General features: G+C 51.3%; 4 protein-coding genes and 5 non-coding genes across 20 annotated transcripts; 4 read left to right on the forward strand and 5 right to left on the reverse strand.

Moving 5' to 3' along the window:
- Positions 1–8941: 8941 nt before the first annotated feature.
- On the reverse strand, positions 8942–9013 carry TRNAG-UCC. The gene has a single exon. It is a non-coding gene; the product is annotated as a tRNA-Gly (tRNA).
- A 5423-nt stretch (positions 9014–14436) lies between these two features.
- TRNAM-CAU lies at positions 14437–14508 on the forward strand. The gene has a single exon. It is a non-coding gene; the product is annotated as a tRNA-Met (tRNA).
- Positions 14509–14615: 107 nt separating this feature from the next.
- Positions 14616–14689, forward strand: TRNAI-AAU. The gene has a single exon. It is a non-coding gene; the product is annotated as a tRNA-Ile (tRNA).
- Positions 14690–19095: 4406 nt separating this feature from the next.
- Positions 19096–32295, reverse strand: LOC119150764 (mitotic-spindle organizing protein 2B-like). Of its 4 annotated transcripts, none has more exons than XM_037393574.1 (4): positions 31764–32295; positions 31539–31684; positions 29327–29361; positions 19096–19367 (listed from the first exon to the last, which is right to left on the reverse strand). In XM_037393574.1, exons 1-4 carry the CDS (start codon positions 32147–32149, stop codon positions 19323–19325), a joined length of 612 nt encoding a protein of 203 aa, XP_037249471.1. In that variant the 5' UTR covers positions 32150–32295; the 3' UTR covers positions 19096–19322. The 4 variants fall into 4 exon arrangements, with proteins under 4 accessions (XP_037249471.1, XP_037249472.1, XP_037249469.1 ...); XM_037393576.1 differs by having other exon boundaries at positions 19250–19363; XM_037393575.1 differs by lacking the exon at positions 29327–29361 and having other exon boundaries at positions 19096–19363.
- A 3341-nt stretch (positions 32296–35636) lies between these two features.
- On the reverse strand, positions 35637–59205 carry SHF (Src homology 2 domain containing F). Of its 6 annotated transcripts, XM_037393568.1 has the most exons (8): positions 58528–59205; positions 50994–51123; positions 49709–49927; positions 47933–48070; positions 44683–44854; positions 44181–44300; positions 40798–40848; positions 35637–35698 (listed from the first exon to the last, which is right to left on the reverse strand). In XM_037393568.1, exons 1-8 carry the CDS (start codon positions 58999–59001, stop codon positions 35644–35646), a joined length of 1359 nt encoding a protein of 452 aa, XP_037249465.1. In that variant the 5' UTR covers positions 59002–59205; the 3' UTR covers positions 35637–35643. The 6 variants fall into 6 exon arrangements, with proteins under 6 accessions (XP_037249465.1, XP_037249468.1, XP_037249464.1 ...); XM_037393571.1 differs by lacking the exon at positions 44181–44300; XM_037393567.1 differs by lacking the exon at positions 35637–35698 and having other exon boundaries at positions 39895–40848.
- Positions 59206–70526: 11321 nt separating this feature from the next.
- Positions 70527–70598, forward strand: TRNAH-GUG. The gene has a single exon. It is a non-coding gene; the product is annotated as a tRNA-His (tRNA).
- Positions 70599–70969: 371 nt separating this feature from the next.
- Positions 70970–71041, reverse strand: TRNAH-GUG. Its single transcript has one exon. It is a non-coding gene; the product is annotated as a tRNA-His (tRNA).
- Positions 71042–73564: 2523 nt separating this feature from the next.
- LOC119151259 (sodium/nucleoside cotransporter 2-like) lies at positions 73565–82174 on the forward strand. Its single transcript, XM_037395009.1, has 17 exons — positions 73565–73691; positions 73764–73858; positions 74312–74403; positions 74851–75040; positions 75406–75547; positions 76341–76454; positions 76843–76920; positions 77291–77371; positions 77721–77801; positions 77940–78065; positions 79297–79427; positions 79613–79781; positions 79978–80175; positions 80623–80704; positions 81227–81325; positions 81786–81897; positions 81974–82174. The coding sequence occupies exons 1-17, from the start codon at positions 73623–73625 to the stop codon at positions 82095–82097; spliced, it is 1983 nt and encodes a 660-aa protein (XP_037250906.1). The 5' UTR covers positions 73565–73622; the 3' UTR covers positions 82098–82174.
- A 418-nt stretch (positions 82175–82592) lies between these two features.
- On the reverse strand, positions 82593–117124 carry ALPK3 (alpha kinase 3). 4 transcript variants are annotated; one of them, XM_037394834.1, is made up of 13 exons: positions 116901–117124; positions 104614–104735; positions 96962–97079; positions 94666–95674; positions 89217–91065; positions 87943–88090; positions 86413–86540; positions 86103–86138; positions 85707–85981; positions 85264–85352; positions 84821–85038; positions 84576–84624; positions 82593–84405 (listed from the first exon to the last, which is right to left on the reverse strand). In XM_037394834.1, the coding sequence occupies exons 1-13, from the start codon at positions 117104–117106 to the stop codon at positions 84084–84086; spliced, it is 4569 nt and encodes a 1522-aa protein (XP_037250731.1). In that variant the 5' UTR covers positions 117107–117124; the 3' UTR covers positions 82593–84083. The 4 variants fall into 4 exon arrangements, with proteins under 4 accessions (XP_037250731.1, XP_037250732.1, XP_037250733.1 ...); XM_037394835.1 differs by lacking the exon at positions 116901–117124 and adding an exon at positions 111186–111249 and having other exon boundaries at positions 104614–110968; XM_037394836.1 differs by lacking the exons at positions 104614–104735; positions 116901–117124 and adding an exon at positions 101673–102109.
- Between the last annotated feature and the right edge of the window lie 4088 nt (positions 117125–121212).

Consider the following 121212-nt stretch of genomic DNA (forward strand, 5'->3'; position numbering starts at 1 on the left):
ATGCAGCCAGCCTCTCCTCATCTAGGCCCCCTTTATCTCTCTGGTTCTCCCAGGGCCTCTCCTACATCTGAGACTCTCTCCTCCCTCTGCTCCTTCCAGGTCTCTGTCTGGTACTCCTCTTCTATACCCCTTAGAGCTCTTTAACTATCTAGTAGGAACCAGCCACAGCTGCACTTTATCCACGTCAGCCAACCCACTGCCCCTGAAGCCAGCCCACAGCTGTATATTATCAATGTTAATTAACCTGCCTTCATTCCTCTATAATTCTTCTACAGCTCCCCCCTTTTTTTCCTTTCTTCTTTTCCTTCTTAAAGATGGTTTAATAATGATTTAACAATCATCACAACCTTTTCACAAATAAACTTTTCATACAGTCCAGACAACTTGTCCCTGAGCTCTTTTCTTTTTCTTCTTAACAACTGCATGGTCTGCTTGTAGCCGTAAGTCATCCCATAGGCCCTCCAGAGGTGCCTTCTAAACCTCGGTATTCTGGGGTGCAGAGTCTCATGGGCCCTTGAGCAGCCACCAGAAGGCAATGCCTTCAAAGGCAGCTGGTGTATGAATGTTCATAGAATCACAGAATCACAGAATGCACAGAAAGCAGAACTTGAGGATAGATGAGGCTATGAACTCTGGTATCCCTGGCACGCCTGAGGCCGGGACACCATGTCCACTGAAGTCCATAGCAGGATGACTCATGTTTGCCTGGAGTTCAGGGTTTTTCCCAACTCTCCACATCATGATGACTCCCAGGTGCTCTGGGAGACTGACCCAATCTCCCTTTGTAGTTTGAAATGTATGGAATGGGCCACCCCATTCCTGACCCAGAAAAAAGGGCTGTGAGCTTTTGAGTCCCTCCCCTCCCCTCTCCTCAAAAGGAGGCCATCCAGGATTTTTGCCTCTGGGAAGATCTTGCTGAGCAAGACAGGTCAATTTGGGTGTGGGTCTCCTTCAGGGAAGGACACAAGCATCTCTTTGATCACCCTCTTACGCCTTGATTTGCTTGTTTCCAAGAGGTTCTCCACTTCCCAAGCTGAACTCCCATGTGTGAGGGCCTGGTCAAGTTGTCAGGGAATATGGCTGTGGAGATTTGTTGCAGTCTGCCTCTGAGACAGGAGGAGAGCAACTAAGGTTCAAAAATTCCCACCCCCCTGCCCCCGGCTAAATTAAGTGAAACAACACCAAACAACCAAGTAAACATTTTAAGTATAACAAAGCTAACTTGAACTTGGAAAATGTAAAAAGCCTTGGCAAGGAGGGCTCTTATTGAGAAACAGCCATAGGAGGAAGAAGGAAAGAAAAGGAAGGAAAGAATGACAGGAAAAGAAAGATAGCAGCACCATTGGACCCCACGCTGACAATGGTGGGTGGGTTGATCCTCTGGTGATGGGCACACACGCACATGGCTCCCTGGCTTGTGCCTTTTATAGTCTAGTCCCCGCCTCTCAATTGCGCCAGTTACACCCCTCGAGGATTTACCTCCTGATTTTCTGCACAGGCGGCATTGTAGGGGGTGGTTGCAAAGGGTCTTTTGGGTGGTCATGAGCCCCTTCCTCAAATAAACTCTGAATAGCCTCTGGCCCTGTACGGTGTGTTACCATGCCGGACCTGACAGAGCACAGAACTGTGCACACTCCAGCACGCCCTCTGAGTCCTGTGTGATCCAAATCCTGTGTGAGCCAGCTCCTTATCCTTGCTATGCTGAGCATGACTGTCTCACCAGGATGTTTGAACATCAACACACATTAACTCTTTCAGTCCCTCACAAGATCCCGTGGAGAAGTCACTTGAGAGAGACCTGTCTGACCCTCTGGTATGCTCTTTGTTGTTATGAATCTGCTTTCATTCACTGGGCACATGGGAGGTAAAAACAGGCTGTGGCAGAACCTGATAAGAGTAAGCAAGGTCCTCATGGCCCTCACTCCCACCCACAAAGAACTGTCCTCCAGACAACAATGATCTTTCTTTGCCATTGAGCTTTGCCACACCCCTGGAGAGGTGTGTCTCTAGACTGTGACCTCCGAGTTAATTTGCCTTATGAATCTGGGACACAGAGGAATTGTTTCAATGTTAGGAAGCATCATGCTTGCCAGGCCCTGATCCTGATAGGGGACTTCAGCCACCTAGACTTGTTCTGGAAAAGCAGCACAGCAAAATGCAAGCAGTCCAGGAAACCTCTGGAATATATTAAGGACAACTTCCTAGCACAGGTGAGGGAGAGCTCGACCAGAGGAGAGGCACTGCTGGAACTGTTGTTTACTAGTACAGAAGACCTTACTGGTGAGGTCAGGAGTGGAGGTAGCCTGGACCGCAGCAATTATGCCCTGGTAGAATTCTCAGTCTTGAGGGGTACAGGATGGGCAAAAGTAGAGGCACAGCCCTAAACCTCACACAAGAAAGCTGTCAGCTGTTTAGGGATCCAGTGTGTGCGATCCCTTAGGAAACTGCCTTCAGAGATAAAGGAGCAAACAAGACGTGGGAGATGCTGAAAGGCATTTTTCTTAGGGTACAAGAAGCTCTCAACACCAATGTGAAAGCAGTCAGGCAGGGGGGGCAGAAGTCCAGCTTGGCTAAATAAAGACCTCTTAGCCAAACTAAACCACAAAACCAAAATGTATGGGCAGCGGAGCCAGGGATACACATCCTGGGGCGATTATAGGGAAATGGCCAGGGAGCGCAAGGAGGGGATCAGGAAAGCCAAAGCACAGCTGGAGCTGAACTTGGCTAGGGATGTGGAAGATAACAAGAAGGGTTTCTTCAGGTACACAGGACAAGAAAGGAAGATGAAAGTAACTGTACCCACAGTGAGTGAAATGGGAGACCTGGCTACAACCGACATGGCGAAGACAGAGGTACTCAGAAACTTTTTTGCCTTAGTCTTCACTGGCAAGTGCTCTAGTGACACAATCCAATTCACAGAATCCAAAGGTCCGGACTGGGAGAATGATGTACCACCCACCACAGGAGAAGATCGGATTTGACACCATCTAAGGAACCTGAATGTGCACATGTGATGTGCACAGATGAATTTGCTAAGCCAGTATCCATTAAACTTGAAAAGTCGTGGCAACTGGTGAAATTCCTGGTGACTGGAAAAGGGGAAACATAACCCCCATTTTTAAAAGGGAAAAAAGGACGACCCAGGAACTGCAGGCTGCTCAGTCTTCCCTCTGTGCCCAGCAAGATCACAGAGCAGATCCTGCTGGAAACTATGCTAAGGCACATGGAAAACTAAGATGTGATTGATGACAGCCAATGTGGCTTCCATAAAGGCAAATCATGCCTGACAAACATTGGCCTTCTGTGGTGGTGTTACAACACTGGAGGATAAGGGAAGAGCAACTGACATCATCTAATTGTGTGAGGCATTTGATACTGTCCAGAACAACATCCTTGTCTCTAAAATGGAAAGACATGGATTTGATGGGTGGACCACTCTGTGGATAAGGAATTGGCTGGATGGTTGCACTCAAAAAGTTGCAGTCAACAGGTCTATGCCCGGGTGGAAGCCAGTGATGAGTGGTGTCCCTCAGGGGCATATTTGGACCAGTATTGTTTAACATCTTTGTCAGGGACACAGACAGTGGGATTGAGTGCACCCTCAGCAAGTTTGTAGATGACATCAAGCTGAGCAGTGTGGTTGATACTCTAGAGAGAAGGGATGTCATCCAGAGGAACTTTGACAGGCTAGAGAGCTGGGCCCATGTCAAACCTATGAAGCTCAACAAGGTCAAATGCAAGGTCCTGCACCTGGGTTGGGGCAATCCCAAATGTGGATACAGGCTGGGCAATGAGTGGATTGAGAGCAGCCCTGCAGAGAAGGACTTGGGGGTATTGGTGTATGAAAAAATGACTATGAGCTGGCAATGTGTGCTCACAGCCCACAATGCTGGTTGTATCAAAAGCAGTGTGGCTAGCAGGTCAAGGGAGGGGATTCTGCCCCTCTTCACTGCTATTGTGGGACCCCACCTGGAGTACTGGGTTCAGCTCTCAGGCCGCCAGCACAGAAAAGATGTGGACCTGCTTGAGCAAGTCCAGAGGAAGACCACAAAGATGATGAGGGGTCTGGAGCACCTCCCCTGTGAAGACAGAGTGAGGGGGCTGGGGTTGTTTAGCCTAGGGAAAAGAAGGCTCCCAAGAGACCTTCAGGAAAGATGGGGAGGGACTATTTATCAGGGGGTCTAGTGATAGGATGAGGGCTAAAGGTCTTAAACCTAAAGAGGGTAGATTTATTTTAGACATTAGGAAGAAATTCATTCTTTATGAGGGTGGTGAGACACTAGAAAAGATTGTCCAGAGAAGTTGTGGATGCCCTCTCCCTGGAAATGTTCAAGGCCAGGATGGATGGGCCTGAGAACAGCCTCATTTGTGTAAAAGTAGCCTTGCCTAAGGCAGAAGGTCAGAGGTGGATGTTCCTAAAGGTCCCTTGCACCCAAAACCATCCCATGACTCCTTCTATGATTCTAAAGTGTTATGAAGCAGCGGGAGCAAAACACATCAGATGAAAGAGGCAAGGGCTTAATCACCAACAAAGCCTCAGCAAGCAATAGCTACTGGGTTTTCAGATGCTTCATGAGGAAGGAATGTCAGTGGCCCCCCAGGGCCCTGGGACACAGCATAAAAGCCTGCGCTGCTCCAGGCCCTGCATCCTCCTCTCTTGCCTGCCTCTCCTCGAGGAACGAGGTAAGCCTGAGTCCACTCCATCTCTCGCTGTGGGCTGAATGGCTGTCACGGTGGCTACTCAGGTTGATCCTTGGGCTGCCTCAGCTTGGCCCTGCAGTAGAACTCTTTAAGGGCTGTCACCTCTTTCCCTTTTGATGGGGCTGGCTGGGGAAGAGGAGGGGGGTTCTTTCCAGCAGAAGGGGATCAATGGGGCTCAGCGGCAGGGAGGTCTGCCCAACAGAACTTCTGCCACCAGCAGATGGTCTCTAACCAAATGCCCCAGTGCATCCAGCACCTTCTTCAGCACAATGTTTTTTCTGGAGATGGGGTACGATCAGTCTTTCCACAGGTGCTTGAAACCCACTCTGCTGGCTCCTATTCCAAAAGTGAGTCAGCCTTCCTGTGCCGTGCCACTTGCAGGGCACAATGAGGGTGGTGGCACACGTAGGCACGCTGTCCGTTTTTAAACCAAAGCGTGTCCACGGAGAGAGCTGAGGAAAGGAAGGGCAGACCGATACCGAGGTTCGTGCTCACTGTCTGCTCTGTGTTTCAGCTTTGCCTCCCTCACCGAGAGATGTCTTGCTTCAGACCCTGTCCTCCACGCCCCTGCGGCGCTTCTGGCCCAACTCCTCTTGCAAGCAGCTGCAGTGAGCCCTGTGTCGCCCGCTGTGCAGACTCGACCGTGGCCATTGAGGCCTCCCCGGTGGTGGTGACCCTGCCGGGCCCCATCCTCACCTCCTTCCCTCAGAGCACAGCCGTGGGATCCTCTCTGTCAGCTGCTGTTGGGAGCTCCCTCAGCGCTGGGGGGGTTCCCATCTCTTCTGGGGGCTCCTTTGGTCTGGGGGGATCAGGGCTGTGTCTGCCTATCCCCCGCTGCAGTCTGAACTGCTGAAGATGGCGGATCACCCCCTTTGGAGCGGGAAGGAAGACAGAAACCCTGCAGCAGCTCGAGCATTCCCTTGCCTTAAAGGCAGGCCGGGTGTCCTTGTCCCACCTGGCAGGATGGACCTGTGCCTGCTGCTCCTCGCCGTATGGCAGCATCCCACCCCAACCCCCCCCACCCCCCGCGGTGTCTCCTCTGGCTCATAAACTGGTTTTCTCTGAGCCCCTCGAGAAAGGGCTCATTCTCTTCTACTTTGCTGAATCTCCTGATGAGAGGGAGGAGGGTGCTGGAGTTAGGGACTGCTCTTGGTGGCCTGGGATTGCCACCAGGTAGAGCAGAATGGGAAAAGGCAAATGCTTTGTGTGGAGTTTGGCCTTGGGAAATGGGCCATTCTCCCTCTGTACCTCCCTGAACCCTGCAGACATATGTCCTGGAGTCTGTTCTGTGCCACTGCATTTCCTCCTTCTCATTAAAGACTTCGTGCAGCATCGCTGGAGACTCGTGGTGGTTTGTTCTCCTCCTCCCTCAGTCAGCTACTCGCTCTGCAAGGGAGAGCAGTCCTTCTGTCCTGAGCTTGCCACCAGTTGCAAACAGAGCTCCCTGAACTTATTCCAAAACACTAGAAATAAGGAAGCAGGCAAGAGAAAGACTAAAAAACATCAGGAGAATGGAGCACGAGTCTGCAACCTGATGATCACGGCCCTGTGATAGCTCTCAATGTCAGCCTTGACTTCCATCACTCAAAGCATTTCACAGCTGATCTCTTTTCCTCTGCCAGTACTGCCCTGACAGAAACAATCTTATGAACTGGGCTGAGATGGCAACACTTCCAGAGGTGGCAAGAAAAATGGACATGTGCACTCTTCTGAGTTGTGGAGGACATCTTTCAGAAACATGCAGGGTCAGGTTGCCTTTCTGGGCCTGAATCTCTGTCAGAATCTTTGCATCTGGAAGTCAGGTTTTATACCTTGTTGCTTTTTGCTGATGCACCTTGCTACTCACAGGTGTTTTGGAGGAGAAAAGTACCCAAGCTGCTCAGGGTAATCCAAATGCTTCTACATGCAAGCATGCAACCAAGAATGAAGGAATATCCAGTGTCACTGTTTAGTCTCACAGATGGATGCATTTCTCTCCTCAAATACTATGCCACCTAAACCTCTCAACAGTCACTGCAGCTTGAGGTCCATGAACTCGGCGATAGGTACATGTCTTCCTCTGATGGAATGCTCTCACTTCTGCTTTCTCTCTTGGTCCAATCTGCTCCCAGCAGCAAGTGGAAAGCCTTCTGCAAAGTTTCCTTCCTCTGCAGGAGACCTGGATATCTGCATACCAAGTGCCCTTTACAGGGAATCCATGGCTGTCATTGTGTATCTGATTCCCATTTCTGCACACAGCTAGGGGCTCTGTCAGCTCTACCAAAGCAACTCTGGGGTGATCAAGGACTTGGTTCATCTGCCGTACAAGAACAGGCTGGGAGAGCTGGGTTTGGTGAGTCTGGGGAAGGGAAGGCCAAAGGGGGCACCTTATGTACATCTCTAAACACCTGGGATGGGACAGGGGACAGACAGACATCAGAGCCATCCTTTTGTCAGTGGTGCCTAGGGGCAGGGCAAGAAGCAATTGTCAGAGGCAGAAATACAAGAAATGCCACACACAGTAATCCTGTTTTACTGTGAGGGTGGTCAAAGACCAGTGTCCCAATTGGTCAGGTGTGAATGTGAACACAGACCCTTTGACTGGTCCTCTCAACTGTTTTTTGCAACCTTTGTATGAAAAACTGCCATTAAAATTCCCTCTTTCCTTGGTGTTGTGGGAATAAACTCCAGGGGATGGAGATGGAGTCAAAAGCGGGTAAGTGCTGGTTTTCAGCTCTAGGCATAGTCAGTGTGACTGCAAGATGGATTAGGGTGGGCATTTCAGCAGAGAACTGAGCGATCACAAACCCCCTCTTTGCAATTCCACCTGATTGTAGCATTGCTGATGATGGAGTAGGAGTTTGCAAATACTCTGCCAACCTGAACCCTCTATACAACCCCACTGCCCAGACTGATTTTTGACTGTCAGCACATCAAAGAACATTGGTTTTTTTGCTTTAGGGAACCCTGTAATCACTGACTTGAGAAACTTCATCCCCTTGAGTTAAAGAGTCTAGTTGTAAGGGACTCCCTGTGTTTCCCTTGGACCACAGGCCATAAGCTGCAAGAGAATTGAGGGGGGTTTACTTCTGAGTTACCAGAAACATCATTACATCAAGTTCCAGTAAAACTCAGGATGCCTCTGCAATGCCAGAGCCTGGATAAGGTAGGTTAGTGGCCTTGCACATGCGCTGTGGATATAGTGTCTGTGAGACCTGCAGTCTTGGTTGTTAAGCAGAGTATTTCAATCCAAGTTACAGTGTGTACCATTGTCTGTTTTCAGGAAAGAGTGCTATAGAGGAAATAATGCTGTGCTCTGAACACAGACATTGTACATACCAGCATTCCCTCTGAAGGGCATGAAACTCCACATTTGACCAGCCAGCACTGGGGAGATGGAAAAGATGAAGAAAGATGGAGAGCAAAGTCACTCCAGTATGATTTTGAGACATTATCTAAAGAGCGGGCATCCTCCCACTGTATCGCCAAATTGCATACGCAGCCTTGGTCCCCACCTAGGCATACTTGATCTTCATCTTTGACCTGCCACGGTAGCATGCTTTTCTTGCCAAGTGCCACAAGCAGCAGCAACAGGTCCAGCTCTGGGCCAGACCAAAAATCCCTTTCCTCTGGCTCCTGTACCGACACCACAGTGAAGATCCTAGCCTGGAGCCACTTCAGCAGGAAGAATACATTGGTCTCAGCAAGGTGTCCTCCAGGGCCCCAATCAGCTAACGCTGTATGAGTACTTCTCACTAGCAGCAGCATCTGGGATCCTTGGTAGAGAAAATGGGGAGAACCAGGGATGAAGAGAAAGCATGCCCAGGAAAGCAGATGTATCATGGCAGGGAATAGAGGACCAGAGTAGAGGTTGTAACCTCTCACCTAGGGGTTACAGGGCTACCTCAGTGCTGCTCTGATCACAACTGTCTGGGGTTGCACAATACAGTTTACAAGGTCCGGGGCTGTTCTTGTGGGACCCAGAGACAAGATTGAGGATATCCCCCCCCTTTACAAACCTGAGAGCATGCACAGATGCTTCGACTGGGGGAGACATAGGTGTTGTCAGAGGCTGTAGACCCACTGGGAGGAGCAGGGTAGAGCTATATGCCTTGCAAGCATGGCTTTCACAGCGAGATGCCGCGGCTCTGTGCTGTACTTCCTTACTGGTGGGGGCTCAACTTGCTGGGGGAAGCTGGGCAGGCGATTTCGGAGCACCAGGGGCAAGGCGCTGTGGAGGCTTGATAAATAAAAAGCTGCATGCGTTGGCCGGGAATCGAACCCGGGTCAACTGCTTGGAAGGCAGCTATGCTCACCACTATACCACCAACGCAACTACGTATGTGTTTTTCCTGCTCCTTCAGTTCACAGGCTGCCTGGCCTCCTCTTTCCAGTGTCCTGCATGCATACTACCATAAGGTACTGCAGAATATATATGTTTCTGTATGTGTGAGTTGTTGACTACAAAACCTCAAGCTGCAGTAGCCACTGACTAGGAAGATCAGCATCAGGGAGTGCCCTGGATTGGAGCGCGACACTGGACAAACCTTGTCCTGTGAGTACCTGTGTGAGTGCCGGTGGTGCTTTTGGGGGCGCTAGTGATGAAGCCTTCCGCTCCACACAGACCAGTTTGCCATGCTAAGAGGCTCTTTGGTAGCGCTGGCTGCTAAGATCACAAAGAGAGGAGAAGATGGCGATGGTGGAGAGAAGGCGCTGAGGGAACAGGAGAGTCATGGCCATGGGTGCGCAGGGAGCTGGAGAACAGAAGTGCAGGCTAAAACTTGCTGACAGATGCAAGGAAGAGGCAGCAGCTGCTGCTGGAGCAAGGGGAAAAAATCATTTAGCAGAGGATGATTTTGATCCATTGACCTCTGGGTTATGGACCCAGCATGCTCCCACTGTGACACTCTGCTCTCCCCAGCACCTCAGCTGGGACCTCTCGGGTCCTGCCAGCACCAGCACTTGTGCCACTTGTGCTCATGCTTCTTTCCCTTCCTCCAACCTGTGCTCTGCATATACTTTTCCTTTTGCTAAACAGGCTGAGCCCTCTGCACAAGTTTTCTACACAATTGTGGATGCTCACCAGGGACACCTGGCTCACCCCAAACTCCATGGTAGGATCACTTTTGAAGTGATGCTCCGTTATTTTATCTGCTCCCTCTCTGAACCCACTTGTAGGGTCAGTGTGGTTTGTCCTCCCACTTCTAAGATGGTTGGATCCCCTTCTAAGATTGGTTTGTCCAACCTTCTGTGACTGGTTTAGTGCATATAAGTGACCTATCGTATTTATATATGCTGTTATATTGTGTTAGGATTGCATGGCAAGGTTTTGGTAGCAGGGAGGGTTACGGGGTGACTTCTGTGAGAAGCTGCCAGAAGCTTCCCCCGTGTTCAGCAGAGCCAATGCCAGCCAGCTCCAAGACCTGCTGCTGGCCAAGGTTCCCTTCAGCAACAGTGGTACACCTCTGGGTTATGTAAGAAGAAAAAAAAGTTACTGCACAAGAGCAATTGCATCTGGAGAGAGGAGTGAGAATATGTGAGAGAAACAACTCTGCTGACACCCAGGTCAGTGAAGAAAAGGAGGAGAAGGTGCTCCAGGTGCTAGAGCAGAGATTTCCCTGCAGTCTGTGGTGAAAACCATGGTGAGGCAGGCTGTCCCCCTCAGCCCATGGAGGTTCATGGTGGAGCAGATATCCACCTGCAGCCTGTGGAGGACCCCATGCCAGATCAGGGGGATGCCCAAAGGAGGCTGTGACCCCATGGGAAGCCTGCGCTGCAGCAAGTTCTTGATAGGACCTGTGGGCCCATGTAGAGAGGAGCCTAGGCTGGAGCAGAGTTGCTGGCAGCACTTGACCCCATGGGGGACCCATGCTGGAGCAGTTCCTGAAGGACTGTGGCCCATGGGAGGGACCCAGGCTGGAGCAGTTTCTGAAGAACTGCAGTTTGTGGTAAGGACCCACATTGGAGAAGTTTGTGGAGGACTGTCTGCCATGGGTGGGACCCCACTCTGGAGCAGGAGAAGAGTCTGAGGAGTCCTCCGCCAAGGAAGATGGAACAGAAGAGATAACATCTGATGAGCTGACCACAACCCCCATTCCTCATACCCCTGCACTGCTCAGGGAGAGTAGATAGAGAATTAGGGAGTAAAGTCAAGCCTGAGAAGAAAGGAGGGGTGGAGGGAAGGTGGTTTAAGAGTTTGTTTTATTTCTCATTATCCTACTCTGATTTGATTGCTAAAAAATTAAAATAATTTCCCAAAGCTGAGTCTGTTTTGCCCATGATGGTAATTGCTGAGTGATCTCCCTGTCCTCATCTTGACTCATGAACCTTTTATTATATTTTATCTCTCCCCTGCACAGTTGAGGAAGGGAATGATAGAGTGGCTTTGGTGGGCAGCTCACATACAGCCAGGATCAACCCACCGTATATAATATTGATAGGTTTTCTTTACTAGTGGTAAGTTTTTAGTAACTTGTAGTTTTATATATACATTTGTTGCTGCTATTATTGTGTCACTGTTATTGATTGTCACTGTTATTGATTGTTGCTATTATTTATTGCCATTATTATTGATTGCTGCTATACTATTGATTGCTGGTAATAATTTTTAATAGCTTGATATAGAGCTATATTTGCTTTATTAATCACAGGGATATTTGCTAGTGCTGATTTTTCTGCTATTTGTGGTAATCTGTAATAAAAGTAGAGAAACTTTGAGGATAAAGCCTCTATATCCTTGTGCATTATGGAATCTTACAAACACACAGTCACGACATGTACACAGCCATAGGCCAGGTAGCCCTTTAGGTTGTGATGGCATGGACAGCTCAACGACACCTACAGCTTTCATCAGCTGAACTGCACCCAGGACTGCATTCACCATAGTAGATCTTTATTCTACATGCTGTGAATTCAGGCACTAAAGTTTCTTTCTGTGGGATCTGGCTTCCTCCAGTCTTTATCCCCCCTCCTTATCTCCCTTATTAGATACAAGAAAAGAAGCAATAGCAGTTATTGGAGCTTCTGCTGGGTTTGAGTCACAGCACCCATCCTGCTCCTGCACTATGCACAAAATCTGTGCAGGACTTGCCATAATAATAATTATTGATTGGATATTATCATTCTTGCCCATATTGCCTCCCTCAAAATGGCATGACAAGCAGACCTGAAGCCCTTGTTATCTATCTGCAGCTCAGATAATATGATCACATTTTTAGAAATTTTGTTTTCCAGGTCAGTGCTGAAAGTGCTGGGCCACAGAGCTCTTAGAATTACCTAGAAACATGACAGCAGTGTTTAACATGGCAAGGGAGAAAAAACAAAAAAGTCAGTCCTGCAGTCATCCAGAGACAGGACCCTTTAAGGAATGGTCTGAAGACTTGCTGATGAGGTCTCAAAGGCCTCTATGTAGAATTGTGCTCCTGTATACAACAAGCAGTCACAGCCTGCTCTAAAATGTCAGAAATTCACTGAAGCCTGTGGAACCATGGCTACCTAAAGACACTTTAGATTACTCCCCCATATATGATTTCAAGGATAGAAAGGAAACACAAAAATCTGGTCCCATTAAGATGGGACCAATGGGTGGCTGATTGTCTTATTTTCATGTGGCAAGGCTCAAATTTTGGTCTCCTTCAGCCTTGCTTGTAAACTTCCTCAGTCTCAGTCTTGTAAGTTCTTGCACCCCAATGTCCGTGACTTTATTTTTGAGAGATACATTGCACATGTTCATATCAGACATAACTGAGAAAATAGGTTGGATTGGTGTTTATCTTTACAGAAAGATGCTAAATCCTCTTTCTTTTTTTTTTTTTTTTTGTATGTGTAAATTACATTTTGATAAATAAGCTTATGCTATGTTTGGGCAGAACAGTGAACTGCAAAGAGCAATAGTGTTAATATTTGTTAATGTCAATGTCAGTGTCAATGTCGATGTCAATGTTAATATCAATATTACTGAGGTGGCGATTTGAAACAAGCTTCATAAGTCAACAGTAATTATTTTTTTGAGATTTTAGTGTCAAATACAGTCCTCCAGAAATTGTGGACTTTACAGGGTGCTGATACTGGACTAATCACTCCTAACTTTCTGCATATAAATTGATAACTTCTAAGGCTAGTTTTGCCTTAGATGCCACAGGTGAGCAGAGCATATGGACACAGCTCTTGAGACCAACCCTGAGATGAGTGGGGGCACCCTAGAAGCTCTCTAGTCCCACCTCATCCCCAAAGCAGGGTCAGCTTTTGAGGTCAGCCCACATTATTCTGGGCTTCATACAGCTGGGTCTTGAAAACTTCCAAGGACAGAGGTTGCACAACCTCCCTGCATGACCTGCTCCACTACTTGACTGTCTTCAAGGTCAAATAGCATGCCCTTACATGCCATCTGCACCTTCTGCCGTAGCCCAGTTCTCAGACTTGGACATGGCTCAAACATGAGAGGTCCCTTTCTCTGAGCACAGCCTCAGTACACACCTCAGTACCGCCGTAGGGCGAGCTACAAACTCTCACCAGGCAGCAAGGGCCCCATGAGCTAGGTTAGCTAGTACCTCTCATGAGCCCTTGTTGGGTGCTTGGATGACCTCTTTGGGAGATCAAGGCAAAGCATTTGTGAGATGGTGTGTTGCTGTTTCTTATCCCAGTGCCCTAGCAGGTCCTGCACACCCAGGTGGCTTAAGCAGGCAGGACCAGGGGACAGAGCTGTGACTTGTGACAGGCCTGATTTTGGCATCAGCACACTGACTGGATGCTAGCAGTTGAGTCTGTCGATAAAATCTAACAAGATGCCTGAAGCAGAGATGCGCTACAAGACAGGAACACCTTGACAGGGTCAGCAACTCCTGGGGACTGTCATCCCAGGACACAAGAAAAGGAAAGGGCTTAGCCAAAAAAATGGTATACCACCAATGTGGCATAACACTAATTCCCAGGAGGCCCACTCCACCCCCTTGCACCCATTGGAACTGGGACATGGGAGTGGAGAGAGGAAGGCAGGCAGTCATTGCCAGAAACGCACCACAAGGCCAGACAGGCTCTGTGCTGGGTAAGCACATGGGTGACAGCCTCAGCTTCTCCAAAATGAGTGGCTGACAGTGTCCTCCTTTTGTGCCTGACTCTTGCTCCTATAGAGCTGGTGTGAAGACACTGATGCTATTTGATGTAGATGTGAGGTATGTAATGTGCTGCATAGCCCAGGTCCAAGGCTTTATGTTCTTTGCTTTTTTCCAAAAATATTTGTCTCCCAACTGCCAGCAGTTTTGCAAACCAGGCCCCCAAATTTGTAAGAAACTTGTGCAAAAACCCCCACCCACCTTCATTCTTTTATATTCACTACAGGATACATGCCTGTTTTTCCAAAATGTTATGTATAGGCAGTTGTATCCAACAGGTCAATGGCAGCTCCTGCCAGGCAGGCTGAATAATAGAAGATTCTAGGTGGGCTTTTCCAGCTTTCAGGTGGGGGACTTCATCTCCAGTCCCCGGGAGAAGGTCAGAGCTCTCACAGCAGACGGGACAGCCACACACTGTGGTGCCTTCACTCATAGCCACCCAGTCTAGGGGGACAGCAGAGCTGTTAACATCACCTGGCATGAGATGTGCATGCTGCTAGGATGAATGTACCATCACTGCTCACCCAGTCCTGCAGGACGCCCCCATTGCAGCATCCCCCAGAAATGGGGGGTGGGCAGAGCCTCCCGTGGGAGCAGCCCCCACGGCTGACGTCCGGAAGATGGGATGAAACTATTCATTTATAGCAGCAGAGTGGCGCAGCGGGAGCGTGCTGGGCCCATAACCCAGAGGTCGATGGATCGAAACCATCCTCTGCTAGACAATTTTTATTTATTGTCATTTTTCCCAGCGACGGGGGCGGCTACTAGCTGCCGCACAGGGTCGGCAGGAGAGTTGGGCCGGCGCCGAAAAACACTTGGCAGATGGGCCGGTTAGCTCAGTCGGTTAGAGCGTGGTGCTAATAACGCCAAGGTCGCGGGTTCGATCCCCGTACGGGCCATACCTGTTTTCCTTTCGGTTTTGGATTTTTTTTTTTTTGTTTTTGAATGCGAGTTAGTTGGCTTGGTTTCCCCGGCCCGGCCCGGCCCTCCCTTTCACCTCGCCCAGCGCTGGACAGTGATCGTGCAGGAACCCGCAGGGCTCTCGCCCGGGCCATGCAAGCTAGGGCATGTGTGGAAGCAAGCCAAAACAAACAACAAAAAAAACCAAGCCAGAGGATGGAAAAACCTATTGCCGATTAGCAGAGGATGGTTTTAGAGCCATAGACCTCTGAGTTATGGGCCCAGAAGACTTCCACTCTACCACTCACTGCCACACTTCTACCCCTGCCTGTTTAGAGGCATTTGTACTTGCCCTCCGTGCCTGCATTTGGAGATGTTCCAACAGGGGTCCTGCCTGAACCCCTCAGCCCGGGGGTTGGTCCCCTGGGAGAGCTTCACCCTCTAGTCTCCCCCCATGCTTTCCCTACTCCTTCTTTTGCAGGTTTTTGCTCATATTCAAAGGACAAACTTCACTGCACACTACAACCAATGGTGCCCATTTAAGCAGTGAAGAATTGTCAAAAAACAGCTTTGAACAGAAAGTCAGTGACTAGTCAGTGTGCAACACATACACCTGATTAAGCACCTGAATAGCATCACAAATGGGATCAAGCAAAACACACAAAATACATCATAGCTTGCTGCACTGGAGGAGAGACCAAGTCTGCTGCTCATCTGGGAACTCAGTGCTTCTCATGCCAACTAGCCTCTGGGGAGAGGTTTCCCTTCCTCCCACTTTGTCCCTTTCTTTTTTATTTTTTTCCTATAATAAACGTTTATCATTAGACCCAACGTATGCCACCAGTTGCAGACACTGTTAACAGTTCTTCATGCCTGCGAGCCTGCACCAATATCCTCTGTGTAACACCTCTGGGATGTTCTGCCAGGTGCTGCCCAATCCAGCAGCCAACGCAGCCAAGGCTGCCACGGCTCCAGCTTCAGCCAGCACAAGGGCTGACCGTGTATCTCCAGGAGACACATACACCCCAAAATGGTAGATGGGTAGTGAGATGATATACAGCCCTTTTCATATCCCTCTGTTTTCCCACATTTGTGGCTCCCCCAAAGAACCTTGATCCCTCCTTTTCCCCATGTTTGGTTCCTCCCCCTGAACATCCCATAATAAGTCTTGTACAATTCAAAATGCTCTTCCTTGTGCCCTGTAATGTGCCCCTCACCCCTAAGCAGTCACCCTCCCAGTCCAAGAGGTGATCAGGAGAGCCACCCATGGATCATCATGATGGGTGTGACCTCCTAGCCCCCGGACAGCCCTGGGAGCAGCCAGGTCAGGGGATCCCTGGCACTGTGGAGGTTCCCAGGGTTCCTCCACCTCTTGTCCCTCTGCTCCTCTTCATTCACAGAGATGAGCCTTTAATCACGTAACCTAATGCTGTCTCATAGAGCCAGGATGGGGCGGCTGCCTGCACCCCAGCCCTGGGGGATGCTCCTGGGGGGAAGCCTGCGTGCATCCACTAGCCCCGAGATGCACCCATGGAGGATGCCCTGCAAGAGCCACCCCACAGAAACCCTTCCAACAGGAAGTGTGTGCTTTTTCCAACACACCACTTCTTTCTGCACAAAGCCTCAACCTGATCGCTCCCTCTCCCCTCACTGCAGCAGTTTTGGGAGTGAACCAGGCAGGAAAGACCAGTGTTAGCCCCTGCCCCTACCAGCCCTGGCCTCTCTTGCTCCTCTCCATGCCAGCCCTAGCTGATCCTGACACCTCCCATCCCACTCCACATCCTGTCCTGTCCCTTCCAGAGTGCCCCTTGCACCAGCCTCAGAGGATTCACAGCCCCGTGCCTTGCCAGGGCTGGCACTGCCTCAGCCCTTCGTACCCTGGAACCCTGAGGCTGAGGTGCCATGGTGGACTGCCCCAAGGTGCTGCAGCTCAGCCATGCCCCAGCTGCTGCGCCTCGCTGCAACACCACAGGAGCACCTTCTGCATCCTTTAGCTGCACTTTCTGTCGCAGCTCAACCAATTTTCCATTCATCCTGTAGTCCACACATCCTGGCCTACCTCCTCTGTGAGGTGGCAGGGTCACTCTGGGAGACCGCACCGGAAGGCTTCCTGAAGGCAAGGAAAACTACCCCCACAATTCATACATCATCCACCCAGCCAGCTGTCACACCACAGAAAGCAGCCAAAGTCGGGCAGAAGGGCACAGCAGAGAACCCCTTAGACCAAGGTGCTGCAAAAGTTCAAAACCAACTCCAGCTCCAGGAGTGCCTCACCTGCCGCAGTTGTTTTGAAGGACCAGGATACAAAAGCATGCACTGAGCACTTTATACAGCTAGGTACTTGGGAAAGAAGACCAGGACAGCCTGCCCAGGGAAACCAGACATCAGGAGAGAAGTAGCACTGATCTGGAGGCTGAGGAGCATACGTTAGAGCTCAGGAGGATGCAGTGGGGGCCTGGAGCCAGGTGGTTAGGTACAACATAGGAGGTATCCCAAGCTGCAGAGGGATAAAGAAATGCAAGTATAGAACTGGTTAAAGAGGATGCAGTGAACATGCAGGCAAAACCCATGTTTGTTAGGTACTTTTACTCTCAAGGAGGGTCAATATACTGAACAGAGGTTTCAGCTGCAACTCAAGTCTGCTCACCCTGTTCTAGGGACAAAGACCATTTCCAAGAGAAAAAGCGGCCCTTCAGTTGCTCTTTTTCACTAGCAAACTCAAGTTAGAGCTTCCCAGCTGGTGTGCTCCAGTTTGTGCTTTGGGGAGAGTTTTTTCAGGGCGGGGAGAATAGGTGCACTTTCTTAGAAGATCAGAACAGGAGATACCCAGGCCTTGCAAACAAAACAAACAAGTTAATAAGCTATCTCATTTTAATACCTTTCCTACAGCACAGCTACAAGGTGCATTAGTGCAAGCCATGAGCTACTTTGTTCCCATTTCTAACTCCCCCCCTGGAAAACTTCTGATGTCTACAGATGAGTATATTGGGTTTACACAGCAAGGCTGGGGGCAGGCATGTATGCTACAGGGGTGGCCTCAGCTGAGCAATCAACAAAGCCGGTGGCAACTCTGTAAGAATATATTTAAGAAAGGACAAAACACCACCCAGAGTGAGGAAAAGAAATACACAAGAAACAATCCTGCTAACACCAAGGGCAGAGCAGAAAGTGGCAGGAGATACTCCTGGCACTGAAGCAGATTCCCCTGCAGTCCATGGAGGACACCATGATGGAGCAGGTTGTCCCCTGCAGGCTGTGGAGAGGACCCCGCTGCAGCAGAGATCCACTGGGACACCTGCCAGGGCAAGCAGGTACTCCATGAACGAACTGCTGTCCATGGAGAGCCCACACTGGAGTAGTCTCTTCAGACTGCCATGTGCTGTGAACACACCATCTTCCTTAAGTACCAAAAGCTCAGGCCTAGCCAGGGTTGCAGAAAAGTAGGCTAATCTTTTTAATTAGCCTGATATATTGTTCAAGAGGAATCTGTAAGGTAGGATTATCTGACCATTATTAATATTCTGCATAAAAACTTGTGCAAAAGCATATTGTACTCTTCAGCATTTTTTCTCTTGGTCAGGAAGAGATCTGAGCACCTGTTGAACTAGGTTCAGTAGATCTCCTGGAGTTTAGGAATGACCATCCATCCCCCACAAAGAATGGAGGCACTTTCTCTTAATCAGGGAAATGGTTTCACTAACAGCCCCTGAGCTACCAAGGCCACAGCAGGCACAGCCGCTCCCCAGATATGCTCTGGAATTATAAATGGCAACACTTAAGTTCTAACAAATCCACTTCCTTGTTTAAGATACATGCAAGTAGCTAACACCAAGTGATGAAACAATGCCAGATGAGGGAGAGAATAATCTCATTTAACCTGGCACATTAAGCAAAGTGTTTTGTAACACTTTATAAATGAATAATCACATTAGCATCACTGGAAGGACTACATGTTGTGATTCCGCCATGTGACAGGTCAAACGGGTTTTCAGATTAAGATGCTAAAACCCACGTAAGTGTGCACAGGAAGGGAACAGGGCAACCCCAGTCAAAGCACAAGAACATGCCCCACCAGACAATCAGATTTCCAGTGCAAGCTACCATCACAGCAGGGCTCAAGAATACCAATATATGGCCTACATCAGCAGTATTCAGCTTGTCATTCAGCCCAGCAGACCACCTGCTGCTACAGCTAGCATGACTGTATCAAAATGGCCTTTAGGGAAAGAGGCAGCAAGAAGCACTGGCTTGCAAGATGTGTCATGACTTCTCTAGAACAACTTGAGCACTATTCCATGTTTTTCTAGGCTTCACATCTCTGTCTTTGTCCCACGTGCCTACAGGTAATCAATCCCTAGTAGTCTGCATTGCCAAAGGAAGTTTAAGAAATAAGGAACAACAGCTGTTTCATGTATTACAAAACATGTTTGCCAGGTTAATACAACACAAGCAGTTTTAACAAGCATGGCTTATATACATTGTATTTTGATGCTTGACATTGGTTCCAAGGCTTTATTTAGGTACTGTTGCCTCCTCCACTGTTCTTTCCAGAAGCTCCCGCTTTCTGCAGCCGGCTTGCACTTGGTTGCCGAGGCGTCCTCTGGGCAGATCCTTCCCGGCTGGTCCTTTCTGCTACAACCTGGGTGCCACTGACAGCAGAACTGGTTTTATTTCTACCTGAATAAACAAAATGCATACATTAATTTTCAAGTCCCAACACCCTACATGTCACTACACAGCATTTAAACTGCAAGCATTCCCTCAGAAATCATGCAGAAGGCAAAACTGTATTAGATGTTGCAAATGTATTCAGCACCCAGCACAGAAAGCAAATTTGTGAATTCAGCTCAACAGGCATCACCAAACCAGGCTGCAGTAGGAGCATTCTTAATTTTCATCAGGTTCTATCTACAAAGCAACCAGCCACTTCGTTCTTTACATGCTTGCTTTCATTTGGCACAGGAACACCAGCTCTGCAAACAGCACTTCAAGAAGAACATTAAGAGCATCTAATGTCTCAGGGCTGCGATAAGTGAATTGACGTGCCACTGTCCACCAGTTTCTGAAGCCTGCAATCACATTACCAGATCAGAAATCCTTCTCTTCATGTCACTTCTGTGACCTGCTCATCAAGTTTGAATTTCCTGTCATTTTCCAGTATTTCCAGGAGCTCAGGCTCCTACACAGGACCTACTCACAGATTTTCTCACTGTATTCAGAAGATGAGTTAAGTCTTCCATCGGCACAACTGGCCATCTCTAAAATGCAATGCAACAGCAGAGAGAAGCAATGGGTAGAAAGGTGGAAGCTGAAAGAGACAAGGGGCACATAGCCTATCCTGCTGGATTCAGCCAAAGGAGAGAGTGACAGGCTAAGGTGTTCTGCAGACAAGTGACAGGAGGGGATAAGTGAAGGAGACCGGCTTTCCTAGCACTGCAGAGAACTACTTCAGATGAGAAGTAGGACTCGCATTAGGAAAAACTATAAAGGCAGCATGAGGAAAAAATATCACACCTTTTACTAAGATAGCAAGCTCCAAGAAACATCATAAAAAAATTAACAGCAAGGAGGAAACAAACCACAGTAATATAGTGAGCTGCAGTTATGTGCATGCAATTAAAATGAAGAGCGACATTTTAGCAATCACTATCAGAGCAACTTCCAGAATACCATACTCCACACACTGGAGTCTCCATGGGCATGGTCTGGAAATCATAATCTTGGATCATTTGTGCTATTGACTCCAGAGACTGGAGATACGTCTGTTTTACTTATCAAACCACCCTGTCTCCTTGGAGCAGCTCTCTGAGAACAGCACTCAATTGAGAATACCACAAGTTAACACTAGCCAGCACCAGAAAGATAACCTCAGAATTTCCTAATAAAGAGTATGTGGCCCCTTCATATCTGTGAAGTTTGACAGACTAGGGTGGCAGAAGAAATACATTCACTTATCCCAACCAAGTCAGGTGCTCTTGAAAAAGTCTATTATTGTAAACCACACTAGTGATCTACCAGCAGTTATTATCCCAAGCCAACCAGCCCTGCAGTCTTTGCAGCTCAAGCACTTGAAGCAGTTTCACTAATGCAAGTATTGTCCATGAAAACAAACGAATTGCACAAAGGCAATATATGATGTCACTGTATTTGAAAGAAAAATTGGCAGGAACAAAAAGCATTATAGTTTACCATGATGCTTTTAGCAATCCAGGACATCCCTATAGGTGAATGCCCCCCCCTTTCTCACATGCATCTATCCGTTAAGAGTACGGGTTCTCAATCTGTGTACAACAACTCTAACCATGTGCACACACAAAACTCTAATGTTAAGCACTACTGGGAGTCACACCCTTGATCTTCTGACCTAGTTGCAACAACTTGCTGAGAAATAATCACTTTATTGAAGAGAAGCTGTGCGCCGACATCCTCTTAGCCTCAAAATCACAGTAAACCAAACCAGTTAAATAGCATAAGAACCAACTATATTTTTGGAAGCATCCTATCCTGATGCACGAACCAGTCAAGAACGGCTCATGAAGTGCAGAGGACAGGCATGGTTCCTAGGCTTCCGTCACCTAAAGCACTATCAGAGATAACAGATTCAATGTAAAGCACAAAAGAAGTCGAACAACCACAAACTCTCTGTAATTCAAGCACTACGATGAACAAAACTATTCCACCGATATTTTCCTTGGTTACACAAGATGTTCCTATCTTGGATGTGTTTGGCTGTCATAAAACAACTGCAACCCAAATAGCTACAAATACAAGAGACAAGCCAAAAAGAGAGCCTTATCAAATACCTCCCCCCACCAAAAGCTGACTCCAAAAGAAGCAGCTACATGTTTATCTCCTCGAGAGCCAGACATAGTTTGAGAAGAATGGTATATGCATTCAAGCAGTGGCAGAAGCATGCCCTCTGCCTGCTAGCTCCCCCCACTAAAACCAGCAGCATCCACTGTGATCAGTCTGGACAACATTAACGCTGATCATCTCTGAAAAAACCCAAGGCCAAAAAGCTACACATACCTCTAGGAGAGGACTGCCACCAGATACTGAGGCAGGAGTCTGCACGGTGGCACAGGGCAGGAAGACAAAGCTTTAAAGAGCAGAGGGAGGGAGAAGCACCTGCTCGTGCCAAGCAGGAGGCAAGTGAAGACCCATCAAATTCAGGAAAAAAGTCCCAACCCCAAACGTGCTTTCAGAAGTGGAAATCTAAAGCTGTTCCCGTTCAGGCTCCTCTGTACTCACCCTACTGCTTTCCCCAGAAGATCCCTTCCCACCTCTGAGCAGTAATAGGGACTACAGATCTTCTTTCCACTCATAAAAAAAAAATAAAATAAACAAACTGCTATTGGTACATTTACTTGTAACACAGTCAGGGATATCAAGGCTACAACAATCTCAAAATGTCTCCTGTACTGCATAATGGCAGTCACTAGGGGCTAGAGCAACCACGAGAGGACTTTTAAATTCTCCAAAATCCTGCTCCTGTTTCTGTCTCACAGCAGGCCTTACACGAGGCACAGAAAACCAGCTGCCCTTTCTAGACAAGCACAGACTCAATTTTAGGTGTGAATAAAAACTAAACTTCTAAGAGCGTAAGTCCCTCCTTTTTGCAGTCACTATGTTACCTACAGGACTAGAGACACCATTTGCCCAGTCACCAGAAGCATGCACAGTGATGGGACTCACTTCAAATCTCACCACCTCCTGACCACAGAAAAATCTCAGACACAGCTAGACTTCACTCCCCAAAGCACTCCCAGTATGACTGTGACTCATTATTCTGAATCCTTTGCCAGACTGCCAGGTCTGCCTTGCAGAGTCTTGCTCACATCCCTACATAAATATCACAAGCAGTCCTCTTCTGCAACAAACCAGCAGGTTCTTGGATCTTCAAAGCTGCTGCCATATCCTTAACAGCTAATACACACACTGGGCTCTCTCCTGACCCAACAGCCTCCCTGAGAAGACAGAGTAAAGCAGACAGGTAAGACTGGCAAAATATGTATCGAAACAATTCAGCTGGATTGTTTTGAAACAGAGGAAGAGGGGAAAAATAAGTAGTTTTCACATGCACTTTCCAAAGTAGTTAACTAAGACCTTAAGTACGCACTGAGTAGGTGGTCATTATTTAAGCACGTTTTCTCTTGCAAACACTTACCTGAAAAGAAGGATTTGGAGAAAGAAGAGAACATAAAATAAGTGGACACCTACACAGGCCCACAAATTACCTGCACAAAACTTGTACGTTCCTCTCTTCTCCAGCAAGGCTGTTTCTTTGTAATATGTTAGGTATTCAGCTGCATTACTAGGTATCACTACAAAAGCAAGCCTACATTAACAAAGTCCCTATTCAAGACACTGACAAGCCTCCTTAAGTGCTCAAACACTGTGTTTTAACACATCAGGTAAGAAGCCTCTAAATGAGATGTCTGAAGGTAGATTAAGGTAGAGAGCAGTTCCCCCCTCCCAGAGCAGAGGTCTGCATTAGTCTCATCAATCTGACAGTCCTTTTCCAACGCAACTCCCTGAAGTAATACTTAATTCTCATCCACACGATGGATGGATTCTCCCTTACTCCAGTACCTATGTTACCTTGTGAGGCTGCCAACTTAAACACCCATTAAGTGTCTGATTTAGCAAAGACAAGGTTTTCATCCACCTCTCCTGCTCATTTGAGAGGTGGCTACCCTCAAGGCTGCTCAGCACAACCACAAGAGCTGCTGTCCCATCTACTGACCAACATGAAATGCACCAGCCTTTTCCCTACAAATCCTCACACGTTTATAGTTGCTCCTTAATTTACTAGTTTTCACATTTGGGATAGTCTGATTTCCTCCCCTTCTCTGACACACAGATTACAGAAAGACAAGATGGAGAAGAGGTCCCCCATTTTTCTCAGACAGCACTATACAGTCTGTATTTATAAGATTTTTTTGAGCATCTCTTTGGTTGCTTGGGGCAGAGTAACAAATTAGTTGTCACTCATGAAATCACATCTCATCACTTTGCCACAAAGCCACACATGACAACTCTGGTACTTACAGCATTCCTCTAAATCCCTTTTCTTTCTGTCAGTTCTTGCCCTCACACAGCATGCAAAAGAAAAAAAAGCTTTAAAAACAGCCTGAAAAAACATACTAAAAAAAAAAAAAGTAAGTTTTGCCAGTGCAGTATTTACCTCAAATACCCAGCAGAGTGGAAACCTAGGGTCAACATGCAAACCTTCCGTGGGGGAAGCTGACAGGAGAGATACTGACACTGGCCAGAGATTGCCAGTCCTCTCTGCTACCTGCTCACCTTGACAGCACTCCCAGTGCCACCTGAGTCCTGGTTTTAGCTAACCATCCACATTATCTTGCCCATTTATGTCCATCACACCTACAGCACATATAAAAACATTACACAGAACCACTCATGCTACTGAAGGGATCCAAATACCTTCAGGGAATACATCGGCACACAGTATTTTCTCTTGAACTGTGGCCTGTTCAAAAGCTGCCAGCTTCTCCAATGGGCAAAGCCACGAACTCAAAGCTAACCATTTGGCAAGTTTGCAACAGGCTCCCACCATATGAGAAGCACTGCAAAGAACATAGGACACTTAAAAATATGAGTACGGAAGAAGCTTGTGCCTCTCATAATGCATTTTTTTCCCAATTCAAAAGTTACTCAGATGGGAGGAAACCTTTAACAGATTCCTTCTCAAAAAGACAGTAGTGCAGGCTGCATCACAACATCTGATACAGCTTTTTCCTCATTCAAAAGGTAGACTCCATAAAATGAAAAGTTTGTCTAGACTTCAGTTTTCAAAGTACGTTACCCAGAGCAAAATATATTTTCCTGGGAAAAATGAAGCCACCTCTTGGGACTAGGCCCATGTCGCGTCTTAAGCATTCCAAGCTAGACTTTTTGCAAGTTATTCCTGGGACAAGGAAAAAGAAATAAAAGCTATTTATCTGCTGTTTCTGCTGAAGTAGAAAAGACTATTTCACTACCCATCACCTGTATTTTGAGAGTATCAAAATTTATGATGACCTCCCAGGAGAGGAAAGAAGCTGGAACTTTCAACCAAGGGACTGTCAACCATTCAAGAAAGTATAGTACAACTGATCATTATTTTAATCCGTTGTAAAATACCTGACATTAGCACCTGCAATCCACAAAATACTTCACGGTAATTTCTGTACCACAAGATGAGCAAGGTCTATAAACTGAAGCTGTTCAGGTGCTAAAGAAATGCCTACAATACAGAAAAGTTACAATTAAAAAAAAATATGTTCTGGAATGGCAGACTAGGGGGAAAGGAGAGGGAAAGAAACAACTCCACATCAGGGATACTCTGAACATAAAACTTCTTGCCCCATCTAATTACAAAGTCCATCATTTCACAAAACAATAATAAAGGCATCTAATTCAAAAGGGCATGTAGGATGAAGATCTTGAAGGTGATCTAGTGGCTCTTTAAGGAATTTAGGAAATCCACTTATTGGAGTGATATTGATGACACACTGAAAAATAGAGTACAAGTGAAGCAACTAAGTAAGAAAATAATGATCAGGACTGTATTAGTCCTTTGATTAGTCCCGTAAGTCACCTACAGATCATTCTACAGATTTTGGTTTGTTTCATGGAAGACATACAGACCACGAAGTGTCTGAGTACAACATCTACAGGTGCATGGCACGATTAAGAACACATTGCTATCAGTTACATCCCATGGATATATTTTATCTACAATTAAAGCATAATAGCCAGTATAACCAACAGAAGAATTCACTGCATGATGTATAAAACCCAGATTAAATACATTTAAGAGAAGTCCTTAGGCAATGCATTATCCTTGTCAGCTACTTTATCTCCTTAAATCAGAAGTCTGCGTTAAAAATCCCAGATAAAGTTGAACCCTGAGATAATGCAAGGCTGAGTAAATGCAGGGTGAGTAGAAAGAGGAACACAAAGCAGCTAGCAGCACCAGCCAGCAGTACCCATGATGGATGTCAGTCACCATGGGCCCTTGCAGCAATAGCTGTCACCCCAAAAGGCTGACCACCGCTGAAGACATAATACACAGAGAAAGTGCAAGAAACAAGAAGTACAAAAAAGGGATAAACAGGGATGGCAAGGGGAACACATAGGGAGGACAAAGTTGGCAGCAAGCTGGACAGAGGGATATTTAGGGAATTAACTGAAGAGCAACACTTAGAACTGAGACCTTGATCATATCTAAACATCTACACAGGAACAAAGTTAAAAATGTGGGGCAGAAAAGGACCTGGGACTCTCAAAAGAGGGGTTTTTTCCACACAGAGAACACACCCTGTAAACCCTTCACTGAGCCCGTGGCTGGTGGTGGGCTCAGTGGCTTTTCCAACAGGCACCTGAGCGTGACAGTTTCATAGGGCAGGAAAGCATTCTGGCCATGGGCTCAGTGGCTTTTCCAACAGGCACCTGAGCGTGACAGTTTCATAGGGTAGGAAAGCATTCTGGCCCCTGCTATGCACAACAGGAGGCTGCAATGTTTCCTTTCAGCCTTAAAATCCACAGATCAAGCTAGAGGTCCACAATGGAGACAGGATTTTGAAAGTGGAACTTATGCTGGGAACACATTTAGTATGAGGAATTAGCTAGGGCAAAGCTTTGGGAAGTAACTTTACTGAAGGCACTTGGGTTGGGGAAGTGGGGAATGCGGAAAAAAAGAGCCGGAGTGCAAAGAGTGAGAGAAGCATCAAAGAATATTCATCAGTCTAGAGAAAAAGAAAAAAAAAGAGCAGGGCATTGACATATGCATGTCAATAGAGAGGTAGAAAACTGTAGGGAAACCACCAGGTTTGAGGGCTGGCTGATGGGAACAGAAAGCATGGAAATAACCCGTAATAAAACAGCATGTTTAGCTACACAAAGGTAAACTGCACGTAGCTCGTCTAGGCCAAAACTGTCCTAGCGGGGTTGCACGCCTCCTCCCTGCATGTACAGCAAGAAATCACCTGGATATCCTTTATCTTTCAAATCAGCTCTTTCCGTTCCAAAACAACAGCTGTTGAAGAACCATTTCAAATGTAGCTTGCATGAAGCTGTACCCAGCTGAATATGCCAGATGGATGTTCCGATACTCAAACACAGTAATATGGAGCCAGCTATCATGAATTCAGTTACCAGCAAACACAGCTCCATGCAGAATAGCATAGCTATATTCTATGGGGAAATGCAAGATGAAGTCATTCATATTAGACTCCCGGTTGCTTTAGCTGTACAGAAACTGAAATAACTACCAGGGGCATTCCACTCCACCACCACCACCCACCAGTAGTTTTGTTCAAAAATGCTGTAACTGTCTTTTTTTAGCTGCTTTAAAAACCTCCCTGCAACATGATGGGCTGAGAAGCCTAAGCTAGTATCTCATTGTTACTGATAAAACTTGAGCAGAACAGCCCTGGCTAATCTTCAGTGAGATGTGGATTAATTCACCCACTTGTTTGTCTTCTGACAAAGGAGGAAGCATGGGAGAAAGAGCAGATACACAGAGCTGAAGGACACCGTGCAAAGTAGCTTGGCAAGCTTATAAAGGACAATCACTGTTCTTTGTATTAGCCCAAGGAGAGTCCCAGCTACGCAGAGGAGGCATCTCCCATCTCCAAATGCCTGGTCCTGCACGGAAGCCGCACCATCATCTTCTTAAACAGAAGCAGCATCTTCCAAGAAGAGACACCAGGGCCAACAGCAGATACAGCTTCAGTGCCCCTTCCTCAAAGCAGCTCCTAAAGGTAAAGGAGGCAAGGCAAGCCAAATGCTCCTGCAGAACAGATCCAGCCCAGAGGACGCGCCCAGGCACCCTATTACCACTTACTCCACTCCTGAAAAAAAAGACTTGGACTATGCCCAGAATGAGACAGCTCAGTGAATGAGAAGCAACTTCTCTTCAATTTCAGCTAGCTGGCCACTTCTTCAATTTAAGGAGAGAAAATCACTCTGCTGAAGGTACGCTGATTTTAATGGGATATTTACTTCAGCAACACGCTTTCCCCCAAGAGCTACAGTAAAACAGGCTCCTGTCTTCAGCTATAAAATTCAAACCCTTATTAAGCCTAAGGTGGCCTGGTAAAACACAAACAAGGCTGGCACCGATGGCCCGGTCCTGCTTTAGATCATTACCTATTTCCATGAACTGAGAAATCTCTCAGGACACCTGTTTGTTTTCATGACCTTCAACCAGGAGTCCCATTCATCTTTGTCAGACATTCCAGGCACATTGCTCCAAGTCTCTATACAGCATCACTGAGTCTGACATAAGCTAGCCAAAATTTGCATAAAGCTGCAATTAAAGCTGCAGAAGCTTGTTCACTTGCACTCGATGCCCATCTTGGGTCAGGCTGGGCACTGAGCTAAGATAGCCCCTGCTTTGACTAAATCACAGCAAGCACAGACATGTGCCTTCCAACCGAGAGGCTACAGAAACATACCCTCAAGAAAGAGCTGCACAAAATATGTGGTCTTCTCAATATTAATGAGATCTTACCAGCACTTCTTCACAGAAATGAAGACACAGGACTACAGTCATGACAAGCCACTGCTGAGCTTAAGTTCTGCTCAAAGAATTTTCTGAGAAAGTTAGTTTTTCAGTGGTGACTTTATTCACAAAGCAATTAGCTGATGTCAGTGGGTGCTGGCTGCCAGCAAAGTCACTTGTGCTGACAGAAACTAAAAAGATAAGTTTTCATTCAAAGTGAGTTATGGCTCAAATTAAACACAAGCTTCCGGAAAAATAAAAAAAACTGACACAGTTGGGGAAGACAACCTTCTGGCAAGATGTGCAAGTGCTGCCCACCAGAATTTGGTCAGGACCGAGGGTGATGACAGAAAGGAAGCCAAAGTGCCCCTTCGGCACCATTACTGAACACCAGCTTGCAAAGACAGCAAATCCAAGCTCAGCATTCAATGTTTTACCACGTCAGCAGTGAACTGTGGCTTGATGGGCAAGATGAAGACATATTCTACCATTGTGAAATAAAGCAGCAATGGGAGACACTGAAGGCCAAACACTGAATATTTACCATGAGCAGCGCAGAGGTAATGCCGTCTTTCTTTGAACTTCACTACACTGGTTCTGAGGGCTTGGTCCAGTGCACTTGAGGATATGAACATGTGGATTTTAAAGCGAAACCATGGAGAGAAAAATCTGGCCAGACATACTAGGACTGCAATCTGACTTGGGCACCATCTCAGACCAGGATATGCTCTGCTAAAGATGTAGAATAAGCACCCCAATTGATGCAGGCACAATGAAATTAAGCTCTGGAGACAGATACTAATTCCTGTAAACACACAGCCTCTCTAAAGTGCTTGCAGCACCTCAGGGTGGTAGGAGGCAATGGTTAAGGGAGTATCAACTCTGCCTTAGGGTTTCTGGCTTTTCCTCTTGGGAAATTTAATGCTGATTAACAAACAAGTTGCCATCTGACCATTTCAAACCTGGGCTGGCCTACTGCTAGCTAAAACTAACTCATGGCAGTGGCCCAGTGCTAGGGAAAAAAATATAAATCTCATTTTTACAGGAAATACCACACAAACAGCATACATGACAGAACAAAAGCTACTCCAGATTAACAGACAGACAAGAACAAAAACCTTACCAAATTTCCTTCATAGTTTGAGCGGCTCATCACACCTGAAGCACCAATGAAGGAGGAGAAGAAGAGAGAAAAATTTGACAGCATCTTTTGTTCAAAATCACTGCTTTTTTTTGAGATGTTTCAACGTGGTACCGAATAGCATGCTGCTTCTTACTTGAAATATTCAAGTGCCATACCTCTCTCATTTTGCTCAGGAAAAACTAGTCAGCCGGCGTCTTCTTTTTCCCCTGTGCATATTTAGAGTCACTTCTCAATCACATGTGAGGCTGTTCTCTGTACCACAACCAAGTTCTCTGCAGGAAATTCTTAATCAGCAGCATCTCTTGAGAAAGGGGAACCTGTTCATGGTGAAGCCCATGGAGTCCTGGCCACTTTATTCATGAACTCGAATTCCCATTTGGACTTTAGCAAACTTCCTCAGAGTTCCCGTGCAGCCATGCTCAGTTGCTCAATGAAGTGAATCTCACCCACCTACCATGTGGGAATCTACACCAGAAGCAGCAGCCTCTGCTACTGTGAAGGTACCTTGGGTTGTGGCATCATCACCCTTACCCTAAAATTGACTGCTTATAGCTGGTCACATGAATCTTGCCTTTCAACTTTACTTTCTATAGCACTTACCACCAGATGTGCAACCACAGCCATGACAATGAACACCCTGTACCACCAAGGCAGCCTCAGCAGTGAGGCTAGACTAAGCGGTACTACACTATCACGACAGGAAAACTTTACTTTCCCCTCCAACCCTGCTCTGGTTACCTAACTGCAAAGCTTGCCTTTCTTGACCCATTCTCTGTGTTCTCAGCACAGTCCTTGCTGACAATCACTTTTCAAAGTTTTGCCTCTAAACTCATCATGGTCAACAGAGACCCATCAGCTACAACAAGAGTTTTCACCCTGAAACAGAGAAAGGGAAGGAGAACAGGCATGACAATACAAACCAACTTGACCTCATCCATTTCTAGGCTCCCGCTGTGTGAACAAGCACACCCATGTTACTGGTACAGGAGTGCTGAGGACGTGCAGCAAGCTGAGCTTTCAGCATGCAATTTTGTTCTTGGCACCACAGACAACGATCACAAAACCTTGCTGTTTTGGCCACTGCCCCTTTCTACTATATTTCTGAGCACAAAAGAAATAAGAGCGTTTCACAGTAACTTCAAGCTTAGTGACAGTGGACTTATTCTAGCTACCTCTTTTAAAATGTTTTGGAAGTAATCCACAGAAGTTGTGAGCTATCAGCCAAAAGTCCATTCAGTAAGTTCAGGGAGTAAGCAAAAGTTTTATTAGAAGTGGTTTGGAATAAAGTTTTTATATATATATATATATATATATATATATGCCACAACTCCAGGTCTACATTTGTTACTGTCCACAAGATTAGAGCAATAATGGAAAATAATTACATTCAAAAGCAACTGCTATTTTAGCCAACAAACCCACGCAGCTTCCCATTTCAACCACCTACATACCATCTGCCGGGCGTGCAAACCCCCGGACAAGCGACAAAAGCTGCACCGGGACACAGCAGAGGAAGCATCACAGCTCCTCACCTTTTCCAGGGATTCCTTATGTACCAGGAACTTTTTTCAGTTAGATACAAGCAAAGCACCACTGCATGATGCTGTGTACGAAGGGCTCTTTTTGTCAAGGGCTGGTAGGGCAGAGGCAGGAGGCTGCCACACCCAGCCCAAGGGACTGCAGCAACCTCCCCCCCGGCATTCCGCCCGGCTCCTGCGCGCCCGGCCCCCTACGCTGCCTGAAAATAATAAAAATTCGGAAAAAACGGGTGCGGGCAGCAGGGAGGGGGCGCGGCGGCCCAGGCCCGGGTGTGGCGGTGCTCCCCCTCCGCAGGGCCCCGTGCAAAGCCCCGCCGGGCCCGGCCCCGTGGCTCACACCGAGCGGGCCCCCCGGGGGCCGGCCGGGCCGCTCCTCGGGCCCAGCCGCCCGGCCCGTGGCCCCCTCCCCGCGGCGGGGCGAGCGGCGCGGCCGGCGGGAGGCGCGGGGGGGCCGTGGGGGAGCGGCGGGCAGGCCGCGGGCAGGCCCCGGGGGGGCGGCGGGCGGCCCATGACCCGCGGCGGCCGCAGAGCCGAGGCGGGGGCGGGCCGCACGGGCGCCCGGCCGTCCTCGGGGTACTCTGCGCAGGGAGAACACGGGGATTAGGGCCCGCCGCCAGCCCGCCGCCCTCTGCCCGCCGCTGCCCGCCGCCTACCTCGGGTGTCGGCGGGGAGCGGAGCCGGCGCCGCAGGGGCGCCGCCCTCGAGTCCCGGCGGCAGCCGCTGCCCGGCGCACATGGACTTTAGTACCTGGAAGACGGCGAGCGGCGCCACGTTCATGCGCAGCAGGTCCAGCAGCACCCTGCGGGGACACCCGTCAGCGGAGGTACCGGCACCGGGGCCACCGGCGGTCGCCATCGGCGGTCGCCCCCGCCACTCACCGGAACACCTCTGGGTCCAGTCCGCTACCCGCCGCCTGCGCCAACTCGAACAGCTCCCCCTCCTCCGCGCTCAGCAGCTGCTTCCGCCGCAGCCGCGCCTCCGCCATCGCCGCCGCCGCCATCATCCCTCCTGCTGCCGTCTCCGACATGGCGGCGCCCCCTCCCGGCCCCTTACCGCACCGCCGCCACAGCAGCCCGCGCTGCACGTCCCGGGCCCAGGCCCCTTTCCTCCTGCCCGCGCGCGCCCGACAGGGGGCAGCGGCGCTCCAGCTGCAGCCGGGGCTGCCCGGCGGCCCCCGGGCCTCCTCCGTCCGAACCCGCTTCGGGCTCCCCGGCAGTCCCCCGGGCCGGCTGCCTGCGGCCTGGGCCCGTAAAGCGGCGCTCATGGGGGTTTCTGGGTGTCCTCCCCAGGCTGCCCTTCAGATGCACTGTGCGTGCCTGCCTTTGCCGCTTCCGAGGCTTACGGGCCTCCCTCCGGCTCCCCGGGCCTCCCTTCGGCTCCAGGCCCGGCCCCAGCTGGCTGGAGGGGACCTGCCGGTGGCCTCCCGTACCTCTCGGTTTAGTTACACCAGCTGCCTTTCCTCAAAGCAGGCAGCTGCCCCAGCCTTCAAATCGGAGGCCTTGGTCATCATCCACCAGGCTGTGGCTCCCTGCACCAACCCTTTTCAGCTGCTTTTCCACAAGCTGTCACACTTTTAGCTGAGAAAAAATGTGGTGGGTTTTTATTCCTACAGGAATAGACACGCTAAGTACATGGTGGAGGAGATCATGGTGAGGATCCTGAGCTTTCCCTGTGTCCACTTCTCTGTGGCCAGGTGGACATGTCCTTGATATAGCCAGCAAACAAGGACAACAACCTCACTCCCTTGCTGGATTTCCACTTGTATTTTTCCCACTGGAAGACAGAAATAGCTGGTTGTCCTCATTGTCATGGTAATTTGGGTGACTTTTCTTTGTGTGACCATCCTCTGCCCCCAAAGTGATCCAGATCCTGTATCACGGGGAGCAACTCTGGATTTTGGGTTTAATCTCCTGTCCCTGGACAGGGGTAGGGAATGGAGCTAGTGAGAGACAACAGGAGCGCTTTGGGCCACGGGCAGTGGAGCAGATTTGGGTGCAGAGAAGCCATATGTGCCAGCTGCCTCGTGAAGCTACAGGAAGATAATCACCTGTGTTTATACATCCCAATGTCCACCTCTGCCAGGCTGCAGCATCTCTAATGCGTTTCAGTTCCCAAGCCAGCAGAGACCATCTGGCATTGTATGGGGAAGAAAACTGGAAATCTGGGTCTTGAGTGGCATCATGGTGAGGAGACGTCAAGCTGAGATTGAAGTTCCTCCATCTAAATGGAAATGAGCATCACCTCCACCATCGAGAGAGGGGGGGAAACATCTCTCCCTGCTCCCCCCATCCCAGCACATACAGAGGCTATGGACAGACCAGCTGCGCTGCTGAATGGATAGCAGAGCACCAGGGCATGATGGAGGGATGCCCTGCCCCCCTCCCCTGGCGTCACCATGAAAGACCCCATCCCATCCCTGCATCAAGCCGCAGGAGAGAGATGCTTCTGCTCCACACCCCAACCAACCTGCAAATGTGTCGAAGTCATCACCTGCCACCAGGTGACTGGACCTTGTGTCCTGATGGTTCAGCCTTGGTAACAGACAGACATTTACTGCAGCTGCCAAAATGGGAATGAGATGTACAATGATAAAAGAAGGATCTTGCTGCTAATGGCCCTGAGCAGGACCAGCCCAGCAGGGACGATTATCACCGTGATGATAGTGGGAGCAGCTGCTGCCAGTGTGAATTACCACATTGTCTGCGGGGCCAACAATGCCAGAGCCACAAAGCTTGAGGTCACCCTGAATGATGGATGGACTTTCAGAAGGACCCTTAGCTGAGTGGGGCAGTGCAGAGTCTGCCATGCAGAGGGCACTGGGCAACATCCCTGTGCTTGCTCTCTTGCCTGCTGTGGTGTATGATGTGCTGCTGCTTCCTTTGGGACTGAATGGAAGTCAAATAAATGCAAGGGCAAGTGCCCTCACCACATGGGTGATGCACTCTCCAGTCCTTCTTGGTCCCACCTAGAGCACTTCCCCCAGCCCATGGTGTCTGGGAGCTCAGCTACAAGTCACAGCAGAAGAGGGCAAGATGTTTTTTAGCTCAGCTCCTCTATGGAAAAAAGGAAAACCAGAAACCACATTCCCTATGACAAACTGGAGAAGTCTCAGTTTGTACCTCCTCCTTTCCAGCCCCAGCTGGCAGCTCTCCCTGCATGCTCTGGTCACCAGCATCACAAATAGGGCTGGAGACTTTCCCAGGGCAAGGGATGGGAGACCCTCCCTCTCCTGTGCTTCCATCACAGGCTGCTGTAGGCCATGGCTGTGGATCATGCCTTCCTCACCTTTCTTGGTGTAGGCCTGGATGGGCACATTGTGCACCTTCTTCAGGTGACAACACTCTTCTCTGGACTGTATGGTCTCTTTTGCCCACTGAAGGATTTCTGGGGTCTCTGGTATCCCAGTTTTCCCCTTTTGCTCTCCCAAGCCAACAGGTCAATAAAGTCACTGGGATCCCATAAACATCCCCTGAGAAGACCTCAGTTACTGGAGCTGCAATCTGGGTAGCACCTAGGACTCTGGCTTAAATGACATTTGGTGGGACACTGGGTCTTCCTGCCTGCCAGAGACATCCTCCATTACCTCTGGCAGGACTTTAACACCTAGTCACCACACAGCCCATGGTTTCCATAGCAGGACAGGAGCTAGGACAGCCCAGGATGGTAGTGCCAGGCTGCATCTCAGCCCTTGTAAGATACAGTTACAAGAGGGGCTGAGCAGATGGGGGCAGAGGAGGCTCATACAGTCTTTGTGTGCAGAAGGAAAAGGGATTTAGGAGCAACACAGAACCTGCTATCTTTACCATAAATTACCTGCCAGAGTTGGGGGTTGCTCGTATGTCAAAACATGATGCTAGTGCCTTGCACACATGCAGAAAGCACCACTGCAATGTGCCTATCCAGGCCCCGCAAGGCAGCTGCATGGGAAAGCAGATGATGCACATGCAATAAAGCAGGATATTATGAGCACACGGAGACCACACTGTGCCACATGGAGTGCCCACCCCATTGCACATGCAGTAAACACAAGACTGCTGCATGCACAAGGGGAAAATCAGGCACTGTTCCCCTTGGAGAGGGGCAGTGGCATGCATGAGAAATGACTTAAAGTGCTCTGCATAGAGGCAAAGAGATGATCTTGAGCCTTCCCCATAAATCAGGACACACTGTGCACAGAGAAAGCACACTAAAACAAGACATGGTATGAATTTGCAGAGTGGTAACCGTTAATGCGTGCAGTAAATCAGGATGTGCTGTGCATGCACAGAGAAGGTGTAACACAGTAAATTGTATGGACATATAATAAAAAAAGTATGGACAGTAAATCACAGTGCACTGTACATGCACAGCAAGGCTACCCTGTACAGGAACAGTGACAGAGGACACACATGGGCAAAGAGCCCGTCAGTCGCATGCAGGCACAGGTCAGGACTTGTGTGCTGCCATTTAATGGGGGGAAATTCATCATCTGTACATTTATCCTGGAAATTAAAAGAAAGACTTGTAGCTGTGCAGGTCATTAAGCTGATCAAGATGTGAAGGACAGAGAATGCCTGATGCATGACTGCTATATGACAACATGCTTTGAATGCATGAGATGAGGGTCAGCCCAGAGGTTCTGCATGAGATCCGGGAGAAAAAGAGCAAGGTCATCTCACTGTGAAGGAAGAACCAGATTTAGGATAACCTGGATATAGCTCAAATAGCAAACAAATGCAGCAGATAAGCCTCCCACATTCAGAAAAGGGAAAAGCAGGATTAAAATATATCTAGACTTTCATACCTTTCAGAGTCTTTTTTGAAGGAAACCCAGCTTCAAGATAGGAAGGCAAATGGAAACAGAATTTATCACATTGTCCCAGTGGAATGTAATGATTTTTCTGTGGTAGTTAACTTAGACAAGGTGATACAGCATATTTAGGCTACTTAGATTTAAGGAAAGATTTTGATTTGCACCGAGCATGCACCACTTCCTAAAGCTGGAAGTAATGGGTATGGATAAAGCAGAGGAAGAACCAGCTAATAAAGTAAATTATGGGTTGTATTAAAATGGGTGTCTCTGAGCAAAGAGATGCTTCTCGCACTGTTCCTCCACCCCAGTCTTGGGATGACCCCACTAATGTTAATAGCAAGCAGTGCAGGGCTGGGGATGTGGAGTTGTCATACCTGGGATACCTTTTTGGGAGGGACACAGCCACATCACTAGTGAGGCACTGGGAAGATCTCACCCAGAAGATCTGCCCAAGTATGCTCTTTTGGAGATACGCCTCCAAAATTGTGCAAGGCAAAGGAAAGAAGTGCTCACAAGCATAGACTGAAAATAAGGTGGAGGCATGGATGTTTTGGGACAATTTTCAAACAGGGTACCAGGAGCAAATAGCTGGTTTGAGACCATGCTGGGGAAGCGTACCAAAGGGACTGAGCAAGGCTGGTCTCTGAGTTAGAAGCTGAAACACGCCTCTCATGTCAAATATGCTGGTCTTTATGAGAAGATCTGAAAGGAGGCATTCAGCTGAGCCATTTGTATACCACGTGCATGTGTGTGCTATGTATGTGCTACACTTCACGTTTTGCTGGTAGCCTGCAGGGATCAGGAATAAATTTCTCTCCTTTGCTGTAAACTTTGGCAACTGAGCTGCTGGGTTATTTGATCCTTCTGCAGATCACTGTGGTTTGAGACAGAACACAGGGCATTCTGTTACATTCTGTGATATTCAAGCAAATTAGGCATCACTTCTAGGACTGAAGTTTTTAACTAATCACTAGGCCTGAGCTTAAGGGAATTTCTCCAGGCCAGAGGGGCAGGAATGGATGATGGATCACACCCTACACACATCTGAGGGCTTTACCCAGTCCCACAAGGATTAGTTACTGGCAATGCTCTCCAGCTTCTGAGGTGTCAGAGAGCCTTGCTGGCTTATGCTAGGGTGGGTTGGTGAGGTAGATGTCAAGCTTAATGCTGATCAAAGTGCTTCATTTCCAGCAGGTGTGAGATGTTAGGGACTATGACACAGTTTCAGCAAACACAGCCCAGCTTCCAAGGAGGTCAACCTCAAAATCTGCCCTACATCAGTATTTCACCCCTCTTGAATGCCTTCCTCCTGCAAGACTACACCTTTTGGCCAGTAAAGCCCTGTCCAGGAGTAAGCACAGCCCCAAGCTGGCTCACCACCAGGCAGTGACACAGGGCTCAGGGGCTGCACCAGCTCAGCCCTGACCACCAAGCAAGAGCAAGTTACCAGCACTGCTAATCCAATTATAAACCAAGCTTCCTTCCCTCATTATCACAGCCTGCAGCACGTTAAAACAGTTCAGTGATAATGGAAGGCTTAGCAAGGGACTAGAGATCAGGTGATGAATGACAGAGCTGTTTCACTTGCAGGAAGGAAAAGGACAGAAGCATCCGGGAGGACATGAGAGATTGCTGGGACAAGTAGATTAGGAAATGCTACAGACAAAGGTCTCTGGTCAACCTTCATGCTCCCGACAGGGTTAACCTCAAAGCCACATCAGGTTTCTCAAGCCCTTTTCAGTCCCGGGGATTAGCATCCTCATGAATAGGGATCCTGGTCACCTCTAGCCCCACTGCCTCACTGCTCCACCTGCCCCATTCCCAAACAACTCACTTCAGTTACTGGATGGCAAAGGTAGCACTGAAATACCCTTGTAAGAGAGATTCAGTTCAAATTATCCGGGAAGCTCCTGATCAGCTTGCATCACAAAGGATGCAATGCACCAGCCAGACCCAGAGTCATATACTTCCTGTGAGAATCCTGAAATAAGACACCATGGGTCCAAAACCGACCCAGGACCTGCTTGGATCTGCCCCATTTGAGAAGATCAGGGCCATCCACTGACCCGATGTCAACCTGCGGGCTGGGTCTTTGCTACAGCTCTGCATCCTGCACCCCGCTTCTACATCTTTGTTGTCGGACCTCCTCCACCACATGAGGGCCCCCCATAGGGAGCTGGAGGCATTGCCCTCAGGTTGCCGTGAATTTGAGCCCTCTATCCCCGGTGTCCAGTTTCTCCTGCTAATGCTATGAAAAGGAGGAAAAAAATGTAGCTGGGCTTAGGGCAGTGCTGCTCTCCACAAAAAAGCCCTTCTTGATTTCAGACAATGCTAACACTGCTTGGAGCAGGAGAGTGGACTAGAGACCTCCCAAGCTCCCTTCCGACCGAAGTTATCATATGAGTGTAGCCAGATCAAAGGAAGTGGTTATTTCCCTTTATTTGGCACTGACGAGGCCACATCTGGACACCATGTCCAGTTTTGGACCCCAAGTACAAGAAGAGAGTCTAGCAGAGGGTCACTAGGATGGTCAGGGCTGGATGAAAAGGGATGCAATTGCCTGAGGGAGGATTGAGAGCTGCTTAGCTAAAGCACTTGGACAAAGCTCAGCTTCAGAGCAGTCCTGCTGTTTCTGGTCTGTGACTGTCTCTGGGGACCTGGTGCAATGCACACAGGTCTCACACCTCCTAGTACTCAGCAGGGATGCCCCGAGATGGAGACAGGCTGCTTGGGCAGGATTTCACTGTAAGGCTGCAAGCCCGCAGATAAAGCAGCACTGGCTGCCAGGCCATTTGCCCACTGCCAGAGTTTCTTGAGAAAAACAACCCACAATACATGGGGAGGCTCTCCTGTGCCTTCACCCCCAGCTGTGTGGATCCAAGAAGCCTCTGCTTTCCCACCTGTGGCCACAGAGGAGGCAGAGTATCCCCCAGAAAAAGCTCTGCCCTGGAGCCGTCAGGGCACAACAGGGCTGCTAAGAGTCCTTGAAACCTTTTAAATGCAGCAAGGGCATCCAAGAGCATCTCTGCAGATTTCTGCATCTCCAGCCCTTTCTTCAGGCTCTGGTGTGGCACTGTTGAGAGAAAAACCCTACAGCTGGAGTTGCCTCCTTCCCCATCAGACAAGATGCCTCCCTGGGATGGAGAGGCAGCCAGGGGTGCAGGGGGGAGATGCCAGCAGCCAAGCTTGACTGTAAGGAGACACTGGTGCCCAAGGAGCTCATACCGCTGCCTTTTAAGGAGTGGCAGAGGCTGAAGCATCCTGAAACAGACCACCAGTTTCTGCAGGCTCCCAACCATGGCATGCACTCAGGAACCACACTGGTCATGCCTCATGGTGCCTACAGTAGCTCAAAACCATGATGGGTAGCCAAGACAGCGATCCCCCAGCTACAGGTTGTATCTGGGAAACCTCAGAGTCACAGATAAGACAGTAGAGCAAGCTGCAGCTGTGTCACTCACCCTCCAGGGTCCCCATGGTCCCATCAATCACTTCTTACCTGCAGTGAACCAGCAGGACCAGCTCCTTACTGGGAGCTGGCAGTGGAGAGGATGATGCTTTTTCACAAAGCCTTCATCAAGCCACTGCTAACACATCTCAGCGACACCACAAGCACTTTGCTCTGCTGATGCAAGAGGTTTCGCTGGTCCATCAGTGAATTTGCTGCTGCCATCCCCTCTGCTGAGCACAGCAGGACCACTCAGGGAGTGGAGGAGAAAGGGAATGCACTGCAGGAGAGTAACAGCGAGACCAAAGACCAAGCTTAGTCTGAAGCATGGATGGAGGAAATGTACCTGCATGGCTGCAGTAGCAGGCAACACCAGGAACAAGGTTAAAAGTCAAGGTATGCATTAAATGCTACAGAGCACCAGATGTAGCTTCAGCCAAATGAAGACAGAGCAAGCTGGCCCAAATACAAGGTGTCAGGAAGACAAAGAACAGGACTGGAGCCAGTAAATACTCAAGAGGAGGAGAACAGGAGATCTGTGAACTTCAGGGATTTTGCCCAAGATTTATGAGGGGTGAAGGAAAACAATAAGGCAAAAGATCCCAAAAAGCACCCCCTTCTACAAGGAATAACAGGTGAGTCCAAAATCAGCTCATTGCAGCCCACAAAGGGTCCCAAAAACATACCAAGGACATGACCACTGGTGTCTTGTATCCCTTGTCTCAGATGACGGAGCTGGCTGGACCACTCAGACACACAAGTCTCAGTGTATGCAAGACGAAGGAAAATCCATTTGTTTAGAGTTTTTGTGTAATAAAATTCCCCTCCCCACCGTTTTGCCACACCAATCTACCACTCAAGGTGGTGGGACGCAGGCGCGTGGTCCCCATGGAGCAGGAGGCAACCATGCACTGCTTTATTAGGCACTGATGCTGCACGCACGGCTGAGACCAGTCACTATATACATTTGGCAAAGGATGGTGGTACGTACCAAGCACCTGTGTGGGTGGGGGCCACCACCAGTCTGCCTGGCTCCCCTGTGCCTCACTAGCCCCCAGGCAGGCCCCCATTTGCCCCCTGCCAGCCTCCTCACCTGTCGGCACAGCCATTTTGTCTCCTGCAGAGCCAGGCACCCTCACAGAGGCACCTGAGGCCTGCTGCCAGGTGATTTCTCCCCTTTTCCCAAACATTGTCCCCTCCCCAGCCTCTCCAAGGCCCCAGCTCCAGTCCTCGTGTCCAGAACTCTGCCCAGAGGCAGGTGAGGGCAGGCAGGCAGCTGGTGAGCCCCACTCAGCTCCTTGTGCAGGGGGTCTCCCCAGCGCTGTCCCAGTGGGCAAACCAGCACATGGAAGCCCCCCCAGAGAATGGGATCGAGGGGTCCAGCTGCAGCAATCCCCAACAGCACTGGCCATGCTCAGCGAGCTGCTCATGCACTGCCGGTCTGGAGCCCATCCTTGCCACAGTGGCGCTTGGCCCGGCAGACAGGCCAGTTTCAGGTGCACCCGGCCTCGAGCCTGGCTTATGGAGGGGTGAGTACTATAGGGTACGGATAGCCACTGGGTAAAGCAAGGACATGTGCTCAGCCCCCTTGATGGGCAGCTTGCGGCTGGCATAGTGATGAATGATCTCCGGCACGCTGTCGAAGGGTGGGCTATGCTGACCCAGCACGTACTTGTTCTCTTGGGTCCGGGACAGTTTCATGTGCATGAAGCCCTGGCTGCTCCTGCAAGGAGAGATTGAGGCAGAGTTAGGGGGTGCAACTGACCCCTGCCTCCCGTCAGGTCCTGACCCCTCCAAGAGAGGCAGCCTGCCCTTGTAGCTGGGGAGGGGATGCTGCCAGCTCCTATCCCCAGCCACAGCCCTGCCTGCATCATCCCACATTTGGCCATCTCCAGACAAACCCACTGTGCAAGGCAGAGATGTGGCTAACTATGCTGGACTGTGTCCCTGCCCAGAAGCATGGCCGTGCAGTGGGGTGCAAGGGGTCCATCTGGGGACAAGGATGGTTCCAAGGCTGGGGCAGATGTGTGCAGGTAGGGAAGTAAGGGCATAGCCCGGGCAGGAGCAGCATCAGCAACTCTTGCTGCAGGGTGACATAGGGGCAGCAGCTTTGCCCCTTGCATGTGGCAAAGACCCTTTTGCAACTGCCCCAGCTCACACAGGAGTACTTCAACTCACATATGTCCAGGCTCACCATGGCAAAGCAGGATTTTCTCCTTCAGCCTGCAGCATGTTGCTCCCCCACCAACAGTGCAGGCTCCACAAAACCTGCTCGGTGTAGCAAGGCCACTTCCCAGCACAGCACAGGCATAGAGCCACGTGAGGCTGCACAGCCAGATCCTGCCACAAGCACTGATTCCAAGTGATGGGCTAATGGCCCTGTTGCTATTAATTTTGTGTCTCCGAGGAGAGCCACAGCCTGTCTGCAGCATCTGGAATGCACATTACGGCAAAATATTGATGACTTAAAAGCAGACAGGATCTCATCAGCAATACTGAGCCGCTTCCAGTGCTGCACAGGCCAGCCCCATCCCCCTGGCTGGAGACAGTGCCTGTAACGGACAGACTGGCTGCATTAGCAGAATGGGTTTGCAATCTATTTAAGAGCTGGGAGGCAAGGAGCCGTCTGCCCCAGGAGGAGGGCACGGGGGGAGAGCTGCAGCCCCTGCCAGGGGCTGAAGAAAAGCGATAGCTGGCCATAATCTGTGTTCCAGCAGCAGGGCGCAGGAAGAGCTGCAGGGGCTGCACGTTAATGGCACCCTGTGAAGGTGCATGGGTTTATCCTGCACACACACACACAGGGCCATACCACTAGCATGCAGAGCTGCCCGCAGATACTGCCCTCAGTTGCTGCACCACTGTCTGCCAGACAGACCCCAGCCCTTGCTCACTGCTGGCAGGGAAGAGATGCTCAGGAGACAATGCAAGATCAGCACCAGTCCAGAGCCAGAGCACTGCCACAGGGTCCACAGAAGGTGATGTGGTTGTTGTTTTGCCCAAATTGCTCTGTGGGTCTTTGTCACAAGCTCAGGGATGTGACCGAGATCAAACCCCTGGAGAGATGCCTGAGGGAGTACACTGAAAACCCAACAGCATCCAGCATTGCAGCCAGCAGCAGGAACAGGACAAGGACAAGGGGCCAGTGCTGCTCCTGCCAAGCACCTCACAGACATAAGGAAGGACCCAAACCTTTGCAGCATGGCCTCACCCCACTCTCACAGAGGTGCAAGCCAGGAGGAACTCCTTCTCTGAGCATTTGGGACAATGACACTACAACCCTGTCCACAACAGGCAATGGGGGGCTGCCTATCCTGGACCAGCCAGAACTATCACAGGAGGGTTAAATCCTTCCGGCTACCTGACACACTATGGGTACAGCCACTCCTGCTGCTCTCTTTTGCGCATGTTTTTCTTTAAAGCAGTCCAAAAGGGCTTTAGGTCAGCATCAGAGCTCCCTTACAGACCATGTCCTCAGCTGTGCCTCCTTCCTCAAGGAAAGTAAAAAAGGAAAAAAAAAAATTTAAAAAAATAGAGAGATGCAGACAGCCAGCTTACAGCTATATAAAAGGGATCCCAGGGGATTTTCCTTAAAAAAGGCACTACAGAGAAAGGCAATGGAGTAAAAAACATGCATCCAAGGCTGTGGGCTCTCTGCAAGCACCGCCAGTGGACAGGCAATGCCCAAGCAGCTCCTGGATGGGCTGCAGTCCCCTCTGGGGAGGTGGCACACTGCTGCAAGGCCACGTCCTGGCCACACATGTTGTTTGAGAAGAGGATTTGGCCAGTTTTGCCATAAGGCTATGAAGGGGCAGTAAGAAGTAAGGAAAAAAAACCAAATGGATGACTGGCTTACAGAGAGGTGATGGAAAGGGACACCTGTGCTGGCAAGGGAGGAAGCCCCATCGACAACCCCAGCAACACCAAAAAAAAAAAGAAAGGAGGGAGCTTTTCCAGAAAGGCTTGCTGTCTGGCCTGAAAGCTACAACTGCAGAAGGAAGAAAGGATATTTTCAGCTAAACCTCTGCCCTGGTTTGGTGCTGAAGGCAGCAAAAAAGCGGAAAAAAAGAATAGTGAGAGATGGAGCACTCTAATTCACAATTGTGTCCTGGGAAATAAACAGGGGAGGCCAAAACCAGTGGGGAGCAATGCAGGTACAGAGACAACTGTGGAAACTTAAAAGTATATTAAGAAAAGCATGGGGATACATGCCCTATTGTTGTGCAGAGATGACTGAAGTGCTCAATAAATACTTTTTTCACATCTGCCAGAAAGAGCTAATATAATCGTCCAGCAGAAGGGCAAGAAGGTATTTGCTAATCCATCATCGTCAGGACTGTAACAGCTTTGATTTTGGGGGTTCAGGCTGCCCCAAGAATCACGAAAGAGCTGGATGAGCAGCTCCTCCCCAGCAGGATGCATGCAGCGATGCTTCATGCAGTTTTGACATTCGGGGAACTGGAAAACTTGGGAAGGTGCAAAGATCCTCCCCAAAAACCCAAGACGAAACCAAGCCTTGCTGTGGGAGTGAGATTTCCCTGCTGAAAAACTAAAGCAGGGCAATGCCCTCTGCAGCACAGCTGAGGAACAGCTTCAATGATTACATGGAGTGGGGAGACAGGGATGGGTACTGGATCGCACACAGTCTTTTCCCGTGAAACTAAGCTACAAAAAAAATGGGGTAACAAGAAGCCAGAGCTGGAAGCCGTCATCAGACACATTCAAGGGAGCAGTGAGGCACATCATTTTATCCGTCTGAGGGATTACTAGCACTGCCAAGGGAAGAGCAGTGTGCCTCCAGATCAACAAGCCTTCCAGACAGATACTTTTGCCAGACACCAAACCAGAAGCCTGTGCCACACCACACAGAAGCACAGACTTCGTACTCCATCCAGTCATCTCAGAGTTACCCCATCAGCATCAGAGTTACATCCCCACAGTCATCTCAGAGTTACCCCATCAGCACGGGCACACATTCACTTGGGGCATCCACCTGCAAGGGGTCACCTCTGCTGTGGGTTCACCCCCCCCACCCCAGCCCCATCCGGGCTCACTCACTTCAAGGAGAGGGAGAAGTCATTCTTGCTGGTCTCACTGTTGCGCACCAAGTAGCTGGCCTCCTTGCACAGCCTCAGCAGCGTCTCTGCATCTGTCCGGCTGATGGCCCCGTGGTACCAACTGGAGGTGGGAGAGGGACTGGCTGTGCCAGGCAGAGAGTGGACACCCCAGCGAAGGACTCTGCCCCAGGGCAGCAGCAATGCCATCACCCTTGGCATCTCCCCGGGGACAGCAGCCACTCATGTTCAGGGAGAGGGATGTGGGTGGCACTGCCAGGGTTGGGGGACAAGGGGCAAGGATTCCACCGGGCAGCTCAGGGGGGCACAGAGGGCACATGAGGATACCACAACTGCGAGATGGACAGCAGGGACAAGAAGGCACTAATGTGGGGCCAGGGAGCAAAGAAGAATCAGATCTGCCCCGGGGCTCCTTGTGGTGTTGCCACAGGGATCCTGGAGCAGGCGGAGGGGTTGAACAGCCACTTGGGGCAGGCAGGACTCACCACTGGCTCTCCAAGGGCAGGGCAGGGTCAATCCTCTCCCCGACGAAGGGGCCAGGCTCAGCAATCAGCATCTTCGTTGCTCTTGAGGCTGCTGGAGCCATGCCTGAGAGTGGCTCTGGTCCTTCTCCTCCCTGCAGGGGAGGTACGGCCATATCCAGCCCCTCTGACGGACCTGCAAGAGGAGACACATGTCCACAGCCAGCAGCAGGGACAGGTGCACAGGCTGGGCTGACAACTTTCCCTCCCACGGAGGGAGCCTGCAGAAAGAGCCAGAGCCACATCACATCATGTTGGGTCCCCTCGCACTGCCCCGTCCCCCTGCTCTAAGCAAGGGCAGAACAGGGCAGCTCTTGGACAGCTGCTCACTGCATTACCCCACGACAGGCAAGGCTGGGTCCCCACTCCACCAGGACTGGGGTCCCTGCAGCATCCGAGCCCCTGGAACTATTTTCCAGGGAGGTTTCAAAAGCTAAGAGAGGTTTTGGCAATGCAACCAGACATTCAGCAGTTTTGACACAGAGTTAACTGAGAAGCAGCAAGGAGAGGCTTGCCAATCTTGGGGCGGAGGGTAAGTTAAATTCTAAAAAAATGGAGTGGGTAGATGGAGCTAGAGGGAGCAGTCAGTTTGGAAATGATGGACACATTTCCGCTGGCACAGGTAAACCTCCTGGGGTGAAAAAAATAACTCTTTGAGGGGGATAGTGACATTCTGACTGCCAGGTGCCCCCCTGACACAGCCACCTGCCCAGGCACCCATGCACTGACAAAGGGCAGCAGCCCGGTGCATGCCGCCCAGTGAGCAGCGGAGGATTAACACAGATGTGCCCCAGGGACCCAGCCTCCTGCTGACTGTTATTTCCATGCAGGATGATTTCAGCATTAACAATATTGTTTCTCCCACCTCCAGAAAGTTCATTATTACTCCCCTGCAATGCAAACCCCCTTGCACAAATTACTTATTGACTGGGCAAAGCTGCCTTGGCTCAAGGCTGCCAGTGGCTGATGCTGCGGAGGCAGTCACCACAGAGGTGGCCGAGACCAGTCCAGTCACCACAGCTGCCAGGATGAACCGAATGTCCCAGGCTGGGCAGCTTCCCCCCTCCCCCTCCCCTGGCTACTGGAGGGGGAGACAAAAGCATGGCAATGCTGAGGCCATGCTGTTGCAGAGCAGAAGCAGTAAATAACTAGAGGGGGATGCTTTTCTCTCTAACAGGGCATCCTCTAAGGTGGCTATTTAGGGACACCTTGTCTGGTCCCTACACAGGTGAGCAGGTCTTCAGCCGCCCCAGCACTGAGAAGGGAGGAATGCAGCCAAAAGGAAACCCAGTCAAAATCCTCTGCAGCTTAGCAAGGCTTAAAACCACTCTAGAAGGAGCTCGTGGAGGAGGTGCCCGACATCAAGGTTTGACAAGCGCTGCCTCTGCAGTGGTCTGGCTTTTCACTGGCCAGGCTCGCCCTTGCACGTAACATCTAGGCTTCAATTTCAACTCATCACCTTAAAAAATTGGGGTGATCGTTAAGAAGCCAGACAATCAAAACAGCAGTGTTTGTTGGCGGCACAAAGTCATCGTGTTAGAGGCTCAGAAGAAATGCATTTTACCTGTCAGAGCGGCAGAGGTATGTGCATGATTAAACAGGATATTAAAAACAAGCCCCTAGGAGTAAGATGACATCCTTCAAGGAGTTCAAGTCACCCCCACACTAGGGCAGTAGAAAATGAGACAAAACTCTGGCAAAATAAACTTAAAGCAACAAAGCAAATTAGGGAAGAAAAAAAAAAAAGATTCTGTGTTGCTAAAACCAGGAAAAATGACAAACTGATGTGTTCATCAGGATGAGGATGCATGTCAGAGCGGCTGCGGGGATAATACATGATAGGGGAAGAGAAGAGGCTCCTGCACAGCAAAGAAATTAATTTTTCTTGACACCTGCATTCATTGCAGGAAGAGGATCAGGAAGTTTCCCCCTGCCAAGACCTTTCTTTCTCAGGACTGATCTCAGCCTGTAGCATCCCTATGGGTTTGGGACAGTATCCCGACACGGCCCAAGCAGAGCGGCTGCATTGCTCTGGAGTGCCCCTGTGATCGGCAGCAAAATCAGCTGTCACATGCAACCTCGTGCTCAAACCCACCTGGGAGGCAGCAAAAGCCATACTGTTTTTTCTTTATGAAGCTCTGCAGGGATCTGGGTAACTGCAGATAAGGAAATCAGACATCTGCACCTGGCACGTCACAGTGTCTACCAGGAGCAGCATTAGTGATGCCTGGGCAGACACGGCACACCAGGGCTCAAGCTGCTGCTTTGCAGAGAAAAAGTCACATCTCATGGATCTGTCCCAGTTCTCCGCAAGAGCAGCAGCCCACCCAAAAGCCTGGGTGGCTTTTGACAAACCTCTCAACCTAACGCTCTTGGCAAAACCCTAATCCACGACATAAGAGCAAAGTCCTTAACATATTAATAATGGTTTAAAAGAGAAGCAGCAATATTTGGCTTTCATAAGCAAGACGGCCAGCAGAATCCATGGCAAGTTTACATTGAGGGCTCTGCTGCTCAGCACTCACAAAAAAGGCTTCACGACAAGGCAAACCTGAGATGACAAAGCGTACCTGGGAGATTTAGCTGTTCAGGGTAGCAAAAACAAGAGTGAAGAATCCAGAGGAACCTCCTGCCACTGAGCAGCAAGGTAATAAAATAGCAGAGGAAACGGAGCAGTGCTAAATGATGAAGCAAGGCACACCTGGAAGAAACAACCCTAACTTCAACAGTGGGATCTGAATTAGCTGGTACCATACCTGTAAGGGACTTGGATATCAAGAGTCACAAGAAAACATTAGCATTTGCTCAGAGCAGTTGTTAAAGACTGTAAAAGCAGCCATCAAACACTGGGAATTTGGAGGCAGAAAGGAGAGAACAAAAGAGAAGGTAATAACTCTGCCACTGGATAATTCCCTGGTGCAGCTCAACTGCTGCGTGCAAAGAGGCATTGTGGAGCCATAGAAGATGCAGAAGAGGCAAGGACAAACACCTGGTGTCTGGCACAGAACAACTGAATAGGCCGGGAGAAGCCTGGGGAAGGTGGGGGAGGAGGGTGGATATCTGGCAGCACCCACAGGCAGCAGGCAGCGCCCTGCCATGTTTAGGCAAGTTCTGAGGCATCACAGGATCTTGGCGCTGGTGGGGCAGTGAGGCAGTGTCACAGCGAGCACCAGCCGCAGCCCCCTTGGACACGCCGCTGTCACGCAAGACCCACCATTGGCGTCTTCGTAGCTGGGCTGGCCATGCTGCGGAGGGACAGAGGCACCGGCCTCACCGTCCAGGGGGCTTTCACCACTGTCGAGCTGTCCCACCGGCGGTGGCCATGGCAGGTCTTTAATGACCTTGATTTCAACTGGAAGGGGAGGGGGCAGTGGGGGTGGGGAGGTGATGGGAAAGAGAGAAAAGGAGAAAGAGAGAAAGAAAGGGCTTAGAAAAAAACATCAGCAACATCAAGTCTATAGACAAGGAGAGCAGTTGTGGGGGGAAAGACCCAAGGACTAAATTCCTGGGAGCCCTACACCATCTCATCCCCTCCCCAGCAGCGAGCAGCAACAGGCTTGATGTGGGGCACATTCCCAATGTGCCTTCTCCTCCAATCAACTTTCCCAGCTGACCTTCTCTGGGGTTGTGGAGAGACGGCAATTACCCCTGTCCCATATGCATGTTCATCCAGGGGACCCTGGACGAGCGCCCCATTGCCATCTGTCCTGCCTGTGCATCCATCTTGCCCCGTGCACTTCCCAGCCACGTCACAGGGTCCGTGTTCCCCTGCCAGGCACAAGCAGGTTGCTGCCTCACGCCAGTACCTGCAGACCATCAGCAGGGGTCTCACAGGCCCTCCCAAAGTGGGGAATGAGCCAGCAGAGAGACTCTGGCATCACAGGAGAGGAGAAAGGCCCTGAAAGCCACAGCAGGACCCACTCTGGCTCTGGAAAGAAACAGACAGCAGGTCCTAACGTGGCCCAGGGTATGGCAAACTGACTCCCTCAGGATTCAGAGCAAGCCTGAAGCACCCTGGAGAGTGCCCATGCACATCCACGCAGGAGCCAGACCTGTTAACACACCACCTCCGCATCAAGCGAGGTGGCTCAACCGCCCAAAGCCAGAGCACAGACATCTCAGCACAAACCCAGCCCGGCAGCGCATCACGTTTCATGATGAAGCCCAACAAGCTGAATCCTCAGCACAGCAGGCAACGGTCCCACACCCAGCCGAGTCCCAGCAGCATGAGTGCAACCCTAGGCTTGAGCAGAACTGTGGTGTCAAGCCCAGCATGCACATCTCCAGCTCACAGAGACCAAACCCAAAAGGTGAACCACTCCCAAACCCAAATCTCCATGCCTCTCTCCACCAGCATCTCTGCACAGCGTCAGCAACCACTGGCTGAGCAACTTGTGCAAGACAGCTGCAGCCCAGACGCACAATGCTGCAATTAAAATGCATCCTAGATAAGAGTGTGGCAATTAGCCAGCACCAGCAGAGGAGCCAGCGCTAATGCACAGCATGGATTTCCTCATTAACAAACACAAACACAATCGATCCCACAGCACAGATAAATAGGTCAGGGGGCCAGACGATTGCCCGGCCAAAAGCTCCTGGAGGAGCGCCCAGTTTTCCTCCTGCCCTGAGGAAGGAGGGATCTGCTTGAGCCCAGGGTCGAGCCTCTCCCCTGCAATTCAAGGCTGGGGGGGGGTTAACATGCACTGAAGGCTGCGATCAGAGTGGGGAAGAGGTAATGAGAGATGGGCACCAGGCAGGCTGCCAAGGCAGCTCCATCCACCACTCCACCCGGCCTGCCTCCCTGCTGAAGAGAAACAGCCTCTGCAAGTGTACGAGTGCTCCCTGAGCCACAGAAATGCAGAGGCCAACACTACTGACCCCCAAAAGATGAAGGAACCCCAAGCAGCCAGTTTCTGCCCTGCAAAACAAAATGCAGTGTTGGTTGCTTTATGGCTGCTATCTGTCCTTTACGGCTGCTCCCACCACTCACCTGCAAAGGCTTTGGAGATCCGCTCCTTCTTCCACTCCCAGGGCTGGTCGTACTCCTCCGGTGGCCGCTCATCGTCCTCAGGCAGTCGGGACTCCCTGGGCCTGGAGCAAGTGAGGCGGTCGCCATCCATGTCCAGCCCTCCAAGCACAGGCTCGTAGGGAGTGTCATAGAGGTGCAGCGGCCGGGCAGGAGCATCCCGCAAGCCCTTCTGGCGGATCTCTAGCAGGAGAAGAGGGAAAAGACCATGAGCTTTTTGCCCAACACAGCCCAGCCATGGTCCCCAAAGCCCTGCTAGATGAAAAGGCTCAGTTTCACCTGAGGGTGACATGGCGTAGGTAGCATCAGCAATGGAGGAGACCCCCCCAGACATCAAGCAAGCACCTGCCAGAAGCAGGTCAGCCGGGCCCTGAGCAGTCCACAGCACCAAGAGGCCTTCTCTCTCCACACACCCCCTCTTGGGCAGCCCTGCAAAGCAGGGTCCACAGGGATAAAGCATCCCAGAGACTGATTCCCTGCTTGCAGCAAGGCTGGGTTTCTTCCCTGGACACCCAGCATGGCTAGTTTAATAAAATGCCCTTCCCTCAAGCAAAACAAAACTCTCTCACACAGACACAAGAAATCTCTTTGCCACTTGCCGATTTTTCTAAGAAATGCAGTGGTCTAGTCCAAAAAGCTGCACAAGCTTTCCAGAAACCACTTGCTCCAGGGCAACCATGGAACTGCAAAGCAGAGCCAGAGCCAGAGTCTGCAGCGTGCAAGCCAGCACAGTGACCCTGCAGGCACTACAGCAGTAAGAGTGACGCCTTCAGGAGCGCAGGCTCTCACCTTGCCTGCCCTCCAGCCATAAACAAGGCCACTGGGGACCCCACTGCTGCAACAGAAAATGGCACACTCTGGCTCAGTTCTAACCATATCAAGTAGCTCTCACATCCATCTTAAGTTTTACACCAGACACATTAAATGTCGGCTCTCTCCTGGCTCAGCCTGGCAAGCAGGCACCATGATCCCAGGGACAGAACAGCAGGGAGGAATATCGAGGTGCCTTTACTGCTTGGATAGCCTTTGTGAGTGCTCTGGCTACGGTAAGCCCATCTCACAGGGCTAACGCTGTGAAAATGTGCCTGCAAAGTGGCTGTGCACACCACAGTGATCGCCCAGGTTTGCCTTGTCTGGGGGACTCGGGGCTGTCACAGACTGCAAGGAACAGAGCACAGTGGCTACTAAATTCACACAGTAGGGAACAGAGGTGCAAAGAGTGGCCCTTGCACAGAGCCTTCCACCTTACCAGCCATCATTTTCTGGGCTTCATATGGCTCCATGTATCCATCGTTCTCTGCCACCTTCTCCAGCCCTGCCTGGCTACCAGCCACCTGTGCTGCATCGAAGGGATCTGCGTAGTCCTCCAGGACAGCCAGCTGGAAGAGGGGAAGGGCAGGAGAAGGGTTAGGGTACTCCCTGCCTTTTGGCAGGGGGTCAGGGACCAGCTGAAGCCCCTTGAAACCTCATCACGAGCTCTGCTAGCAGCAGCCAGAGCAGCAGCTGGGACCCTGAATCCACATCACGGCAGCCCTGCAGAGCAGGTGCTGGCAGCCAGTAGCTTTCCAGACACCAACGCTTGGTTGTGGAAACACTCCAGCTTTTGTCCCCAAAACTGGGTTGGAGCCAAGCAGAGCAGAAGGCAGCCCGGCCTCGTTCCTTACCATCGGTCCAGCACTACCAGTGCCTGTGCAGACACCCCAGCAAGGCCCCCACCACGGCACAGGGCAGCCAGCAGTGCCATCCCCCTGCCATGGCACACAGATGCTCTCCCTGCATGCATCCAGATTTCCTCGCCTGAAGTGGAGAAGGGGTGTAGATCCCAGTCCAGGGATGTCAGCTAGCACTGGCATGACTGGGAACTCACTGGTTATTTTCCAGGGCTCCTGCAGGGTCATTTGAAGACATTTCTTAACAAGAGGGACAAGAACAGCCTATGGTTTCCTCCCCGCTCCCTCCCAGGCCCCCACAGCATCCCCACACATGTCCTGAGTAACATAAGACAGGGCTCCTTCATGTGATCAGGAGTCACCGGGAAGCAGGACCAGTAGCCTCTCAAGTGCCATGTCATACAGACAGCACAAAAAGCCCGAGGTTTGCCCTTACTAGCGAAAAGGAGACACTCCTGCAGTAGGATAACAGGGCATGTTGCAGAACTCGATCGCTCCCAGTGCTGGAGCCACAACCCTGCTCCGGACCCTCAGCAGCTTCCCCTGAATGGGGCCAGGCAGTATTTCCAGTAGGGTCTGAGTGCACCCAAGCACCTTTGCTGGGGTCTGCTCACCCACCAGTCTGCAAACCCCAGTCTGGACCATCCAGCGAGATGGGGTTTGCCACCACAATGCCAGCCATGCAGAGCTCCCACAGCAAGGACCAAATGGCCTGAGCACAGTGTGGTGGCTGCCTAATCCCACCCAGCGCCAGGCTCTGTCCTCACCACCACGCTGTCCCTGCTCCTGGCCAGCCATGGAGATCAGGGCTGCTCAAGCATTCCTCTCCAGCTCCCATAATCTGCTTAAAACAAAACACTTCTTCCTCCTTCCTGTGCAAAAGGGCTCGACAATAGCCTTGAAGCAGCAAAACCCAGCATGAAAAGGGAACAGGAACTGGAGCTGTAAACACCTCCACAGCAGCCCCAAGCCTTTGCATCCCGCTGAGCTGCGGGAGGAACACAGCTTCCCAAGCCTCAGCTCACCACCTCCTCTTTAAACACTCCAGCTCTGGGCTCCTCAGGTGGCTGACGCAGTGGGTAGCTGGGGCAGCCCTCCAAGCCCAGCCCCTCCATACCAGGGTACAAGCGACCAGCAGAGTATCATCCCTGGAACAAACCCCACAAGCCACAGGGCTTGCAGTCACCCCAGGAGCACCCATAAGCACAAGGAGGGTTCAAACATGGGAGCAAGCAAATGCTCTCACCCCTCAGCAAGGCAGCAGCGAGATGTGTGGCTGCTCAAGATACTGTCCTCCACCAGACGAGAGGGAAAGAGCAAAACCTCCTGCTGGCTCTGCGGGCAGGGCCCAGTGCCAGTGAACCAGGATGGGGCTGCAGGAGCAGCCAGCCCCTGGCTTTGCAACAGGAGACAGGGAATCTGTTCTCACCTTCATCATCCAAGGGAGATGGGGCATCACTCAGGCCCCACAGGCCACCAGAGACACCAAGGGGCAACACTGAGTCTGGGAGTTGCAGCCTTTTGCTTGCCACCACTGGGGTGAACACCCCCAGGGAAATCTAAGTCACCAGTGACTTTTGCAGCTGCTTGGCTGCTGGGACCCAACGTAATGCCCACGGGCTGAAAGATGACAGCGACTGCAAATTCACTGTGGGAAGCCCCTCTGCTTTCTAAATATGCTTTTCCTCTCCAAGACAAAGAGGGGCGCTTCCCACCCGCTGTCTGTGAGATCCCATGGGCACATCAGTGCCCACCACTCTAAACAACCAGGAGATCCCATGGGCTGCACCCACATCTCAAAGCTACAAAAACGCTTTCACTCTGCCACAATTACATCTGCAGAGCACAGCCCCATGCCGGCGACAGCTCATTCACACAAGCACTAGGGCCAAGGGTGGCATGAGCACTCTTGCAGGCGTCCCAACACACACAAATGCATGGGCTTGACACGCAAGCACCTGTGAGGCGGGCAGACAGGCAGCACCATGCCCAATGCTCTCTGCAAAGAGCTCTCCTGGCTCCAAGCATGCTGAGGGGCTGTGAAACATGGTTTGTTGACCCTCATGGGCTCAGAAAGGGGTGGCCTGCTTGTTCTACCTGCCCCAAGCCCAACTTGCCTGCATTCAAACCTACCACAAACCCCATTTCCTAGATGCATTTCGCCAGACAGACATAGACCTGGCTTGCAGCTGGTGCCAGTCCTGGACCCACCCCCTCTCACCCTGTAAACAGCTTCAGATGACACAGGGTACCAGCTCAGCAGCCAAGAGACTCCCTGGCACATGGCAGTCACACTTCCCAGCCGGAGGAAAGTCCCATCCATATTTCCACAGCACTTGGGTCTGGCTTCCCATGAAGGGACACACAAGCTCCAGCAAGCTCACAGAGCACCCTCCACTCAGGTGCCTCCAGCTCCAGAAAGCAGAGGATGGTGGAGAATCCTAACATGCCTCTGCTGAGACCCCTAAAACTGGATATTTCTCTTGCAGGGCGGTGCAAAGGCACTCATCAGTTATTAGATGGGCTCTACAGAGGCAAAATGACAAAACGGCTCAGATCAGGGTCCCGAGCCTCCAAGCTCCCTAGGTCTGGGGGATGGGGGCGGGGGTTTGCTACACTGGCTTTACTCCTCCACTGTCTCAAGGATGCCTCTTCATAAGAGCAAAGTCTCCCCACCACAGGGTGTTGAGAATGTAAACCTATTCGTTTTTTACACGGTCAGATATTACAGTGGAGACCCACGGAGAAGGTGGGAAGGCAATTCCTAACTGTCTCCAGGAGCACTGCAACCTCAGGACACACAAGCAAGCAAGTGAGAATGATACCCCAAGCCCTGAGGCCGGAGGGACTGGAAGCTCCAGCTGGTGCCAGGAAGGGGGCAGGGCTCTCAGAGGGCAAAGGCAGGGATCATGTAATTACCAACTGCATCCTAATGCCCTTGCATGTGGGGCCGAATTAAGGTTGCCTGGGAAACTGCATCTCTGACATTTCCTAATCCACTTGCCGGACTTTACGAGCCATGCAGGGCTCTCTGCAGCAGCTGTGGTACATGCAGCTGCTCCCTTGGTGCAGGAGGGGTCACAGCCACTGGCAGGGCAGCTCCCAGGGGTGCCCCAGACCCCCCACAGTTCAGCCAAAGGGCAGGCATTTCCATGCTTAGTTCACCTGCCGTGGTTGCAGAGGGAGCTGCTCACTGCCCGGCTGATCCCAGCACGCCGCTCAGATGCCCGGGTACTGAGGCATCACCTGCTCATACACAGCACAAATTTGCTAATACAATTTGAAAGTATTTGGGTGTAAAGCAACCTGACGTGCAAAGCCACCATACCAGCACAGCTCTTGGTGCAGACCAGTCCTTCAGAGAGCAGCCAAGGCATCACTGGCACTTGGACATATGTCCTCTTTGTGCACATAAATGTTTTTCATGCATTTATCTGCCGTGACAACGCACACCCAGATCGCTGCTGCAGTACTGAGGCTGGTCTCACACTGATATTTATGCCCACTGTAAGAAAAAAAGAAAACCAAAATAAAACGAAGGTTAAGGACCAGACAGTCACTTGGTTCTCACCGTAAAACAGGTTTTACACTGCCTACCAGGTCAGGTGACAGATGTTGGCTCTCCAAGATTGTTCACAGTTCAGGCACTGAGATCCCTGGGCAGAGCTGGGGCTCTTCAAGCCATCTTGCTTACAAACATCCTACCTGCCACCACCCTTTGCCACAACAAAATGTTCCACTCTACAGAGGTCCCCAGAGGACACCTGGGGAGATCCTTCACTTTATAAACAAATCTCTTGCTCTGGAGATAAAAGTGTGTTTTGAGTTCCCCCAGGAGCTGCTCTGAGTTATAATCAAACTCAGTTCATTCTCTCTGTCAGGTGCAAGATTTCCCCAGTTTTACACATCTTGCAGCTTGGCTTTCAGTGGACGCCAAAGCCAAAAGCACAGAAGAGAGCACTGGCCTTCCAACAGGGGTCTGGTCTGCAACCCACGGGGCCAGCAGGGCCAGGCAGGGAGCCCACGGCTGCACCCATGGCAGGAGAGGAGGGAGCATGGGGTGGACAGCCAGCACGGCATCATGCAGGATGACTCAGTTCAGGGAGGCTCTTGCAGGAAAGACACACACCCAAGAGCTTCCTGGCCAGCCATTCCCACACCCCGCAGCACTGACCCTGAGCTCCCAGCAAAAACCTCAGCACCTGGTCAAAACACGTGTGAGATAAAGATGTCCCCAGGCAAATCCCCAACCCCAGCACACTGTGCCTTGGGTGCAGGCATCTCCATACAGCAAGGTCCCTCACCACATCTCTCCCCACTGCATCCTGGTGGCACTGTTCCTCACGTCTAATCCAAACATGGCAGAGAAGACATCTCCAGAGTATTTGCCTCGCTCAGGCGAGCTGTACAGGGCCAGTCTGTTGTCCACCACTGTAGGGAAAGGACTGCCCACACCAAGCATATGGGGAAGGACCTGTGCTGGTACCCATCATGTCCAGCAAGTGTTTGTAATGGGGTAGGAGCCACTGCAGAGCTCACTCTAAGCATGTCTCCACAAGATGTGGCAGAACCCATACAAGGCAGAAAGATGTGACGATTCACACTACAACAGCAAAGCAGTGTATGGCCCAGGCAGGAAGGATGCCATCATTGCCAAGATGTTCCTGCCCCATCTTCAGTTCTCCAGGATGGGCAAGACAATTATGGCAAGCACAGGGCTCCCAAGGAACATAGTCAGTCCCCTAACCTCAGTGCAGTGCCTGTACCACAACCCACATAGCCTCAGCCAAACCACACATCCAGGAACTGGTGGCTGCTCCCGCCACCTCTGTCCATCTTTGTCCTCCCCACTCATAAAGACTGCACATTTTATTAAGTTTTTCACTGCCAATCATTAGTAAAAAAACTCTCTGCTCCAACAGCCTTGCCTGTACCTAGAACTGTACTTCTGCCTTCATCTTCAGCATCAGCACAACTCAAGGCACACATCTGTGAGCTTTCTGGACTCCCAGTCCCCACAGCAGGTAGGGAACAGAGCCCACCACCTCTTCCTAAGCACAAAAGCACCGAGCACCCTGCCACAACCATCATCTTAGCATGAAGAGCTCAGCAGAGACTCCAACCCAGCCCCAGTGTGTGCCTTCCCTGCTCCAGGACACCTCGATGTTGTTGCCAAGAGCAAGGACTGCAAAGACCAGCAGCCCCCCCACCAAGTGCCTCCATCCTCCTGGACTGCGTCCAGGAAGAACCACCATGACCTTGTAGCAACCAAGGAACCCTCCCACCACTCAGCCTGACGTCAAGGCCAGCAGACAGGAGCTGCAAACAGTGCTCAAGCCCAACAGAGATGCTCCACATGGTGAAGGCTCCCTGGCTTCTCCAGGCAAACTGTTTTAATGGACAGCCACACGCACTATCAAATATTCTCACACTATCTCTGCCTTCAACCCAGCCTCTGAAGCTCTGCCAGTGTCCATCACACCAGTGCTCTGAAGAATTAGAAACCTCCCTCCCACAGACACATGCAGGAGATCAGATGATCTAATCACCCTCTATCTTGGATAAAGTCAAGGGTCTTCTTTGGCCTAGTGCTGTTAACTGGGCTTCCCCAAACAAGTATCAGCTTTTAGCTTTAGCTCTGAACTTCCCAGCTTCTCTCCAGCCCTCAGATGCCCACACAGCCCTGGCTGTGCCTGTTGGTGGTTCCTGTTTCCCACAGCTGTTGTTCAGCCCTCTGCGCGTCACAGCCTGGGTCCTTCCTAAGACCACCACCCGCTCCCGGTCCCTCTGAGCCCACACCACATGTTCCAGAGGAAAAAACATCCAGCCTGCCTCAGCAAACCACATCACTACATCGGCACCTCCAGTCCCTGCTGCCAGTGCCCAGGAGGGCACTTCTCCTCCTTCTGTGCTGCTGCCCGCAGTTGCCAGTTTACAGGATCCCAGCTCAAAAGGGTGTTTCTGCTGGGCCCCTCTGGAAACCTCCTGAAAGCGATTAGTCAGTATGAGCAACTTTCCCAAACCCACCAGTGACAAGTTTTTCTTATCTGCTTAAAATACTCCCAAGCAGATTTTGCCTGGTGCTTGTTTCATCGTGCCACCCAGCAATGCCAGGACCACAGATGGGGTCATCGTATCCACCATTCCCTCCACCAGCCAGATCTGCAATCCCGTCGAGTTTGCTCAGCAAGCCCCATCTTGCAGGCAGCAGTGCTGGCGGGCATGTACTGGTTACCCCTCCTGCCTTTATTTGCGCAGTCCCTGCATCAACCTCGCTGCCAAGAGGCCCAGCACCAACAGCTGCAGCCCCAGTGGGTTTATTCCTCTCCCGGGTCCCTGCGCTGCTTGGAGCCCATCTCCCCCCATGGGGAGCTTCCCCCCAGCTCCTGCCACTCGCCAGGGACGTTCCTCAGCTCCTTTCCGGCACCGGCCGCGCCAGGCTCTGCTCGAACCCCCCCGAGAAGGCAGCTGGGAGGCGGCAGACAAAGGGACGCTGAGGCTCCCTGACAAAGCTGCACGGCAGCGGGGGGGGGGGGGGCGTCCGCCAGCGGGCAGCCCCTGGCGAGCGGGCGGGGGGAAGGGGCGCCTGCGCTGCCGGTCACCGAGTGGGAGGAGGCCCAGGGCCACCGGCCCCAGCGTCGGAGGCCGCTGGAGACAGTCCTGCGTTGCACAGGGCCTTTCCAGCCTGGAAGGTCTTCGCCTCTGTCGAGCAGCAAGCACTTTCCTGCAAAGAAACGCCAAGAAGGGAGGGGGGACGGCGGCCGACAGGCCCCGCGATCTCGCACCGCCGCGAGCGACACTTCCCGCCGGGGCGCGGACCTGCCTCCCGCGGGAGCCGGGGCGAAGCCGGGGCCGCCCCCGCCGCTGCTGACGCGTGACCGGCATGTAGGTGCTGCCGGGGCGGGGGGCGTGAAGCGGGACCCCGCGCGGAGCCTGGCTTCGCCCCAACCCCCCCGCGCCCAGGCTCCACCTGCCCCGGGGCGCCGGCCCTGCCCCGTGCTCGGGCAGCCGGGGCGTCTGGCGAGGTGGCCTGCAGCACCCGTCCCGGCACGGGAGCCGAGGCACGAGCGGGGAGCGGAGAGGGCGGCGGGGGGCCCGCGCCGGGACACTCACCTCCTGCGGCGGCTCCTCGGGCAGCTCTGGGCCGGCCGGGGACGAGCTGGAGGCGGCGGGCGGCAGCGGCGGGGGGCTGGCGGGCACCTTCTCAGTCGCCTCCACCTTGATGAGCCGGTGCTTGGGCGAGATGTAGCGGGGCCCGTCAGGGGTGGCGGGCGGCGGTGCTGCGCTGTAGGGGTCCTCAAAGTCGCGCTCCTTCTGCAGCCGGTAGGCCGCCACGATGTCGGGCTGGGCGGCGGCCAGCGGCTCGGCCGCGCCCCCGGGCGGCGGGGGCGGCTGCGGCGGCGGCCCGGCGCGGTAGTCGGGCTTGGGCGGCGCGGGGGGCGCGGGCTTGGCGCTGCGGAAGCCCAGGTGCTCGCGGAGCCAACGGGCCATAGTGCCCACGCACTGCGGAGCCCCGCCGGCCCCGGCCCCCGCCCCGCCGCCCGCCCCGCCGCGCTCCGAGCCGGCCGCCGCTCCGCTCAGCAGCATCGGCGCCGGCGGACTGAGCGCGGCGGCGGAGCCCGGGCCGGGGGGGGGAGCGGGGGAGGCGGGCGGGCGAGGCGGCCAGTGCCACCTGCCGGAGCCGCCGCGCCGGCTGCTCCGAGCGGGGCTTCCCCCCCCCGGCTCCGGCCGCCCCGCTGCCCCGGACCCGCTGCCCCCCGCACGGCACGACACGCCGCGGCCTCCCCCGCCGCCCAGCCCGGCTCGGCTCGGCCCGGCCCGCCTTCCCCGGGGCCCGCCCCGCTTGGCCACCGCCCGGCCCGCCTCCGCCGGCGCTCCGGGCAGGCCCTCGGCTCCCGCCCCGCGGCCCGAACCGGCCCACCAGGGCGCCCGCCGCCCCGTTCCTCTGCGGCGGAGCTGGGGGCCGCGGGCCTCATGCGATCCGGCCCGGCCCAGCCCGCAGCGCTGCCGGCTCCGGCACCTGAGAAGCAGCGCCAGCGGTGCCAGCAGAAGGGCCCCGGGGGGCTGCTAGAGGGACAGGGGCAATAAGGGCCCCCTCGATGTCAAAGCCGCTGCCTGGAGGGTGTCCCCGAAGCCAGCCCAGTGCGGGACAGTGCAACAGCACACTGCAGGGACCATCACCGCAAGGCCAGGCTGGCACCAGGGGCCCCACAAGACAAGACAGGGGTGAGCAGGGGTGAGGCAGGGGAAGGTGCCTGGGAAGAAGGCTGAGCTGAGGCAGGGTGTGCCAGGGCATCGGGGTAAGCGTGAGCCCCCGGGCATGGGGAGCAGGGGCACAGGGCATCCCCCTGGGTGCAGCCCAGGCAGGGCTGGATTTGCCCGTGAGGGGCCAGTGGTGACAAGCCTGCAGAGCAGGGAAGTGTCACCGGGAGCGGTGCACTGGAGCATGGCTGCAGAGGCTGGAGCTGCCTCAGCAGCCAGCAGACACTTACACGTGTTGTGACTGTTACCCCTGCACACACCGATCTCCACCCACGCCCGCTCACCCACGACCTAGGACTGACTGTTTTCTCCGTGCCCTCCTAACCCCCAGCAGCCATCATAGACAACCCTCTCTCCAGACCTGCACCCCTGAGTCCTCAGCGCACACCATTCACCCAGCCCTGCTCACAGGCTGAATCCCCTGTTGGCCTGGGTCAGCCATGCCTGAAAGGGAAGGGGGATGGAGGCAGGGTGCTCTGAAAGCAGGACCACTGAAGTGAAGCTGAGCAGAGGCATGCAGTGAGCAGGGAAAGATGCTGTGGAGTGGTACTGCCTGAGCTTGCACTGTAAGCCAGACTCCTGCCCCACTGTGGGAACAGATGTTGGCACATGGGCATTGGGCTGCTTGCTGCAGGGAAGAGAGGGTGCTTGGAGAGAGAACCTTCTTGTGGTGACCCCTCTTCCTTCCAACCCCTGCACAGGAGGAACACTGGGGTGAGGATGCTGAGGAGGTGAGCCTCCTGTGCTAGCCTGGCATGGCACGTGCTGAATGCATGCCCAGTGAGCCCACCAAGTCCCAGATTTGCTTTATTGAGTATGTGCACTCTGCATGCCCTTGCCCAAGAAACCCAGCCAAATCCACCATGTCCATCTGAACATCAAGGAAGCTTCCTCCCTAGGGAGAAGACAGCTAAGGCACCCAGAAACCAAGACTGGAAATTTCAGAGTGTGGGGAATGCAAGACGCAAAAGGCATCAGGAGGAGGAAAAGTGCCTATCAGGAACAGAGTAAATACAAAACAGTGAGATCTAGCAGCAGATCTCAATCTGGGCAGATGGGGATGATGAGATTTTTATTAAAATGCAGAAAAGGCAGACGTTCTCAATAAATTTGTCTGTCCAGCATTTGGTAGGAAGCAGAATGCAGGGCTGATGGCATGTGAGACTGAGAGTACTTCTACCCTCTGATAGTAACCAAGGAGGATGTTCAGCAGCATCTGTTGGAGATGGCTTTTGTTAAATCCTCGAGCCTGGAGAACACACACTTGGCGTCTCCTGAGAGCTGACCGAGGAGGGATCTAGCTTGTGGTGATATTTTTTCTGAAAAAAATACTACCATACCAGAGGAACTGCAGAGGTTCATCCTTCCCATCCCATCCCATCCTGTCACATGCTTCCCATTGCTCCCTCCTGGAAGAGGCAGCTGCACCAGGGCCATGCTGGGGATCAAAGAGGGACTGTGGTCTGAGCCCACCTAGGACCCCAGCAGCTCCTCCCCATTTGCTGGGCCTGTTTCTCTTCCAAATTCCTTTGTGGCCTTTTGGAAGGCAGGTAGTAGTACCCAGTGTAGCCCTGTTCTCTGATCTGTGTCCTGTGGGGCATCGCCTTCTCACCTGAGGCCTCAGCAGAGCCTGGAGGGACATCAGGAAGAAGATCCCTGAACCCACCTAAGCCCTCAGATTTGAGCTACCCCTGGATATTGGTTTCCCTGAGCCAAACCACCTAGACAGCAGCATGGGACAGCAGGGTGAGGAGAACATAGCTGGGGTTGGAGCCCCCATCAGGAGACTTCCATGTGCTTAGGGAGCTTTGAAGGGGAGTCCAGGAAGAGACCAAATGAGCTCCTTACACCCTGTGTTGCTCGGCACAGGCACAGGCTGCTTACATTTTTTTCTGCAGTTGTGATGAGACACTAGCGACATCCCTCCATTCACAACAGTTCGTTTCAGGTTTGAAGAAGCAGCGACAGATTTCTGCATTCACACTGCCAAAGCCAAGCCCCATCTGTGTCTCACACCACAGCTGGTGTTGCTCCAGTCCCCAACTGTTCATATCCCTCTTATCTGATGCACATTGGGACCCGGGTTTGATGTGTGCACCTAGAGACTGGTCCCAATACCACAACTGTAGCCGCGATGCCATTCTGCTTGCAAGTTGCTGCGTCCCAGCCAATCTCTGTAACAGATGGCTGTCATGTAGCATCGCTCCTGCACGGACTGGCGGGGGGCGCAGGGTGGGACTGGCAGACAGGAGAGGATCAGGGAGCACACGCTGCGCCACTGGTGTGCCAGACTCCACATTTTGGCTGCTCTCTCACACAGTGGCAGTGGGAAGCCCCCCAGCAGGATGCACAGCCCTGGGGGCTACTTGCTGCCTGTGCTGCCCTCAGCCCATGGAGCCCCCAGGAGGGAGGGCAGGAAGGCGGCAGAGCTGCTGCACACACAGTCCTCAGTCAGAAGCAGAACAACCCACGGCTGCACAGAAGCTATTTTTGGCTCACTTTTATGGCCTGTGGGACTAGGGGAGACAGGAAGCCTTCTGCAGTGGCCTGCAAGGGCCTGGGGCTGGACCTCTGTACCGGGAGCTCTGTTCCCACCCTCTTCCCAGTCTCCATGGAGAGTCCAGGAGCTCTTCTCTGTAATCTCGGGGCTGGAGCTCACAGCACAGCCCTTCCTGTCACCAAAGGCAGCAGTAGCTGCTCACCTGGATAAACACTTTTGAGGCAGGTTGGAGCATGCTCCAGGAAGAGAAAGCCCGGCAGCGTCTTCTGGGCTCCTGCCAGCCCTGCATGGAGCTGTGTGCATCCTCAGCCCTCATCCATCTGCCTGGGTGTCAAGAGCTGCTTCAGCTACCCTGAGTGCTCCTGGTGCTGCGAACAGGAGCCCTGTTTGGCAGCTGGGCCAAGAAGAGGAAACAGGACCTTCCATGGGTCTAGAAGGGCTCAGGCCACATAATCCCAGTAAACCTTCCCCTCCAGTTTAAGCCTGGGTGGTGTGGATGCAGCCCAGCATCCCCCAGGCAGCAGGTTTTGGTGACTCAGAGAAGGTCTTTGTTCCTGCATGCACTTGAGAAGGTGCTCTTGAGGAAGATGATTCACCTGTAGGTGATGTGGGGGCTGAGTTTAGCATTTGACACTTGCCACCTAAGTCAGGTGCTAGGTTGGCTGCTACTCCTGCAGCTGGGAAGCCCGTAGCCCCTTGAATCTCCAGGTACTCCTTCTGCAGCTCAAAATAAAAGCCATCCCCAAGAGCTTAGAAATGTCTGTGGTGACTCCTGCCCCTTCCCTCCTTGGGAGCACCCTGTATGAGCCTTGCTGTGCAGCACAGTGGGGACTGGGAGGATGTCACATCTGCTGGGCCATCCCAACCTCCCCTGTGGTCCAGGTACAGCAGGGGATGTGAGGACTGGGATGTGGCAACTGTGACACCGAAAATGCTTCCCGGGAGCAGCCACGGAGCCCCAGACTGATAAATGACACGTGTTCTCTGCAAATGAACAAGAATTGGCATAAGGAGTAGGAACCTGGCATCGTTAGGGGACAGATGGATAAATATGATATGTTGGAAAAGAGTCAACACAGCTCTCTTACAGTAAATTTTTTTCCAAAGTTAGTGGCTTTCTTGGAAAGAGCCAGCAGGCACCAGAGGGTGATCCCAGCTGAGAGAGGTCACCTGCATTTCCACAAGCAGATCCTTTGATGAGATGAGGTCAGTGGAGAAGTGACAAAATCTGCTAATAATAAATTATTCTGAATACTGAAGATGAATGCTAAGAATTGCAGGAGGACTTTCAGAGATTGAGCAATTTGGCAATAAAATGAGGCAAAAGCCAGTGTCAGGCAAGTGACACACATGGGGAAACCAAGCCCAGCTTCATGTCTAAAGTGATGGGGTCTGACACCGGGAGCTCTGACAGTTCATGAAAACATCCCCTCAGCACTCAGCAGAGGTCAGAACTGCAAAACCTCTTGTCCAAACTGATAGGAAGGGTTAGGGAAAAGTAGAGGTGACATCAGAGGTGCCACTATTCCTTGGTCGGTCCTGGCCTGTGCGTGATCCTGATCTCCCCATCCCAAGGATACAGTGGAACTGGAAAATGCACAGAGAAGGGTAACAGGATGATCAAAGGTTTCTGCACATGGCGCGTGCACATGGCGCGTGTGATGGACCAGGGCTCTTTGTCATGGAAAAGAGACAACTAGGCTTCCGGGGCAGAGAGCTGTGTGGCTGGGGGAGGGTGAGGAGTGACTGGTAGATCAGGGATAAATACGAGGAGGTGACTCGGCACACAGCAGCCCTCCCTGCCATGGGCTGCTGCAGATGCTATGTGGTTTAGGAACAAGACCAGACAAATCCACTGGAAGAAATCCATCAAGCACTGCTAAATACAGACTGGCACAAGGAGCCTTGCAGATCTTAGAGGTAGGGATCGTGCCCAGGGGAAATGTTGCTACACATTTGCACCAGGAGACCATCAAAGTCTGGGCAGTGGGTGAGATGGGCTGCTCTTGCCACAGCAGCTGCCCGCATACAGGGGGATGCTGTTCCCAGATATACCACACACGAACATGCTTTCATTTGGCAATCCATCCCCAGGCTGGAAACATCCCTCTTCCTCGTTTGCACACTAAGCTACTCATCCCCTGCTGGTTTCTCCATAGCACTTAGGAGCTGCAAGGTTTGTTCATCCCTTCCAGATATCCCAGTTCGCATCAGGCTGGAGGGAAATGGCATGGAGACCTCATGCCCACCCAGCCCAGCTCGCTGCCCAGTGCCCTGGGGAGGGCAGGGAGCAGGCTAGCATGGAAGGGGTGCTCTGCACAAGATGCTCTGCAGCCTCCTCTCACACCAGCCTGCCGCAGTGAGTTGCACAAAGGCGGCAAGGGCCAAAGGCAAGCAATGAATTGGGGGAAGGCAGGGAGGAACACGGATAACATGGGCTCACACCAAGTCCCGTACATGATGTGAACGTTGCCTCTCCCAGGAGTCACAAACTAGGACATTTCTGCATCAACACTTGCAGACGTGATGCCAACCTGGGCTTTGTAAATGTGTTCAGGCCACTCAGATGCCTGTCTGTCCAGACATATGGGATATGCCCAAAGCATGTGTGTTTACCAAATGGAGCAAATTCTTGCAGACACTTTTTGTAGCTCCCCAACCATTCCGTCAAAAGAAATCATTATGCAGCTGATAATATAATGGAAACCATGCTAACTGACCAAAAGAAGAGATGTCAGCTCACTGACAGACATCTGCCAGCTCAGAGCCAAATACATCAGTTGTTGCCTCAGCCACACCAAACAACATTTCTGCCTCTGCTCCCAGCGCTGACAGCCCTCTGCACATCCATGACCCTGCGTGTCATAACTGCTCTCTGGTGTGATCTGTTATTTCATTAACACTTGATGAAGTGTGGAGAGCTGTGGGGCTTCATTTCCACAAACCCAAGGGCAGCACCCTGGAAATGAGCCGGTGAGAGAGCTGGGTGACAGATATGAGAAAAAAATGACTTCAGGACTGACACAGAGCATGAGAAACACCTCTCTCACTGACACATGCCAGGTATGGGCTTGAGGGAGACTTCCAAACAGCCACTATGCAAACTTTTTGGTGTAATTTTTGTTTTTCCATAAAATTGTTTCACATGGGCTCAGGCTCTGGAGAACTGAAGCCACACTTGGTGCCTGTGGGGACAGGGGAGCCAAGCCACAGGAGTTCTCTACAGCTGCCTTCAGTATTTCCCCAGCAAAACCAGGCTTGTGGCAGGGAAACCTCATGACAGATGCTGGCTTGGTGGCAGCAGCTGTATTATATCATGCAAATCTCATGGCCTCATCCAAGCACCCACTTTCACACTCCACCTAGCCAGGCTGATGCTTTCAGGGCTCCAGCCATGGCACAGATTCAACCCTTTCGGTGCTGGCCCTCCAGCGGGCAGGGCAGGGCAGGGAGGAACACTGCATATGCAGGGTATTATTTGCCTCTACCAGGGGCCTGACCCTGCAAGGGCACAGCAGTGTCCAGGTGAGATAGGAAGCCTGAATTCCTCCTCTGAATGAACAAAGGAAGTGGGATGAGGTGGGAGAGTGTGGATCTGACCTCAATAGCAAGTGGTAAAGTGGAATTGATTGGAGCTGCCTGCACTCATTGATCTGAGGTTGAGGGAACTGTGAGGCAGGAGCATTTGCAGCTCAGAGTGATGTGCTGGTTGGAGGCCTGTGCTCTGGGGCTGGCAGGGGACCTGTGCATCCCAGGGAAGTGTTAATGGTGGGTATGATTAATCCTGCTGCAATGGCCACCCTCACATAGCTGAGTCTTTCTCCAGACAGACTCTCACTGGCTTTACTATTGACCAGGGGCTGTGAACCACCCCTGACATCCCCTTTGTATCTCTTAATAGGGCTGTCATCAACCATTGGGAAAATGGGCACAGTGGACAAGAGCAAAACAGAGGCCGTTCCCCCCATGCAGAGTGGAGCAAGTGCTTTTGCCAGCAACCCAGTGTGTGTCTTCGAAAGGGATGGGAGGCAGAAAATGAAGCAAGGATAGCTGCCTGTTTTCTGCCTGCTCAGCATCACAAAAAGCAGTTAAGAGGTGGGTTGTGCAGGCTATAAATTCCTGCTGCTGGAGGAGGCTCCTGCTCCTGGTGCAGACAAAGGAAGTGTGAGAGCTTGGGTGGGCAGCTGGAATAAGGCAGGGCACACATGAGCATGGGCTGTGGGGTGGCTGACTCTCCCCTGGGATGCTTTTATCGCATCCCGTCTTCAGCTGGATGCTGGACCCACAAGGAAAGGGCTGAAGAGGCTGCTACAGGCTTTGTGCTCCCTAGAGGTCAGACAGAAGAGCTTTGCTGAATCCCTGCTCCATACATTTTAGGCATCACTTTCCTTGACTTGCTCTGAACGTTGGGGCCAGGCAAGGGGGATCCTAAAACATAACCAAGCAGAAAATCAGTCTATCGTAGCCTGTTTGCCTCCCCTACATAGCGCTGGCAGACTGGAAAATGTCCTTTGAAGCTTTAGAAGAACCAAGACTGTCTCATGCACTGTTGTGGGCTCATAAAGCGTCTCAAGAGCATCACAGCTAAACATTCATGTCAAGAAATGCTTGAGTCTTCGTCCTTCAGCCCTTGGTGCACATATCTCATGAGCTAGAAGAGGATGGGGAGGTGGATGGTGGGGACAGGGCTGTGTCAGGTTGCTTGCAACTGTCTCCCAACTCAGATGTGCTGTCCTTTGCCCTCAGATCTCACCTAAACCTTCACTTACAAAATTATCCCAGCCCCAGGACACTTCCCTGGCCTGCTCTTGCACAAGCATCCTGCACTGTCGCAGCAGTGCCTGTGGGTATGGGAATATGGGATATTGAGCTAGATGGTATAACTCAGTGGAGTCGTTCTGATTTCATTAGGAAGTAAGGTGGGCTTTCAGCAGCAGATCAAATGCAAGCTGAATTTATGGCAACTGAATACACAGAGATGACAATGCTGGCCTGTGTCAGTGCAGTTTCCTGTCACCAGTAAAACACAGAGCACCTCCTTGCAGCACTGGCATCTGCCCTGCTTATCAAGGCACCAGCACTACTCCTGGGGCTGTTTTAGGGATCTGAGACAAAAGGAAGAGGCAGCGGGGATCATCCTGTCTCCCATCTGCCGCCTTGAGGTGCGAAAAGGTGGCCAGGGGCTGTCCCAGTGAGGGAACAGCTGGAGAGGCCACTCAAGGGGCAAAGCAGTGGAGACAGCCATGCAGTGATGAATTGCTCTTGTCCCTGTGCCAGGTGGAAGATTTATGTTTGTGCCACGGAGTGGCAACGTCTAGGCCCAGCAGCACTCTGTCTGGCTGCACTGGCATTTCAACATCGCAGGTGCCTTTAAAATCCCACTGAACACAACCCTCAGGCATCAGAGGGCTTGTAGAAAAGCCATCGAGGGACAGAGCAGGGTGGGTAGAGCAGAGGAGCCTGCCTGGAGCAGCTGTCCTTCCCAGGGGCTGGGAAAAGCCTGAAGGGATCAGGTCATCCAGCAGATGGATGGTCCCCCAATGCCCCCACAAGATCATCCCTTTTCTTTCACGTGCGTGAGCACATCCTGGCAGGTTCCAACCATCTGGGCCAGACCAGCAGCATCCTGTGGACAAAACCACACAGCAAAGGGCTTTCAGAGCCCTGACAACCTGGCACGATTTCATCAGGAATGGCTGTACCCGAAATCTGTTGGGGAAGGCAGCCCATGGGTAGGAAGCTGTGCTGGGACAGGGCCACCACCACCAGTGATGGGCAGCAGCAGCTTCATGCCTCCTCTTCCACACCCACCAGGCCCCTGCCACTTATCTCCATGTCCGTTTGCCACCTCCCTGCTCACTTCCATGTTTGGCCAACTCCTTATTGCCGCAGCATTTATCTCTGTCATGCTTGTTCCAGCAGTTGAGATCATTGTTATTCTGCTGGCTTCCCCCTTACAGAAATGTCTGCTGAGCATCCAAAGCACAAGCCCCACTGCCTCCTCCCTGCCCACCGAGGAGCCTGCACCATGTGCACCACGTGAGCCATACCCAGCATGCACCCACACAAAGATAAGCCCTGCACCACACCAGGCCAAGAGCTGGGATCAAGACCGAGGTGGACACCAATCTCAGGGCTCCCACTCTGCCTACCCATGGAAGTGCCCAGGGAGGCATCCCCTGGTCACTGTAGGTTCTCCATCCCCACCAGGCATGGGCAGCATGTCCTGCCAGAGGTGCTCCACATCTCCACACTGTCCCACCTTCTCTTTTGGGTGCTTCTTCCCCACCACAGCTGTGCTGACCCATTGCAGCAATTGTCCAGGACTGCTCATGAGAGCAGGTCAGCATTGAGCTGGGCTCATCCTTTCACCAGTGACACAGCCCGGCTCAGTGGCACTGGGACACCACCAGCTCAGCGTGGAGGAAGGCACAAGAGGACAAGCACAGGGCAGCTCAAGGACCTCCCCCTCCACAAGCTTGTGCCTTGGGATTCAGGCATTGTGATGACCCCACCTCTGCAGCTCAGCTGCCCCTTGTCCTGCAGATGTCTGGGTGCTCAGGTCTTTCTCCATGGTGCAGCCAAGTGGTTGATGATGGTGTCAAACTTCCTGAACACAGGAAGGAGACACACAGTGATGCTGCACCCGCTTTAGGTCCAGCATGAGGACACAGATGGCCACAGGTGCAAAACAGAAGTGTCTCTGTGACCCTATGGGAGAAACAAACTGGGATTGTTAGAGGGTGGACAAGGGAAGCAGAAGGGCAGCACCAAAACCCACACAACATCCAGGTCATTCAGAGATAACCACCAAAGAGCCCCTCCTCCGCCACCTCCTGGTCAGCCAGGTTGGATGTTGTGGAAAGCATCTCCCATTGCAAAGGTTCCCACCGTGGCTAGAAGGACCCGGTGTCCAGGGCAAGTCAACAGCAAAGAAGCTGAAGGAAGAAATAGGTGGGCTTAGGCAGACAACAGGAGGACACAAAAGGCCATTCTGTCTTCCTCCACCACTCTGAGCTCTTTTGGGTTGGATACGAGGAAGATGAGGATCTCAGGGTGGCAGAAGTAATTACTTCACAGAGTAATCAGGGTGCATGGGGCCCTCCTCTGGTTTGTCCCAAGCCTCAGGAAGACTTCTTTAGATTTAGGATTCACCAGCTGCAGCAGATACAGGAGAAGGGATGCGGTGCAGGGATGTACCCCTGCCCAGCACAGCCGGCATGGTTGCAGGACACCGCTGCCTCTTCCAGCACCCCTCACATGCAAGCAAAACACATAGAGGTGCATCTATATAATGCCAAGTGATGAGCTCATGGCACACACAGGAGCAGAGGTTTCTGTGACCAGCTCTTCCCTGTGATGCAGCAGTGAGGCATGAGTCATCTGGGCCATCGGAGTGCCTTGAAGTGCCATGATTGCTCTAAGAATATTTTACACAAAGAAATACTTTTGATCCCAGGTGTTTTGAATTCGTTGTGTATTTGTGAAAAGAAGAGCCTTTAATACTTGGAGCACTGTGAAAACCGGCGACAGTGGTGACGGCAAACAGGCATTAACTATTCATGTGTGCTTCAGCAGGAAGAGGAGCCGCAGCACGAGCGGTACCGCCGCTGCTCCGGGCCCCATGGGCCTTGTCACAGCTGGTCCTTCTTGGCACACAGGCCCCACCGTGGCGGGCTCGATGCCACAGGACCTGTTCCCTGAGGAAGACCCGGGGGGGTCGTTGCAGCGAGGGGGGCTGGATTAGGGGCGCAGTGCGGCTGGGGTGGGGAGGGAAGGGTTGGAGTCTGAGGGTCAGGGCTGGGGTAGGATGGGGCCGAGGCCAGCGTGAGTGTCAGGGCTCGCAGAGGGGTGACAGAGAGTTCAAATAACGGCTGGGGTGAGGGTCGGGGTGACGCAGAGGTGTTGGGGCCAGGGGCTGCGGTGGGGTTGGGGTGGGGTGAGCAGCGTGGCTGGGGTCGGGGCCAGGCCCGGGCGCGGGGTGACAGGCGTGCGCTGGAGCAGGGACCCGGCCCGGCTTCAGGGCCCGGCTCGGGAGCGGGCTGTAACGGGGGCGGGCGGCGGGGGCAGGGAGCGATCCCAGCCCCTGGCCGGGGGCAAGGGGGAGAGGGGCAGGGGCAGAGGGGGAGGGGCCGAGCACCCCAGGCCCCACGGCCGCAAGCCGCCCCACGCAGGCGTACAGGCACGGGTGCCGGGAGGGGAGCGGGGGTCGCCGCTCACTTACGTCATCGTGGAGACACAGCCTCACGGAGGCGGAACGCACACGCCTGGTCCCACCCCGCGCCACAGCTGCCGACGTCAGCCCTAAGGGCTGTCGCGCAGGATGGGTTAGCCAGAGCGCAGGTAGCGCGCCGTGATCGTATAGTGGTTAGTACTCTGCGTTGTGGCCGCAGCAACCTCGGTTCGAATCCGAGTCACGGCATCGCTCCGGCGGTACCACGGCATACGGGCTCTGATTTTTCTGCTCTTTTTTTTTTTTTTCCCTTTAACTTTTACGACAACTTCATTAAGTCTTTATCTCTTTTCACGTTGCACCCATATTTCACATTTTTTTCCCGGGTCCTGGCGGGTCGCGGTGCTGCAGGGCCCGGCTCGCCCAGTCCGGGCACTCTGCAGGGCGGTGGGGGGGATAAGTAACGGAGCGACGGGAAAATAATAAAATAAATGAAATTAAATGAAATAATAAAACAAAATAAACAAACCCCCATAAAATAAGATAAACCCATAAAATAAAAAAGACGGCGCCGGAGAGGTAAAAACAGAAGCCCGTATGCCGTGGTACCGCCGGAGCGATGCCGTGACTCGGATTCGAACCGAGGTTGCTGCGGCCACAACGCAGAGTACTAACCACTATACGATCACGGCGCGCTACCGAGGCTCCCGGAAAGTTCTTTAGCCCGGCGACTCTTAGTGCTGACGCAGCAGCTGCGGTGCGGAACTGTGCACTTTCGTGTGGTGCTCGTTTGCCCCAGCACCGAGCGAGCGGTGCCTGGGCCTGTGCGTCCCGCGGGTGTTTGCATGAGCACCCCTGGGGTGCCGCAGCAGGCTGGGGAAGCCTCGCCCAAGCAGAGGTGGGTTTACATGAGCATCGCACAAGCCACAGTCAGGGTTTTGCTCCTCATTGTCCATGCAATGGGACTAGATAAAATCCACAGGGAGAAGATGCTGGTCATGGGCACTGGGGAAGTGACATTTGCGTACAGGCAGCATGTGCTGCGTGACCATCCTGAGCATCCTGTGGCATCATTAATCGATCTCTGAACCAATTCCTGCTAATCCCTGGTGTTGGCACCCTGAGAGCCACATCGCTTCACTGCTTCTTGTGAAAAAAAACCCAAACAGCAAAACCCTAAGAGAGATACCAGCCGGGTGCACGCATGTGGGGATGCAACTCCCACTGTCCCACATGGAAAAACGGTTTCTGACACATGCTGGCAGCCAACGTTTTTGCTGCCTGCAGCCCTGTGTCCATCTGGCGCTGCTCAGGCACCAGGTGATGTGACTTTGCACTGCCACAGCTTTGACAGCCACGTGTGCCCGACTCTTTGCAGGAATCATTTCCTGGGGCAGGGTAAAGGTTGGATTTCTGCTTTTGCTGTCTTCCCTCAAGGCTCATTTCACCTGGGGGTAGAAGTAATTTGGGCAACTTCTTTTGGGCGGCACAGTGCCCTGCATGGCTGCCCAGCGTGCTCCCCTGTGTGCCCTGATGGCAGCTGGGTGCCCAGATATGAGCCCCGGGAGGAGCCAGGGCAGCTCCGGCCCTGCAGGGCCCACCCAGGTCTTTGGACTGAGCTGTTAATCAGTAACTGGGGCGCGAGGCAGGGAGCTGCGCAGCTGGTGGGGCTGGTAGGTGAGTGTGGGGGGCCAGCAGGCACCAGCATCGGGGGGAGCCATGGGGCATGAGGCTGTGGGGGGCATGAGGACGTGGGGGTGTGAGGGCGTGGGGTGCAGGGATACAGTGGGGAAGGCAGAGGGGCACGCAGCCACACTGTACCACGAGGCTGTAAGGGGCCACAGGGGACAGCAAGGTGCAAGGGGCATGGCATGGGGAGCGTGGGGCGTGATAGGGTGAGTGGGCATGTGGGAAGCATCCACCTGCTGCCCCACTGATAGCTGTCTGTCCATGTGGCCCCACTTCCAAAGGCTCCTGGAGGGCACGGATGCTGGGAGGGATGGGGAGAGCCAGGAGCCCTGGGGGTCTCAGCACACTGGGAGGTCCTGGAGGGGTCTCTGAGCGTTGAGGGTGCTGGAGGGGTTGCTGAACCCAGAGAGGTCCCGGAGGGGTGTACCTGAAATGGTGGTGGGCCTGGGGAGGGGTATCCTCCTGAACCCTGCCAGGGTCTTGGTGAGGGGTCCCTGAGCTCCAGGGGGCACCAGGAGCGCTGACAGCTCTGGAGAAGGTTCTGGGTTCCTACCATGGCTGTGGGTCCCGCCTTGCTGCTGAGGTGCCACAAGCCCAGGGACACACTGCGGGCCGGCACACCTCAGTGGTCCCCCTTGGTGGCTCCGCTAGCCTGTGGAGCCCACCACCATCTTCAGCTGCCATGAGGTCCTGCATTGAGAGGGATGTTCTCTAAAACAGCTCACCCCCACTCGTTTCATTTAAGGTTTGGTCACTTCCTTCAGTGGACCCTAAATCTCACACTGCAGCAAGCAGGCAATGACCCTGCTATCTCCACCCACTCCATGCAGACTTCTATGACTCTCCTCCAAAGCAAGGACAACCCCTTATTCCTTCTGTCCTCACACAGAAATGGTCCAATGGTCAATCATTGCCTTCTCTGCAACTTCTCTGCTCTTTTCTCATCCTTCTCCAGATATAGGGTGTCCAAGTGGGATGCTCCAAGGGTTCCTGGCCTGGTATAGCACTGATTCTTCTGTCTTTGCTGAACCAGTTCTCAAGTATGATGCTCCTTTAGGACCAGTCCCCATGCACGCTACCACTTCTTCCTTCCCATTGCTCCTGCACTGTACTGTTACCAACATGAAAGGACTTTGTTCCTTACCTTAATTGGTTGCACCAACAGCTCTTGATGAGACATGCAGCCAGATTTATTTTTTGCAAAATCCCACTTGCAAAGGGGCTTACGGAGGCTGGTGGCCACAACCACCAACTTGGAGGAGTACCAGCTCTCCCTGCTGCCTCTAGTCCTCTCCTGTAATTCCTCTGAAGTGCAGAAAAGCAAAGACCTTCCCAGAGAACAAGGAAGTCAGCACACCAGCCCCATGGCTTGAGGACGCCATGGGATGGTCCCTTGATATGCTGGTGCAGGAACTGCTCTGAATCCCTACTGCAAAGGACATTCTCCTCTTGGAGACCCAAAACTGAAAATAGGGGTTGGACATCCATCCTTTCCAGAACTGATCCTGTCTTTCTTTCCCCAGCCAGCACTGGACCCTCACAGTGCTGTTTCTGTAATGCATTGAAGCTGTGGCACTTCTGGAGATGGAAGAAAACCAGATAACCCTGGGCAACCTTGAGAAGGGCGCTGATAACCCAGCTTTCAGCTCTGTGGTAAGTCCCTCCTTCCCCTCCAGCTGGAGTACAGGAGCTGCTCAGGGTGCTCCAGCTAATGGTGTTTTCCAGGGGGAGGAGAGACTCTATGAGGAACGTGATGGTCCATGTGGTGAGAGTGAAGAGGAGAGGAGAGAAGGGGAAGGGAGATTCTCCTCCTACTGCAGGTAGGATAACCCCGTTATGTAGGGTATTTCCAGTGGCCGTAGCAAGTCTACAATCCTTGGGCCAGCAATTTTCCTGGAACCAAACCTGATCTGGGAGCAGAGTAGGGTTGTATTGACCACATAGGGGAGACAGTGCCTGACGGCTCCATATGGCTTTGTAGGGTGGCAGTGGCAGGTGTCTATCCCCATAGCAGCCACCTAGCGCAAGCCTCCACTCACGGTGCCTGGGGTGTGTGGTGAGGTCTCCCCTGCCATAACAGGCCAGCCCACTCCTCCTGGGAGTGGGCAGCAGAGGTGCTAGAGGCCACGGCACACCCACACCACCATGCTGCTGCCACAAGCTCCCTCTGGGAGGTATGGTTGTGGTCTGGCTCCATTGAATTGGGCTCGGTTGGGTTGATCTTTGGAATCCACCTTCTGTGCCTCTCATGTCCGGCATATGACTCTCCCCAGGAAGGCCCTGCAGCCGGTATCCAAGGCAAAGCACTTCTGCAAGGCTCATGCCAAGGTGTTGAGAAGAGTCATCCTGTGGCTTCTTGGAATAGGTGAGGACTTCTGGCACTGAAGCCTCATCTCCACATCCCTTTGGATGGCTGTGCCCTCAGCCTCCAAGCGCTGGGCATGGCCACCCATGTGGAGGTTGTATCTGCTCTCACCAGCCCCACTGTCTGTCACCTCCTCACCCCACCACTCCTGTCCATGAGGACTACCTGCACCTCACTGTCCTCCTTCCCTTTCTCCACCTGCCCAAAGGGTATGCTGTGCCTTTTCTGCTCACTCCATGTGCTCCCAGACAGCCAAAGTGCTGTCACCAATGAGCCTGGCTGCTGGGGTGCTGCTGCCCAAGTCCTCCTCGTGCACAGATGGGAGCCTCAAGGGTGGCCAGGGAAGGACATTTGGAGGAAATGAACCTCACTGTTGGCCCCAGATAGTGTTATGAATCCGTGACCCTATGGCCCTGATGTTTCTGACCCTCAATGTGCCTTCTCCAGCCTACCTGTGCTACTTTATTGCGGCCTGTTGGCTCAATTTCCAGCGAGCCCTTGCCTTGGTTGTCATGACTGCTGTGGTTGTTTTCTTCATCTGTTGGAACCTCTTCAAGAAGCACTGTGGGGCAAAGGTATTGCTGCTCCTCAGCTCTGTTTGGAAACGCTTCCATAAGTTCTGGCCATGGTTGAAATGGTGAGTCAGGAAAAAGCAGGACCAGATCCCCCCCAGTGCCCACATCCCCTCTCCCATGGCTGCCCGGCCAGCATGACCAATGGCCAGTGGCATTGGGCACATGCCCTAGTGCTGTGCAGGTACCTCATGAATGATGAGGCATGGCCCAGCCTGGGAATCACTTAAAAGCCATGGTAGAAAGCTCTTGCTACTCTACCTCTGTAGCGTAATGGCTGTTCACACCCCTTGTTTGTGCCCAAGCCCCAGGTTTCTTTAGATGCATGGACCTTACAGTGGCATCTCCCACACAATTAGCTCCTACCCTTCGTGATCTGCTCTCCCCATGGTGACATCCTCTCTGTGACAGTCTGTGATTTCCTTTGCAGGCTTCTGTTTGTGGCCCACCTGGGAGGCCTGATTATGTGGCTGGCTTTGAACACCTCCGGAAATCCAGAGCAGTTCATCTCATTAGCTGGCTTCTGCTTTTTGGTGCTGTTCCTGTTTGCCTGCTCCAAGCACCATGGTGAAGTATGTGTTTCGGGTGTAGCTTGGCCATTGGTCCTCTCGCAGGAGGTGGCCATCCAGCAAAGGGGAACAAGTGTTTCCTTCCCACTGGCATCCCCTGACTGCACATTGCTGGAGCTCCCTGGAGGGAGCAGAAGCACAGTAGACATCCTGGGCAGAGCTGGGCACAGCCTGGGGAGCCAAGCTGGTCAGGTGGACAGAGCCCCAAGCCACCTCACTGCTCTCCTTCCCACTGCTCAGCCCATGGCTCCCCCACAGTGCCTCCATCCTGTTCTCTACCATGTCCCTCATAGTGGGTCATACCCAAAGACCCAGCAACAGCCCCATGCCTGAGCTTCAGGTGCCTGTGGGTGGAGGGTGGGCCTGAGCTTTGGGTGCCCTGGGTGACTTGGGCAGAAGTGATTGAAGTCCCAGTGGCTTCCAAGCCAACCTCCTTCAATATTTTGGGCAATGCCTCCATTTGCCTCCCCCGAAGGGTTAATGAATAAGAAGTTTTGATCTAGCTGGTCTGTACTACCAGCCAAACCACCAGAAGGTCTCTGTGCTCATCTCTGCCTGGGTGAGCCTGGCAGGGTACATTCCACCAGCCAGTTCCCGAGTCTCACCAACTCACCTTCCTTATCACTGAACTATGTGGGTTTCTGTGACACTTTCTGTTTTAGTGTCCCCATGAGTCTCACCGAGGGCACAGTGTAATGGCGTTTGCCATGTGCAGCTGTTGAAAGAGCAGGAAGCAGAGAGGGAAGTCTTTAGACTTTGCTAACATTTCAGTCTCCATTCTGCTCTTGGCCCATAGGTGTCCTGGAGAGCTGTTTTCTGGGGTCTTGGCTTAGAGTTCTTATTTGGACTCTTGGTCCTCCGAACAACCCCCGGCATTCAAGCCTTCCAGTGGCTGGGTGACCAGATCCAGGTACTGTATCTACTCACCCCAGCCTGTGCTTGCACTCTCCATTTAGCCCACCCTGGGATCAGCAAGAAGGGCAGAGGGTGGCATGAGGCGGAGAAGCTGCAGGGACTCGACACTCACAAACGTTTTTGTTTGGGACTGGAGAAAAGCCAGCTCTTTCCTGGTTTTCTGCAGCCCAGACCGTTTGGTGCAGTCTCCCTTGCAGGTTGGAGCAGTGCCCTGTGGCTTGGAGACAGCCCACCAGTGTCCCCAGCTTTGGTTTCAGAGGGTCATTCTCTGGCAGGGCAGTGAAGTGAGCTGTGGGTACAGACCCCCTGTGAGGTAGAAGTGAGATGTCAGGGAGAGAGCTGATGGAGCTCACCGCCCTATCATGTAACTTCTCCACTTGCAGTTCTTCCTGGGCTACACCACAGCTGGCTCCAGATTCGTCTTTGGAAACACACTCATTGAAGAAGTCTTTGCCTTTCAGGTCAGCTTGGGGAATGGAGTATGGGCAGGGAAAGCCAGAGCCTGGCTTTATACTGCTCTGGCTGCCTTGCTGGGTCCTGGAGAGCATGGAGCTAAACACAGCCAGGATTGCTGCAGCAGAGCTCAAGCAGCTCAAGGATAGGTCTCCCTCAGCTTTGTACCCACCCATGAACCTCCTCAATGCCATGGAGGGTTTGCACTGGTCCCTGTCCCTCCTTCCAGCCTGGCCCAGTGTTGTGACACCCCAGTAGTGTGATCTGGCTATGCAATACCACACCATGCTCACAGGACAGAGCATCTTGGTACCCAGGTATACTGAGATGTGTTTCTCAGCTTTCCTTTAACCCTGTGCTCTGGTGCCTTGCCTGCAGGCTCTGCCCATTGTGGTTTTCTTCAGTTGTGTGATGTCCATCCTCTACTACCTTGGTGTCATGCAGTGGCTCATTGTCAAGGTAGGGCCTCACACCTGTTTCTGGGATGGTGCTGGAAAGGAAAAGAACCTGTTGGGTTCTCTGACTACTATGATCGGCTGAGGGAAATCCCAGGAAAATTGGCATGGTACTAGTTTGGGGCGATTTGTCTTGCAAGACAGGACATATCTAAGGAATGGACACAACCCCCTTCTTTCTTGCATGTCCTCCTGAGAAAGCCCAGCCTTTGAGTTGATGTTGCTACCTGGTCTGTGGGTGCTTCCCAAGATCACTTCTCTGCAGCTTGAGGGCCAAACAGTGCCCTGCTTCATGGGGTGGGTGGCTGGGTGCCAGGAGCCTTTGTGAGCATGGTGGCCTTGTCTTTCTCCAGATCTCTTGGCTGCTTCAGGTTTCGATGGGCACCACACCCACTGAGACCCTGAGTGTGGCAGGGAACATCTTCGTGGGACAGGTAAGGTCCTGGGCAGGAGATCCAGCTCCTTAGCCTTTGCAGCTGACCCTGCTCTGGAGGAAGGGTCTTCTCCCTTCCCAGGGGACCTGCAGCCCTGTGTTACCGTATCTAAGGACAACAGGGTTTTCTCTCTTGCAGACTGAAGCCCCGCTGCTCATCCGCCCATACCTTGCAGACATGACCCGTTCAGAAATCCACGCTGTGATGACTGGTGGCTTTTCCACCATTGCAGGCAGTGTGATGGGTGCCTACATATCCTTTGGGGTGAGTGCCTGAGCAGATGTATGCCATGTGTTCCCTGCTATGGGGTCCTGACATGCAAGAACTGTCCTGGACTTGCAGGTGGGAGAAGACCTCCAGCAGGTGCCCCATGGTGCCCTTCCATAAGCAGGGTGAGGGCAGGGTACCTCCACGTCCAGTCTCACCTTTGCTGGCCAGGCCAGAGCCTTGAAGCCCTGCCCAGTAGAATGCACTGCCATGGGACTCTCACCACATGTCCCTGCACAGCAAGCAGGGCAAATCTCACCACAAGGTAATTGAGCCTGGAAGGACCCTCTGGGGGTCTCTGATCTGCCCTCTTGCCCAAGTGAGGTGACAGCAAAGCCCAAGGGGCTGCAGAGGGCCTTGTCCAGGCTGGTGGTGGACATCCCCACGGATGGAGATCTCCCCCCACCTCTCCGGTCCACCCCACAGGTGCCTTGGTCATGGAGAACAGTTTTTTCCTTATATCCAACTCAAATTTCCCCACTGAAACTGTGCTGTTGATTCTCATCCTTTCACTGGGCATCTCCAAGCAGTCTTCCCTGCCATCTCCTTTTAAGTAGTTGGGAACAGCAACTACAACCCCCCCAGCCCTCTGTTCTCCCAGCCAAACAAGTCCCATCCTCCAGCATCGCCTTGGCACCCCCGGGAATGCCCTCTTCAATTCATCAGTGTCTCAGCCCTGGACACGGTGTCCAGACATGGCCTCATCAGTGCTCTGTAATGGGGAATAAACCTTCCCCTTGACCTGCTGGCTGAGCTCCTGCTATTGAAACATTAATTAGTCTCCTTAAACAGGGAGCCAAGGGTAAAAGGTCAGAGAAATGAGACATTGCCACTCGGGGGGCAGGGCAGGGGTGAGACTGGGTTTGGCTCTTCATCAGCAGGTAGAAGTTCACAATGTTGCACAACCTCTTGCTCTGATACTGATAAAAAGGGACAGGGAAGGGACAAGAACCATCACAATTAGGTCAAATGGCAGGAGAGACTAACACCTCCAAGGCTGTGCTTGCTGCTGCTCCAGCAGTGTCTCCATCCAGGCGAGCTGCCCTATGTGCTGTGGCCAGCTGAGATGGGAAACCCAGGCAATTTTCCCAGCCTGAGCAATCTGAGAGCCCTGAACTGCTCCAAGCATTGCTGGCCAATGCCAGCTGTGTGCAGGGGTGCCCTGGGGTGACACGTCACAGGGGTCAGCCTTGCAGAGGTGCCCTAGCCAATGGTCTGTGTGTTGCAGATAGATGCGGCATCACTGATCGCAGCCTCTGTGATGGCTGCACCCTGTGCCCTTGCCATGTCCAAACTCGTCTACCCTGAAGTGGAAGAGTCCAAGTTCAAGGGCAAAGCAAGCATCCACCTCTCCAGTGGGTGAGTGTGAGGAGAGGGATGGTGGAGTCGGAGGGCTGCACATGTCCCGCCAGTGTGGGGAGCCATGGAGGCACAAGTGGACATTGTGGGTGGCCCAAAGTTGGGAGAACCTGTGCTGTGCAGACATCAATGGGCTGAGAGCTGACCTTGCACAGGGGATGCCACTGGGGCCTTTATCCACACAGGGAAGAGCAGAACATCTTGGAAGCTGCAAGCAACGGAGCTGCCGCCTCTGTGGGGCTTGTGGCCAACATTGCAGCCAACCTCATCGCCTTCTTGGCGGTGCTGGAGTTCATCAACACTGCTCTGCACTGGTTTGGGGAGATGGTAGACATCGAGGGACTCTCCTTCCAGGTACCCCCGGGGGCAGCTCCATGGTCTGGGCTGCCAGATCCTGCATCACGCCACCTATCTCCACCTTTGCCCACTGCCTTGGTAGGCTGCAGAGACCCTTGCCGGGCGTTTGGCAAATGCTGGCAGGAGGTGTCCAAGCTGGCGGCTATGTGGATGGTCAGCTCTGAATTGCTCCTTTCTGGAATGCTTTCCCCAGCTGATCTGCTCCTACGTCCTCATGCCCGTGGCCTTTCTCATGGGGGCAGACTGGGCAGACTCGCCACTGGTGGCCGAGCTCTTGGGGATCAAGATCTTCCTGAACGAGTTTGTGGCATACCAGCAGCTGGCCACGTACAAGAAGAACCGTCTGTCAGGCCTGGAGGAGTGGGATGGGAGCCGGAAGCAGTGGATATCTGTGAGGGGCACCTGCCACCCTGCCATGCCCAGGGCAGGGGTGCAGTCAACAAAAATGGGCCATGGGACCCGGCTAGGCCAATAGGTGGTGGGCAGGCAGGGGGATGACAGTGTTGGGGGTGGGAGGGCACCTCTGGCCAGCTAGACTTGGATGGTCACTAACTTTGGGTATGGGATCATCCTGAAGGAGTCCGTGAAGCCTTTTCCCATTTATCCTGCTCCCTGGGGCAGATCATGGTGCTACAGGGCTCCCTGTCCCCTCAGCCCAGCCTCTCCCAGGAGCAAGCTACCATCTGCATCCTCGCTCTCAAAAACAGCTGAAGGAGAAAGGATGGAGGTGGGGGGGGTGGGGGTGTCCTATCTCCATCACGTCTGTCTGGGCTGGGAGCTATGACATTGTGCTCAGCTCTGGGTGCAGGCAACTTTCCCCTGCTGCTGTGCCCTCCAGGAAAGAGCCGAGAGCATTGCCACCTTTGCCCTCTGCGGATTCGCCAACCTCAGCTCCATTGGGATCATGCTGGGAGGCCTAGGTGAGTGTGACCTGCTTTCTGGGTGTGTGGGCATGATGCAGGGGGATCTGGGCCCAAGGAGCAAGGGCTCAGCTGCGGCAGGAGGAATTTGCTGCCCTCAAGCTCCATGTTCGGTCTCTGCCAATGCACAGATAAGAAACAGGATTTGCATGGTGACAGATGATTTTGCACTGCACCCATGGGCAAGAGCACATGCACATCCCACACACCCAAACACTACCCAGCCATGGGGCACAGAGCAGACACTCCAGTGCTGAGAGTGCTGGGGGCTCTGGCTGATCACCCATGGGTGCAGGGTGGGCACAGTGCTCTGTCAGCACCCACCACTGCCAGGACAGGCAGACAGCATGCCGGGTGCTGGCTGGGATCACCATGTCCTCTAGACACCAGAGGCTGGGGTGTGCAGGACACTTATCTGGCGGAGCCAGCTGGGGACCCGGGACACATCCCTACCCATCCCCAGCCTGGGACAGAGCCAGAGCAAGACTCTGACTCACCCCAGTCTCTGCTTTGCCCTTGCAGCTTCCATGGCACCCCAACGCAAGGGTGACTTAGCCTCCATCGTGCTGCGAGCCCTGCTCACTGGTGCCTGTGTCTCCATGCTCAATGCCTGCCTGGCAGGTAGGTGCTTGCCCACTGCCAGCAGGGCCAGAAAGAACCAGAGAGGGACAGGCAAAGGGCTGAAGATCCCTGTAAATGCAGGTGCAGGGATGAGGATGGCTGACCTGCCCTCCCCATGACTCTGCCAGAGCCTCCAAACCCTCTGCTCTCCCCACGTGGCTTTGCCAGTGGCTGCCCAAGCCCAATAACTCTGCTGGGGCCCCTCATCCTCATCTGGGCTGGGGACATATCAAGGGCAGCTTTTGGGCCACTGCACAGTTCCCTGGGGTCACTCCTGCAAGCAGAACATGGACACATGGGACCCACAAGCACAGTCCCAGGTACAGAATTTGCAAGGAAGCATAGTTGGCGTATGGGATTTGACAACAGGGTGGGGTACAGGACCTCCAAACATGCTCAGGGCATGGGATTTGCATGCATGGTCCCTGAAGAACCCCAGCCAGGAGACCTTGTCCCCCAGGTCTCCTTCATGTGCCAACGGAGGTGGGCAACTGTGTGACCTTCCTCAGTACTGCCAACTTCAGCTCTACCAGCTACACCATGTACACGTGCTGCAAGCAGCTCTTTGCCAGGTGGGTGTGAAGGTCCTGCCCAGGGAGCCAGGTGCTGGGACAGCAGCTCATCCTTACCATGCTTCTCTCCTTCCAGCTCGGTGCTCATGAACGGGACACTCTCCTTCACAGGAGCCTGGGCCAGTGTGGGGGACAGCACGCTGTGCCTGACGCAATGCTGCAGGCATTACAACCACACATCCTGTGCAGGGACAACCTAGAAATGTGCAGGCAGCTGCCTGGGAACACCAGGGTTTGCTAGGCCTGGCCCCAAAGGCAGAAAAAAAACCTAGCAAGAGACCTGTGCATTTAGTCTTCTCCACTCCAGTGATGACTGATAGCCACATGCACCCTGCAACCAGCACCCTTCAGTGCTGGCCCTGTGGACATGAGGGAACTGCTCCCAAATAAATCATGGAAAGCCCCATGTACTTGCCCTCAGGCCCCTGACTGCAGTTGTCCCACATGGCATGAGGTGCTGTGCTCCGGGTACACCCCACAACAGCAGCTCCCATAGCCAGTGTCTACTGCAGACCCTCACAAGCCAAGCCTCCACCAGGTCCCAGCTTTAGGGTCCAGCCAAGCCACCCTCTTCTACCCTGTGGGGTGCAGATGGGGGTAAAGCCATTACTTGAAGATGATTCCTTCCCCTGAGCACAAAGCCACCTGTCCTGCTGTGGGTGCATCTTTTCTGCAGGGACCACAGTGCCAGGGAGTAGGCCAGTCCTTTTTGCTTTATTGCACTCGAGAGCACCCATTTGCCAAGGCAGATACATTCTGTACATTGTTATTTTACAATGACCCAACAACAAAGCCCCAGGACCCCAGAGCACACCTTACTCCCAGCTCAGTCCATTCCCTCCTCCACCAGGCTGAACCAAGCCACTGTTTCAGACACCACCATGCTGGATGGCATTGCTGGTGGCCAGCATCCTCCTCCAAAGCCCTAGGAAAGGCCATGCTCTGCAGCAAGATGAAGCAGGCAGTGCTGAGGCTGTTTCCAAGCCTTGCGGCCCACTGCCATGCTCTGCTGGCTGCAGCCTGAGTGAGCTGACAGACACAAGGGAGGCTTGACGCAACACACAGTGTTTTACTCTCCAGCATGAGCATCAGTGCCTGTCCGTCACTGCCTCCTGCAGCAGGATCTGGAGAAGGTGCTGTTAGTGGCCACCAGGGTATGGCATGTGCCAAGCAAGGGTGATGCTAAGCAAGCATGATCAGGTCATGCTATGGGGCTGGGCATGGTGGGCAAGGTCTGCAAATGGCAGGTGGGCAAGGAGAGGTGAGCCCTGTGGGTTGGACACCCACATGTGCCAAACCAGTGCCTGACACAGCCAGGAGGTCTCCCCTTGGCCCTGCTCCCAGGCACCCTGTGTGAGGTAGAGCATCCTTAATGGGTGCTGGCCAGCACGCCAGAGCAGCACCGCCACCCTCAGCATCCACCCAGCAAGGGGGTGGGAGGCTCACCCCAGGGTGCAGGGAAAGCTGGGAGGGCAGGGGTGCAAAATCGCAACCCTGTGCAGCTGCCGGTACAGATGCCAATGACCCACCATGGGACTAGCCTGTACCCCAGAGTCCTACACAACAGCAGCAGGAGCCCTGCAGCTCACCTCTGAACCCCTCTGCAGTAAAACGTTCTAAAAGTGTGCCAGGGCGAATGAGACCACCTGGGCACTGTTGGGGTTCACATCCCTTGACACAGACCGCTGGCAGGGCTTGGCCTGGTCACTTTATGGAGGACACAGAGGGATGTGAGGTGCTGGGAGCCCGGAGGGCAGCTGGGACTCTCAGTTTGCTGGTGGATGGGGGGAGCCAAGGAGGGTGCCTGGCACCTGCAAAGCCTGAGGGAGCACGTCTGACAGCCCCTGCCTTAAGGAAGGCAAACAGAGAATTGAGAGAGGAAAGCGAGCCCAAGTGTGGAGGGGTACGTGGCCCCACAGGCTCCACCCCCAGCAGCAGCTCTTATGAAGAGGTATTGGTGAGGGGGTCCACACTGCCCACAGCCCCCCCTGGGACCCCAGCTGAGCTGCTCACACTAGCACACGTCACACAATGCAAGCACTGCAGGCTGGGGTGGGCGCTAAAGGGAGGAGAGTGGCAGCAGTGACTGCTGCCAGGGTCTCTGCTTCCCAGCCTGGTCACGTGCTGCCTCCGGGCTGCTTGGGCTGGGGTCCAGAGTCAGGGGTCCCAGCTGCAGTGGGCTCTGGCTACTGTGGGCGGCCAGACCTGTTGCTCTCTCCTGACCCAGGTTTGGAGGCTGCCAGGGCCTCCCCTGTTTCTGCAGCTCTGCGGGAGCTCTTGGGGCTCACAGCAGCCTTGCGGGTACCCTGGGGACTCGCCAGCCCTTTCTTCTGGAGCTGAGGACTGGACTGGGCAGATTTCCTACCCATGGAGGGGCTCTTGGAGCCCTTGGGCTTGGCTGGCTCCAGTGTCTTCAGGCCCAGGATGCTGCAGTAATGGTTACACTGGTGAGCAGCCACGAATTGCTCCAGCAGGGAGGGAAAACAGCTTTCCTTCAGCCCCTGGTACCTGCCAACACAGCTGTCCTCAGACCTTACTTTGCACCAGGAGATGTCCTGCCAGAGCAGGAAGCCAAGGACAGAGCCCAGCCATGCTCACCACCATGGCCCTTCGCCACGTGATTGGCAAAGCTGGGAACAGCCAGGGCCACCCTGCACCAGCAGCTCAGGGTCACTCACCCTTTCAGGTTGGTAGCAATCCGCACGTTGGTCATCTTCCAGCCCACTCCTGTAATGAAAGGGAGGACAACTAGTCTCTGCATAGAGGAAACCGGGCACCAGCACCAAGGGCAGGTTATCCTGCTGGGAAGCTGGCTCCATGGCATGTGGGGAAAGAGGCAGAAGGGCAAGGCTGGGGTTTTTTCTCCTCTTACAGGCCAGAGGGTAGCAAGGGGGCACGGGAATCAGATGGGAGATCCCTTTACCTTCCATGTCAGTCACAAGGATGTTTCCATTTGTCCACTGGTAGACCCAATGCTGAAAAGTGCAGCATTTGAGCACAATCTCTGAGGTGCCTCGTGCCACCAAGTTGCCATCTCTCTCAGTGACACAGTACTGCTCACAGGGCCCGCCCAAGTCCTCCTCCATTGTGGCATAAGGGATGTTGTTGGCCGGGCGGTAGATCAGATACAGAGGAATTATCCTGTGTGGGAGCATACAGATGGGGTCAGCATCAGCTGCTGAGCTCTCCCACTGCAACAAGTGGAGATTCACACCGCAACCCTGGCTTTTGCATTTGCCCCAACACCTCTTCTGTCTGAGGGACATCCCTTTGGGATGTTCCCAGCACCCATGGGGAACTCTCTCACTATGCCCCAGCATGCTCTGCTGGGATGTCAAGCCAGTGGAGCTGCAGCACCTTACTTACTCGGGCACTGCTCCAAAATCAGGTACAGCTCGTGCCTCAGCAGCAAAGATCTTGCAGTACTCACGGCTGGAGTTCTGGATTTTACATTCCTGGAGATGCAAACAGAAGAGTCAGGGACCTGTTTTGTCTTGTACCAATGCCTCCCTGGGACCCTGTGCCTGGCCAGGCATCCCCTGGGCCCACTGCCAGTTGCTTCCCTGTCCTGGTGGTCAAAGGACAAGGGACAGGAAAGCTCGGAGCAGCTCCATGTTGCTCAGAGAGAAGAGCTGAAGCAAAGTACAACAAGGACATCACCAGCTCACTGGAACGTGGCCCCACCCCTCCAAAGCATTCAAAAAGTGGAAGGAAATGGAGCATGTGGGCACGAAGGTGGGGACCATGGCATAGGCAGATGGGGAGGGTGTGGGGGAAACAGGTGGAAGGTGACCCACAAGGATGCCCACCTGGATGGTGATATCGTAGTTCTTCTCAATAAGGCTGTTCTCATTCTTGGTCCCAAAGGCAATGAAATTGTGCACTTTGATGACACAGGTGCAGCCAGACTCAAAGACAGGCTCCAGGCCATAGATAGCTCTGGCACGGCAGGCTTTGCGCAGGAAACCGGCACCCACTTCCACGTCCTCACTCACCACACGCCCGAAGAGTTTATCCCCCCAGTAGCCTGCGTCAGCCAAACCCTTCGCAAACACCATGGGCGTCATCTCAATCTCCTCTCCAACTGAAGGAGGGAACAGCTGGTGAGGGGGGGCAACACAGGCATGTCCTGCCCCTACCATAGAGCTGCCTGCCCCCGCACAGGAAGGGGCAGCAGTTGCAGCTAGTCAGCATGTGGCCCTTACCTTCAATCTCTTCCCGCAAAATAAATCCTGACAGCACTACAGGAGACAGAAAGCAAAGAGAAGTGTCAAGGTCCTGCCAGAGTCCCACCCTGCCCCATGCACTTCCACACCAAGGGACAGCAAGGAGGATGGTGTGAATTGCTCATAAATTAGGACATGGAGGCAGATGCATCTCACAGAGGTGGTGTTATGGGGCATGCAAGGCTCGCCCTCCACAGCCTAGCACCAAGCCCTATTTGCAGTTTGTCACACCACCCCACAGCACACCCAGGCAGCTGGGAGAGCTGTAGGGCTGCTGAGGGCTCCTCACCTTCTGGGCTGAGCAGGAAGTCAGTGGAGTCAGTGCCGTACTCGTTGCTGATCACACACCGGTAGACCCCGCAGTCCTTCTGGGATGCCTGCACAATAGCCAAGGCTGCCTGGCCCTCGTCTCCAGCACTGGAAGAAACCAGAGCATAGCCTCAGCCCTGTATGATGCGTGGAGGCACACAGGAGCCCTATGACAGCCACTGCCCTTGGAGGGCTGGAAAAGGGCTACAAAGGAAGCCAGCCCAAGGGGATCCCAGCTACTCCCTGGCACCTCATGGCACCAGGAGTCCCACCCTCAAGTTTGTACTCACAGAGATGCTTATCTTCCAGGCAAGCCCTGCAAAATCTGTCTGGGATTGGGCTACACACTACTGAGCCTCTGAGTGTAGCTGAGTCAGGGCTGTGCTTGGGCTAACAGAACAACATCTGGATGAGATGGCTGGAAGCCAAACAGCCACAGAGATGTCCAGCTTAATCTTCAGCTGTTCATGAGTGAGGGTAGACACCACTCACCATCCTGCAGCCCACTCCTCTCTGAGGGACTGGCAAAGCACGAGCTCTGTATCAGTAGGCTGCCAGTCTTCCCCAGCCTGCAGCACCAAGCTTTGGTCTGGCAGTTCCTCTAGCCAAGGTGGCAACATACCTGGCAGACATGTCTCCACAAGAACCAAAGGCCTACCCCACACAGCCAGTGTGAACCAGCATGGGGGCTATAAGCCAAAGAGGCAGGACCCTCATCCTGAGACCTGCTGGCTAAGCAGGCTCTGCTCTGGTCAGCTAGAAGGCAATGGCTACTCCTGGTCCACTTGCCTGAGCTCTAATATCTGCCACAGAAGATCATTTCTGCCCACTCATTATAAAGGGATGCTCAAAGGTATCAGGCAAATCCTATCCAATGTGGACGATGTTCCCACACAAGCTTCCTTGGGCTTGACAACTAGTTGCTCTACATAATGAACCCAAAAGAGCATTTGGGATATAAGCCACCCAGCTGTCTAAACATGCTTTCCCTGTGCAATGGCAATGTCAAGAGACAGAGAGGGCACAACCAGAGCTATTTTTTCCCTGTTGGTGCTTCCCAGTGGTGGTTGCATGGAAGTGCCTGCTTGGGTGCAGCATGCAGACCCTCCCAGCACAGCTGCCACCCTCACATATATCACTTGGGGTTTTGCAGCTCACATGCAGCTCTCAAACTCTGAGATGGGCACAACACCTTCCCTGCCCTCTCTGAGGTTTCGGTTCAGCCCCTGCCCTCCCTAGGGCTCTGCTACTCAAAGCATTGGCCCTTCAGCCAAACTTCCAGATGGAGCATCAATAGGATTAATTTGGCAGCAATTCCCTATCTGGGCAATCCCTCCCTCCCCGGGCAATGAGAAGATAAAGTTCACAACATACTATGCCATGCAATGAGCTTCCCATGCAGCCTTAACAGAAGGGGCAACTTCACCCCAGTAAACACAAGGAGCTGGGTTTAAAACATGAACTCAGGGCTATGCACAAGGACTACAATGAAGCAGAGCTGGCAGGTTACCTCCTTTGGGCTTCTGCTACAGGGATCTCATCTTTGTACCACATCAGCTTAGAATCAGTCAAAATATTGAAGAACTGGCACCAAAGTTTCAGGTTTCCTGATGCATCAGAAAATTGTTCTGCCCTGATCTTACGAATCACCTGCGGAGCTAAAGACAGGGTGCAAAGAGGTCAATGGTGAGACACACAGTGCTGGCTGTAGCTCTGGGTACAGGCCAGCCTACTCCAGTGCTGCTGCTTAGGACTTTGGTGTTGGGTATCACATGTATGTCAACACAGCCTGGTATAACGTTACCTTCCCATTACCTCTGCCTGAATACATACAGTGGAATACAGGTGATACAAATTTGTTCAACAGCACAGCACTGCAATACCTAGTGAGGCTTGGCCAGAGGCAATGCAGAAAACCACTACACAATGTTGGAGGAAACAATCATCTACTGAAGTACAGATTTACCAAGGTTACTCCTACTTTTGCAAGAGTGCTGATTTCTGTGAAGATATCACCTGGCTCCCACAAGTGCTTCAACACCAGGATTACACCTTTTCAAATTCAACACCATGAAGGATCAAATTAGCATTGACCATGGAGTCATACCATACCATGGGGTTGACCACAAAAAAGGAGTGTGCATGCTGCTGATGCCCACTGGACCCCCAACCAGCATGAGTCACAGTAAGGACCAGGACATGGAGACCAAAAACAAGAGAATGATTGTTGCAGCACTCTCCAAACTATCACGCTGCAACAAGGTCTTTTACCACCTTATACCAGCATACTCTTCATACAGTCCCTCTGCTGCCTTCTCCTCATCCTGCCTCATCTAGGCCGTGTGTTCTCTCTTCTCTTACTTCTTACTTCTTCCTCTCTCTCCTTCTCTTCCTTGGCTACTCCCCCTTCATTGGCTCTCAACCACTTAACCACCCACAGCTGCACTTTATCTACATCGGCCAACCCACAGCTGTATATTATCAATGATAATTAACCCAGCTTCATTCTAATACAAATGATATGATTCCTTTAGCCAGGGAAGTCCAGGCTGCAGAGACAGGCAGTCTCAGCACTGCCGTCTCTTACATTCCTCCACGCTCCCTGTGCTAGGGAAGAAATCTTGGGACAGACTTCTGGCTTTCACACAGGCAAAGGGTGATGCTGAAAACCCTGCAAACGCACCAAACTCATGCAGCCCTAGCTGGCTATCATGGGCTCAGCTGGCCAGGTTCCCCCTGTAGGCAATAAGGAAATGTGCTTAATGGGATTACTTTTTCCCTTACCTTTAAATGGGTTATTTGTTTTCTTGGACTCTGCTGGCTGTGCTTCTGGCTTAGCATCTTCAGGGACCTCGTGGTCACCACTGCTGTCACCTGTGGGCTCCTCATACAACTTAGGAACCTCCAGTGTGGACATCTTCCTCACAAGGGTTGGCGAGCGCTGCTCTGCAGGAAGGGATGGAGCCAGGGCAGGCGACGGCAACAGGGCTATGTTATTCCTAGGTTGCCATGGTGAAATGGTAGGACTTCTCAGGTGCTCCAAGCTCTCTGGGGTTGCCTCCTCTTCCTCCCCCACCTGCTTGGTTTTTGGCAGGTATATTTTGCGCCGGGCCCCAGAAGCAAGCTCCTCTGGTGTGGCACAAGGTAGCACTGTCAAAGGGTCACCAGGGCTCTCTTTTTCAGGGCTCACTGGAGGCAAGTTGGATATGTTATTAGGAGGCTGCCCTGCTTCAGCTGCCAGCATACTGCCCACCACAATGGAGGGCACAGAGAGCTGGGGTGGTCCCTCCGCCTCAGGAGCAACCCGGGTACGTCTCTTTGGGGGCACAGGCCTGCAAGCCAGCATCTCCTTGCTGGTAACAAATTCCTCGTTAATCATGCCTGTGATCCGCCTGGATGTCCTGGGGGTCAGAGGCAAGCTCTCTGCTGTCTGGAAGAGCTGGTTGTTTTGTACCTTTTCCAAAACTCTCCTTGAGGTGCAGGGGCTCAGGCCTGCAATGCCCATCTCTGGGAGCATGGCTTCCTCTGCATTGGGCTGCTCCTTGTCCCTGGGGTCAGTGTCTTTTGTGGCATCCTGACTGCTATCTGACATTTTTAAAAGCAGCAGTAGATAGTTCTTCAAGGAGGAAACAAGGTTTTTGTGCTGCATCTCCTCCTCTAAAGACATCTCCCGAGGTCTCTCAGGCCTAGACAGGACCAGTGGTACTTGTGGCTGAACCTCAGCACCTCCTTCTAAAGTGCCTAAAGGTGCTGCCGGTTCCTGGCATGGAGCTGCAGCTGTTTGCTCTCCTCCTTCTTTCTCCTGAGGTCCTACAGGCACTGGTTTGGCACTCTCCTTCCATAAAGTGCTGGCTAAAAGCTTCTCTTGAGGGGCAGATCCATCTGCCATTTTGATTTTTGTTTCTCTGCTTGCAGGAGGCAGCAGCTGGGCTCCAGATGGGACCTCTCCTGCTGTGGCCTCTAATCCTGGGGCACCATGAGCTGCAAGCGGTACCTCCTGAGCCACCAACATCCCTGCTGCAGGAGCGGGAAGCAGCTCTTCCTTGACAAGCTGAACTGAAGCAGGAGCTGGTGTTTTAGTCTCCTGAAGTCCCAAAGGTGTCCCTCCTGCCTCCCCCTGTGAAGCCGCAGGAGATGGCTTTGTTGCACTGCTCTCTCCTGCCTCTGCACCAGGACAGCTCCCAGACAGCTCTGCTCCTGTCTCTTTGCTCTTCTCATCCTTGACTACTGTCTGTTGTGTGATTTGCTTAAGAAGAGTGTTGTCACCAGGCTCTGGAGAACTTGATTTCTTTAGCAATGGCTTCTCTTCACCTTGGCTTTTGTCTTCTTGATTTAACAGTCCTTGTTGGGTCTCTCTAACCTCAAGAGCATGGGAATGTCCTTCTGCTTGCTTCCTAGTGGGAGGGTGCTCCTTGCTGGACTGCACATGGTCTGGAGAAGGTGATGGTGGCTTTGGTGGCTCCTGAGGCCTCAGCTGAGAATTTGTCCTTTTCCCAGCCCCCCTGCTCTCCTGGGAGACAGGCACCTCTTTCCTGAGCTCCTCTAACTTACTGGCTTGCTGACCGGTCCCTACAATTGGATTGGACACTGGGTGTTTTAGGTCACTAGCAGACTGTCCCACTGCTGCTCCAACCTAGTGGGAAAAAATATATATAGAAAGTTAGCGTAATTTTACTGCCTGGGTCTGCTCAGTGGTGCTTGTGGTCCATATGTACCACATGGCACTGCCCAACTTCTGCTTCAGTCATAAGTATTAACTTGGTATCACTGATACTCACTCGTCCAGGGCCTCCTGGCTTCACCACTGTCCCGCAATAGTGGGTCCCACAGCCCCCTGTCATGCTGCACAAAACTTTTTTTTTTTTTTCTTCTAATCAACTCTTCTGCCTTTCAATGCCTTGGTTGTGCACAAAGAAGCAGGAAATCTACCTCTCTAAAACATTAAATGGTCTTTAATGCAGTTTTCTCTGACATGGTGCCTTCCCAAGGAGCAAAACTTTCCCATTTTTATCAGTCATTGCCAAGACCTTGTGTAATTTCCTTGCTCTTTTTTAAGACTCAGTGTTCCCCCTATACTATATCTGCAATCTCCACTGTGGGATTGGGTGATCGTCATGTCACACACCATCTGGATGAGGCTGCCCAAATGATTCATAGTGAAACTGTACACCATAACGTTATCTGTGCTATTCAACCATCCTGTTTCTTTGACATTCGGGAAGCTCAAATGTTTCCGACTGCAGCTTGCACACTAGCAGACATTTCAGCAAACTGACCGCTGTGATGGCTGAGCTTTACCCTGAGGAGATCTGGTGAAATCCTTCAGCCAAGGAGCACTATCTATTTTTGTAGGGTAAGGCTCAGGGGAGGCAGCAATAGCACTGATACATGCTGCGCCCAGCTGATACTCAGCTAGCAACACCAAGACAATCACATGGGAACAGGGCATGTACACAACAGGTTCTCCTTCCATCCCAGAGTATCTGCTGCTAAAGATTTTGAGGCCTCTGACTTGAGCTTTAAGCCTCCAAAATGAGGTCCATGGGAAAGGAGCGCTGTGGCACTTACCCATTCTATTTTGTGCCACTTCAGCTTCATTTGAATCTTGGAAAAAACAGGAAAGGTAATGATGGTCTCAGCAAGCCCTTCCCCTGGCCACTGTTACAACAATGTGAGTATCAGAGGACTGGGGTGGGAAGAGCAGCATTAGGGGGGGCTATTACTGCACACACAATTCAAGTCTGCTTCCTTGGTAGACTACAAAGGATGCCAAAGGCTGGGCAGTTTGTCTCTGCACACAGGGTGTGCAGAAATAGGGCTCCACAGTTCACAGGGCTGCACGGGCACCCCCCAAATGCCACACATCCCTGCTGCTGCTCCCTTAGAACCATGTCCTGGGGGTCAGAGGCAAGTTCTCTGCTTGCCTGCTTCCACAGGCTGAGTGTCACAACACAGAGCACCCCAGTGCTCAGGCTTAAAAGGTATAATTTTAAGAGACAGATAGGCTTTATACAGTGAAACCCCACTGGGTTTTACCACACTATTAGGTCCTCCAAGGCACAGAAAGGTATGGGGATGGACACTGCCCAATCTAACCGCAGGGCCAGCCCTGGGCCCTCTGCACCAGGGGCTGAGCAGCACAGTGCCCAAGGGGGCCTGAGGTGGACCAAGGGTGGTGGTTCACCGATGGATGCACAGAGCTAGCTCTACACAATGGTGCTGGTCAATAAGGGCATCTCTTTGGCTGAAGAGGACTTGGGGGAAGTTTCCTTATCATTGGTGCGCAAACTAAAGCTTATTCAGAAAAGCTTGCAGAAAGCTTTTCAGAAAGGCATCTGTCCTTAAGTAACTGTAAAACTCTTATATGCCTCTAGTTTGAGTAATAAAATTATCAATTTAAGTTAGGCAAGAGCAATCACCATGCAAATTCAGTTTCTTCCTTGCTCTCATGCATGAGGATGTTCAGATCCTGGCATTTTGGAAAGCCCTTCTGCTACAGATAAATCCAGCTCAAAAGAAAAGTCCTGAGCATGAAGCCCAGCAGCTAGTCCCAAGGTGAGGAAGATACTTATGCTATGACCTTGTCTTGTTTAAGAGAGATTAAAAAAGAAAAAGACAAGCAACCCATGTCCTGGGGAGTGAAAATATCCTCAAACACTTCAGAGTCAGCTTTAAAGGGCTTTAAAATGGCTTATCTGGTCACACGGAAGTCTGAGCCCTTTCCCCAGCATCACTACTAGCTGATGCATTCAAATTCAAATCAAAAGCATTCCCTTTTGTCTACTCAAAGGCCCACCAGCTGGCAAGTTACAGGTTTCCCTCTGTAAGTGGGTTTTTGAAGAGGAAAATACCTTTATGTATGTCAAAGGCTCAGAGATGACAGCCCAAGCCTGGCTACTACACACCAACACTTTCCGTCCTCCTTAAGAGCAAGGGGTATAAAAACGCAGAGGGAGAAAAACTGCTTTGTCATGGGCTCACATGCACAGCAGTAATTTCTGTAGCAATATGGAATGCTGATGGGTCAAGGTTAAACATGGGTTCAGGGTGCTGCACTGTGGCAAGGCCAGGACCCAGATGCTCACTTCACTGCTTAACATAGCATTACATTACCAGTAAATGATTTTCCTGCCTACGGGTAAAAAAATCCAGAAGAAAGAAATTTTTTTTCACTGGAGCAACCAGCAGTACCACTTTCTGTATTATGCATGTTTCCACAGCCTGAAGTATTTGCATTACCTACCAAGGGAGATGGGCTGCACCCTCTGATCGTGCTGAAGTGTTTTAGTCTGTACTGAAAGTGTACACCTGCCATAGCTCAAACATCAAATACTGACAGGACCTGCAAATTGGACTCAGAACCTTTTAGCACAGAAGGGGTCATTAAAGAAAAATGGGAAATGAAAAAAGACTGGTAACTTTCAGTCTAATATTTTCATGGAAAATGCTTCAGGTTGAGTGACAAAAATAGAAGTTGACTAAAAGATGCAGTGAGGGTCAGGAGCAGGTGCTGTACCCTGGCACTGTATCAGCACCACAATGAGTCTTGCAACAGAGTTTTTCCAACAGAGAAGAGCCAAAAAATAGCCCAAATCTACTGTATACATGTTGCACTGTATTTATAAATTTATTAATAAATTTATATATAATTTATAAATTTATACTATTTATAAATTTATAAAATTCAATGACCTACGTGGCACAGCTCATGTGGTATACCTAGCACGCTGTGCTCATTTGCATGGGGGGGGCTCATTAAACACCGGCTGAAGTTCAGGTGCAGTTGCTAAACTGAACATGTCATCCGTCTCACTGCCTGCCATAAGCACAAGGCATCCACCCCCAACTATAAATAGCCATTCAGTGCTCCCTGCTTAACAGATTTGGAAACATTTTGGATGAGGTCAGCCTACAGATTAAACAAGAGAGCTCACAGCATGCCCCAGGCCACCCAGAGACCAGCTGCTTGGCTAGAGGGCCCTGACATACATCTTTGCCTCACCACCTCATCTGACAGTTATTTGGAGATGGGGTGGAAGCTCTGTTGTCTGGGCACAAAAAGTCCAGAAAGACCTTTTTCCTGGATGCTTTTGCCAGTGGAGAACTATGAAGCCTCAGCAGCAGATCCCATGGGATACATGCAGCCTCTCAGAGCTGGTGCCACAATACAATGGTGCAGCACAAATATTTTCTTGTTACAACCCCTGTGTTGGCTGTTTTCTGTCCTAGTTACCTCTGGACTGACGGCTTTGTTTCCTTCCAACTTCTGGGCTTGGTGCTGGCCTCTTTGTCCCTCAGACGGCACAGGTCCTGCCTCCATCACCTCCGAGGATGGCAGAGCATCCTCTGTCTGTCTGCTGACTGCTACAGGCTGCAGGGCAGCCTTGCTCACAGCCTCTTCCTTGGCTCCCACTTCCTCTTCCCCTGCTGCTGGCTTCACTTGCTTATCAAAATACATCTCTTTCAAAGAGAAGTGCATGTCGCCATTAGTATCATGATTCACAGCTTTCCCAGGCTCTTTGACTTTTGGACTCTTTTCCTCTTCTTGATCATTTGCCACCCTTAAACGTGCACTCCTGCGTAAAGGGACAGGAGGGGCAAACCTTGGATTTAGAGAGGGACTGGCCCTGTCTCGCCCACTTTGTTCTCTCTTGGAAGCTTCCTGCTTCACTGCGGGAGGAGCCTCCACCTTCTTTTTCTTTTTAGCTGCAGAGTCTTTTGCCACTGGCTTAGTTGCTAGGTCCTCCACAGTCTCGTAGATGTACGCAAGAAAGCTGTTCCCATTCTCCTCCACACTTTCCAAAGGGGCATCTCCATTGGTGGTCACCTCTGCTTTCAAAGGTGCTATCAGTTTGTTTGGAAAGCCTGTCACCGCATTGACTGGCTGTTCCTTTGGCTCATTAATAGACTGGGAATCTGCAACATGCACTTTTGCTGCATCCTCCTCCCACCTAGAGGCTCCTGACTGGAGATTCAGATCCCTGGCCAGCCGCCGCTTCCTCTGGAGCCGATCAGGGCTCATTCCCTGCAGCTTCTCCACCTCCACATTTTCTTTCCCTCGTTTCTTGCCTTGTTCTATCTCTTGCAACTTTTCTTCAGCTTTTCTCTTAATTTTGTCAAACCACTTCTGATGGATTTTGAATTCCGTCATCATTCCCACTTCCAACACACCAGAGCAGGACACAATGCCTTTGTTATTTCTAGCTGAGGCCTGGTAAATGCCTGCATCTTCTTCTTGGCACCTGGAAACCAAAAGCTCTGCATGAGACCTGCCCATCCTCCCCAGGCACTATGGCTGGGCACACAGGCATACATGCTGTCCCACTTCTTGCTCCACAGGGGCCAGAAGACAAAGACATGGCCCTTGAGGTACCTGTGGTAGGCCTGGAGCTGGCCTCCCTCCCCAGGCTCTGCCTGTTCTCAGCACTAGCAGATAAGCAAGTTGGATGTTAAACCAGTACTCAGCTCTGCCCTGAGCTGTAACTCTGATAAGAGGGCTGTGATTGAGGAGGAACAGCTAGCACCAGGCGTCCCAGCTGTTCTTGGCCATATTCCTCTGCAGGATCTTCTCCTCTTAGCTCTTCACAGCCTACATGACATTTCTGTTCTTCCTCCATTCTACTACCTTACTACAGCCTTCCCCCTTTGCTTCACAGGCATACACATGCCATCTCTGCTTTCACCCCTCAGGAACGCCTGGCCCATGGAGATCCCTGCTCCTGGCAGGAGGTGAACCAGCCTCTGATGGAAACCTGGAGCACATCTGAGGTGGCAGAAAAGCCAGGCTAAAAGCATAAGGATGACAGGACTATCAGCAGTACCAATATTCTGCTCTTTCAGACAGTGCTACACCTTCTGACATCCCAAATCCAGGACCTGAGGTGCAACACATCTCTGCTTGCCAGGGACACAGATGGTGTGCCTGGCTCTCCAGAAATACGGTCCTCGTTTAAAGTTAAAAGAAGCTGGTAGTCAGGGATGAATAGAGGTGGCCCTCCATCCAAGTGCCAAAGCAGCCCTTTCCTTCCCTGACCTCACAGTGAGAGCTATGAAAGGTCCTTCTGGGCGAGGGCTGCAGCCCCTCTGTCTCTTTGCCGTTGCCTAGAACACTCATATGAACTGTTTCTGTCCTTGTCCTGCCTGATCCCCCAGACCATCATCCTGGTGGCAGCTAGTACTTCCCCTTTGCTCACCTTCGCCCAACCCTAATGCTCAGCTCCTATCTGGTGCAGCTATAGCACACATTGCCACCAGCATTGAAGGCTCCAGAGAGAAATTTCTCCTGACCTTCCTCTTGCTTTCAGCACGGCAGCTATTCCCAGATGCAGTAATGGATCTCATGCTGATGTGATCAGGCAGTCAAAGAGCTGAAGGGGAAGGGACAGCCAGGAACATGGTAATGGGGAGCAGAAGGGGCCAGCCTGGGTGCTGTGGGGAGATCACTGCTGACAGCCAGCTCCTCCAAATACTGAAAATGTGCTTGGAGCTCCCATCACCAAATCCAACCACTCTCCAACTTCTCTACTCACTTGTACAGCTGCAATGTGTGGCGATTTCCATGACGGAATATCTCATACTTAGGTAAGCCACAGTAGCGGTCCATCTCTTCATCATCCTTATACCATGTCACCTCTGGCTGTGGGTATCCTGGGGAGGAGACATGTGGTATATTAGGGTGTGAAACATTGCAACCAGTAGCACAGCACACCTGCTCCTGTGGGGACAAGGTATCAACAGCAAAACAAAATGCTCCAGCAGAATAGGATACATGTTATTCTTGGCTCACTGCATTCTTTACATCACACAGCAGAAAGTGTTGTCAGTGGAAACCCTGATGGGTTTATCCAAGTCTTTTATCACTCCTAGGAATAGGGCTATTTTTGAGAAAAAAATCCCAGCACTTCATCCCTCATAGGGGAGTAGATCACACGATCGTCTCCTGTAACACTGGCTGGGAGAAGGTGAGCATACTGTCACTTTTATAGGAAGAGGCATGTTTTGCTGAGACTAAGGCCAAGGTTAGAAAACAGGCATCCACCCCTCCACGGAGCTCACAGCTTTTCACCAAGTGTCACAGCCTGTAAGATGATCCAAAAGTTTCCATTGAACAGAAACAACCTTGATTGCATCACAGCCAGTCTGGTGTCCTACAAATGTCACTTGACAACAGATGTCATCTGCCTTTTCAGTAAAATGACATCATGATGTGCGTGACTGGCTGGCTAGCAGGCTGGGCATGCAGCCATGTTCCTGCTAGCAACAGGAGTGGTGGATCAGCATGAGTGCCTGACATGGACCAGGGCTAGCCACAGACCTAGTTTTCCACTAGCAGCAGCTCTTGCTCAGAATAAGAGCAGTTTTCAGGGGAAAACTGCTCAAGCTAGTGGCCAACATTGGTTCCCAGACTTCACACAGGGCTCTCCACATAGCCAAGCTGACCCCAAGGGCATGGGATAAAAGTTTCAATGATCACATCATGCCTCCGCTTAAGTTGATGTGCTCAACAGTTGTTCAAAGCCCCAGGACAGACATCTGAAGCTTATCTCCTGCAAACGCCCCTGCTGGCTTTCTGTGCTGCCAAAGCGAGTCCAGCACACTGCTTACCTCCACCAGTCCCCAAGGGTCTCCCCAGCATCCCAGAATGGAGCCAGAAGGTCAGGTCTCATTAACAGCCCTGGCATGGGGCCAGCAAGGGCTCTCCAGGAATATCCAATGCATCCAGACTCTGGCTCTGAAGTGGAGAGAGGGCAGGGACAGGGCACTACCCACCTAACCTGGACCCTTCCCAGCTGCCAACCTGACCAGGGCCCTTTTCATTTCCAGGGTCAGGAGCCTCCTATTTGCACCAGCCAGAGATGCTGGCAGCTTGTAGCAATGCCTGAGCCCAGCTTACACCTGCTCCCATGAAGGTCCCATAGTGGGAGTGAAAGACCAGGAGCAAGGATTCATCAGCAGGAATTCACCCTGGTTTTGGCCAACTCAAAATGCCTTTGACTAGAAAAGCAGCATATACCAGATCTCCTCTTCATGTATCACTTGGCCGTTCCTGCCACAGTCTGCTCTTTTGATATACTCCCTATCCCCATTCCTTGCTTGCTGGGGCTCTCCAGCATCCTCTGGGGCCTCAAGGGACTTAGCCCCCTGGAACCAGACAGGGTTAGGGCAAGTCTCAAAAGAGTTTTTCTTTCCTGCTCTTTTCCATAAAGAACAGCCATCCCCATAGCCCAAATACCCCTGCAGACTTGATTTTCCCCTATTATCTTCTTTTGCTCATTGAGGTCAGGTAGATGCCCTGCCCCTGGCATCGACCCTCTCCATCCCCACTGCCCATACATCTCTTGCACCCTTTCCTGCCTCATTCCCCTCCCACTGCTACCATCAGCAGCTTTGGCTTTCTGTTGGTTAGTACTTTGTTCCTACTCTTCTGCAGGAAGCTAAGTCATGACTTTCTCCTGAAGCCCTTCTTGCAAGGCTCTCCATCTTCCCCTTTAGTCCCCATCTTGCCATGGTCTGCTCTCTGCTGCTGCTCTGGCCCTCCAAACTAGTTTGCATAAGTGCAAAGCCCTCAGATACTTACAGCTGAAGCAAATGAGCCCTAAAGTGCTAACTGGAGGAGGCCACAAGTGTACCCTAGCGATGGGATCACCAGGGATCAATGCTGCTGCTTATGTTTTCCGTAAGTATTAGCTACTGACTATACTTGGCAACTGTACCCTGAGCTGAATAAGCATGTGGCTGTTTCCTTCTGGTCCAGGGAAAAGAAACAAACCAATTTTCATACACAGCTCACACTTTGCCCAGGGCAACCCCAGCCCTCCCAAGGGCTGTTCTGCATACAAGACCTTCAGGAGGCCCCCAGAGTTCATAATGCAGGGAGCTGGCAGGTAGATTCTCCTAATACTCTATGAACAGCAATCAAAGGGATTCCAATTCTGGGAACTGCAAGCTTATCATTTCCAAGAAACCTGTGATGTTGTGTTCCCCCCCGCCCCGTGGCCTCTGAAGCCGATTCCTATTCCCAGCTGACAACTGCCAGAAAGAGCTGCAATTTCTATAGCTGTGTAGTGGCTCCATGAAAAGATTTTCCTCCTGTTAAGCCTAAACGCCCTTTGACCTGTAGCATTTGTGTCCTTGAGGCTACCTGCTCCCTACCAGGGGCTACCACCATACCAGCCCAGTACAGACAAGAAGGGACTAGCCCCTGCTGCAGCCTCCAGCCTGCAGTGAAAGGGAGCTACAGGCAAGTGATGGCTGGAAACCTGTAGGCAGAGGGATGCTGAAAGGCTTCGCACCTCCCATGCGGAAACAGCGGCCCCAGCTGCCTGTTCAAACAACAGCTGTCCCTCCCTAGGGGCTGTAACTGGAACCAAGCAGGGAATGAAGAGATGCTGTGCAGGGGCAAGGCTCCCTGTACTCCACTGGAGGGGAGCTGCTGCTGACACTGTAGGCATCAGTCTTCAGGCTTCTGAGCAAATAAAATTCCCCTAGCTCACAGGGTGGGGAGGGCAGGCATCACTCCTGGGCACAACCCCTGCAACCACAACATCTGTAGTTAGCCCAGCTGCCATGACAGGCCAGTTTTAAGGGTGCCAGTGGGACAGGGTAGCTGACCCAAGGGCACCATCAGCAGGTACTGCCACACTGCAGGGCACCAGTTGCCCACCCTTAACATAAGCACATTGCTGGAGAGCAGCCATTCATAGATCAGGCACTCACCCTTCCAAAACCTGTCACTCCTGTAGACCCACTGTACAGCTGGTGACAAGAAGGATTTGCTGGCAGCTGGTCCCATGTGTTCACCAGCAAGTGCCCCCCAGTTGCAGACAGAGTGGTGCTGGGCATTCCTGGGGAGGAGGGCAGGTGTCCACTGCACATCTTTGAGCCCAGCAAAAGTTTTTGGGAAGCATGTCTTCCAGAAGCATTGCTCCAGCATGATGACCAGCTACTGCAGGACCCAGGAGACTTTTATATGCAAAGATTTAGTTTTTTTTCATGGAGATTGCCAAGTTTAGATCAAATATTTTTCCCCCAAAGTTGTTAGAAGTCTGGGAATTCTTCAGAGCTTTGGTGACCTTATCCAAAACAGTTATTGCAATAGTTATCCAAAATCACCTAGAGAAACTCCATTTAAAGCAACTTTTTTGGGGCAGGCAGCAGTTAGCCTTCTGAAACTTAGGAAGGTGGAAAGTTTAGAACAATTACACAGTCTCCAGTTTCCCGTTTCTGCTTTACACAAGCTATGTGAACTAAGGGCTTCAAGCAGTTTTGGGAGGAAAAGTCATGGTAAGATCTCATCCTTTCTGGCTTTATCGATTTAAATCTCCCCATCACCTGAAGACAAGGAAGCATCCAGTAATGCTGAGAGGAGGGACAGATACTCACTAAGAGCAGTAGCTCCCCACGCCACCAGCCTGTGTGCTCATTCTCCATCCCTCTCTTGCACTGGCTGCCCCAAATCCAGGCATCCTCGCCTCCCACCAGCTCTCTGTCTGCTCTTGTACTCAACTACCCCATCCCCAAACCCACCCATCCACCCCTCTCACAGCCCCTGCATTTCTCCAGACATCCTTCATTCAAGCATTTAATTCTCATCCTTCAAACATTTCCCTAAGAGGGCCACAAATGCAACAAGTTCAGCTTTATGCTTACTAAAATCCTCATCCACTAGGCATGCGATTCTCTGCTCACCTGACTCCAGCTTCCTTCCCCAAGCCCTTTCCCTTCCATAGCTCTACAATAAAACAAGACTGTTTCTGGGCATGTTGCTTTGTTCCTGTCCCCTCTAGGGATGTGCTACTCAGAGTGCAGATGCCCACATTGATCAAGCACCTGCATAGCATAGGAGAGGTACCAGCCTGGACACTTCTTCAAGCACAGGCACTGACCCAAGAAGGGAGTGATGGGACCTAGTAGCTCCTGGGCTGATGATTTGGGTAGCCAGGTCAGAGGAGTTGAACCTGCCTAAGGAGGACTGAAACAGTGCTGAAGAGGCAGTTGTGCAATATACCTGGCACTGACACAATGGTCTTTGCTAGATCCAATCATCACCTCTCCCAGTTGGCCTCATTCCCTAACAAGCAGTCACAGGCCCAGGTCCCTTCATCCAAGCCCCCACATTTCACCAGCCAACATCTCTCCTTCCCAGCCAACGCTGTAACAGCAATGACTGAAAAGTTGTAAAATTATTGTAGTAGCACCTCCAATAAGGACCACTCTCTGAAGAGCCCAATATCCACTCACTGAGGAGTACTGTGATGAACCTTGAGATCCTGAAGTCCAGACAGACCCACCAACAAAAGCACTCAGTGCAAAGAAGCATGGTGTGCTCTGCTCTGTAAGAAACTGCACAGTAAATGGAAGTGCTCTTGTTCCCTTTTTCACATCTCTCAAAGGATGAACTAATTTTGTCTAAAAAAGAAAACACGTCATAACTGATGCAAGATTTGACCCAAAACAATCAAGTCAGATGTACTAGGGACACTGGTAGCAGGCAGAACTAGGCAACAGGAGGAAAGAAGGGCTTGCACAACCACCCAAGAGCATCAGAAGTCTGCCTCTGTCTGACTGGTGTTTTTTTTTCTTGCCTGCACCACCCAGCACATTTTATAGGGACTGGCTCTTCAAACAGTTGTATCTTGCTGCCTTCCTAGGACACGTCCAGCAAGTCACTGGTATTCACAGAAGTGGGACTACCCTGTAACTCTCGTTATTGGTCAAGAAGCAGCAAAAAAAAATATGAAGATGTTATTGTAGGTCACATATCCATGTCTGTGGTTTAGAGTCAAACAGGAGCAGCTGACAGTCTGCCCTTTGCCTCCTGAGAGTCTATGAACCAAAGTGTCCCTGGACTCCAGCCACAGCAGGACTGAGCTGGTTCCACTCTGATCACTGGCCAGGGATGCAACTGCCACTTCCTTTCTCCCCATAAGGTCTCCCAGTTGAATGTAAACATCATGGCATGGGGAGATATCTGAACTGCTGATCAGACTTTGCAGTTGGAGTTTGCTTTCCACCTCATGCCCCTCTCTCCCAGAGATCCCCAGCTCCTAAAGCAGTTCACAGGACCACATGCAAGAGATTACCATATAGTATAGGTGGTTCAGGCTGCTTTTAAAGGGCATTTCCATGAAAATTCCTAGTTTTATAGGTTTATTAATTTAAATGCATAAAGACATCCCCCAATCTAGTCTACCAGGTACAAAAATATTGTGGTAGGCTACATGCTGAAGATGTTCATTTGACGCTTTCCTTCACTTGAGTAGAAAGTTAGACCACTATCAGTTCAAGTTTTCAACTGGTACAGTATACCAGGTTGCACTACACAGCATCAGCAGGTCATCCAAAACTTGAAGGCAGCATCCTGCCTACCAAGAGCAAGGATGAACTGCAAGAAGGGCTACAGACTGGATAGAGAACAAATCTGTCTCTAGAGGTTGATACTTCAATTTTGATACAAGCCGAGGAGGTTGCCCTTGGCAGCATAACTCCTGTGCAATCTACAGTGAAGAGTTTCTCTATCTTTTCCAGGTGAGATGCTGGAAAGGACATGGACAAGGTCTCCTTGCAGGGCTGACAAGCATCTCATCCCCATTCCTCTTGAAAGGGGACTGAGCATGTTGGGCATCACACCTGCAGGGTGCTTCCCAGCCTCCTGTCACCCATCTAGTCTCATGGGTGTACTAGAGCTCAGCTGCACAAGTGCACCTCACCTTGAGAGAGCCCATGCGGAGCTGCTGGAATCATCCAGACTTTGGAAGAGATGAAATTTGTTAAGAGGGAACTATCAACCTCAAGGTGCAGCTGGTGAAGATTTAAGCGAGTGAGAGAAGCCAGGACCAGGCACTTTAAAAGAGGTGAGAAATGCTGAAAGGGAGAGCAGTGCTACTACATGTCCTTGCAGTAAGCAGCCATGCCCTGGGTCTGCAGGACTTCTACACTTTCAGGCAAGGGGAAATGGAAGAGAATTCTATCTGCTGTTACTCAAGATTTCCTAACACAGCTAACCATGACTTACTTTTTGACCTCTGACACTCGTGGCTTGCAAAATGGCCAGTTACATGCTACTGCACAGTGTGTCAAGCTTTTGCTTTTAGAAAGCTTTTAATTGGAAAAGCCCTTCTAATGAATCACTAAAGGGCACGATTTGGAGGCATCTACCTAGTAGCCCACTTTTGCCCTAGAAGCAGGAAGCAGTCTGCTCAAGTTAAGCAAATAAAATCAATACACCAGCTATACTCCTGCAAAGAAATCCATAACAGAAGAGCCAAGAAATCAAAGCCATTAGTTGTCAGAAGGGCTCACAGTCTGCGTTTCCTGGTGCACAGCTTATTTACAGCATGTTTCTAATGTCAAATTAGGTTTCCTAACTCTTGGTAAAGCCTTGATCCTTGTGACTAAGGGGCTCACTGGAGATATCCTTCTCCTTCCAAAACTTACAGACTTGTTTAATGTCTCCCACTGGGTAACCTGTCAGAATAATTAACATGAGCAACATCAGGAAGGATCAGAGTTGTAAACAAGTATATACCGTGGAAAAAAGAGTTTCTATTTTTCAAGGACAAAAGCTCATCAGCAAAGGGGCTGCCTGCTTTTACACCAATCCACTGCTATACCACATCACCACAATGCCTTAGTGCCAGCCCTCTTTCTCAGCCTTCTCCTCTTATTGGCCTAAACCCTTCCTGCCCAAGGTTAGATTTTAGCTCATTGGGCAGATACCTGCTTTTATTCAGATGTTCACAGACACACAGGTTTTGCTGATGCAAATGCAGCTGCACTCTAACCATTTACAGCCAAAGAGCCACAGTTGGCTTCAGTATGATTGCCTTACTCTTCAAAATTGCATATTCCCAAGTTACAGAGTCCAGGATTAGAGAAGAGGCAGAGATTAGGACAATAAAATGTAGCTGGCCCAAGCGGCAACCAGCATATTCCATCTTCTGGTCTTTAATTTGCCTTTTTGAGATGTTAGGTTATTTATGCCTTTGCCTCTTTAAATCTCAGGTGTTTTCCCCCCACCCTTACACTAAAGCTGAAATCATCATGCAGTTGCTGAATCTTTACTTGGCAGTCTGACAACAGTGCACATAAGTATTGTCTTGTTATCACTTGCTCTAGAGTTTAACTAGTGCAAGTCCAGCAAGTGAGGCAGGACCAGGTTATTCACTGAAGACACTGTTACCTGTCACTATGCACGTGAATTTAGCATCAGAGTCCTCGGACACAGAACGGGATTTGATAGTGGTTTCAAATAGTGGCTGGGTTTCCTCCGTCAGCTGAGAAATGATTGTGCAGAAGGTGCTCCTGGAAGATTCAAGAAGCATTTCTTAGAGATCAAAGTACTAGAAAAATCAAAGTGTCCACTTTCTATCTTATCTCAGAAGCCTGTGTTCTTGTTTTAAATGCCCTCCTTCCCTCCCACCATCCCTACCTAGGTTGTTCACAAGTCCAGTCCAGTGTCAGGATATCTGACTGTTCTTTTCACTCTTAAGATGACCGAAAATTAAAGTGTCATTTGGGAGATGTTTCCTTTGTCTTGGCCCTTATGGCTATTGGGGTAATGAATGTCAAGAACCATCTTAGTTTCTGATTATACCAGGACACTTCTTTGATCAGCCAGCAGGCTCACAGAAAGACCCTAAAAAAAGTCAGCTTCACATTCCCAGTACTGCACCGTCAGTGTTTCAAGTGTTCTGTTCACTGGGGTTTTACTTTATTTGTGTAAACTTCATATGTAATTTCAGGCCAAGTACAAACTGAACACATCTCCCAAACACAAGCCCTCTTTGAAAGCTCTGCATTAAGAAAACCTGCCTGCTGCAGGGACAGGTCACTGAAGGAGACCTTGAGCCTGGCTTGCAGCTTTCTGAGCTCAGGAATTATATGTGAAGCTGACATCCATTCCCTGTTTAATCTCTCACTGCTGCAGGTAGGCACTTAAACTACATACTCCATGAGCTCAGGCACTGACCTCAAAGTTCAGGTTGGGACACCCAAATAGCCAGAACTATCCAAATAGTGCTGTCTATGAAGCTCAGAAATGGACCTTAGATTCTCCAGTCATTTAAGCGCTAGTCAATGATAGCAATAAGTCACCATATTCATACAGCACTGCCAAGCCTGTTGGAGCTTCACCAAGAGAGGCCCCAGAAGATCTGGGCTTTCTGAAATAAAGGAAAATTATTTAATTCCAAGTTGGGTCTTCATTTGGATAGTGCTCTGGGGCTCTTGGAAGGAAACAGCTTTTTTCATTTTTCCCTCTGCAATTAAAACACTTCACATTTACACTAGGAAAGAGGACCTGAAGGTCTCAAGTACAAGGATCTTACAAGAAACAGCAAGTATCGCAAGAGAACTGGTAGCTGGCAGTTCTACTTACATAATTTTCAGTAGTGAAAGGCATTCCTTAAGTGATCAGCTTCTAGAGACATGCAAGAGATCGAACAAACCCCCAAACCATTCCTGACACAGCTCTCCACGAGCAGAAGGGCTCATAGCATGTGGTGAGGGCTCTGTGAGGAGGACCCTGGCCTCACAAGTAGGATGCTGGTGCTGTTGCTACTCATGCTCTACCTGCTGAAGCAGTAGACTTGTTCAGGAAAAACAAACCCCCTCACATTTAGCATGAACCCAGCAAGGTCAGGTGCACAGACAGACTGCACCAGGACTAAACTGCACACATGGCTGAAGGGTAAAGGATAGCTTCAGCCAGAGCAACTACCTGTTTCATCCACCCAGAAAACTTGCCTGGAGGCCACAGTGCTATGATTTTCACTCTGGCTTCCTGCTAGAATGGGTCTGTAAGAGGCACAGGGAGATTAATCCCCAAGTAATAAACTGGGATGCAGCAAGAATGTCACCCAGTTCCCAGGCACTTTGTGTTGGGTAAGGGTGTGGGATAGGGGCAGCTAGGGCTGTTGTAAACTTGACTCATCTATTGAATGAGGGTTATAAGCCCAGTCTGCATCCAAACATGTGTGGGATGGGGTAAAAAACAGGTTCCACAGCTTAGACTGTTTTCTGTGAAAATCAATGGCCCCCAGGAGACTGGTCCTGGCAAGCAACCCTTCATACAACTCCAGGGCCAGGAAAGGGTTTGAGAGCCAACAGCTGTTTAAAACCAGATAAACCTTTCCATGCTCCAACCTCAAGAGAAAAAACTTCCATTTCCAAAGATCAAGGCAGACAATCCAGTACCAAGGCAGTTACTGGTGGGGTTTTGATGGCCCCTTCAATACAGATCCCCAGCCCTAGACCAGTAAATGCCTTTTAGATCCACATAAGGAACTTCCCAAGCATCAATAGCATCAATGAACATGTCACACCCCAGCAGGAGAGCAACCAGATCAGCATCTTAAAAAAATAAAGTGATGTGCACACACATAGTGACACTTGGGACCAAGTTTAATCCCAGTACCAAGCCAACGGTATCAGCAGGCAGCACCAAGAATAAGTCTGGTCTGTTCAGTGCAAATCCCACAATCAGGTGAAATTCAGCAAAGGCTACTGAATGGTTTAGGAAAGCAGCATCGCCAGAAGCTGGGGGCTCCACAGGCACAGCCCATGAATCAGAGGACACTTGCCCAATGTACACTTGGCAGAACGCCCTGGAAGGTCTATTTAATCTTTCAAAGAAACCATTGTATTAGTCACAGGGGGGGTTTAGAGACTGCAGCACTGTGGGGCTCTCAGCTGACTCACTCCAGCTGCAATGAGACTTGTCCAATTCAAATTGCTTTCTAAACCAATAATTCAGAGCATGCAAGAAATCTGATACAAAGCAGCAGCCGCTGTTCCTCTGGGCCTTCCTGAAGTTGCATCTTTGCTACAGAAAAAGCCCTGGAGCCTAGGAAGAAGACACCAGCAATTCAGTAGCCTTTTTACATTAAAGAGAGATTTCCATACAAAAGCAGTATGCAGGAGAGGGAGATTTGAGAAGTATATTCCTCATCATCATTTTCTTTTCTTTACTTTTTCAGTTAGCAATCCCACAGCTACCTGCTTCTGCAGCAAGCCAGTAATGCCAGCTGATTTCCAAATGTGTTGTTTTGCCCAAGGCAAAGTACATTTCAAGGCAGAGTTCAAATGAATGAGGACCTTTATAATAAAGCACAGGATGGCAGGAGAAGAAGAATATTTCTTCTTTAAAAGTTTCAGGGCAGGCAAATTAATTTTTAATGTCTCTGCATGGAATTCTCACTTTAATATAAGGCAGCTGAACACCCATCCTTTGGCTAAGAGAGGAGTATTTCTTGCACCTTAACACAGGAATTGTGATGAACGTTCACTTTGCCATCTGCAGTTCAAGCAAGAATTAGGGATCCAATCATGCAGAGTAAGGCTGTTAGATCACTTCAGGGCTCTCTACTAATTAATTAGTACCAAAGCATTACAGATTAATTATGTGCAGTCAGATTCAGCAAAGTGTTTGGTCCGAGCAGTTTAATGCATTGTAGTTTTACCTTCCTAAACTGGAGGGAGAGAATCTGCTGCTTGATAAGCTAAGCAAAAAACAGCATAAAAATCATTAGACAGAGAAGCATGGAAGGGAGCTGAAATAAACCATTACTGAGACTTATTAATGATGAGTCATTTTGCACAGGTCAGAGTTCCTATTAAAAGAAGGTACAGCTGCCTTACTGAGGCTGACTGCTGGGATGAGCAAGCCACATTGTCAATTGAAATTAAAGGCTGTAAAAATGAAATGATCATTAACCACAGAGAGTAAGTGTAAGGACATTTATACAAGTAGGTTTCCAAGAAGCAGCACCTGAGCCTTCCATGCACCTTCCGCAGCATTGAGCTCAAAGCAGGCAACTCCACGCCAGATGTTCGATTAAACAGCAGGCAGGAGTACAGACCGTTGCAAGCCCACTTCTCTGCTGGCAAGCAGGTGGCCTGAGCTGGTCACCCTCCATGCTTCCAAGGACAGCTCTTTGGAGAAGCTGAAAACTCTCTGGTCACTATACACCGCTTTTCAGCTTGCCAACCAGATCACTACGGTCTGGCAAAAAATTAAAATAAAGGAAGCAGACTTTACAAGAATCTACAGGTTTTGCTTTCTTTGCAGGAACATGCTATATCATTAATCAATTCAGAGGGGAAAAAATAAATAATCAAATACCCAAGTCCTACACAAGGGACACCCAGATGAGCTACTTACCCATGGCCACCAGCTTTCCCAAAGGAGGGTCTTCAAGGACTCACATCCTAGTCAAAAGGCCATATTGCCATACTGTGGCAGCAGCCCCTTGCAGGCTGTAGAAAGTAACCTCTTGGAATTGACCTTTGCCATCAGGAGCAGGTTCCTCAGACCCTAAACTCACGCACATGGCAATCAAGAGCCTAAAGCTGACTAGGTACCAGCTAGTTAACAGCATGTAAGCTCAACTGTTTAAGGACACCAAGATAGTGTTAGTTTTGCCTATGCAAAAACTTCACCATACAGCCTCAGAAATGACTGCAGCACAGACTTTGAGATGCAGGTCAGACTCCCACATAGGTATGCACAGACAGATCAAACCTCAACCTTCTGCACTGAAGACCACTGTTGAACAACCAAATGTCAGTGCTTTATGATGACATTAAAGAAGACAGCATGAAGAATCAAGAAGGGTCTCCTACCTAAATGACTACCTCCAGGCTCTGTGTGAGTCTCAATCACACTGAAGCCAGCAAGACTTCCAAGTCTTGCCCTAAAAATGACCACAGAGTGTCTCTGAAAACTGCTGTGGCCAACCATATACCACTTCCACCTGTGAAGACAGAACCTCCACACAAACAAGTAAAAAAGCTTGAAGGCCTGATACTTTACACAAATAATTGCCCATTTTCATTGGGAAAAAGCCCAGCACTGAAGAGCTCACTGGCTCCTCTCCTTCAGATCAGGAGAGCAAAGACAGAAACTTCAGACAGCTGCTCAGAAGTAGCTTTAACCCAACAAACATGGGTGGCACTTGCCCTTTTGGCAGCAGCTTCACCCTCTCCACCCCCAGCCACACAACCCTGATCTCTCCCCAGTGCCAAATGCTGTTCACACAGCCAGAGGATGAACAGATTAGGCATTGTCCAGCTGGAAAAATCAAACACTAACCATAACAGGCAGATGATCAGCCATCCATCTTGCATGCACTGTGCTGGCCCATGGGAGAAGTCAGACAGAGGAACTCTGTCTTTCCAGCTAAGCCCCACCACTTGGGGCATCCTTTTAAGCCCCATGACCTTTCCAGCACTGCAAGACACGCCTTTGTGTTACCTGCCTTACTGACCAGCATGTCACCTTGTCCTCATCACTCCCAGCCACCCTAACAGGTAAGAGCTCAAACTGCACCTCCAGCTGCTCTCGCCCTACCCTCCCAGCTGGATCATGCTTGCCCCTCCCCACAGCCCTCCCAAGCAAAGCAGCCACAGGTGATCCTGGGGGCAGGAGCACTGAGTGTCCCTGTGCTCTGGGCTGCCCCCAGGTAGCTCTGTCAAGATGATGAGTTGCATTTCCAGCTAAAGTAGTCTCAACCACCAGCTTTTCAACAGTAAATGAAACCCAAAACATTCCGCATACTAGTGCAAAAGAAACATCCTTTTAGCCTCCAGGAATACTAAGGACCTGAGCATCACTTGAGGAGCCAGCAGGGAAGATCCTAAAAGCTTACTGGAGAATGCTAGTGTAGGCAGAAGTGTGGTTTTAATCACATTTTCTTGCATAACACAAATGGGGTGGTGTCTTGGCTTGGATGTAAAGAAAATCACTCAAATAGCAAGAGTCAGAGTGAAGGGTGCCTGTGCCATGAACCCCTTGTGCTCATGAATGTGATCAAACAGTGAGCATTGTCCATACTTTTTTCTAATCCCCAGTGTTGAGCACACAACCTGTGTGTGAAGTAGTGCTAAATACTGGACTTGGCAATTCTTGAGGAGTTTTGATATTACCCAAAGAAAGAGGTCATCACCACAAAGATCCATGTATTAACTAAAGTTTAACCTTAAGGAACCAAGCAAAATTTGCTTTTCATGCTAGAGATTTAAACCCAGGAAAGGCAAGATCAAATTCTGAATGGTTCAGTCAGAAGAGCCCTGCCTGCAGGCAGCTGGTGTTTCACTTAATTTTAATTATGTTCACAGCATACCTGCATAGAGCTGCAACGGCATAACTATATCAGACTTAAAACCAAATTTACCTGCTTGGAAACAGGCAAGTCCTAAGCCAGGCATGTCAGACACCCCAGCATGCTTAGCCTTGATACTCTCTGGAACTGGGCTGTGTCCTATGCTCCGCCGAGACTTGTTAGTGCACACAGTACAGGACTCCACTAATAAAATGCAGTATCAGCAGTAAATGTGTCTCCCACAAGCAAGCTTGGGGCCATTATAGTTAATGGTCGAAAGCAAATGCTTATCTTATCCTGAGGAACACATCTAAAGTGGGTGCATCAAGGACTACAGGTACTGGTTTCTCTCTACTGGAGAAGAAAAGCTCAGATAGGTCTGCTCCAGGCATTTCCAGTGCTGGTGGGAAGAAAACCTCCTGGGGCACCTTGCATCTGTGAAATGAAGCACAGCTTTTTAAGAGCTAGCCCTAAAAACACAGGTTTAGTTATTAACTTATTAACTGCTGATGCACTGGACCACAGAATTATACCCCTCTACTATGTACCTTCTACCAGCCTTGGTTCTTTATACTCTGTTTCATCAAATGCTTTCAAAAATCCTTTGGACATTTATCATCCTCTTAAAGGTTTTAGCCCTTCAGCTACTCACAATTTTCTTCAGAAGTGAAGACAGTCTTCCCTGGTTTTCATGCATTTGCCAAATTTTAGTATTGCTGCAAGGACAAGAGGCAGAACTGTCAACACCACTCACTTTTTTTAATCACTAAAAACATTGCTCAAGTCTATGGCCTAGGCTGGTACATCACCTCATTGGCACTAAAAAGTTAGCTGCTTGGAAAAAAAAATTAAGTCTGGCACCTTTTCTAACCCTCTCATACAATCATTGCATGAGATTCCCCTTTTTTTGTATTTTCTCTTCCTGAAATAAATCTTTCTCCTTCCAGCTCACGTCCTCATACAGAAGTTGACAAGAGCTCGGAGACCCTGAAATAGGCTTCACAGTGGCTTCATCCTCACATGTACGTCAACTTGATCTGCTTCAGCTGCAACAGTTATTAATAAATTTCAGTGCTCTTCTACAGCACGAAAACTGAGCCAGACAAGCTGCCCAGCGCAGCACGTAAACAACAAAATGTGTCAGTGACAGCAAAGCCGAGATCTCCAAGTCATGTTTTGATGGAAAGAGCATTGCACAAAAGCTCCTCAGAAAAGCACACCAAGAACCAGCAGCCCTTCCATCCCAGCAGCAGGACAGAGGGATGGCCCTGGAATCCCCTGCAGATGCTCCCTCTTGCTGGCACTATGACCCATGACACTGAGCATATTTTGCACATGCAGACTTCCAAGTATAAGATTTCCTATGAACTTGTCTTCCTTCAAGGTTAATACTACTTGCGAAAATACAAGCCACTCAATGTCTTTTCAGCTGTCAGCAGCAAACCCTTTTCAACATTTAAAAGCCAACAATGAAGCTTTCATGTACATATGGTTATGCTTAAGGCTTCTTTCCTGCCATGTGTCTCACTTCTTATCAAGCGCTTCATGCACACACAGAACGAGTGTGTTTGTGTTTCATATACCATGGCAGTAATTATCAGCAATCCTCTGATAAAGCAGCTGTGAGTGCTATGGAACTGTACAAGACACATTGTTATTTTACAGACTGGAAAGTGGATGTATGGAGTCTTTGCTTGTCAAGGTCATGGAACCAATTTATGTCAGAGCTGCAGAAATATGGCTGTGTTTTCTGCAAGTAATATACTTTGAGCTCAGATGGACATACACTTGCATGTAACAATTTAGAGCTAGATTTCATTAACAGAGGATGTGGAAAACAATAAATTAAGTTACATGCTCCTGTATCAGCCTCTGTAACACTCTGAAGGTGGCTCAGATATGTGTTTTAACTCTGAATTATTGCTGCTTGTATGGTCCAAATTAAACCAAATTAAACAAAGCTAGTTGAAAGACATCAAGGAATGAGAAAGGACAAAAGCAAGCAAAGCAAATATTGGACAATGAGATGCCCAGGAAAGCTGACATCTTCCTGGTAACTCATTGTGCATAGATCTTTGTGGCTGTGTGTTAGAAAAGAAGCAAGGCAAAAATATAGCTGTTTGTAATAGCACCTCTGCCTTCCTCTTCTTGGACTGAGTGATGCTGTAAAGGTGTGAGGCTGAGCCAGTCAGTATGAGATAACAGCTTCATTCACCTGAGAACTTCTACCCCTTGCTGAAACAGTGCAAGGACAGAGCAGTTTTTAACTCTATCTCCTGAAAACTGCCTTTTCTGTGGCACAAGAGGTGCCTCATTCAGAGGAGACCACACTCCCCCCTCAAATGGGATCCCAGACCTGGGAAATGTCTGCATTTACAAGGTTCCCAGAAAAGCAAAGTTCACATGTGATAGTCTGTATTTTAACAGTGGTCCTGAAGGACACTGTCCAGCTCCACATCTTGACCTTCCAACCTAGGTTATCAGCTCATCAGCCCACATACTCAGCTCTGCTTGACTTTCAAGGAGATACCGCCACGAGGCTTTAGAAAGGGGACTCAAAAATGCAGTTTGGGATTATAATTTGCTGTGCACAACCACCAAAGAGCCCTACTGAAACAAGGCATCACTGTGCAGATAATTAAACCAATAGGAAAAAAAAGACACCTCTGTCTTAAGAGATCTCATGGACTGGAGATGAATCCATTAGTGCCTTTACTTTTGCCTTTCCAGTGAGTACTGGATGTCTCTCCTTTCAGAGTTTGGAACACTTTCACCTGACAAGACAGATGGGCTTAATTTCCTCAGATGTCACAACTGGTTTCTCATCAGGGATTTACACAACTTGTTGCCAAAAGCAAGGTCCCCCAAGAAGTTACAGGTACCCAACTGCTGAAGAGGGAACTCTGAGCTAAGACATCTAAATATGCTTTTCAGGAACTAAGCACTCCTGCATTTTCAGCTCACTTTATTATAGTAACAAGTCTTCCACCTTCATTTGTTGTTATGTGCAAAGCAAGAGGTATAAGATTGGAAATTGTTTTAGAGCCAGAAAAGCCAGGTGGCAAGGCACTCTCCTGAGCTCAACTGCCACTGCAACCAGAGGCAGCCATCCAAGAAAAGATCGAAGGCAGTGTCACTATACTCTATAAATATCTGCATATGATGAAGCCATGACAGTAGAAAGATACTTAAGCAAGGAGGCAATGCTGTAAGAAGGCCAAGGAGCAGACATCTGCATCAGACAAGAGGTGCAGATTGCTTCCAACAAAGAAGTTTGCCTAGGACTCACATGAAGTTTTTACATAAAATTGTACCTCTGCATAAAGACATTCTCCAGACTCAGCTAGTTCTTACAAAAAGTACAGCTGAAGAGATGGCTTGAAGTTGTGGCCCATGAATGCAGCTAAGTCAGACCCTTGACAGGACTGACAGCGGGACTGACAGCTTCTCCTCTCACTTTGTCAAGTAATTATAATCAAGTGCTTTGAGGCATACATTTTTTTGGAAAAAAACCCCACCAAAACATACTACCCCAAAATAAAAAAAGTCCTGTCAGCTGCCAGGGCAGGAGGCAAGTCACCATGATCATAAGCTGCTCTTCACATTATCTGTCATCAGGTATGTTAGAAGACCAGCAAGGGAAAGCCAGTAATTTTTTGCCACTGAGCTATCTGCTCACAGGGAGGATTCTTTCTGAAAACCAGTTCCCAAAGCCACAAAAAGTAACTATCCTGAATACTCTTGTTTAATAAAGGGATGATGTTCTATTGCCATTTTCAACACCTCTATTCTTTTGGCCCCTGCAGCCCCACCTCTGACAAATTCTACAAATAAAAAAACAGAAAAAGCATATACCAGTTTCCAGATTATTATCCTTCAGTTTACACAACACCTTTTTCATCCTATAGGATTAGGAAGACCCAGTAAGACCACCCAGACTAATCTCTACATGGTTAATGAATGCAAGCATATAGGTGAAATGTTTATAAGTCACTCCAGAAGCAAGGATTCCTAACCTCAGTTTCTTTTCATAACAATACTTTCATGTCCATAAGCACATCTACTGCATCACTACACTCTCTGCTGCCCTAAGTATGGGTGAAGAGAGCATGCAAGCATTTCAGTTAAACACCTACAAATACATATATAGACAGCAACAGAGAAGCCTGAAAAAAAACAGCCCACACTTTCCTTGGATCAGAATATCCATTTTTGCTTTTTAGTCATAACAGCAGCAGCCTCCCACCACAATTCTGTGTCTGCATCACTTGTCCAATACTTTTATTAGCTCTAAAGCCACCAAATTCAAATAGGTTCTGCATTAAAGAGAACTGCTGAATGTTATCTGCCATTAGGGATGTCACTCATCTTGCTTTTCAAGTTCTCCAGGCAAGCTCTCCAGATGTTCCTGGATTTAGTTAAACTCGTAATTACTTTCTGAAAGTCCTCTTGCTACACTATTCCACTCACTCACTTTCCCGAATTGTTATGACACATTATTTAGTTATAAAACCAAGAGGCCCACTTCATTCAAGCCCTTGCCCCACATCATAGACAACAAGTTTTCACACATCCTGGCTCAAGTCTTCAGCACTTGTAGGCACTCTCAGGTATGTGCAGGGCATGATACTTCTATAACACTCCTCCCTAATTCACTGGAGAAACTAGAAGATGTCAGGGAAAGGTTAGTTTTTCTATTTAACAAATATTTATTCACTGCTTCTTACAACAGAAGAGACAGCCACCGAAGTTAGCAGGCAAAATGAAATTACCTTGCCATTGGCTTGCCAACCAAGTACATACGTAGGTTGAAAACTGGATGGCACAATTTGTGGAAATTGAATGCACTGCTGATTTAAGTGTGGCAGTACAGCGTCCCTTTACCTGCAAAAGCCTTAGGAAAGTGTGGTGCACCCACAAGCTGAACTTGTCAGGCTAGTGCAATGTGTTCAGGACTCAGAGCTTTGCAGACATGGGCTGGATTTACTGTGCCTGAGCCACAGCATTGACCCAAGCAGAAGACACCAGGCTCACTGCATGAGAGCGCTACATCACTCTGTGCCTGCCTCAATGGCCTTAAGGAAAACTTCAACGATTTGGGGAAGTTGGCTGGGAACACCAGAGGTATTGCTCACAGGACTGATGAGCCCTCCTTTATCAGTTAAACTGATTAAAGCTGCAATTTGAACATACTGAGGGGGGAATAACAGTTCAAGCTATAGGCAACCAGAACACCTTGACATCTTATTTATTAAGGACTCTCTCTACTTGTAATCAGCAGAATAGAGACACTGAACTCCAATTTCCTTTGCACAGTATGGCCTGACAGCACAAATCTGTTATCGACGCTGTGTGCACCTGTTGGTGCTGAAGACACCAGGGTATATAGACAGACTGCAACTAGATCACACACTGCCGTACAAGCACAGAGGAACCAAATTAAGGCAACTTAACTTTGGCATTACCCTAGTTTTAATGTCTGACTTCCTGGCAGCACTTTAAGTCTCTTTTGGTCCTGTATTTATTTTTACAAATGTCCTATTCTTTGAGGCAACAATGCATAACATGCTGGAAATGGATTATTTATGTCATTAACAGGGAAGAGGCACGCTCATTTCAAGAGCTTACAGACTGAAGAGCACTCCTACTGAATTAAAAGTAGTTGATAGGCTTTATTTTGAATAACTAACACAATCTCGGACAGCTTTGCCTTCGCTGGCACGCTGCCTCGTATTTTCATACTTGCTAACCTCTGCCAGTCTCGGTATTTAACGTACCTTCTCCCATGCAAACAAAGCCTTATTCCTACCACAGGCCCCCTCCTACGGACACTTCCGACCTAGGAATGCTGTTCTGACCACTGCTCAGCCCGACGATGAGGGTGGGCGGGTGGTGCCGGGCACGGCCTGCGCTCATCGCCAGGGCGTCGGCGGCCACCCGCGGCCCTCAGAGCTTCGCGGCAACGCCGCACACACCTGCCCGCTATAAAACAGTGCGCGACGCTGACAGCCTCTGGCCCGTTACAGCCGCCAAAACCCACAGCCCTTTTCTGGGAAGCAAGGGGCTAGCCTGCAGCAGAGGAGAGCTTTTGGAGATCCAGAGCCACCGCTCAGCGTTTCAACCCCGCAGCAGATCTCGGGGGAAGGAAAGGCCCAGGCGGCCCTGCCTCTTCCACCTCGGCCATCACCTCGGTGCGGCCGGGGCTGGGGTATGGCCTCATGGGCTGGGCCGCCCGCCCCCGCTCCTCCACCTGCCTCTGAGCCGCCTCCCGCAGGCCCCGGGCCCGGCGGCGCACGCACTCATGGCGGCGGCTGGGCGGCGGGCGCCCGCTCGCCCCAGCCCCTTCCCCCGGCGCGGCCGCCCTCACCTGTTCCGCGGCCGAATGGCCAGCAGGTAGCTGCGCCGGTCGGGCCGGGAGGCCCAGGCCGCGCTCTCGGCCTCCTCCGCCCCCTCGATGCTGCCCGCTCCCCGCCCAGAGAGGCCAGCGAGGACTCGGCGGGGCGAGCCCATGGCGGCGGCCCGGCTGCCCCTGCTCACGCCGCCGCCGCCCGCCCTGTCAGTCACCGCCGGCATTTATAGCCGCCCCGCATATGCCGCTGTCAGTCGGGGGCGGCGGTGCCATGACGCGGCGGCCCGCTGCCCGCCCCCCCAGGGGCCTGGCCCTGGCGGCCTTGGAGGCCCGGGCTGCCCGGAGGCCCGGGCTGCCCGGAGGCCCGGGCTGCCCGGAGGCCCGGGCTGCCCGGAGGCCCGGGCTGCCCGGAGGCCCGGGCTGCCCGGAGGCCCGGGCTGCCCGGAGGCCCGGGCTGCCCGGAGGCCCGGGCTGCCCGGAGGCCCGGGCTGCCCGGAGGCCCGGGCTGCCCGGAGGCCCGGGCTGCCCGGAGGCCCGGGCTGCCCGGAGGCCCGGGCTGCCCGGAGGCCCGGGCTGCCCGGAGGCCCGGGCTGTGTGGGGCCTGGCAGCCCAGCCGCCGCCTCCTCCTTCTGTCATTGCCAGCTCTAGTTCATCTTTTTAGGAGTAAGGGGGGGGGGTGTGGTGTTGGGTTTCTTTCTTCGCAATAACTCCCACCCCCTGCCTCAACTTGGAGGATTTCTCGCACCTGGAAGATGTCTTGGGATCAGCTAAAACACTCCCCGATTTCTTGCAGGCACCGCTCAGTGCGGTTGTGGCAGTCGCGTCCTGGCATTGGCCTGAGAAGTGCCTCATGCCTTGGAAGCCTGGTTTTTATCCTGGGCTGCCTGAGAGAAAGTCTGTGATGGTATTTATTGAGTCTCCATGAAAAGGGCAGCACAAAAGAGGGCTAGAAAAGTTGGATACATGTCAACAACTATTACCAGCAGTGATTTAATACGATACAAAAACATAATGGGTAATAAAATGGGATTTATTCTTGTTCCACCTTCATATTACCTGTCAAGCTGTTGTATTATGTGCTACAGGCATGTCGCTGGTGGCACTACATCTCTCCAGCACAGGATTGACAGATGGAGCAGATTTGCTGTGGACCTTCCCACAGCAGCAATTGCAGAAGTGGGAAGATGGTGGTAGAGAGCCCCAGACCAGGAAAGACAACAGGCTTTGAGCTGATCCTCCCTGGGCAGGAAAGGTAACAAATGCGGCAGCAAACAGTGGGGCAGGTGATGTCCACATGGATCACTTGATGCAGGACACCCCTGTTTCCTCTCCCCAGCAAACACTGTGATTTGGAAGGTGACTTTGGATAGAGACTGGCAGAGAGGTGTTCAGGGACATATAGGGTGTGTGTACCATCTATGCACAGGCACAGGCATGTGCACAGACACAGACAGTGTGCATCAGGTTGATATAACTCAGCCTTGACCTAAACTGTCCTTGTCACCGGTATACCAAACCTTGGCTCAAATGGAAGGGGTGGTTACAACTTGTACTGGGGGTTTGGGGAGAAGTTTGCAGGGAGAGGCGATGACTGTAGGGCATTCAGACATGCAATCTAGAAAAGCAGTGCTTGCAGACACCACTAGATCCAAAGCCAGGACTTCCAAGTGAATTTTACTGTCATATAAAGTTTCTTGGATCCTGTTGGAGTCAGCGTATACTGGGTCAACAATTTGTTTTTGTGTTTGCAGTAGTTATCAGGTGGTCCTAAGTGCTCCAAATCTGGATTTATCCCGTTGGTTGACAGCGGCCTGATCAGACTTGTAGTTCTTCCACTCAAGCCTCAGTGAAATGCTTTTCTCAGCTCAGATTTCAGGATAGTCTTGCATTTGAGCAGTGTTTTGGAAGGAGCTTTCTGTCCTCTCAGGTGTAGGTACTGGCATTTATTTGCTTTTTGCAGGCTACCGTGGCAGGTGATTACATTATCAGGCATGTAAATAGCTGGATTTGTGATATCAGAGAGGATAATTGGTCTTAGCAAATGCAAAGGCAAGGGACTTCATAAGACATTTGGATGTGGTCCTAGGAAATATGGGGAAAGAAGGTGATCCCAGAGCGCTGACTGAAGATCTCACCTTCACCAGGCAGTAAAATAGCAGGTGAAATTGCATAAAACAAACATAACATGATCCATAGGGGAAACAAAGATACTCGTTTTTGGTAGGCAGCAGTGGGCTCTGCATGGGCTAATGCCACTCAGCAGTAATCCATCTCAAACAGAATACAATAGGCCTGAAAAATCAAACCCAGAACTCACGGAAGGGGAACAAGGATGACCAGAGGTCCAGACTGGCTGCTGCATGAAGAATAACTACATAGACTGGGACTCTTCAGCCTGCAAGGAACAACTGGGGTGCATATGACTGATGTATACAGAGCTGTGAGGGCAAGGAGAGCAAGACCGGAGGCACCAAGTGAAATTAGCAGTACAGGGGAGATGCTTTCCCCCTCACTAAGCGGCTTCCACACATTGCTGTGGCTGCTCAATGTCAGTAGGGGTAAAGAAACCCCATAGGACAAATCTGTGGAAGAAGAATCTATTGAGGTTTACTCAGAACTAAGATACTACTTTTGGTTCAAGAAGTCTCTGAGCTACAAAAGAATATTTGCTGTGTGCCTGCTGTGATCTCACACTCTTTGCTGTGTCCTGGCTGCTGCCCAAATATGGGGAGGCAGGATGCTAGGCTGGGAGGACCCAAGGTAACATTCTCCTGCTCTCATCTCTCTCTCTGAGAGGACTTTCAGGTCCCACAGCTTCAGGAAACCTGAATTCAAGTCCCAGCATATGAATCAAATGTTATTTTACCATCTCCTAACCATAAGCCCTGTTTCTTTGTGCCTTAGTCTGATAGAAAGAGCACAGAACATCTCGAGAAAGGTATCCAGAACAGGTGGGTCTCTCTGTCAGGCCTGGAACTGTGTCTGGTTTCAGACTTTCAAATACAGGAAAGACACAGATATACTGGAGTGAGTCCAGTGAAGGCCACCAAGATGATTAAGGGATGCTCAGGCACATGACATAGGAGAGGATGAGAGAAACTGGGTTTAAGTCTTCAGAGGAGAGCTAAATGGAGACGACCTTGCTTTCTTCAACTACCTCATGGGAGGGTGCAGACCAGACAGAGCCAGCCACTTCCCAGAGGTGCAGTGATAGACTGGGAGGCAACAAAGGCAAGTTCTGATTAGACATTAGGAAAATAAATTGTCCTGTGAGGGTGATCAGGCAGTACAACAGGGTCCTAGAGAGGTGGGTAATCTCCTGGGAGACAGTCAACTGTGGATGGGACAAGGTGCCAAAAAACTGATAGACATTCTACTTGGAGTGGCAGGCTGGACCAGAGACCTCTAGATGTCCCTTCCCAGCCTAGTCATACCATGGTTCTGTGCCTCACCCCAGTAGCAGAGGGAAACTTGGATGGCAAGTGCAGGTTTAACTTGACTGTGGTGAGACAGAGCCTGCTATGGTGTTCAATCTTCCCCTCAGACGCACAGTGGGTGTATTTTTTTTCTGCCGTTCTTGTGCCTGTCAGCCTGCTCAGACAGAGCTTCCTCTTACAGCATCTGTTCTCTCTTCATTTTGTTCACAGAGAGTGACAGTGCCCTCTAGTCCCATCTCCATTTAGAAATGCACTCTCTCACCATTTAGTTTTTGAAGCCTAAGCCAGTCAGCCACAAGGTTTCAATCCTTGTTAGCAAAGCTTTCCTCCTCTGTCTGGTAATCCAGCATTTACTCACAGCGAGATTCATAGATGTTTTCTCAGTGGCTCTCACACAGCATATCCTTCCCTTTCCCACCCTGCATGCATACCCGTAGGTTCCTCTCTTTCTAAAATCACAGGCTTCTTCCTGCTGTCCAATGTGATGTCAACAAGCTCTCATCTCTGTTTCTTTACAAAATATACATATGGACTGTGCCAGGGCAGGGATCTTACAGAGGACAAGCATGACGGACTTTTTTGTCCAGATATTTGATGGAGGATGCTCTCTCCAAAGCCCAAAGAAGAGGACTGTGGGCAACACAGGAACCTCCAGCTATTTGAAGAGATGCTGCAACAATCAGAAGTGTCATCCTTAGCTCTGCGAAAGTGCTGGGGTTAATTTAATGCTCATGTTTAGTAGCTATCTGCACTGTATTTATAATAACTCTGCATCACAGGCATGACACAGAGTTACTAGCACATATTCGGCCAGAACATTCATTTATAATCCATTCATATGTTTGTTTTAAACCTGCAAGGGTATATTTCCAAATGCTTGGCTGGACACTCTG

The sequence above is a fragment of the Falco rusticolus genome, chromosome 7 (assembly GCF_015220075.1).
Source record: "Falco rusticolus isolate bFalRus1 chromosome 7, bFalRus1.pri, whole genome shotgun sequence".
In the NCBI taxonomy this organism is placed as follows: domain Eukaryota; kingdom Metazoa; phylum Chordata; class Aves; order Falconiformes; family Falconidae; genus Falco; species Falco rusticolus.

Excerpts from the sequence above, each read along its gene's own strand:
- LOC119150764 (XM_037393572.1), bottom strand. The coding sequence starts at position 32,149 with ATGAGCGCCGCTTTACGGGCCCAGGCCGCAGGCAGCCGGCCCGGGGGA. Across the intron at positions 31,685-31,763 it reads CTGGACCCAGAGGTGTTCCG|GGTGCTGCTGGACCTGCTGC; the intron begins GTGAGTGGCGGG and ends GTGTCCCCGCAG. Across the intron at positions 19,368-31,538 it reads GCTCCCCGCCGACACCCGAG|GTAGAAATAAAACCAGTTCT; the intron begins GTAGGCGGCGGG and ends TTGTTTATTCAG.
- SHF (XM_037393566.1), bottom strand. The coding sequence starts at position 59,001 with ATGCTGCTGAGCGGAGCGGCGGCCGGCTCGGAGCGCGGCGGGGCGGGC. Across the intron at positions 49,928-50,993 it reads AGCCCAGAAAATGATGGCTG|AGATCCGCCAGAAGGGCTTG; the intron begins GTAAGGTGGAAG and ends TTCTCCTGCTAG. Across the intron at positions 44,530-44,682 it reads CTGCCCTTGGAGAGCCAGTG|TTGTGGTATCCTCATGTGCC; the intron begins GTGAGTCCTGCC and ends TCCATCTCGCAG.
- LOC119151259 (XM_037395009.1), top strand. The coding sequence starts at position 73,623 with ATGGAAGAAAACCAGATAACCCTGGGCAACCTTGAGAAGGGCGCTGAT. Across the intron at positions 76,921-77,290 it reads AAGAAGTCTTTGCCTTTCAG|GCTCTGCCCATTGTGGTTTT; the intron begins GTCAGCTTGGGG and ends CCTTGCCTGCAG. Across the intron at positions 79,782-79,977 it reads TCGAGGGACTCTCCTTCCAG|CTGATCTGCTCCTACGTCCT; the intron begins GTACCCCCGGGG and ends TGCTTTCCCCAG.
- ALPK3 (XM_037394834.1), bottom strand. The coding sequence starts at position 117,106 with ATGCCGGCGGTGACTGACAGGGCGGGCGGCGGCGGCGTGAGCAGGGGC. Across the intron at positions 88,091-89,216 it reads AACAAATAACCCATTTAAAG|CTCCGCAGGTGATTCGTAAG; the intron begins GTAAGGGAAAAA and ends CCCTGTCTTTAG. Across the intron at positions 84,406-84,575 it reads ATTGCTACCAACCTGAAAGG|GTACCAGGGGCTGAAGGAAA; the intron begins GTGAGTGACCCT and ends CTGTGTTGGCAG.